The 104276-nt window shown below is 46.8% G+C and overlaps 1 protein-coding gene across 6 annotated transcripts; it reads left to right on the top strand.

Annotated features, from left to right (window-relative positions):
- The first annotated feature begins 29970 nt into the window (after nt 1-29970).
- LOC144501512 (E3 ubiquitin/ISG15 ligase TRIM25-like) lies at nt 29971-89874 on the top strand. 6 transcript variants are annotated; one of them, XR_013499122.1, is made up of 9 exons: nt 29971-30926; nt 42037-42132; nt 43411-43644; nt 46818-46983; nt 52135-52176; nt 59767-59820; nt 67977-68261; nt 73752-73893; nt 89352-89874. XR_013499122.1 is itself a non-coding variant. In XM_078225307.1 (7 exons), exons 1-7 carry the CDS (start codon nt 30360-30362, stop codon nt 72344-72346), a joined length of 1245 nt encoding a protein of 414 aa, XP_078081433.1. In that variant the 5' UTR covers nt 29971-30359; the 3' UTR covers nt 72347-73482. The 6 variants fall into 6 exon arrangements, 4 of the variants coding, with proteins under 4 accessions (XP_078081433.1, XP_078081434.1, XP_078081432.1 ...); XR_013499123.1 differs by lacking the exon at nt 67977-68261 and having other exon boundaries at nt 29972-30926; XM_078225307.1 differs by lacking the exons at nt 67977-68261; nt 73752-73893; nt 89352-89874 and adding an exon at nt 72261-73482.
- Nucleotides 89875-104276: the final 14402 nt, after the last annotated feature.

The following is a 104276-nucleotide window of genomic DNA, read 5'->3' as shown; positions in this document are numbered from 1 at the left end:
TGTCCCATGCTCTTCTTCAAGATACTGCTATGGAATCTTTAACATTGTGACTGGGCAGATGGGCTTTGATTAAACATATAGGTTATAGGTAGGCCTAAAAGGTAGGGATATGTTCGGCACAACTTGTGGGGCCGAAGGGCCTGTTTTGTGCTGTAGTTTTCTATGTTTCTATGTTTTTAAGAGGACACAGGTTTAAGGTGCTGGGGAGTAGGTACAGAGGAGATGTTAGGGGTAAGTTTTTCACTCAGAGGGTGGTGAGTGCGTGGAATTGGCTGCCGGTAGTGGTGGTGGAGGTGGATTCAATAGGGTCTTTTAAGAGACTTTTGGATACGTTCATGGAAGTTAGGAAGATAGAGGGTTATAGGTAAGCCTAGTAGGTAGGGATATGTTCGGCGCAACTTGTGGGCCGAAGGGCCTGCTTGTGCTGTAGCTTTTCTATGTTCTATATCATTTATTGGGTAGCACAGTGTCTCACAGGGCCAGGGACCAGGGTTCAATTCTGGCCTTGGGTCACTGTCTGTGTGGAGTTTGCACATTCTCCCTGTGTCATGGGTTTCCTCCGGTTGCTCCGGTTTTTCTCTCCCAGTCCGAAAGTTAGGTGGATTGGCCATGATAAATTGCCCTTTAGTGTCCAAAGCTGTGCAGGTTACGTGGATTAGCCATGGTAGATTGCTCCTTAGAGTCCAAAGCTGTGTAGGTTAGGTGGATTAGCTATGAGTTGGTATGGATCCAATGGGCTGAGTGGTCTCTTTCCTCACTGTGGGTATTCTATATCAGCCAACCAACCCACCATCCTGAGAGTGCAGCACTCTGGATTTTGTGTCCGGAATGAGGCTTGAACCCCCAATCTCAATGCTACCAATGGAGTCACAACTGGCACAATGTGATCATGAGGGATCAATACATGGAGTAAACTTCCAGACAGACACTCTCCTTCTTAGGCCGTCCCTCTGAATCGATGATGACTTGCTTTTAGTCTGGTTCATACGTGCATGTGAAATAGGAGCAGAAGTAGGCCATTTGGCCCTTTGTGCCTGCTCTGCCACGCAATAAAATCATAGTTTGTGTTTTGAGTTCCACATTCCTATCTACCCTTCGATAACTATCCCTTGCCTAACAAAAATCTATTTGCCTCTGCCATAAAAATATTCAGTGACCCACCTCCATCACCTTCTGAGGTGGAGATTTCCAAAGAACTCCAATTCTCTGAGAGAAAAGAATTCTCCTTATCTCTTCCCTATTAGGTGACCCCTAATTTTAAAACCATGCCTCCTAATTCTGGACTCATCCACAAGAGGAAACATCCTTTCCACATCTGCCTTGTGGAGACCTTTTGGGATCTCATAGAACCCACCAGGTTTGGCTAGTCCTCTGAGATGACTGATGAGTCCAATGCACGATTGGCAAACCCTGCCACCTGTGGGGCAGGTGGTGCTCGAAGGATTGGGTAGCTGAGCTGTTTGGAAGTTGTCTTGCCTTTGCCTCTGCGTGTTCATGATGGAATCTCGTGATATGTTCGGTGCCTTCCTGAATGAACCTCCTCCATTTTGGTTGGTCAGAAGCCAGGTCCTCCCATGGGTCAGCAGTGATGCTTGACCTCTCTGGGAAGGCTTTGCAGACATCCCTAAAGCTTCGGAAGTCTGGTGTCAGGCACATGAACCACGCGCTTGTAATAAGTCTTGGGAGGCAGAAGTCCTTTCACCAAAATCCCTTTATTTATAGTTCTAACAGCAGTACACACAGTGCTATCAGTTAGCGGTCTACTTCCGAAAGTGCCAGAGGAACTGACTCTCCCGGTTAAATACAAGGCAAAGAGTCCCTGATTGGCCCATCAATTGGATCTTTAATCAGGGACATCTTATGTTGTCCAACCAAATAAACAATATCAAATTAACTTAGGGATAACTCAAAAGGGGCAGCTCCCTAAAAGGCGGGGAACCGCCCAAAACAAAAGAGAAAGCAGAAAACTCCTTAATCAAGGAGTTCATATTCCAATAGGCCTCAATGGCCTGATTGAAGTCACTACTGTAACCTGCCCAGCAGAGCTGTCCATGAGTGACTCATGAAAGCAACAGAGTAAGGAGAGACTATGCTGCAACAGGTGGACTTTACCAGCTCTCTAGAAGGATGGATTATGATGGACCAAATGGCCTTCTTCATTTCTGAATTATCTTGTAATATTATGAGTGGAGTTTTGAAGTTGGGCTTGGACGGATGATATCTGACTCAGGAAATAAGAAGTCATCACCCTTCAGCCAATAGTATGGGGCTTTAAGGAGGCATGATGTAAGTTCAGAACATTCTGGAAAGACAAGGGTGACTTTTAAAAAGAGGCAGATGTGTGGAGCCGGGGGTCTGCGGGGCTGGGCAGGGGAGTGGCTGGCAGAGACCACGGGATGAGACAGTAACTGTGCTTCTAAACTCCTCCATGTTGGAAAGTGATCTCACAACACGAACATAAAGTAACTCTGTATAGCTAAAAAGCCTATTCATTTTCTCTGTTTTAATGTCACCCTCTCTCTATTCCATGTATCTTCTTCCTTCCTCTGTTCTGTAAATCTGGATTCCTCCAACTGCTCAGAATGGGCTGGGTGTCAGTTGAGGCCATAAACCTTGGACTTTACTGAGGGGCTGGTGCAGAGTGAGACCTCAGCTAGATTCCAAGTCTCACTGAAGGAGCTATGCTTCTTCTGTGAGCTGCTCGACACAGGCAAGTGTCGAGTGGGAGTGTAATGGGGAGGGTTGGGAGGGGAGGGGTAGTCATGTATATTAGAAAGCTCTCCATAGGAAGGGTTGCAATATGTAATATCCGGACAAATGTGAGGTAATGCATTTTGGAAGGTCTAATATAGATAGGAAATATACAGTAAGTGGCAGAACCCTTAAGAGTATTGATAGGCAGACGGATCTGGGTGTAGAGGTACACAGGTCACTGAAAGTGGCAACGCAGGTGGAGAAGCTATTCAAGAAAACATATGGCATGCTTGCCTTCATCGGCCGGGGCATTGAGTTTAAAAATTGGCAAGTCATGTTGCAGCTTTATAGAACCTTAGTTAGGCCACACTTGGAATATAGTATTCAATTCTGGTCGCCACACTACCAGAAAGATGTGGAGTCTTTGGAGGTGGCACAGAAAAGATTTACCAGGATGTTGCCTGGTATGGAGGGTATTAGCTATGAGGAGAGGTTGGAGAAACTTGGTTTGTTCTCACTGGAACGACAGAGGTTGAGGGGCGACCTTATAGAAGTCTACAAGATTATGAGAGGCATGGGCAGAGTGGATAGTCAGAAGCTTTTCCCCAGGGTGGAAGAGTTCATTACTAGGGGGCATAGATTTAAGGTGTGAGGGGCAAGGTTTAAAGGAGATGTACGAGGCAAGTTTTTTACACAGATGGTGGTGGGTGCCTGAAACTCGCTGGCGGGGGAGCTAGTGGAAGCAGATCCGATAGTGAGTTTAAAGGGGCGTCTGGACAAATACATGAATAGGATGGGAATGGAGGGATACGGTCCCCGGAAAGGTAGGAGGTTTTAGTTAAGTTGGGCAGCATGGTTGGTGCAGGCTTGGAGGGCCGAAGGGCCTGTTCCTGTCCTGTAATTTTCTTTGTTCTTTGTTCTTTTGTATGTGACGCTACATCTCACTCTGCCCGCCTTTAGCTCTCCCACAGTACTGGGTTCCCTGAAGAACAATCTAATGCCAGCGCTTGTACATTGCTACTCCTCCCATGTCTTGGGAATTAAAGAGGAAGGTGATTCTAGGAAAAGTATTGTTGATTAGACTCCATCTCCACAATTGTGCCTTCAATCTCCTCAAGACTTCCAATGCCTCTTCACACCCATTTCCCAATTGCTGCAAACTGCTCAGGCCATTCCACAAGGAGAGGGGCATCACATCAAACAACAGCAACTTGCATTTATATAGCGCCTTCGACAGAGCTAACCATCCCAAGGTGCATTTGACACAGAGCTACGCAGGAGATAGTAGGATTTTGATGAAAAGCTTGATCAAAGAGGTGGGTGGTAGGAGGCATCCTGAAGGAGCAGAGAGACAGGTTGAAAGGTTTAAGCAGGGACTTCAAGGGATGGGCCAATGGAAGTTTGCTGATTGAGGGAAGGCAGAGATGTTAGAGAATTGGATGTTACAGAGATAGGCAGGACAAGGCCATAACGCAACATGAATGCAAGGATGAGAATTTTAAATCTCAGGCACTGGTGTGCCAGAATTCAATACAGATCACCCAGCAGAGGGGCAGTGGCTTCATGGGACTTGCTGCAAAGTTGGGTGCAGGCATCATCGCTACCAAAGATCAAATTTTATTGTCTCCTCGCAACAAATGACTCATTCAATTATCATAGAATCATAGAATCCCTACAGTGCAGAAGGGGGCCATTTGGTCCATCGAGTCTGCACCAACCACAATCCCAGCCCAGTCCATCATGCAAACCAGCCTCCCATCCATTGACTCTGTCTACACTTCCCGCTGCCTCGGCAAAGCAGCCAGCATAATTAAGGACCCCACACAGCCTGGACATACTTTCTTCCACCTTCTTCCATCGGGAAAAAGATACAAAAATCTGAGGTCATGTACCAACCGACTCAAGAACAGCTTCTTCCCTGCTGCCATCAGGCTTTTGAATGGGCTTACCTTGCTCTAAGCTAATTTTTCTCTACACCCTAGCTATGACTGTAACACTACATTCTGCACTTTCTCCTTTCCTTCTCTATGAATAGTATGCTTTGCCCATATAGCATGCAAGAAACAATACTCTTCACTGTATACATGTGACAATAAATCAAATCAAAAATCAAAAGATCACCCAGGCCCTATCCCTGTAACCCCACATATTTACCCTGCTAATCACCCTGACACTAAAGGGCAGTTCAGCATGGCCAATCCACCTATCCCACACATCTTTGGACTGTGGGAGGAAACTGGAGCACCTGGAGAAAACCCACGCAGATACAGGGAGAATGTGCAGACTCCACACAGACAGTGACCCAAGGCTGGAATCGAACCTGGGTCCCTGGTGCTGTGAGGCAGCAGTGTTAACCACTGTGCCACCGTGCTGCCCATTTAGGAACCATTATCATACAGTGGGGTGTAGGGTCCAGGCTATGCTCAGTCCAAGAGACGCTGCGACAACGGATGAATGAACACCGCTCGACAATCACCAGGCAAGACTGTTCTCTTCCTGTTGGGGAGCACTTCAGCGGTCACGGGCATTCGGCCTCTGATATTCGGGTAAGCGTTCTCCAAGGCAGCCTTCGCGACACACGACAGCGCAGAGTCGCTGAGCAGAAACTGATAGCCAAGTTCCGCACACACGAGGACGGCCTCAACTGGGATATTGGGTTCATGTCACACTATTTGTAACTCCCACAGTTGCGTGGACCTGCAGAGTTTCACTGGCTGTCTTGTCTGGAGACAATACACATCTTTTTAGCCTGTCTTGATGCTCTCTCCACTCACATTGTTTTGTTTCTTAAAGACTTGATTAGTTGTAAGTATTCGCATTCCAACCATTATTCATGTAAATTGAGTCTGTGTCTTTATAAGCTCTGTTTGTGAACAGAATTCCCACTCACCTGAAGAAGGGGCTTAGAGCTCCGAAAGCTTGTGTGGCTTTTGCTACCAAATAAACCTGTTGGACTTTAACCTGGTGTTGTTAAACTTCTTACAGTCCAAGTGTCACAGAGGACACCTTCTTAGCAAAATAACTTCCCTACTACAAATCCCTGGAACTAATCAACAGTGAATGTTTATACTTGTATGCAGGAAGAAGAGGGGATATTTCCTCCATATTACTTGTACACAAACTTCCAGCAAATCTCAGCACCTAGAAATGGGACTCAGTATCAACAGTAGGAAAACCAACAGCACAGGTTAGATACAGAGTAAAGCTCCCTCTACACTGTCCCCATCAAACACTCCCAGGACAGGTACAGCATGGGGTTAGATACAGAGTAAAGCTCCCTCTACACTGTCCCCATCAAACACTCCCAGGACAGGTACAGCACAGGTTAGATACAGAGTAAAGCTCCCTCTACACCGTCCCCATCAAACACTCCCAGGACACGTACATGGCCATAGTTTATTATATTCCTTCATGATATGTAGCTGTCGATGCCAAGGCCATCTTTTGTTACCCATCCTTAATTGTCCTTGAGAAGGTGATTTTCCCATTTTCTTAAACCGCTGCAGTTGATGTGGCACAGGTACACCCAAAATCCTGTTAGGAAGAAAGTTCCAGGATCTGACCCAGTGACACGGAAGGAACGGTGATATATTTCCAAGTCAGGAAGGTGAGTGGTTTGGATGGGTGTTCCCATGTACCTGCTGCTCTTGTTGTTCTAGATAGTAAAGGTTGTGCGTTTGGAAGATGCTCTCGAAGCAGCCTTGGTGAGCTGCTGCAGTCCCTCCAGTAGATGTTACACATGGCTGCCACTGTGTGTCCATGGTGAAGGGAGTGAATGTTGAAGCTGGTGGACGGGGTGTCAATCAAGCGGGGCTGCTTTATCCCACACGGTCTTGAGCTTCTCGAATGTTGTTAGAGTTGCACTCATCCAGACAAGTGAAGAGTATTCCATCACATCCTGACTTGTGGCTTATGGAAGTCAGGAGGTGAGTTACTTGCTGCAAAACTCCCAACCTCGAACCCGCTCTTGTAACCACATCATTTATGAGTGGTCAGCTATGTTTCTGGTCAATGGTGTCATAATGACATGCTTTATACAGATAATGACTTTTCAATCTACTGCCTGAATTGAACTTTTTATAAACACACACATTGCAGTGACTTGAGCTCACAGTCCAATACGGCTGCACACTTTGCATCACTGTACCTTTCACATTCCAATGCCATTGAGATGGTGACCAAATGCCTGCAGAAACCCATCAAAGACATGGACACCAGGGGAATATGAGTGAACTACATACTCTGTTCCATTAACAAAGCATCAAAGTACCTTGTGTACTCAACTCTGTGGAGATGAATATTTATCCAGATCACTGGGACAAAGGGACTCTGGCTGAGGGGGAATCAGTATTCCTTGACATGATTTAATCAAGTTATAACTGGAATACATTAGCCCTGACCATATTTGAATCATTGCACTATAGTCATCTGACAAGCCTTGTGTTTGTGTGTGTCAGCATCTGCCCTCTCTGCAGCTCAGGATAAGCAACTGAGATGCTGAGGGAACAAGTCCTGAGTGGGTGCTTTCTCTCTCTCTCTCTTTCCACTCAATATACAAGCTTTTGAACCCTGTATGCTGATTGTCACTAACACAGGTGTCCCAGACAGAGCTTTCTGAAAAGGATTCAACTCAGCACTGGTATCTCCTGACAGTAAACTCAGCAGATTAACAGCTGTCTGTATCTTTATCACACTGTGAAGCTGAAAGCATCAGGACACTGAGGGGAAGCGGTAGAACCACCAAATTCAACCTGAAGCATGTGATATCTCCAAACTTCATGAACGATATAACCTTTTCATTTTCTGCACTCTGACACAATCGATCCTCACTCAGTCTGCAATCTATTTGTGTATGCGCGAAGTTCAAGTGTTTGTATGTGTGTGTGTGCTCGCAATTTTCATGTTCTGTACAACCAAACAACTACTTGGCAAATCTATACTTTATAAAAAACAGACTGTTGCAGTGAAACAGGAAGTAGGAAGAGACAGAACCACCCGAATCCTCCTCACCTGCTGGTAACAATGCAACCACCCAGGATGTAGATGGTGGGGGATTCAGCGATGGTAATGCCATTAGATATCAAGGAGAGATGGTTACATTCTATCTTGATTGAGATAGTCATTGTTTGACACTTGTGTGGTGCGAATGTTACTTGGAACTTAACAGTCCAAGGCTGTATTTTATCCTGGTTTTGTTGCATTTGGACATGGACTGCTTCAGTATCTGAGGAGTCGTGAATGGTTCTGAACATTGTGCAACCATCAGTGAACATTTTCACTTCTGAGGGATATTGATGAAGCAGCTGAAGATGCTTGGGCCCAGGACACTACCCTAAGGAACTCCTGCAGTGCTGTCCTGGGACTGGGGCAGCACGGTGGCACAGTGGTTAGCACTGCAGCCTTTCAACGACAGGGACCCAGGTTCAATTTTAGCCTCCGGTGACTGCCTATGTGGAGTTTGCATGTTCTCCCCGTGTCTGCGTGGGTTTCCTCCGGGTGCTCTGGTTTCCTCCCACAGTCCAAAGATGTGCAGGTTGGATTGATAGGGCCTGAGTGAGATCGTGGTTGGTGGAGGCTCGATGGGCTGAATGGCCTCCTTCTGCACTATAGGATTCTATGATTCTATGACTGAGATCATTGGTGTCCAACAATCAGCCAATGACATTTGTGGCATTGATCTTGGTAATTTCAGAGCTGAGATGAGAGTGGAAGCCTCTTGGAGAGATTGAAGTAGAGAGTTACAGTAAAGATGCACAATCAGAACAAACATTAGTCTGCCCTGTGTGTCACAAGGAATACACATGTTATTCATCTATCCTTCTCTCCTCTTCTCAATCTGCTTTTCCCTGTCTTTGTTTTCACATCTCGTTGCCTGTTTCACATTACAGTTCTCTATTTCACATCATAGCTGAGATATGTAAGAGAAAGTCATTAGATACCACCTCAGCTATCTTACTGAAGGTTAAACATCCTATGCTAAATGTAAAGCTTGCATTTTTGACAGAGGGGGGGGGGGGTTGTGTTTCACATCAGTAATTGGATAGCCTGCCTCCATATTGATCTCTTGTTTCTCTGACTCTCCGCCAACAGAAATATTGCACATTATAGGCAGCAACCCGGAAATGTGTAAGATATTGATTACTAAGTGAGAGACCATGAAATCACAATGTCCCTTGTGTGATTGCTAATGAATGCAAACTGCTGCTTCATCCCCACAATTAGACATCTTCCAGACATCACTATATTTTGAGGAAAGGAAGAAGTCATAAATGTAATGGACAGGGTTGAGAGAGAACTGAAACCCTTTCCCTTCCTGTCCGTAATCAGTGTGGGTTTTGAGGAGCAAGATGTTTATGTTTCTGAGAACCCTAAAGTGCATGGACAATTTAATTATCAGCAGCAAGCTTTTGTGGGTTCAAATAAAGAGGATTATTTTTCCATGCAGTCACAGCTGTACATGATGTGTGATGATGTCATGGCTCCATTAAAAGAAACTGTTGGTGAAATTGTCCCCTCCTGTCCTTGGTTCTGTGGTGGGACCAGAAAGTAGGAGCGACTCTCACTGCGGAATGGAGAGAGCTGTTATATACAATCATGTGTCCCTGCCTAATCATTTATGCATGTGTGTGTTTTGTGACAATTCTTGTGGCGGGTCATACACTCTAGGTTTGGGTGCCAGTTTAACAGTCCCCTTGACAGACCTTCATTAAAGATGCCAGGACCCTGGAAAAGGTATGAGCAGGAGAAGACAGCAACCTCTGGCTCACCCCATTCAGCGATACGATCCTGGTGTATCTCCTCTATGATGTGGAGATGCCAGCGTTGGACTGGGGTAAACACAGTAAGAAGTCTCACAACACCAGGTTAAAGTCCAACAGGTTTATTTGGTAGCACAAGCTACTAGCTTTCGGAGCGCTGCCCCTTCATCAGGTGAGTGGGAGTTCTGTTCACAAACAGGGCATATAAAGACACAAACTCAATTTACAAAATAATGGTTGGAATGCGAGTCTTTACAGATAATCAAGTCTTAAAGGTGAGTGGAGAGAGGGTTAAGCACAGGTTAAAGAGCTGTGTATTGTCTCCAGCCAGGACAGTTAGTGAGATTTTGCAAGTCCAGGCAAGTCATGGGGGTTACAGATAGTGTGACATGAACCCAAGATCCCGGCTGAGGCTGTCCTCATGTGTGCGGAACTTGGCTATCAGTCTCTGCTCAGCAACTCTGCGTTGTCGTGTGTCGTGAAGGCCGTCTTGGAGAACGCTTACCCGAAGAGCAGAGGCCGAACGCCCGTGACTGCTGAAGTGTTCCCCAACAGGAAGAGAACAGTCTTGCCTGGTGATTGTCGAGCGGTGTTCATTCATCCATTGTCATAGCGTCTGCATGATCTCCCCAATATACCATGCCTTGGGACATCCTTTCCTGCAGCATATCAGGTAGACAACGTTGGTCGAGTTGCAAGTGTATGTACTGTGTAACTGGTGGATGGTGTTCTCACGTGAGATGATGGCATCCGTGTCAATGATCCGGCATGTTTTGCAGAGGTTGCTGTAGCAGGGTTGTGTGGTGTCGTGGTCACTGTTCTCCTGAAGGCTGGGTAGTTTGCTGCGCACAATGGTCTGTTTGAGGTTGTGCGGTTGTTTGAAGGCAAGAAGTGGGGGTGTGGGGATGGCCTTGACGAGATGTTCGTCTTCATCAATGACATGTTGAAGGCTCCGGAGAAGATATCGTAGCTTCTCTGCTTTGGGGAAGTACTGGATGACAAAAGGTACTCTGTCCACCGTGTCCCATGTTTGTCTTCTAAGGAGGTCGGTGCGGTTTTTCGCTGTGGCGCGTCGGAACTGTCGATCGATGAGTCGAGCGCCACATCCTGTTCTTATGAGGGCATCTTTCAGCGTCTGGAGGTGTCTGTTGCGATCCTCCTCATCCGAGCAGATCCTGTGTATACGGAAGGATTGTCCATAGGGGACGGCTTCTTTAATGTGTTTAGGGCGGAAGCTGGAGAAGTGGAGCATCGTGAGGTTATCCGTGGGCTTGCGGTACAGTGAGGTGCTGAGGTGACCATCCTTAATGGAGATGCGTGTGTCCAAGAATGCAACCAATTCCGGAGAGTAGTTCAGGGTGAGTCTGATGGTGGGATGGAACTTGTTGATGTCATCATAGAGTTGTTTCAGTGATTGTTCGCCATGAGTCCAAAGGAAGAAAATGTCACCGATGTATCTAGTGTATCGCATCAGTTGAAGGTCCTGTGCGGTGAAGAAGTCTTGTTCGAACCTATGCATGAAGATGTTGGCATATTGAGGTGTGAATCTGGTCCCCATGGCTGTTCCGTGTGTCTGGATAAAGAACTGGTTGTTGAAGGTGAAGACATTGTGGTCCAGGGTGAAGCGGATGAGTTGTAAAATTGCATCTGTGATTAGCAGTTGTCGGCGTTGAGTACTGAAGCAGTTGCAGCAATGCCGTCGTCGTGGGGGATGCTGGTGTAGAGTGCCAAGACATCCATTGTGACGAAGAGTGCTCCTGGTTCAACTGCTCCATGTGTGCTGAGTTTCTGTAGGAAGTCCGTAGTGTCGTGACAAAAGCTGAGGGTTTTTTGTACAATGGGTTTCAGGATGCCCTCGACGTAGCCGGAGAGGTTCTCGCACAGGGTCCCATTGCCCGATACGATGGGACAGCCGGGTGTGTTTGCCTTGTGTATCTTCGGGAGGCAGTAGAGATCTCCAATGCGGGGAGTACATGGGATGAGAGCACGGAGGGTGCTCTGAAGGTCCGGATCAAAGGTTTTGATCAGAGTGTTGAGTTGACGGGTGTGTTCTTGGTCGGATCTGTGGGTAACTGTCTGTAGTGTTCCTCGTTGTTGAGTTGTCGGTACGCTTCTTTGCAGTAATCCGTTCTGTTCAGTATGACGGTGGCCCCTCCTTTGTCTGCTGGTTTGATGACAATGTTGCGGTTGGTCTTGAGAGCGTGGATGGCGTTGCGTTGTGCTTGGGTGATGTTCGGGGTTGTCTTGTGAGTGCGGCTGATGAATCTGGCATTGACGCACTTCCTGATGGCTTGGGCATACATGTCGGGTCGAGGGCAGCGGCCTTCGGAGGAGTCCAATTCGACTCTTTCCTCTTCGGTTGCACTGCGGATCTGTCAGCTGTTCCGGTTCATTGGCTGTCTCATTGTGTTCGCTGTTGGCCTCTTGGGATTTGTGGAAGAACTCCCGCAGCCTCATTCGCCTGATGAATTTCTCTGTGTCCGCTGCGAGACTGATGGGGTCTATTTTGGTGGTGGGGCAGAAATTGAGCCCTCGGCTGAGAACTTCGATTTCGTCTGGTTGAAGTGTGTAGTCCGACAAGTTGACAATGGACTTCCCTGCAGTGGTACTGTTTTCTACTGTGGTACTGGGGGAGGCTTGGTTGCTGCTGGTGGTGATGCCGGGTTTCTCAAGTTTCCAGTTCATCTGCGTAGTTCCTTTGTCTCGTCTGCTTGGCAGAGTTTCACAGCTGGTATCTACATACTGAGCCATGGTACATTGGGGACACCATGCAGACGCTACGACAACGGATGAATGAACACCGCTCGACAATCACCAGGCAAGACTGTTCTCTTCCTGTTGGGGAACACTTCAGCGGTCACGGGCATTCGGCCTCTGATCTTCGGGTAAGTGTTCTCCAAGGCGGCCTTCACGACAGACGACAACGCAGAGTCGCTGAGCAGAGACTGATAGCCAGGTTCCGCACACATGAGGACAGCCTCAACCGGGATCTTGGGTTCATGTCACACTATCTGTAACCCACACAACTTGCCTGGGCTTGCAAAATCTCACTAACTGTCCTGGCTGGAGACAATACACATCTCTTTAACCTGTGCTTAACCCTCTCTCCACTCACATTGTCTGTACCTTTAAGACTTGATTACCTGTAAAGACTCGCATTCCAAACATTATTTTGTAAATTGAGTTTGTGGCTTTATGTGCCCTGTTTGTGAACTGAAATCCCACTCACCTGATGAAGGAGCAGCGCTCCGAAAGCTAGTGGCTTGTGCTACCAAATAAACCTGTTGGATTTTAACCTGGTGTTGGGAGACTTCTTACTGTATCTCCTCTATGCCAGGCTGGCCTGGGAGGAGGTCAGGGTGGTTAGCGCTGGTGGAGTCCAAAGGAGGACCGGCCTGCGGTGCAAGAAACAGATGAATCAGTTCATCTGCGCTACTGGGATAAGTGAACCTCCTGTGAAAACCATGCTTTCACTGGGCACAACACAAGGCTTTGAGCTAAGTGCTGTCCCACACTATAGATTACATCTATTGGTCTCCTGGAATCAGTTAGAAGCTGATGTGGAAATGCTGGTGTTGGATTGGGGTGGGCACAGTAAGAAGTCTCACAACACCAGGTTAAAGTCCAACAGGTTTATTTGGTAGCAAAAGCCACTAGGTTTCGGAGCGCTGCCCCTTCATCAGGTGAGTGGGAGTTCTGTTCACAAACAGGGCCCTGTTCAATTCAAACCCCCAGATGGTAAAAACAGAGAGAGCTTTATTCCTTTGGTCCAGTTTACTGTTTTTTATTCCACTCAGGATGTGGGTGCCAAGGGCAAATTGTTCATCCTTAATTACCCTCTGAACGTACTTCCTTGAAGTTACCAGTCGCTGTAGAAGTTTGATACAATGGAGGCTCATTTGGCCATTACAAACATTGCTGATGTCAGACGGGAATCACATTAGAACCATAGAATCCCTACATTTCAGAAAGAGGTCACTCAGCCCATCGAGTCTGCACCAACTCTCCGAAAGAAGATCCCACCTCGGCCCTCTCCTCCACCCTATCCCCATAACCCCATGCAATTAGCATGGCCAATTCACCCAACTACACATCTTTGGACACTAAGGGAAAATTTACCATGGCCAATCTACCGAACCACATAGAGCAGACAGCATAAGGACTTTCTTCTGTGAAGGATATCAGAGAAACTAGTTGTGTTTTTTATGACAATATGACAGTTTCATGGTTACCTTTACTGACACCAGAGCCTTTTAACTTCCAGATTAGAATATTTTATAATGAATTCAAATCCTTAAATGGATGGGGCAGGATCACATTCTTCAGGGTTAGTTTTCCGATTGTATCAGCACTGCATTACCAAATGTTATTTAATGTGGGAATCGCTGCAGTTTTCTGTAAGAAGGGGGTGGCACACTGAACCTGGAACTGTACCAGCTGAGCCCTGACCCAACAGCACCATCTAGCACAATCAATCAGCAATGTGATGGTAAGTGATTTTAGATAGCAATAATAACCTGCGAGAGGCTGTATTCAAGTCCCACTTCAGAACTTGATGGCCACAAATGGTGCATCTGAAACGCAGCCGAAAAGGTTGATTATCAGCCTGTAAATCTTTCCAATTAGCGTGACGGCAGCGAGTAAGGAGTGGGAGCATTTCCTGCTCAGCCACACAGCAGGGGGTAAACCACTGCGGTTTATCAAGCATTATGATGGACCAATCCAATGGAAATCCATGGCATCCAAAGGAAGAGGAGGAGAGGCCATTATTATGAACTTTAGCCTTTACACAGTTCCCCACACTGAGAACAGTGACCGAGGATATGTGGGGAAATATCTGGAATTAAAAATCTACTGATGACCATGAAACCAGTGACAACTGTCGCAAAAACCCATCTGGTTTACTTATGTCCTTTAGGGAGGGCAATCTGTCGTCCTTACCTGGTCTGGTCTACATGTGACTCCAGACCCACAGCAATGTGGTTGACTCTCAACTGCCCTCCAAGGGCAACCAGGGATGGGAAATAAATGCTGGCCCAACCAATGACGCCCATGTCCCACAGATGATTTGGATGATCAGCCAGGATCATAATGAGTGCGGAGCAGTCTCGAAGGGCCGAATGGTCTACTCCTGCTCCTATATTCTATGTTTGACAGTGTCAGCAGTGGCTCAGTCAGTATCAGTCCTGTCTCTAAGCCAAACCTCTCATTGGGCACAAAATCTAGGCTGCTACTGTAATGAAATACTGAGGGAGTCCTGCAATGTTGCAGATGCCATCTTTCAGGTGAAGTGTTAAAGTGAACTCCTATTTGGCAGGAAGAATAAAAGAAACAGAGAATTATTCAAATGGAAAATGACGACAGCATTCCGAGACGTGGAGGGATCTGGGTGTTCTAGTGCATGAGTCACAAAAGGTTAGCCTGCAGGTACAGCAAGTAATCAAGAAGGCCAATGAAATGCTATCCTTTATTACGAGAGGAAGTAAACATCAAAGTAAGGATGTTATGCTTCAGTAATACAGAGCATTGGTGAGACCAGGGGGGGCTGCGCTCGCCCCAAAACCAGAAAATCTGAGGTCAACGGACCTTTGCATGGTCCGTCCCTCACCCACTACGATTCCCATGGTGGGCGGAATGGGAAAATCCCCACCCCACCACATCTTGAATACTGCGCGCAGTTTTGGTTTCATTATTTATGGAAGATTGTGAATGCGTCGGAAGCAGTTCAGAGCAGCTTTACTAGATTGATATTGGAGTGAGCAGGTTGTCTTATGGGGAAAGACCTGAGTAATCCTGCATTCAAATCCTCTTGCAATGAAGGCTATCAGTAGGATCTGGTATCTGTTGCCTTAAAATAAATTCCTGGGAAAGCAATAACTTCTAACTGATTTGATAGAGCAAACGGTACAGTCTCTAGTATCACAAAGAATAGGAAACTCAAACTATCTGACTCCAGATAGTCACCTGGACATAAGTCTCAGTACAATACAAGAGTCATGGACAAGAAGAATGAAGATGAAAGTACCTTTAGTAGATTTGGATATGACAGCAGATGACAGTATTAGAATAGCAATAATAGATGAATAGGCCTCAGAAATGCCAAGGGAATAGTTCAGAGGTGCTCTAGGTCTAACTAAAAATATCATTATTGTGACAAGCTCTCCTGAGCAGGAAAGCAGGGTCTTTGAGGTAACTTGTGACACAGAGGACTTTGAGACTGAAGGAGATGATAATGCTCAGTTTGAACGAATTGTCCTCATCACAAGGAGCTTTAGTTAAGTAATGAATGTCATAGAGTCATAGAGGTTTACAGCATGGAAACAGGCCCTTCGGCCCAACTTGTTCATGCTGCCCTTTTTTAAAAAACCCGAAGCTAGTCCCAATTGCCCGCATTTGGCCCATATCCCTCTATAGCTATCTTACCCATGTAACAGTCTAAATGCTTTTTAAAAGACAAATTGTTCCCGCCTCTACTACTACCTCTGGCAGCTTGTTCCAGACACTCACCACCCTCTGTGTGAAAAAGTGCCCCTCTGGACACTTTTGTATCCCTCCCCTCTCACCTTAAACCTATGCCCTCTAGCTTTAGACTCACCCACCTTTGGGAAAAGATATTGACTATGTAGCTGATCTGTGCCCCTCATTATTTTATAGACCTCTATAAGACCACCCCTCAGCCTCCTACGCGCCAGAGAAAAAAAAAGTCCCAGTCTATCCAGCCTCTCCTTACAACTCAAACCATCAAGTCCCAGTAGCATCCTAGTAAATCTTTTCTGCACTCTTTCTAGTTTAATAATATCCTTTCTATAATAGGGTGACCAGAACTGTATACAGTATTCCAAGTGTGGCCTTACCAATGTCTTGTACAACTTCAACAAGACATCCCAACTCCTGTATTCAATATTCTGACCAATGAAACCAAGCATGCTGAATGCCTTCTTCACCACTCTGTCCACCTGTGACTCCACTTTCAAGGAGCTATGAACATGTACCCCTAGATCTCTTTGTTCTGTAACTCTCCCCAACGCCCTACCATTGACTGAGTAAGTCCTGCCCTGGTTCAATCGACCAAAATGCATCACCTCGCATTTATCTAAATTAAACTCCATCTGCCATTCGTCAGCTCACTGGCCCAATTGATCAAGATCCCATTGCAATCCGAGATAACTTTCTTCACTGTCCACTATGCCACCAATCTTGGTGTCATCTGCAAACTTACTAACCATGCCTCCTATATTCTCATCCAAATCATTAATATAAATGACAAATAACAGTGGACCCAGGACCGATCCCTGAGGCGCACCGCTGGCCTCCAGTTTGAAAAACAGTGTGTTAGTTAGTGCTTGCACCTCGAAAGCATGTGCAACAGTCAAACTGTTACTTAGATCCATTTTGGAATGAGGATCAACACGAGGTCAGAGAGTTTAAAAGTTCACTCCCACGGGTGCATTCGGGCCACAGATGGCAATTTTTGCTGTATTTGACATTGGTCACATTGCTTATCTAGATTCTCGAGGTCGGTATCTATGCTAGGCCACCACACGTAACTTTGTGCGAGCATTTTCACCTTTGTCTTCTCAGGATGACCGCAATGTAATTCTTGTAATAATAATTTTCTAGCGGGAATGGGAACAACTATCCTTGCTCCCTATAATAATATGCCATCCTTACAACTTAACATCTTTTCTTATCTGGAAGGGCCTGAATTGCTCAGACCTGGTACCATAATGCCGGCCGCTGAGGACCAGGTGTTTAACTCAAGATAATGTGGGGTTTTTCTGGGTGCACAACTAGACTTGTCACGCCTACATGGGAAATGTATTGAGAAGGTTTAGAGCAAGAACAGTTTCCTGTGGTACTGGCGGAGTCGGTGTACTTTCAGGGAGGGGAAGGCAGCTCAAAGCATCGGTGTTCGAAATATGTGTGCCCGGCCTATGTTGAAAAGTATCCCTGTAGGCTGCTAGCAATAGAACTCAGTGTTGGACCCTCGCTGAAACCATAGGAGGAATGGCCTTAAATAGCCTCAATATAGATTTGTGATCAGTAACTATTACAAAATGCCATCCATAAACATATTGGTAGAACTTCACTCCGAAGATGATGGTTAGGCCTTCTTTTTTGATTTGAGAGTTAGCTTTTTCAGCATTAGTCAGAGTTCTCAACGTGTAGGCGATAGGCTTTCCTGCACTATCTTCCATCCTATGCGACAAAACCTCTCTCATTCCGTAAGGAGATGTTTGTAGGTAAGAATAAGCTCTTTTGAGGGGTTGAAGTGAACTCAGAGAGTGGATGACTGCAATGCCAGTTTAACCTGCCCAAAGGCTGCTTTCCGATGCTCTCTACAATACCACCTCTGGTGCTTCTTGAGCAGTGTGTGTAGGGGTGCCAGCACTGTAGAAAGATTAGGAATAAATCTCCCATAATAGTTCACTATTCCTAAAAATTATTTAAATTCTGATGGAGCTTCTCCTCCATAGAGTGCAGCCCTTTTTCATCGATTCTGAACCCTAAGTATGTTCTTCATGAGCCTGGAACATACAGCTCTCCCTTTCTAGCCTCAGTCCAGCCTTTTAAAATCTTTTTAAAGCTTCTTTGAGATTTTCTAGATGCTCCTCTTTAGATCAGTTCACCATCTGGGTCGACCAACACCTTCAGGAGGTCCGTTGGTGAGCTTTACACAGTGTGCTGAAAAATTGCACACACTGACAATACTCTGAAGGGTAGCTGAGTATACTGATATCAACCTTTGTGTGTGTTGACTGTAAGAAATTCTCTAGATGCCTCATCTAGTTCTAATTGTTGATATGCATGGCTCAAGTTTAGCATGAGTTAAGCCTCTGGCTAATCTCCTTGATGTGGAGATGCCGGCGTTGGACTGGGGTAAACACAGTAAGAAGTCTCACAACACCAGGTTAAAGTCCAACAGGTTTATTTGGTAGCAAATACCATAAGCTTTCGGAGCAATGCTCCTTCGTCAGATGGAGTGGTCTCTGTTCTCAAACAGGGCACAGACACAGAAATCAAATTACAGAATACTGATTAGAATGCAAATCTCTACAGCCAGCCAGGTCTTAAATGCACAGACAATGTGGGTGGAGGGAGCATTCAACACAGGTTAAAGAGATGTGTATTGTCTCCAGACAGTACAACTTGTGAAATTGTGCAAGTCCAGGAGTCAAGCTGCGGGGGTTACTGATAATGTGACATAAATCCAACATCCCGGTTTAGACCGTCCTCATGTGTGCGAAACTTGGCTATCAGTTTCTGCTCAGTGACTCTGCGCTGTCGTGTGTCGTGAAGGCCGCCTTGGAGAACGCTTACCTGAAGATCCAAGGCTGAATGCCCGTGACTGCTGAAGTGCTCCCCCACAGGAAGAGAACAGTCTTGCCTGGTGATTGTCGAGCGGTGTTCATTCATCCGTTGTCGTAGCGTCTGCATGGTTTCCCCAATGTACCATGCCTCGGGACATCCTTTCTTGCAGCGTATCAGGTAGACAACGTTGGCCGAGTTGCAAGAGTAGGTACCATGTACCTGGTAGATGGTGTTCTCACGTGAGATGATGGCATCCGTGTTGATGATCCGGCACGTCTTGCAGAGGTTGCTGTGGCACGGTTGTGTGGTGTCGTGGTCACTGTTCTCCTGAAGGCTGGGTAGTTTGCTGCGGACAATGGTCTGTTTGAGGTTGCGTGGTTGTTTGAAGGCAAGAAGTGGGGGTGTGGGGATGGCCTTGGCGAGATGTTCGTCTTCATCAATGACATGTTGAAGGCTCCGGAGGAGATGCCGTAGCTTCTCCGCTCCGGAGCCTTCCGGTCTAAACCGGGATGTTGGATTTATGTCACATTATCAGTAACCCCCGCAGCTTGACTCCTGGACTTGCACAATTTCACAAGCTGTACTGTCTGGAGACAATACACATCTCTTTAACCTGTGTTGAATGCTCCCTCCACCCACATTGTCTGTGCATTTAAGACCTGGCTGGCTGTAGAGATTTGCATTCTAATCAGTATTCTGTAATTTGATTTCTGTGTCTGTGCCCTGTTTGAGAACAGAGACCACTCCATCTGACGAAGGAGCATTGCTCCGAAAGCTTATGGTATTTGCTACCAAATAAACCTGTTGGACTTTAACCTGGTGTTGTGAGACTTCTTACTGTAATCTCCTTGAGTCAGTTAAGTTGTAGTCCCCACATATCTTAATGGTGTTATCTGGTTTAACCACTGGCATGATGGGAACCGCCCACTCTGAGAACTGTACAGGCTTGATGATGCCTCATACTTCTAGCTGTTTGAGTTCAGACTCAACATTATCATGTAAAGCATAAGGTGCAGGCCGGATTCTGTAGAACTGGGTGTGGCCTCAGGATTCACGTAAAGTTTTGCTTTTAGGTCCTATATCTTGCCTAACTCATCTTTGAACACCTCCTGGTTTATTTAAGGCACCATGGAAGTTTCCATCATTAATCTTGAAGATTTCCAGCCAATTTAATCTAATTTGGTGATGCCAATCTCAGCCCATCAATCTTGGTCCTTGAGCTGACTGATTCTGGTAGCTTAAAGGCGTTATTGTTGTTCCCAGGATCCTTAAAACTTCTCCAGTCTATATTGCTAGCCTGGCCTTTGTGGTTCTTAAATTTAGGGGCTGAACTCCTCTTTATAAATAACGACATGTTTGTTCCCCTAAAATTGTAGCAGAGGCACCAGTATCTACTTTTATTTTGAGTAGCTGACCATTTACCATCGACACAATCGTAATTGGGGCCGTCTTGTCTACATTAATATTGTTTGACTTGTATACTTCAGAATTGTTTTCAGGGTTATTCTCAACACTGTGGACTGGAGTTGGAATTATTTTCTTGTGGCCCTGGTAGTCTCTGTTTAGTTTTGCATTTGCTCCTATTGTGCCTGCTTCTATTGCAGGCACGGTAGCACAGTGGTTAGCACTGCTGCTTCACAGCTCCAGGGTCCTGGGTTCGATTCCCGGCTCAGGTCACTGTCTGTGTGGAGTTTGCACATTCTCCTCGTGTCTGCGTGGGTTTCCTCCGGGTGCTCCGGTTTCCTCCCACAGTCCAAAGATGTGCGGGTTAGGTTGATTGGCCAGGTTAAAAATTGCCCCTTAGAGTCCTGGGATGCGTAGGTTAGAGGGATTAGCGGGTAAATTAGCGGGTAAAAAAAAAAAAGGGATTAGCGGGTAGGGCCTGGGTGGGATTGTGGTCGGTGCAGACTCGATGGGCCGAATGGCCTCCTTCTGCACTGTAGGGTTTCTATGATTCTATGATAACATGTAGCTTCCCTGAATTTGCATCTCTCCTGGGGGGTGATATCCCCCACACCAGAAGCATTCTTCATAGCTCCTTGTCTGTGGACCAAATTCCCTATATTTCTACACTCTCTTCCACTCCAACCCTCTTTGCTCATTACTTTCTGCACTCTCTTACCTGACACATCATCTACCAGTGGCTTCCTGCTAAACATGATGGACCTTGCCTACTTGCCAACTATGCAGCTCATTTCCCCCCTTTATGGCATTTTCTATAGCCTTGGTGACCTTTAATGCTTTCTTCAGATTAATCTCTGCCTCTGCTAATAATTTCTTTTGTATAGTCGTGTTGTTAACACCACAGACTACCCTGTCTCTCAACACGTCGTTGAGTGTAGGCCCAAACTCAGACTGTTCAGCCATTTCTCTTAGGTGCATCACAAATGCTGCTATCAACTCCTCGGGGGCTCTTGTTGTTGAAATAAATTTGTATTGCTGCATTATCACTGAGGGCAATATCGTCTCTGACTAATTCCACAAGCTCCTTGACGGTTTTGGAGATGGGGCATTTGGAGAAGTCATTCTCCTTATCCATTGATTGGGTGGTAACTTGAGCACATTTAATGAGACACTTACTGACACATGAGTATCAGGAGATATGTACCTGTAAAGCTTCACTCTGTGAATAAACACATTCCAAGTAAATCCAGCTCTAGTTTCTTCCTTCACCAACTGGATGTCGAATGTTTAACAAGGCTAGAATATAAGGAGCAGGAATAGGCCATTCAGCCCTTCGAGCCTGCTCCGCCATTCAGTATAATCATGGCTGATCTTATCTCGCCCTCAACTTCACTTTCCTGCCCGTTCTCCATAACCCTTCCATCCATTACTAATGAAAAATCTATCTCCTCCTTGAATTTACTCAATGTCCCGGCATCCACCGCACTCTGGGGTGGTGAATTCCACAGATTCACCACCCTTTGAGAGAAGTAATTTCTACTCACCTCTGTTTTAAATCTGCCACCCTTTGTCCTAAAACTATGACCTCTAGTTCTAGAGAATTGTGTAAAAGACTCGTTAGATCATATTAAATGTATTGCGCTCACTGGCCCCCGGATTCCAAGAAGGATATGATCACGGTGGGGAGGATATAAAGTATATTTGTGAGGACTTTAGCAAGACTGGAGAACCTTTGATATGAGGAAGGATGTTATAGGCCGAGTTCTTGTTTTCTTTGGAACAGAAGAGTCCAGGCGATGATTTATTCAAAGTATAAAATTATGAGGAGCCTGAATAGAGTGGTTAGGGAGGGCCTACTTCTTATAACGGAGAAATCAGTAACCAGTGGGGTATAGACATAAACCAATTGGTAGAAGGATTAGAGGGGAGATGAGGAGAAACATTTTTGCACAGAGGGTGATGGCCTCATGTCCTGAAATAATGGAAGTGACAGAAACTCTCATGCCATTTAAAACCATTTGGAGATGCATTTGAAGTGTTGTAACCCACAGAGTTACACACCAAAGGCTGGAAAGTAGCATTAGGTTAGCTCATTCTTTTCTGGCTGGCACAACACAATGGGTCAAATGGCCTCCTTCGATGCTATCAAATTCATCGGGAGGTGGTAGCTTATTGGCATAATCACTGGACTAGTAATACTGAGACTCAGGTTCGAATCCCACCACGACAGATGACGAAATTTGAATTCAATAAAAATCTGGAATTAAAAGTCTACTGATGACCATGAAACTATTGTCAGTTGTAAGAACCCATCTGGTTCACTCATATCCTTTAGGGAAGGAAATCTGCCAAGCTTACCTGGTCTGGCCTACATGTGACTCCACTCTTTAGTGCCTGAAGGGCAATTAGAGATGGTCACCAAATGCTGGCCTTGCTAGCGACGCCCACGTTCCACGAAAGAAAAAATGAAACAAATATTTCTATGGGTGGAATTTTACACAGTAAGAAGTCTCACAACACCAGGTTAAAGTCCAACAGGTTTATTTGGTAGCAAAAGCCACTAGCTTTCGGGGCGTTCACTGCTCCTTCATCAGGTGAGTGGGATCTCAGTTCACAAACAGGGCATATAAAGACACAAACTCAATTTACAAAATAATGGTTGGAATGCGAGTCTTTACAGGTAATCAAGTCTTAAAGGTACAGACAATGTGAGTGGAGAGAGGGTTAAGCACAGGTTAAAGAGATGTGTTTTGTCCCCAGCGGGGACAGTTAGTGAGATTTTGCAAGCCCAGGCAAGTCATGGGGGTTACAGATAGTGTGACATGAACCAAGATCCCGGTTGAGGCCGCCCTCATGTGTGCGGAACTTGGCTATCAGTCTCTGCTCAGCGACTCTGTGCTGCCGTGTGTCGTGTAGGCCGCCTTGGAGAACGCTAACCCGAAGATCAGAGGCTGAATGCCCGTGACCGCTGAAGTGTTCCCCAACAGGAAGAGAACACTCTTGCCTTCAACATGTCATTGATGAAGACGAACATCTCGCCAAGGCCATCCCCACACCCCCACTTCTTGCCTTCAAACAACTGCACAACCTCAAACAGACCATTGTCCGCAGCAAACTACCCAGCCTTCAGGAGAACAGTGACCACGGCTCCACACAACCCTGCCACAGCAACCTCTGCAAGACGTGTCGGATCATCGACACAGATGCCATCATCTCACGTGAGAACACCATCCACCAGGTACATGGTACATACACTTGCAACTCGGCCAACGTTGTCTACCTGATACGCTACAGAAAAGGATGTCCCGAGGCATGGTACATTGGGGAGATCATGCAGATGCTATGACAACGGATGAATGAACACCACTCGACAATCACCAGGCAAGAGTGTTCTCTTCCTGTTGGGGAACACTTCAGCAGTCACGGGCATTCGGCCTCTGATCTTCAGGTAAGCGTTCTCCAAGGCGGCCTTCATGACATACGACAACGCAGAGTCGCTGAGCAGAGACTGATAGCCAAGTTCCGCACACATGAGGACGGCCTCAACCGGGATCTTGGGTTCATGTCACACTATCTGTAACCCCCACGACTTGTCTGGGCTTGCAAAATCTCACTAACTGTCCCGGCTGGAGACAATACACATCTCTTTAACCTGTGCTTAACCCTCTCTCCACTCACATTGTCTGTACCTTCAAGACTTGATTACCTGTAAAGACTTGCATTCCAAACATTATTTTGTAAATTGAGTTTGTGGCTTTATGTGCCCTGTTTGTGAACAGAACTCCCACTCACCTGATGAAGGAGCAGCGAGCGCTCCGAAAGCTAGTGGCTTTTGCTACCAAATAAACCCGTTGAACTTTAACCTGGTGTTGTGAGACCTCTTACTGTGTTTACCCCAGTCCAACGCCGGCATCTCCACATCATGGAATTTTACAGCCATTCCCGCTGGCTGGATTTCCCCTTCCTGCCAAAGTCAATGAATCTTTGAAAGGCTCGCTGCATTTTACAGTCCCAACCCGTCACGCTAACTCTGCTCAATGATTCTACACCACTACTGGAGGGCACCCCTTTAGCCACCTAGACCCGAGACTCAGGCATTGCTCCTTGAACTCTTCCAACTATCTACCTCTTCCTTATATACACCCACCTGAAATCCCACATCTTGACCAAGAGTTTGATCACCTCTCCTTATTTGACTTGGCATCCATTTTGGTCTTATTATGCCTCTGCGAAATACCTTGGAACATTTTCCTATGTTTAATATGTGCCTCATGTTAAATAAATGCTCATTGGTGAAACATCAATAATGAGTAGGAAAAATAGTTCAAGTCCATGTGTGTAATCCTTGTGGTAAACCACTGTTAAGCTTATTGCCTGTGTGTGTGTGTGTGTGACATGCCTGGCCATGCCCCTGCCGGCCCTGCCTGAGATTCCTCCCCTCCTGGTCCAGGTATAAAGGTGACTGCTCCCAACCCCCCTGCCTCAGTCGCCGGACCAGTTCATCAGCATGGGTGTGCTCCAAGTCTTTTGTGAATAAAAGCCGATTTGTTCTTGCATACAGACTAGTCTTTGCTTGATTGATAGTGCATCAATTTCATTCACAAAAAGTTTTGGGATGGAGCAGATACTAAAACCCGATATATTAGAATTGGATCCTCAAGCCGTAGGAGCCTCTAACAGCTTCGATCACTGGCTGCGATGTTTCGAAACTTTCCTCACCGCCTCCGCCTCCGTCGTCCGGACCAAAACCGACAAGCTACACATGCTCCACGCCCGGGTAAGTGATCAAGTATTCTCGATGATTAGAGACGCTGAAACTTACGAGGATGCGATCAAACTTTTAAAAGGCCAGTACAACAAACAGACTAATGTAATCTACGCCAGACATCTTCTGGCTACTCGCAGACAACAGCCAGGAGAATCGCGTGACCAATTCCTGCGTGCGTTGCGAGCACTTGGCAGGGCCTGCAACTGCAAGGCCATAACAGCCACCCAAAACACTGAGGACTTAATCAGAGATGCCTATGTCACGGGTATCAGGTCAAACTATATCCGACAACGACTGCTGGAACAAGGTGGGCTGGATCTACAAAAGACTGTAGCCGACTCATTAGAGGTGGCCTTCCGTAATTTTGAGGCCTACACCCCCGACCACGGGGGCGCATCGTGGACGCCGCAGTCGCCGCCACCTCTGTACTTGGGAGGGCCGCAGGCCTACGCCACGCCACGTCCCACCAATGACCCGACCGCTGCGGCAATCTCTGGAGGCCCAAAGTGCTACTTCTGCGGCCTGGGGAAGCACCCCCGACAACGCTGCCCGGCGAAGGATGCTATCTGCTCCAGGTGTGGAAAGAAGGGCCATTACGCGAAGGTATGCAGGGCGAAGTCGACCTCCAAGCCCAGTAGCACCGCGTGCAACCCGCGGGGGCCGCCATCTTGGGCGCCAGTAGCCGCGTGTGAGCCGTGCGGGCCGCCATCTTGGATGCCATCAGCCGCGTGTGAGCCATGTGGGCCACCATCTTGGACGCCATCAACCGCGTTGCAAAATCCAACGGTGCCTTCGGTTACGCTGGACCAATCCAGGCCTCACCAACTCGCCAGGTCCATGATGGACATCGAGGTAAACGGTCGCACTGCAAACTGTTTATTTGACTGTGGGAGTACGGAGAGCTTTATTCACCCTAACACAGTGAGTCGCTATGCCCTTTCAGTACTGCCAGTGAAGCAAACGATCTCCATGGCTTCAAAGTCCCACTCGGTGGATGTCCTCGGGTACTGCGTGGCGACCCTGACTGTACGGGGCACAGTGTACAAAAATTTCAGGCTCCTCGTGCTGCCACAACTCTGCGTTGCCGTACTCCTGGGGCTAGATTTCCTGTGTCACCTTAAGAGTGTCACCAAGGAGTATAATGGGCCTTTTCCCCTGCTCTCTGTTTGCAATCACCAGTTCTTAGATTGCCCACCGCGCATCACCTGCAGCCTCTCGACCCTTAAAGTCGCCCCTCCCTCACTGTTTGAAAATTTCACCCCCGACTGCAAGCCCATTGCCACCAAGAGCAGACGGTACAGTGCTGGAGACAGGGCTTTTATCAGGTCCGAAGTACAACGGATCCTAGGGGAGAGGATCATCGAGGCCAGTACCAGCCCCTGGAGAGCCCAAGTAGTAGTTGTTAAGACTGGGGAGAAACATCGCATGGTCATTGACTACAGTCAGACCATTAACCACTCCACGCAGCTGGACGCATACCCCCTCCCCCGCATATCTGACATGGTTAATTAGATTGCGCAATATCGGGTGTTCTCCACCATCGACTTAAAATCTGCATACCACCAGCTCCCTATCCGCCCGGAAGACCGCCAATATACTGCCTTTGAGGCGGATGGCCGCCTCTATCACTTCCTTAGGGTCCCCTTTGGCGTCACCAACGGGGTCTCGGTTTTCCAGCGTGAGATGGACCGAATGGTAGACCAGAATGGACTGCGGGCCACCTTATTGTACCTGGATAACGTCACCATCTGCGGCCATGGTCAGCAGGACCACGACGCCAACCTCCAAAAATTCCTCCACACCGCCACACTCCTAAATCTGACCTATAATAAGGAGAAGTGCATATTCCGCACACGCCGCCTTGCCATCCTTGGTTGTGTTGTGGAAAACGGGGTCATTGGTCCCGATCCCGACCGCATGCGTCCCCTACTGGAACTTCCCCTCTCCACCAGCCTCAAAGCACTGAGGAGATGCCTGGGCTTCTTCTCGTATTACGCCCAGTGGGTCCCCAATTATGCGGATAAAGCCCGTCCGCTCATCAAATCCACCTCTTTTCCCCTGACGGCAGAGGCCCGCCTGGCCTTCGACCGCATCAAAGCAGACATCGCGAAGGCCACGATGCAGGCTGTAGACAAATCCATCCCGTTCCAGATGGAGAGCGATGCGTCTCACTTTGCCCTAGCCGCCACCCTTAAACAGGCAGGCAGACCCGTGGCCTTCTTCTCACAAACCCTCCAAGGCCCTGAAATTCGACACTCCTGTCGAGAAGGAGGCCCAAGCCATAGTGGAAGCTGTACGGCACTGGCGCTACTACTTAGCTGGTAAACGATTCACCCTACTCACGGATCAACGGTCAGTTGCATTCATGTTTAACAACACGCAGCGGGGCAAGATCAAAAATGATAAAATATTGAGGTGGAGAATCGAGCTTTCCACCTACAATTACGACATCTTATACCGGCCCGGGAAGCTCAATGAGCCCCTAGACGCCCTGTCCCGGGGAATATGTGCCAGCGCATAAATAGACCAATTGCAGACTCTCCACAACGACCTCTGCCACCCGGGGGTCACCAGGTTTTTTCACTTCATTAAAGCCCGTAACCTGCCCTACTCCATTGAGGAAGTCAGGTCTATAACCAGACACTGCCAGGTCTGCGCAGAGTGCAAGCCGCACTTCTATCGGCCAGACAGAGCACACCTCATAAAGGCCACCCGCCCTTTCGAACGCCTAAGCGTCGACTTGAAAGACCCCCTCCCCTCTTCTGACCGCAACATATACTTCCTCAACGTCATTGACGAATATTCACGTTTCCCCTTCGCTATTCCCTGCCCGGATATGACCTCGGCCACGGTCGTCAGGGCCCTGCACAGCCTCTTCACCCTGTTCGGTTTCCCTAGCTATATCCATAGCGACCGGGGATCCTCCTTTATGAGTGATGAGCTGCGACAGTACCTGCTCTCCAAAGGCATAGCCTCGAGTAGGACCACCAGCTACAACCCCAGGGGGAATGGACAGGTAGAGAGGGAGAACGCGACAGTCTGGAAGACTGTTTTACTAGCTCTGAGGTCGAAAGGTCTTCCAGTCACCCCCTGGCAAGAGGTCCTCCCTGATGCACTACACTCGATTAGATCACTCCTTTGCACAGCTACAAAGCTACCCCTCACGAAAGGATGTTTGTTTTCCCCAGGAAGTCCTCCTCGGGGACCTCACTACCATCGTGGCTGACGTCCCCAGGCCCTGCTCCGGAAGCACGTGAGGACCCATAAGTCGGACCCCCTGGTCGAAAGGGTCCAGCTCCTCCACGCCAACCCCCAATACGCCTATGTGGCGTACCCCGACGGGCGGGAGGACACGGTCTCCATTCGAGACCTGGCACCCGCAGGTGCCCCAGGGACCACGACGACCCACAACCCCACACCCCCAACCCCCGTATACAGCATGCCTGAGCCCCAGGAGCCGCCACCACGCACCCGACAATCGGAAGGGACTACAGACGACTCGAGCAACTACGGCCTGGCACCTGAACCAACACCGCGGCCACCGGAACCGACACCACAAATGGCACTACGGCGGTCGCAGCGGCAGATCAAGCCCCCAGAGAGACTGAATTTGTAAATTTGTAATTCTGTAAATATCGTTCCACCCACCGCACCCCTGCCGGACTCTTTTTTAAAAGCAGGGGGTGAATGTGGTAAACCACTGTTAAGCTTATTGCCTGTGTGTGTGTGTGTGACATGCCTGGGCATGCCCCTGCCGGCCTGCCTGAGACTCCTCCCCCCCTGGTCCAGGTATAAAGGTGACTGCTCCCAACCTCCCTGCCTCAGTCGCTGGACCAGTTCATCAGCATGGATGTGCTCCAAGTCTTTTGGGAATAAAAGCCTATTTGTTCTTGCATACAAACTAGTCTTTGCTTGATTGATAGTGCATCAATCCTATCATGGGTTCACTGTGTACAGGCTGATGTTTGCAATGAAATAAAGGATTTGTATTGGGAAGGTATAGATACATCAGTAGACTGATATTGTAATGCATGATTTTATTGTTCAAATATTGTAACAGCATCTTAGGCAAATCTTTTGACAACTATTTTATTGGAACCATAGAATGCTTACAGAGACCATTTGGCCCATTAAGTCTGCATCGAATTTCCAAAAGGGCATCCCACCCCGACCCACACTTCTGCCCTATCCCCGTAACCTCACTTATTTGCCATGGCTAATCCATCTAACCTACACAACTTGGGCACTAAGGAGCAATTTAGCACGGCCAATCAACCTAACTTTTGGAGTGTGGGAGGAAACTGGAGCACCCAGAGGAAACCCATGCAGACCCGGGGAGAACGTGCAAACTCTGCATAGACAGTGACCCAAGCCGAGAGTCGAACCTGGGTCGCTGGCGCTGTGAGACAGCAGTGCTAACCACTGTGCCTGACTACCTTACTTACAATTCAGGCACAGTCCCAGAGCATTAAGTTGGACTTTTAAACAGCCCACCACTCACTCAGCAACTCTTGTGGCTGTCTCTGACATGATGCCGGAGTACTGGGCCCATCTCCAGAATGGGCCCAGTTCCCACCACGGAATCAAAAATCCCGATTTAGATGCATGCATGTTCTCCTCGTGTCTGCGTGGGTTTCCTCCACACTCCAAAGATGTGCAGGTTAGGTGGATTGGCAGTGCTAAATTGTGGGGTTTTGGGGATAGGGCAGAGGGGAGGCACTGGGTGGGATGCTCTTTCAGAGAGTTGGTGCAGACTGGAAGGGCCAAATGGCCTCGTTCTGCACTGTAGGGATTCTATGGTTCTATTGTCTGGCCTTCACCCACCTCCCATGCCCCAACCATGTCATCTCATATCCTCACCCACCCTCCAAATGCCACACATGCCTTCCCTGCCAACCTATGATTCTCTACCCATCTCTTTTAATACCTAGACCAACTTAGTAGCAGGACAACCATTGGCCCTGATTAATCCTCTTGCAGCTCTACCCATCACCGTTTGCCCTTACGCCCTGCGTGCTTCACGTCCCACCCCCTTCCCCTTATTGGGAAAAGTAGGAAGTGTTGGGAATGAAAGCCAGACTTTGGCTCGGAGATTCCCGGAACTATTCTGGAGAAGGCAGGGCAGTGTGGGGTGGAGAGAGAGCTGGGTGCTGGACTGCTGGAAGATTTGGGTTTAAATTTGGGCTGGGATTGTCAGCTGTTTCTTAATCAGTAATGGGGAGGAGGGAATCCAATCTCCACGGGGAAAACAGAAGCAGGGAAAACAGAAACGAAATACATAGTTAAATAAGGGAGGGGTTCACATAGTGTGGGTGTGTCTATGAATCAGCAAATTGTCTAGGTAACTAACTTGTTCTACTTGTTGTGCAAGAGCAGACTTGCTGATTTCCCAGGCGAGAATCTTGCCTTCGCTTCCTATCGCCATGGCTTCACCCTCTCAGGATAAATTTGTCTGTGCCATCTGCCTTGACATCTTCAGCAATCCAACCACTCTCCCGTGTGGCCACAGCTTCTGCCTGCAGTGTATGCACGGTTACTGGGAGCTGAGCTCCAGCTCAGACACAGCCAGCTGTCCGCAGTGTCTCCACACTTTCAACCCCAGACCCAGCCTGCACAAGAACCTCATCCTGTGTGAAATCCTGGAGGAGCTCCGATCCAGCGGCAAGCTTTCACCCGGGGCCGAGGCTGGCCCGGAGGATGTGGTCTGTGATCTCTGCACAACCACCAAGCTGAAAGGCAGGAAGTCTTGCTTGGATTGTCTGGTCACCCTCTGCCAGAGCCACTTGACAACTCATGAGAAGGCTTCCGGGGACCACACTCTGGTTGACCCAGTCAAACAGCTCAAAGCCCAGCAACAGTGTGCAGCTCACGGGAAACCTCTGGATTGGTTCTGTAGAACGGACGGAATGTGTATTTGTGAACTGTGTGTCAGCGAGCAACATCTTATTCACGAAACTGTAACTGTGCCAGAGGAAGTGGACAAACGACAGGTAAGGGAATCTCTCCATCTAGGTCTGAAACAGAGACCCAGTTTCAGGGTGGAAACTATTAATATTGAGAGTTAAAATCCAGATCGTTCCACAAGGCTGTTGTTGAATAGTTATGTGTATATATAGTGAATAGTACATACTCAAAAACCAGTAAACAGGGTACTTATCTTATGTGAGGGAACACTTACTGAGTATTTAATACCTTTTATAGTTTAATTTTGATTCAACATGATCTTTACTCTGAAAGCACATTACCTAATAAATTTGACATTATCAAAACTAATACTGCAAAACATTGGATAAAAGCAAATTACTGCGGATGCTGGAATCTAAAATCAAAAAAGAAAATGCTGGAAAATCTCAGCAGGTCTGGCAGCGTCTGTAAGGAGAGAAAAGAGCTGATGTTTCGAGTCCAGATGACCCTTTGTCAAAGCTAAAATGTGGAGTTCCGGCGTTGGACTGGTGTAGGCACAGTAAGTAGTCTCTCAACACCAGGTTAAAGTCCAGGTTATTGGTAGTACCAGGTTATTGGTAGCACGAGCTTTTGGAGCGCTGTTCATTCATCAGGTGAGTGCCTGATGTTGTGAGACTACTGACCAAAGCTAAAAGGCAGAGAAAGTGGGAGATATTTATACAGTAAGAAGTTTAACAACACCAGGTTAAAGTCCAACAGGTTTATTTGGTAGCAAAAGCCACACACCTCAAGCTGTTTGACTGGGTCAACCAGAGTGTGGTCCCCGGAAGCCTTCTCATGAGTTGTCAAGTGGCTCTGGCAGAGGGTGACCAGACAATCCAAGCAAGACTTCCTGCCTTACAGGTGTGTGGCTTTTGCTACCAAATAAACCTGTTGGACTTTAACCTGGTGTTGTTAAACTTCTTACTGTGTTTACCCCAGTCCAACGCCGGCATCTCCACATCATGACTACCATAGATATTTATACTGCAGGGTGAGGGAATGAAAGATGAGTCACAGCCACAGACACCAGGGGAAAGGCTAAGAGCTGCTAATGGCAGTCCATATAGAGAATAGGAGGTGTAAATGGCCAAACAGCAGAGAAGCTGAAATCAGAGGGTAAACTGTGACAGATGAAGATGTGGGGGAGGAGGGAGATCGGTGGGAGAGAGATAAAATTGAGAAAAAGGGGGGATAAAATAGGGGGAAAGAGTGGGGGGGAAAGAAAAATAACGATAATAAAGAAACACAAGGTAGAGAACAATAAAAAATGAAATAAAATGAAAACAAAGGGGTCGAGGTGGGGTAGAGCTAATTATCTGAAGTTGTTGAACTTGATGTTAAAACCGGAAGGCTGTAAAGTGCCGAGCCGGACGATGAGATGCTCTTCCTCCAGTTTGCATTGAGCTTCTCTGTAACATTGCAGCAAGCCAGGGACAGACATGTGGGCATGGGAGCAGGATCGTGTGTTAAAATGGCACGTAACCGGAAGGTCAGGGTCCTGATTGCACACAGACCAAAGGTGCCCAGCAAAGCGATCATCCAGTCTATGCTTGGTCTCTCCAATGTAGAGGAGACCATATTGGGAGCAATAGACCAAATTGAAGGAGATACAAGTGAAACACTGCTTAACCTGGAGAGTTTTGGACCTTTGGACTCGAAACGCCAGCTCCTTTCTCTCCTTACAGATGCTGCCAGACCTGTTGAGATTTTTCAGCATTTTCTCTTTTGACTGCAAAACATTGAATGATCAAATGAGTTTTTAAATTATTTTGTGGGCATCACTGTCTAGGCCAGTGTTATCCATCCCTAGGTACCCTCAAGGTGGTGGTGAGCTGCCTTCTTGAACCATTGCAATCCCTGAGGTGTAGGTAAACGCACAATGCCGTTACGGAGGGAATCCAGGATCTTGACTCAGCAACTGCGTAGGAACGGTGATATATTTCCAAGTCAAGATGGTGAATGACTTGGAGGGAAACGTCCAGTTGGTGGAGATCCCAGGTATCTGCTACACTTGTCCTTTTAGATGGTAGTGGTCATGGGTTTGGAAGGTGCTGCCTAAGGAATCTTGGTGAGTCCCTGCAATGTATCTTGTAGGTGGTACACACTGCTGCTACTGTACGTCGGTGGTGAAGGGAGTGAATGTTTGTGGATTGAGGTGCCAATCAAACGGGCTGCCTTGCCTGGGTGGTGTTGAGATTCTTGAGTGTTGTTGGAGCTGCACCCATCCAGGCAAGGGGACAGTATTCCATCACACTCCTGGCCTGTGCCTTGTAGATTGTGGACAGACTTTTGCGGAGTCAGGAAGTGAGTTATTCGCCACAGGATTCCCAGCCTTTGACCTGCATTGGTAGCCACAGTATTTATATGGCTGACCCTGTTCTGATCATTCGCAACCTCCTAGGATGTTGATAGTGGGGGGGATTCAATAATGGTAATACCATTGAATGTCAAGGGGTAATGGTTAGATTCTCTCTTGTTGGAGATGGTCATTGCCTGGCACTTGAGTGGCACTGTTACTTGCCACTTGTCAGCCCAAGCCTGGATATTGTCCAGGTCTTGCCGCATTTGGACACAAACTGCTTCAGTATCTGAGGAGTCACAAATGGACTGAACAATGTGCAATCATCAGCAAACATCCCCACTCTGACCTTATGATGGCAGGAAGGTCATTGATGAAGCAGCTGAAGATGGTTGGGCCTAGGACACTCCCCTGAGGAACTCCCGCAGTGATGTCCAGGACTGAGATGATTGACCTCCAACCATCTCCCTATGTGTCAGGTATGACTCCAAAACCGTGGAGAGTTTCCCCCAATTCCCATTGACTCCAGTTTTGGTAGGGCTCCTTGATGCCACACTCGGTCTTCTTGTCAAGGGCAGTCACTCCAACCTCACTTTTGGAATTCAGCTCTTTTGCCCATATTTGAACCGAGGTTGTAATGAGGTCAGGAGCTGAGTGACACTGAAACTGAGCATGAGTGATGTTTTGTTTGTTCATTTAGGTCCTTACATTTTTTTTCTTTGTCACAGTTGTTTTTCCAATTCCCAATAGCCTTACCCCAATGTTTGTCTCCTATTTGGCTGTTTTTAAGTTGGTTTAAGATAGAAACTGAGTTTCCTGAAGGCTCAAATGACTTTGGTTCAGGTTGTTATACAATAAGTGCCTATCTGAAGCTAAAAATAGCTCCAACTGATTTTTACCCCCCATGTGTACATCTGTATTGTAGAGGAATGATTCGAAATGCAAAGCGAGCCCAGCGCCCATATATTAATCATACTGGATCATTTAAAAAGAATGAAATTCAACTACTTCCCATGATATTAAACCCACTCATTAATTCTTATGAGGACTTTCAGTTCCCCACAGGACGCAATCTTTCTCCATCATCTCACCATTGTTTTTGACCATTCTTTATTTCCCTCGTTCAGTTTACATTGTTTTTCCACTTCTAAAATTTCAGCTTCCATTCCATCACCCCAGATGGTGGAAAATTCTCTTACCCATTGCACTGATACTCCCCAGATTTAACAGTATCCCACCTGCAGGTTATCTTACTCATGAACATATAACATTCCTCCTTCTTTTGCGGCACGGTAGCACAGTGGTTAGCACTGCTGCTTCACAGCTCCAGCGACCTGGGATCGATTCCCGGCTTGGGTCACTGTCTGTGTGGAGTTTGCACATTCTCCTCGTGTCTGCGTGGGTTTCCTCCGGGTGCTCCGGTTTCCTCCCACTGTCCAAAGATGTGTGGGTTAGGTTGATTGGCCATGCTAAAACTGCCCCTTAGTGTCCTGAGATGTGTAGGTTAGAGGGATTAGCGGGTAAATATGTAGGGATATGGGGGTAGGGCCTGGGTGGGATTGTGGTCGGTGCAGACTCGATGGGCCGAATGGCCGCCTTCTGCACTGTAGGGTTTCTATAATTCTTTCTATGATTTACAGAAGTGATGATAATTCCTAAGTAAATAGAATTAAGTCAGTAGAATTGTGGGCAACCTGCCAAAAAAGATAAAAGAAAAGAATGATCCCAAATTCAAATAGCGATGGGCTGACGCTATTGTTCAATTCATTTCTTCAAGTAGTGATAAAACTCTTCTTCCTCTACACTCAGTAACTGTTGTGATGGATTTCTTCCATCTAACCACCCGGGACAAGGTGCCCTCTTCAGCCCTCAGGTCTCCCGAAAGGTGAAATCATGAGGCCCATTGGTTAACTGAAGGATCCTGTGTGCAGACCTTCCTGGGAATGTGGAAATGGTCTCGAGGACACCACCGCAACACGTAGGAGCTGGGCAGCCTGTTTTGCTCTGAAACCTCTGTCCCATGTCTCGGATACAGTGAACCTGCTCGCCCTCTCAGCCAATGCTGCAGGCCAAACTTGGAATTCACAGAATGGGGGAACTCATTGTGCAAAGGAGTAATGATTTGGAAGAGGGAACTAATACAAAGTTGGGTGGGAGGGTGAGCTGTGAGGAGGAGGCAGAGATGCTTCAGTGTGATTTGGACAGGCTGAGTGTGTGGGTATCTGCATGGCAGATGCAGTATAATGTGGATAAATGTGAGGTTACCCACTTTGGAGCAATAATAGGAAGACAGATTATTACTTGAATGGGTGTAAATTAAGAGAGGTGGATACTCGGCGAGACCTTGGTGTCCTCGTGCATCAGTCGCTGGAAGTAAGCGTGCAGGTACAGCAGGCATTAAAGAAGGCAAATGGTATGTTGGCCTTCATAACGAGAGGATTTGAGTATAGTGATAGGGATGTTTTACTGCAATTGTATAAAGCATTGGTGAGGTCACACCTGGAGTATTGTGTGCAGTTTTGGTGTCCTTATCTGAGGAAGGATGTCCTTGCTATAGAGGGAGTACAGCAAAGGTTTACCAGGCTGATTCCTGGGATGGCAGGTCTGTCATATGAGGAGAGACTGAGTCAGTTAGGATTCTATTCACTGGAGTTTAGAAGAGTGAGAGGGGATCTCATAGAAACTTATAAAATTCTAACAAGATTAGGTCTCCTGATAAGGTCCCCCATGGTCAGCTTATGATGAAAGTAAGGAGGTGTGGGATAGAGGGAAAGTTGGCAGATTGGATAGGTAACTGGCTATCTGATCGAAGACAGAGGGTGGTGGTGGATGGAAAATTTTCGGACTGGAGGCAGGTTGCTAGCGGAGTGCCACAGGGATCAGTGCTTGGTCCTCTGCTCTTTGTGATTTTTATTAATGACTTAGAGGAGGGGGCTGAAGGGTGGATCAGTAAATTTTCTGATGACACCAAGATTGATGGAGTAGTGGATGAGGTGGAGGGCTGTTGTAGGCTGCAAAGAGACATAGATAGGATGCAAAGCTGGGCTGAAAAATGGCAAATGGAGTTTAACCCTGATAAATGTGAGGTGATTCATTTTGGTAGGACTAATTTAAATGTGGATTACAGGGTCAAAGGTAGGGTTCTGAAGACTGTGGAGGAACAGAGAGATCTTGGGGTCCATATCCACAGATCTCTAAAGGTTGCCACTCAAGTGGATAGAGCTGTGAAGAAGGCCTATAGTGTGTTAGCTTTTATTAACAGGGGGTTGGAGTTTAAGAGCCGTGGGGTTATGCTGCAACTGTACAGGACCTTGGTGAGACCACATTTGGAATATTGTGTGCAGTTCTGGTCACCTCACTATAAGAAGGATGTGGAAGCGCTGGAAAGAGTGCAGAGGAGATTTACCAGGATGCTGCCTGGTTTGGAGGGTAGGTCTTGTGAGGAAAGGTTGAGGGAGCTAGGGCTGTTCTCTCTGGAGTGGAGGAGGCTGAGGGGAGACTTAATAGAGGTTAATAAAATGATGAAGGGGATAGATAGAGTGAACGTTCAAAGACTATTTCCTCGGGTGGATGGAGCTATTACAAGGGGGCATAACTATAGGGTTCATGGTGGGCGATATCGGAAGGATATCAGAGGTAGGTTCTTTACGCAGAGAGTGGTTGGGTGTGGAATGGACTGCCTGCAGTGATAGTGGAGTCAGACACTTTAGGAACATTTAAGCGGTTATTGGATAGGCACATGGAGCACACCAGGATGATAGGGAGTGGGATAGCTTGATCTTGGTTTCAGATAAAGCTCGGCACAACATCGTGGGCCGAAGGGCCTGTTCTGTGCTGTACTGTTCTATGTTCTAAGATTAGACAGGATAGATTCAGCAAGAATGTTCCCAATGGTGGGGGAGTCCTGAATTAGAGGTTACAGTTTGAGGAAAAGGGATAAACCTTTTAGAACTGTGGTGAGGAGTAATTTCTTCACACACAGCCTGGTGAATCTGTGGAATTCACTACCACAGAAAGTAGTTGAGACCAAAATGTTGTGCGATTTCAAAAAGAAATTGGATATAGCTCTTGGGACTAAAGGGATCAAGGTATTTTCATTACATGCAACATCCTGGTAAATCTTTTCTGTACCCTCTCCAAAGCCTCCACATCCTTCTGATAGTGTGGTGATCAGAATTGAACACTATATTCCAAGTGCGGCCTAAGTAAGGTTCTATTATAAAGCTGCAAAATGACTTGCCAATTGTTAAACTCAATACCCTGGCCGGTGAAGGCAAGCATGCCGTATGCCTTCTTGACTACCTTCTCCACCTGTGTTGTCACTTTCAGTGACCTGTGTACCTGTACACCCAGATCCCTCTGCCTATCAATACTCTTAAGGGTTCTACCATTTTCTGTACATTTCCCATCTGTATTAGACCTTTCAAAATGCATTACTCACATTTGTCCAGATTAAACGCCATCTGCCATCTCTCCGCCCAAGTCTCCAACCAATCTGTATCCTCCGACGGTCTTCATTGCTATCCGCAAATCCACCAACCTTTGTGTCGTCCGCACACTTACTAATCAATCCAGTTACATTTTCCTCCAAATCAGATCCCTGAGGAACGCCACTTGTGACAGCCCTCCATTCAGAAACACACACTTCCACTGCTACCCTCTGTCTTCTATGACTGAGCCAGTTCTGTATCCATCTTGCCAGCTCACCTGTGATCCCATGCGACTTCACCTTCTGTACCAGTCTGTCATGAGGGACCTTGTCAAAGGAGGCAAGAGGCTGATCGGGTTGAATATCTGGTGCTGGTAAGATTGCAAAAGGTGAGAAATTGGGCGTGAACCTGATTTCTCTTTCTCTGCTCTCGTGTGATTTTACCGGCAAACCTCACCCATCAATGGCTGGGCGAGCTGGTAATATTGCGGCCACTGTGTCTCTCTCTATCTGTCTCTCTCTCTCTCTCTCTCTCACACGCACGCACGCACGCACACGCACACGCACAAACATGGGCAGGAAAACCTCCTGCTGATGACCACGTACCATCCCCCCTCAGTTGATGAGTCAGTATTCCTCTATGTTGAACACCACTTGGAGGAAGCACTGAGGGTGGCTAGGGCACAGAATGTACTCAGGGTGGAGGCTTCAATGTCCATCACTAAGAGACTGAACTGGCCGGTCCTAAAAGACATACTTCTAGACTGGGACTATGGTAAGTGGCGAGGGAACCAACAAGTAGGAAAACATATTTGACCTCATCCTCACCAAGCTGCCGGCCGCAGATGCACCTGTCCATGACCGTATTGGTTGGAGTGACCATTACACAGTCTGACCAATTACTGCCCCATCAGTCTACTCTCAATCATCATTAAACTGATAGAAGGAACTATCAACAGTGCCATCAAGCAGCACTTACTCAGCAATAACCTGCTCAGTTTGGATTCTGCCAGGATCATTCAGCTCCTGACCTCATTACAGCCTTGGTTCAAACCTGGACAAAAGAGCTGAATTCCTGAGGTGAGAGTGACGGCCCTTGACATCAAGGCAGCATTTTACCAAGTGTGGCATCAAAGAGCCCTAAATCAGTGGGGAAACTCTTCACTGGTCAGAGTCATACCTGGCAGAAAGGAAGTTGGTTGTGGTGGTTGGAGGCCAATTACCTTGAGCCGCTGGTGAGCTGCCTCTGCTGTGGGAAGTCCCTCCACAGGGGTGCTGGAGAATTCCGCCCATTGTTACAACCTCATCAACCCATTGGAAACATTCACATTAACATATTTTAACCCAAGTTCCATAGATAATGAAAACCATTAAGAACAAATATTGATAACACTTGCTACCACAGTGTCAATAAAGATATCCTGCCCTCAACGAAACCAATACATGATTTTGCTAAAGATAAGGTGTCACCCTAAGTTCAAGCTAACTTTTAGCCATTTGTCCGAAGCTGACAAAGAGGCTCTTATTTGCACATTGTACAATTAAGACAATATACAATTACTGGAACCCAGACCCTAGGACATCTTTAAACCCAGTGCCTTGCAGACAGCTGTTCCTAACCTTAACTGTAAAGTGCCCCTCTACCAGGAATTCAACCTGAACTGGTTAAGAAGTTGGCTAAAATATAATCCTTAAATGTTTCTTCAGACCAACATAAAACTATAAAAATTAGTTATTAGTTAAATCTTAGTGAGCAGGTTATTGCTAAGTGTCGCTTTATTGAACTGTCATAGAATCATACAGTGCAGAAGAGGCCCTTCGGTCGATCGAGTTTGCACCGACACATTAGAAACACTTGAACTCCCACCTAATCCCATTTACCAGCACTTGGCCCATAGCCCTGAATGTTATGATGTGCCAAGTGCTCATCCAGGTACTTTTAAAGGATGTGAGGCAACCCATCTCTACCACCCTCCCAGGCAACGCATTCCAGACCGTCACCACCCTCTGGGTAAAAAAGCTTTTCCTCGCATCCCCCCCAAACTTCCTGCCCCTCACCTTGCACCTATGTCCTCTTGTGACTGACCTGCTCCTTATCCACTTTAGTCCATGCCCCTCATAATCTTGTACACCTCGATCAGGTCGCCCCTCAGACTTCTCTGCTCCAATGAAAACAACCCAAGTCTACCCAACCTCTTTTCATAACTTAAATGTTCCATCCCATGCAGCGTCCTGGCGAATCTCCTCTGCACCCCCTCCAGTGAAATCACATCCACCCTATAATGGGGGCGACCAGAGCTGCACACAGAGCTCCAGCTGTGGCCTCACAAAGGCCACTTTCATCATTTTGATAATCGAGAGTAGACTAATGTGGCGTTAATTATTCGTGCTGCTTTTGTGGACAGGATACACCTGGGCAATATTCCACATTGCTGGGTAGATGTCAGTGTTGGGGCTGCACCAGAACAGTTTGGCTAGGGGTGTGGCAACTTCTGCAGCAAGAGCCTTCAATTCAAAGATCTTTTAGTTTGCTGGCAATAGTACTAAGAGAAGCTGATTGAGTTCCTGCTATTAGTGCCATGACTTCAGTTTGTTTGCTGACCTTGTGAAATGCCAGTCGATGGGAGGTGGTGCAATTCAACTCCTCAATACCTTCAACAAATTCTGATCATGTATTCTTCATTTGCTGCTATTTTTCATGTATTTGAAGATCATTTATCACCACGCATCTACCTCCGGCTCACGGGAAGGAATGAAGTGTTTGGCTGGGATTTTCCCCCCAAAAAAACTAAGTGCCCAACGTGCGGGAAAATGGGAATGCTTCCCACCAGTTCTTTTGTGTGTAATTACCAGAGCGAATCTCTAATACTCTGAGCATTCAGAGTGCCTCAGCATGATTCGCTCTGGTAAGTAAGGGGCGGGGCCTATTACCCCCAAGAGGCCGGCAGCATAGTGCTGAGTGGGCCATTGCACATGCGCCGATCTGTTAGTGCGGATATCGGTGCATGCGTACCGGCCCCCCCCCCCTCCCCCCCATCGCTGGCCTTCCCAATCGCTGGCCAGCCCTCCAACCCCCTGATCGCTGGCCTCCCAGACCTCCCTGCACCAGCCTCTGTGTCTCCTCCCCAGCCAGCCCCAATCTCCCCGTGCCTCCTTGGCCAGCCCTGATTTCGCCCCACCGTAATGGCCAGTCCTGACCCCCCCCCCCCCCCCCCCCACCACCTCGTTGGCCAACCCCAATCACCTCCCCCCTCCCTCCCTCTCACAGTGAATCTGATTAGAGTGACAGCGGGTTCTCCCCCCACCTCCCTGCCCCCTCTGGACCCACCCCCTTGTCACTGTCTGGTGCCTAGTGGATAATGCCAAGGTGCCCAGTGGGCAGTGCCAGTTTGCCCCTTGGACAGTGCCAGGCCGCTGGAGGGAACCACTGGAGGGCGCGCACGGGGGGAGATACTAGTGGGCCAGGAGAATACCCTCCTGGGCTCGCTAATGACATTGCAATCCTCATTTCAATATGATAATCAGCTCCACGCTGATTTCCGGCATGGGGTTGATAACACTAAACAAAGTGCCTGGGAGACTTGCAACCTGTGTAATGCCGGTTGTCAGCCCCATTACAGGCCCCCACTGGTGTCTCCTGGGAGAATCCCAGCCCATGTGTCACCTTCAATGAAATATTTATGTTCCAATTTGTTTCACGAGGCAAAATTGATATTGAGCCACAGCAAAACTTGCATTTATGTAGCACCTTTCAGATACACAACACATCCCAAAGCTCTTTGGCATCAATGAGATACTTTTGAAGTGTAGTCACTATCGTGATCTAAGAAACACAGTCACCTCACACAAACAGCAATGTGATAATGCTCAGATAATTTGTTTTTGAGAGGTTGACTGAGGGATAAATATTGGCCAAGACACTGGGGAGAACCCAACTGTTCTCCAGTGCCAAAGGATCTTATATGTATGCCAAAAGGGTTGCTTGAAAGGTCGCACCTTTAACAGTGCAGCACTCCCACAGTTTCGAACTAGAGTGTCAGCTGAGATTTTTGTGTCAAAGTATCTGGAGTGGAACAAAAACTCTCAATCTTCTCAACTCCGAGTCGAGAGGACTGACTCAGGGCTGACACAAAAGAAGAGGAGGTATTAGGACCTGTGACAAAATGCTAGGATTAAGGAGAGACTTTAAAAAGATGGCTTAGGAAGGGAATTCCAGATCTTGGGGCTCAGGAAGCTGATGGCAAAGATGCCAATGGTGGAGCAATAACAATCCGAGATCAGCAAGAGGCCAGAATTGAAGAAGCTCAAAGACCCTGGAGTGTAGTAGAGTTTGAAGATGGTATAGAGATGGGGAATTTGAAACATTTGGTTGCAATTCAGCCAACCTCGTTGTAGATTATTAATCACATGTTTTTTTTTCTTCTAGAAACTGATTCTCCAGGAGTCATCTGAACATAAACAACAGCTACAAAAGACATTAGCAGAGATCAGCAATCTTCAGCTGAAAGCTGACTCAATTAAGGTAAGCACATTGGTAATTCTGGACTTCATAAAAACAGAAATGAGGGGGAATTTCTTCACTCACAGGGCTACGAATCTCATGAATACCTTATCCCAGAGTGCAGTGGACACCGGAACACTCAACAAATTTAAGGAGATAGATAGATGGGCTTTTAATTAGTAACGGGATGAAGCGTGATGGGGAGTGGGCAGGAAGGTGGAGATGAGGCCAAGAGGAGAGCAGCCATGATCGTATTGAATGGAAGAGCAGGCTCGAGGGGCTGAATGGCCTGTTCCAGCTCCTAGTTCTTATGTTCTTCTAAAACAATGAGATTTTCTCCAGATAGACCATAGGAACAGGACAAGGCATTCAGTCCCTTGAGGCTATTCTGTCACTCAGTTAGATGGTAGCTGATTGGTATCATGACTTTATTTACCTGGTTTGGTTCCATATCCTTTGAGCATTGGCTAACAAAAATCTATGAATCCGTGTTTTGAGTTTTTACTTCATCTCAAAATGTTTTGGAGGATGGGGTTCCCGATTCCCACTTTGTGTGAAGAAATGTTTCCTGACATCATCCCAAATGCCCAGTTCAAAATTTTAAGTTTACGCTTATCCTGATCTCCCCCCCCCCCCCCCCCCCCAGAGGAAATAGTTTCTCTTTATCTGGGCGACATGGTGGCTAGCACTGCTGCATCACAGTGCCAGGGACACAGGTTCAAATCTTGCCTTGGGTCACTGTCCGTGCGGAGTCTGCACGTTCTCCCCGTGTCTGCGTGGATTTCCTCTGGGTGCTCTGGTTTCCTCTCACAGTCCAAAGATGTGCTGGTTAGGCGGATTGGCCATGCTAAATGCACAGGATTACAGGGATAGGGTTGCAGGGGAAGGCCTGGATGAAATGCTCTGTCGGAGAGTCAGTGCAGACTTGATGGGCTGAATGGCCTCCTTCTGCACAGTAGGTATTCTATGGAAACTATCAAATCTTCCAATTATCTTGCATATCGCCAATTTCCATCACTCTATCATTGTTGGCTGTGTCTTGAGCTGCTGAGTCCCACAATCTGGATTTGCTCCCTAAACTCCTTTTTATCTTTCTCTCCTGTGTTTGGTGTGAAATTTTATTTGTTAATCCGCCATGAAGTGTTTTGTAATGTTTCGCTATGTTAATGATGCTTTATGACCGCAAGTTGTTGTTGAACCCCTCAGTCAGGTAATCTTTAATGGTTAAGGCAGCATGAGCCTAATCAAAGCAGCCTGTCCTCATTCTGATATGTTGCTGATTTCCTTTGTCGTTAATAGAATTCCTCACAGGAGGTGAGAACTGAGATCACCAAGAAATTCACTGCCATGATCAAAGTCATTGAAGAAGCACACAGAAAAGTGATTGGGCTGGTTAATAATGATGAGCAGGTGGTACTACGCCAGGTAGACAGCATCAGGAGCCAACTCCAACAGAGGAGTGCTGAACTCAGCAGGAACGAGAATCAGTTGAGCTCCCTGCTGAAGATCAATCACCACCTCATCTTTCTGCAGGTAAGGAAATCATTTCAGATTTGTTGCTGGGGCTGGTATCCTGAGGGAGATGTCAAGAGCGGGATGTCCAGTTGTCCAGAGATGTCAAAAACGGGACGTCCAGAGGGAAATGTCAGGACATCATGTTCTTCCACTGACGGCTGCAGTTGGGAATCTCAGTTTCATATATGCCGGGCAGGATTCTCCGATCTTGTTCACCCCACCCCCCGCTGCCAGCGAGAATGGAGAATTTTGCGTTCCAACCAAAACTCCTTTTACTCCCAGTCACCGGCAAGATCAGAGGTTTCCGGCAATCAGCCTCTGCTTTTCCATTTGTTAATTTTCCATAAGTTCTTTTGATCAAACAGCTTTCTCATTAAGGGCCAGATATTCATCAAGGAAAAGTGAGAGTTGGGAAATTTTGTAGGATCAGGGATCCCATCTTGATCTTGGAAGAGCCTTGTTATGATCCTGAGACCAGCATTGTTTTCTTTAGAACCTGGACACTCCTATTTATTTAAAGAATAAAGACACAAGTTTACTACATAAAAATCATGAATGCTAATAAATACATTCTATCTTAAACAGTGAAATTACAGATAATAAAAGTACAATGTACTCAGTTACTTATAATCTACACCAATTTTAACTTCTATACAATCATGCACAGGCTGTGGCTGTGGTTTCTTGGATTTTCCATTTGCTTTTGCAAGGCTGTCCCTTCACATCTCCTCTAACCATCCTACAATTTTATACTCTTATTCAACACAGGCCTCACCAGCATATCCACCTTCCTGGTTTTAACATTCTTTAACTTCGATGTTCACATCTCAAGTGAATAGTTGTATCTAAAACCCTCTTTCTCTCTGTCTCTCCTTCTCTCCCACTCTCAGTTTGGCTCTATCAGAAGTTCAACCCCTTGTTGGGAGTTCTTCAGTCAGCAAGAGGGTTAAACTCTTTTAGCCACAACACACTTTCACTTGCTTTCATAGCTGTAATTCAAACCTAGAACTCAATCTTGTGTTTTAAAACAGACATCCTTGATTACATTTTAACTTTTGCTGAGTATACAGCTGCAGTGACCTGCACCACATTAGGAATCCTGATTTAAGAGAGCCTTTCTCAGATATTTTTTTTAAAAGGCTTCCAGTATTTTTACCTCCCTTTCAGTAATAAATTCAAGGTTTGTCTTTTGAGCTCTCGCCTTGTTGGTTTGCGCCATGGCCCGTAGTCTTATTGACCACCAAATACTCATTTTCTTTTACAAAAACCAGGGGCGTCTCCCTTCACATTCTCACTCCCCTTGTCTGGTCCACTTGACTTTGGGCTGGAATTTCACTCTTTAAATTGGCTAGAACTGGTTAGCAACAGCATCCAGCTGTGAGTATGAACAAAAGAAAATACTCATGCACTGAAATTCTGTCAGTTTTTCCTGGCCTGAGTGAATCCCAACCAGAGGATTAGATAGGGTGGATAGTGAGAGCCTTTTTCCTCGGATGGTGTTGGCTAGCACGAGGGGACATGGCTTTAAATTGAGGGGTGATAGATATAGGACAGATGTTAGAGGTAGGTTCTTTACTCAGAGTAGTAAGGGCATGGTATGCCCTGCCTGCAGCAGTGGTGGACTCGTCAACATTGAGAGCGTTCAAGTGGTTATTGGATAAACATATGGATGATATTGGAATAGTGTAGATTAGAGGGGCTTTAGTTTGGTACCACTGGTCGGCGCAACATCGAGGGCCGAAGGGCCTGTACTGCACTGTGATGTTCTATGTTCTAACCCATTGCCAATCTATTATGGGGCTGTCATGATTTTCCTATTGCAGTTCAGACTATCGTTCCCCTCAAGTAGCCAGACAAAGTCAAAGTGATTTAAGATGATTTATTACTGTAGCTACAAGACCCTGACTAAATCTTTAAGACCAACCAGAGTGCAGAATTTAGAAATATACAAGCAATTATAGTTTCAAATTCGATTACAAGTAATTAGCACATACCAATAAAAGTATAGGAGTTATCTCTATCCGCTCACAATTATTGATTAAGGTTACATCATGCATGCATAAGAGTATAATGTCCAATGAAAAGTTGTGCGCGTTATATCATCGAGCAATGATAGCTCTTTCTCTGACCAATGGGATATCAACCTCCCTTTCCATTGTTGCTTGTTCTTATGGGCGAACATGAGCTGCAGCTGCACATCATTCAATTATTTGGTCCTTGACTCTCATCTGGGTTTACTTTAATCAAGACTTGTGGTTTTCGCATAGCTTTCCCTGTGTGACTGAGATACAGCTTGCAGCTTATGTGATTTTTAAACTTGTGTGATTATTAACCCTTTCACTCACCTAATTTGCACTCGGTACGTAACCAATAAACCAGAGTCTACATAGTTTGCTATAAGTGCTCATGTAATAGAAAGAAAACAGCCATTCAGAATTGCCCCTTTCCTTCTCCATAAACCTGTCAATGAATGATAAGTAGGGAAATCCCATTGTAAACGCCTTTAGTCTATTTCACACCTCTTAATCTTTTCCAAACAAACAGAGGCATTGCAAGATCACTTTAAAGAAAGATCCAGTTATTGCAAGGTAGTAAAGCTGTCAGTCAAACAAAGTTAACCACCCCCTTGGCAGCTGTGTGAACAGATTCCTGCTGAGCTGAGTCCGCTAGTCATTCTTGTATTTATATTTGATCTGAATGAGTCAGTCCCTCAAGTGTTTTCTGATAATTCCACTCAATATGAGCTCAACTGTTCTCGTGAGAGTGAAGTGACTTGGGTGGAGCATAAATACCAGCACACAGCACTTAACTCAACACTTGTTTCTGTCTTGTTACATCTCTGCAACTCTATAAATTTGAGAAGCTGTCACGAGAATAAATGTTTAATAGAGGCGTTTCATATTTTATTTCCCTTGTACCCTGATCACATCAGACGGTTCATTCTGGGGTAAGGGTTCCTGGCACCTCTACCTGACTAGCCTTAAAGGTGAGACCAGTCCCACACTAGATGGGTAGGTCAGTGTTCTCGGGGCTATTGAGGATGGGCCAGTGTTACTCAAACTCCAGGAAGAAATAGGGAGGAAGGACAGTGTAGGCAGTGTTGGTCCTGAAATTGAATTTTAGCTGATGGCGTGATTTATTTTCAAAGCTTCCTGTAAATTCAATAATCCATTGTGCTTTATCCCTGATAGGAATCCAGTTGCTTAAAAGCAAGCGTGCAACCTCTGGATTTCCCACAGCTAAAGACAGATGTCCAGTCCACAATGGCTCATGTCAACGTAGCTGTCACAGAACTTGCCACATGGGTCGAACAGCGAATGCAGCTGTTTAAGCAAAACCTCGACAAACGGAACAGTGGTTAGTGATTTCATACACTCAGTACTGTTTTAACCTTTTTACTGTTGCAGCAATATGGATAAGGCAAGTGACTCTTATCTAAAGAGTAGGCAGGACTTTGGCACAGTGGCTAGCACTGCTGCCTCACAGCGCCAGGGACCCGGGTTCAATTCCCAGCTTGGGTCACCGTCTGTGTGGAGTTTGCACATTCTCCCTGTGTCTGCGTGGATTTCCTCCAGGTGCTCCGGTTTCCTCCCACAGTCCAAAGATGTGTGGGTTAGGTGGATTGGCCATGCTAAATTGCCCCTTAGTGTCAGGGGGACTAGCTAGGGTAAATGCATGGGGTTATGGGGATAGGGCCTGGGTGGGATTGTGGGCGGTGCAGACTCGATGGGCCAAATGGCCTCCTCTTGCACTGCAGGATCCTATGATTCGATCAATGTAGAACTAGCTACGACATGAAACTCAAAGGAGATAAGAATAGGAGATGTAGCAAGCTTGGGGGGGGGGGGAAGCTTGTCTGTAGCATAGATGCTAGTATAACAACTATACTATAAGAACTACTAAAGGTCGTGAATGTAGCCCATCTCATCCCTTGCCTCCCAAAGAATCCTAGGATATATTTCATCAGGCCCAGGGGACTTATTGACCTTCAGTTTATTCAAAACTGCCAGGACATCCTCCCTCCGAACATATATTTCCTCCAGCCTATTAGCCTGTAACACCCTCTCCTTGGTGAACACTGAAGAAAAGTATTCATTCATCACCTCGCCTATCTCTACTGACTCCATACACAAGTTCCCACTATTGTCCTTGACCGGCCCTAACCTCACCCTGGTCATTCTTTTATTCCTCACATAAGAGTAAAAAATCTTGGGGTTTTCCTTGATCTGACCCGCCAAGGATTTCTCATGTCCCCTCCTAGCTCTCCTAATTTTCAGCTCATTGCTTGCTAACTTGTAATCCTCATTCGAGCCATCTGAACCTTGTTTCCTACATAAGCTTCCCTCTTCCTTTTCACAAGACATTCCACCTCTTTCGTGAACCATGGTTCCCTCACTCGGCCATTTCCTCCCTGCCTGACAGGAATCTTTACAGGAATGTGCCGGTCCTGAATCCCTATCAACTTACACTTGAAAGCCTCCCACGTGCCAGATGTTGATTTGCCCTCAAACATATGCCCCCAATCTACATTCTTCAGTTCCTGCCTAATATTGTTGTAATTAGCCTTCCCGCAATTTAGCACCTTTATTTGTGATTTGTTTTTGTGCAGTTCCCCTTTAAGGGGCTGCCCCTCTTCTTTTGTCCCTCAGTTTGTTTACTTTAGTTTAATTGGTTTAACTCGTGTTGCAAGAGAATTACCAATCTTTTTGGCCAACCAAATAAACTAACTCAAATTAACGAGGGGTCAAATTAAAATGGGCGGCTCCCAAAAGGAGGGGAACCACCTAAAACAAAGGACAAAGTGGAAAGGAAACTTAAAACATCAAATCAAAATGTGATTAAAGGGGTGGATAATGCACTCCAGCCCCTGCGGTGCCCAGCGGGCACAAAAGGAGTTAGCGGACACTGCATGCTCCCTCTCCAGGGACTTGCGAGAATTACCAGGAGCAAAAGAAACTACTAAATATTGTCTTCATCGATGAGGTATTCAGCCAAGTGAGCAGAGGCAGTCTATATAAGCTGCTGGAGAGAATTGACTGCTCGCTGAAGCTACTCCAAATAATCTCCTCTTTCCGTCACAATATGATGGATCAGGTCAGCTGTGACAGGGCCACATTTGAAATCTGCAGTCGGGTCAATCCGGGCAGTCTCTGGCGCTAACACTCTTCAGTATATTCTTCTCTCTGCTGCTGTCACGTGTCTCTACATCATCTACAGACGTGTCTACTTACATACCAGAATCAATGGAAAACTGTTCAGAAAAATAGAAACTAGAAGCAGGAGTAGGCCATTTGGCCCTTTGAGCCTGTTCTGCCATTCATTTTGATCATGGCTGATCATCGAATTCAATATCCCCCCCCCCCCCCCCCCAATATCCTTTGATCCCTTCAGCCCCAAGAGCTATATCTAATTTCTTCTTGAATTCACACAACGTTTTGGCCTCAACTACTTACTGTGGTAGTGAATTTCACAGATTCACCATCCTCTAGGTGAAGAAATTTCTTCTCCCCTCAGTTCTAAAAGGTTTACCCATTATCCTCAAACTATGGCGGGGGAGTCCAGAACTATAGTTCTGGACTCCCCCACCATCAGGAACATTTTTTCTGAAACTATCCTGTCTAACCCTGTTAGAATTTTATAAGTTTCCATGAGATCCCCTCTCACTCTTCTAAACTCCAGTGAATTTAATCCTAACCTTAATCTCTCCTCATATGACAGACCTGCCATCTCAGGAATTGGTCTGGTAAACCCTCGCTGTACTCCCTCTATAGAAAGGACATCCTTCCTCCGATAAGGAGACCAAAACTGCACACGATACTCCAGGTGTGGCCTCACCAAAACCCTATACAATTGCAGCAAAACATCCCTATCCCTATACTCAAATCCTCTCGCTATGAAGGCCAACATACCATTTGCCGCCTTTACTGCCTGCTGTACCTGCGTGCTTGCTTTCAGCAACTGATGCAGGAGGACACCAAGGTCTCGCTGAGTGTTCGCCTTTCTCAATTTACAGCCTTCCCTACCTGAAATTGAAGACAAAGGTGCTCCAAGTACATATCAGTGAGTGCTTTCCCCTGATGCCACACTCCCCTTCCATACAGAGAAACTCTTTCAATGGAAAATGGTCAGATTCTCTCTTGCCTGTAAACAACTTGGTTTTAACATCAGGAAGATAAATAAGTTAAAAGCTAAATTTTATTTATTGGTCACAAGTAGGCTTACATTAACACTGCAATGAAGTTACTGTGAAATTCCCCTAGTCGCCACACTCTGGCGCCTGTTTGTGTCAATGCACCGAACCAACATGCCTAGGAGATTGTGGGAGGAAACCGGAGCACCCGGAGGAAACCCACGCAGACACGGGGAGAACATGCAAACTCCACACAGTCAGTGACCCAAGCTGGGAATTGAACCCAGGTCCCTGGCGCTGTGAGGCAGCAGTGCTAACCACTGTGCCATCGTGCCGCTCACCATGCTGCCCAAATGTCATAGTCCAGGGTGTTGCCAAGCACTATCTATCGATATTGCTGGAGGTTGTTGATAGTTTCAGATATCTGGGCTCCACAATCACCAGCGCTTTGTCACTTGTTGTTGAAATCGACAGCAGCATCACCGAAAGCCGCAGCTGTTATGTCCAAGTTGAGGAAGAGAGTGGAACAACAGCAACATGACGGAGAACACCAAACTATGAATCGACCTAGTTTGTGTCCTCGGTGCCGCTCCTCCACAGTAGCGAGATCTGGACAACATATTCCCGACAGGCGAAAAGGCTGAACAGTTCTGATATGTACTGTCTCAGACATACTCCAGTTTACTTGGCAGGACAAGGTCACCAACTCAGAGGTGCTAGCATGAGTAAATTCCATCAGCATACACTAAATGTTAAGCCAACAATGTTTGCACTGGCTCAGCCTAGTTCATTGGATTATTTCTGGCTGTATGCCCAAAGACAACCTGTTTATTGAGCTGGTCACTGGATCAAGACTGCCTTGGGGTATGCAAACCTCTGCTAAGGTGCACATGAGATGGACAACAGGGAGACAGGTACTGAGGGCTGTGACCTCTGAAGGGTTTACTGAAAGAGCATTGGGAGAGATGAGCAGAGGTCAGTGATTGTCCACCATTTCAGCTTCCTATCTTCCTCTGCTACACTCTGCAGAGAGTGTCATGCCAGAGTGGGGCTCCACACCAGGCAATATGTTGACCATCATGGAGCAAACCATGAGATGGAAGGCTAGTCAACACCACATCCTGTGATACATCTGTACTTCCCACGTCTTTCTGTACTTCCCAACAGTATGATTTTCATAGTAGCATAGAATCCCTAGAGTGCAGAAGGAGTCATTCGGCCCATCGAGTCTGCAACGACTCAGACAGAGCATCTTACCCAGGCCCTTCCCTCCATCCTATCACCGTAAACCCGCACATTTACCATGGCTAATCCACCTAACCTGCACATCTTTGGACTGTGGGAGGAAACCGGAGCACCCGGAGGAAACTCACGCTAGACACAGAGAGAATGTGCAAACTCCACACAGCCAACAACCCAAGGCCAGACTTGAACTCGGATCCTTGGCACTGTGAGGCAGCAGTGTGTAAGGTGCAAAATAATCATAGAAAGAAACCCTACCGTTCAGAAGGAGGCCATTCGGCCCATCAAGTCTGTACCAACCACAATCCCACCCAGGCCCTATCCCCATAACCTCACACATTTACCCTGCTAGTGCCCCTGACACTCGGGTCAATTTAGCATAGCTGATCAACCTAACCTGCACATCATTGGACTGTGGGAGGAAACCGGAGCACCCGGAGGAAACCCATGCAGACACGGGGAGAACATGCAGACTCCTGTGCAGGCCTCCGGTGACCTGAGGCTGGAATTGAACCTTGGTCCTTGGCACTGAGGCAGCAGTGCTAACCACTGTCACCGTGCCGCCCCTTTTAAAGAGATAGGTTCGAAGGTGCAATTTATAGAATCATAGAATCCCTACAGCACAGAAGGAGGAATTAACTTTTCATTGCCATAATAAAAACATGGCTCTTAATTTGAGAAAAAATCTAAAGAAATTTAAGTCAAGTAACTTAAATCCACCTGAAAAAGTTTGGGAGCCACAAATGAAATGTTAGAGTGGCGTACAGTCCCCGGGCTGTGGGTTGAAGAGCTCTGATCTGGGGCTAAGTTTGGAACTTCATTATACCCGTTTAAGCTTATTGAGGCAGTTGCAGAGACCAAAACCTGTGTCCCAAACACTCCTGATCAACATCTGACCCGAGACTGGTTAAGGACAATTTCCAGACATCCGAGGCAGCTAAAATGGGTGTGTTTTCCCTTGGGAGTAACTTCAACTCCGAGAGCAATAGGTCGATAGATTTCTCTCTCTCTCTATGTACCTGTCAGTATTGAGATGATGGATAAAGTAAATGGAGCAATGTAACTTGCTGAAGATCGCTGTGGAAATTAAATACAAGCCTTCAATGATTTCTCCTCACTATGTTTGCTTTGTGTAGCACATCCAAAGAAGGTGAAGACTAATGAAGAGTTCATAATTTGTAAGTATTTTTGATCCTACACTAAGTCCAGATGTGATTTACAGTCAGTTGTTATATGTTCCAAATCAACAGGTTCTTCACTGGAAGTCTATTGAAACGGGGCTTTTACTTGCTGGCTTCATTAGACCAGGGACACAACACAGATCCTCCTTACCAACCTCACACACAGTCTTCACCATGAAGAGTGGGTTAAAATTGGCCCTGCTGCTTTCAATGTTAGAACATAGAAAAGCTACAGCACAAACAGGCCCTTCAGCCCACAAGTTGCACCGAACATGTCCCTACCTACTAGGCTTACCTATAACCCTCTATCTTACTAACTTCTATGAACTTATCCAAAAGTCTCTTAAAAGACCCTATCGAATCCGCCTCCACTACCACTACTGACAGCCGATTCCACACACCCACCACCCTCTGAGTGAAAAACTTACCCCTAACATCTCCTCTGTACCTACTCCCCAGCACCCTAAACCTGTGACCTCTTGTGGCAACCATTCCAGCCCTGGGTAAAAGCCTCTGAGAATCCACTCTATCAATACCTCTCAACATCTTATACACCTCTATCAGGTCACCTCTCATCCTTCGCCTCTCCAAGGAGAAAAGACCTAGCTCTCTCAACCTATCCTCATAAGGCATGCCATCATATCCAGGCAACATCCTTGAAAATGTCCTCTGCACCCTTTCTATGGCTTCCACATCCTTTCTGTAATGAGGCGCCCAGAACTGGGCACAGTACTCCAGGTGGGGTCTGACCAGGGTCCTAGACAGCATTATCTCCCGATTTTCTAAACTCAATTCCTCTATTGATGAAGGCCAGTATTCCATACGCCCTCTTAATTACAGCCTCTACCTGCAACGCTGCTTTGAGCGCCCTATGAACCCGGACCCCAAGATCCTTCTGATCTTCCACACTGCCAAGCGTCTTACCCTTAATATTATATTCTTTCATCCTATTCGACCTGCTAAAATGAGCCACCACACACTTATCTGGGTTGAAGTCCATCTGCCACTTCTCTGCCCAGTCTTGCATCTTATCTATGTCTCGTTGCAACTGCTGACATCCCTCTACACTATCCACAACACTACCAACCTTTGTGTCATCAGCAAACTTGCCAACCCATCCTTCCACTTCCTCATCCAGGTCATTTATAAAAATCACAAAGAGCAAGGGTCCCAGAACAGATCCCTAGGGCACTCCACTGGTGACCGACCTCCGTGCTGAAAAAGACCCATCTACAACCACTCTTTGCCTTCTGTGGGCAAGCCACTTCTGAATCCACAAAGCAATGTCCCCTTGTATCCCATGCCCCTTCACTTTCTCAATAAGCCTTGCATGGGGCACCTTATAAAACGTCTTGCTGAAATCCATATAAACTACATCTACCGCTCTTCCCTCGTCTGTGTCTAGTTACATCTTCAAAAAATTCAATTAGGCTCATAAGGCATGATCTGCCTTGGACAAAGCCGTGCTGGCTATTTCTGATCATACTATTCCTCTCCAGATGTTCATAAATCCTGCCTCTCAGGATCTTCTCCATCAACTTACCAACCACTGAGGTTAGACTCACTGGTCTATAATTTCCCGGGCTATCTCTTCTCCCTTTCTTGAATAACGGAACCACATCCGCAATCCTCCGGAACCTCTCCCGTCTCTATTAATGACGCAAAGATCATCGCCAGAGGCTCAGAAATCTCTTCCCTCGCCTCCCACAGTAACCTGGGGTACATCCCATCCGGTCCCGGCGATTTATCTAACTTGATGCTTTTCAAAAGCTCCAACACACACCCTCTTTCCTAATGTCCACATGCTCAATCTTCTCAGTCCACTGCAAGTCTGCACTGCAACTACGAAGATCCTTTTGCACTGTGAATACTGAAGTAAAGTATTCATTGAGTACCTCTGCTATTTCTACCGGTTCTATACAGATTTTCCCACCGTCACATTTGATGGGTCCTACTCCTTCACATCTTATCTTCATGCTCTTAACAGACTTGTAGAATGCCTTGGGGTTTTCCTTTATCCTGTCTGCCAAGGCCTTCTCATGACCCCTTCTTGCTCTTCTAATTTCCCTCTTAAGTTCCTTCCTACTAGTCGTATACTCTTCTAGATTTCTAACATTACCTAGCTCCCTGAACCTTTTGTAGGCTTTTCTTTTCTTCTTGATTAAATTCGTTACAGCTTTCGTGCACCATGGTTCCTGTAACCTACCATAACTCCCCTGTCTCATTGGAACGTTGCTGTGCAGAGCTCCAGACAAATTTTCCTTGAAAATTTGCCACATTTCTTCTGTACATTTCCCTGAGAAAACCTCCTTCCAATTTATGCCCCTAATTTCCTGCCTAATAGCCTCATAATTGTCCTTTCTCCAAATAAACACTTTCCTAGCTTGACTGATCTCTCTCCAATGCTAATGTAAAGGAGATAGAGTTATGATCACTATCCCCAAAATGCTCTCCCACCGAGAGATCTGACACCTGCCCAGGTTCATTCCCTAATACCAAATCAATTACAGCCTCTCCTCTTGTAGGCTTATCCACATACTGTGTCAGGAAGCCCTCCTGAACACACCTAACAAACTCCTCCCCATCTAAACCCCTTACCCTAGGGATATTCCAATCGATATTTGGGAAATTAAAATCTCCCATCACGACCACTCTGTTATTATCACATCTCTCCAGGATCTGCTTCCCAATCTGCTCCTCTACATCCCTGCTACTATTGGGCGGCCTATAGAAAACACCCAGTAAAGTTATTGACCCTTCCTGTTGCGAACCTCCACCCACAGAGATTCCGTAGACAATCTCTCTGTGGCATCCATCTTTTCTACAGCCGTGACACTATCCCTGATCAACAGTGCCACTCCCCCACCTCTTTTGCCTCCTGCCCTGTCCCTCCTGAAACATCTGAAACCCGGCACTTGAAGTATCCAGTCCTGTCCCTGAGATAACCAAGTCTCTGTAATGGCCACCACATCACACTTCCAAGTAGTGATCCACGCTCTAAGCTCATCCATTTTGTTCACTACACTCCTTGTGTTAAAATACACACATCTCAACCCTTCGGTCTGAGCGCTCCCCTTCTCCGTCACCTGCCTATCCTCCCTCTGACACCGTCTACAAGCCCCTTTTATTTTTAAGCTAACCTCCTCTCTCCCAGTCCCTCATTTTGATTCCCACCCCCCCCAACCATTCTAGTTTAAACACTCCCCAGTAGCCTTTAGCAAACCTTCCCGCCAGGACATTGGTCCCCCTGGGATTTAAGTGAAACCCGTCCTTTTTGTACAGGTCGCACCTGCCCCTAAAGAGGTCCCAATGATCCAGGAACCTGAATCCCTGACCCCTGCTCCAATCCCTCAGCCACGCATTTATCCTCCACCTTATTTCATCCCTTTCCTCACTGTCGCGTGGCACAGGCAGCAATCCCGAGATTACTACCTTTGCGTTCCTTCTTCTTAGCTCCCTACCTAACTTCCTATATTTTCATAACCCCTTCCCCTTTCCTGCCTATGTCAGTGGTACCAGTATGCACCACGACCTCTGGCTCCTCTCCCTCCCACTTCAGGATTTCTTGGATATGGTCAGAAACATCCCTGATCCCGGCACCAGGGAGGCAAACCACCATCCGCGTTTCTCGACTTCCTCCACAAAAATGCCTGTCTGACCCCCTCACTGTGGAATCCCCTATCACCACTGCCGTCCTCCTTTCCTTACCCTTCTGTGCTACAAGGCCGGACTCCACGCCGGAGGCACGACCACTGCTGCTTCCACCAGGTGGGCTGTCCACCCCAACAGTACTCAAACAAGAGTACTTATTTTTAAGGGGCACAATCACTGGGGTACTCTCTACCACCTGACTTTTTTCCCTTTCCTGACTGTGACCCACTTGCCTGCTTCTTGTGGCCGCGGTGTGACCACCTGCCTATAACTCCTGTCTATCACCTCCTCGTTTTCCCTGACCAGACGAATGTCCTCAAGCTGCAGCTCCAGTTCCCTAACTCGGTCCCTTCGGAGCCGCAGCTCGACGCACCCAGCGCAGATATGCACTTCTGGGAGGCTAGGAGACTCCACGATCTCCCACATCCGGCACTGAGAACAGCAAACTGGCTTCACATTCATAATGCCCCTTTTCCTCAGATTCCACAGGGAAAGAACTAAGATTTAAAAGTTGAGAAACCTACCCTCCCTCGCCTGTTTCCTCCTAAGCCCATTGAGCCAAAGCCCTTCAGCTCTCGCTCTGCTACCTGCTCACTCCGCTGCCCGCTACAACGCTGCCCGCTGAATAGTGCGTTCTCCTCTTTAACCCTCACTCAAACTACCGACTAACACAATGTTGCTAACACAAAGGCAAGCTCTGGTCCTGGATGTGAACATTGTCTCTCTGCTGCAGACAGCAGCTGCTCCGGAGAGTCTGTTTTTCATTCCTTGACCCTTGACTCTCGGACAATTATATAACGTTTTTAATGACAACGTCCCAAGATGCTTCACAGAAGCACAATAAAACCAAATATGGTTCTGAGACATCACCGAGATATTAGGTCAGATACCAAATCTTGATCGAAAGGTAGATTTTACGGAGTGTCTTAAAGGAGAAGAGAAAGGTATCAAGGCAAAGAGACTGAGGGAAGGGATGGCAATGTTCTCAGCAATGAGTGAAGCCATTTAAAGTAGGGGCATGGATGGAGCCAAGTAAGGGCAGTGCCAGCCAGCTGGACAACAGGGGCAAGAGGTGTTGGAGGATGATAGTGTGGTCAAGCAAGTCAAAGACTTTCAGACAGGTTGAGAAGAATGAGGAGGGAAAGTTTACCTTTGTCACAATCACATAGGATGCCCGTTGTTACTTTGTTAAGCGCTATTTCAGTACTGTGACAGGCACTGAAACCTGATTGGAGGGATTCAAACATGGAATTCTGGGATTTGGGAAATGACAATGTTTATACACCTTGGGGAGGAAAGGGAGATTGGAGACCCTCTGGAGAAATGAAACCCTAGCTAGGTCAGTGTTGAGGACGTGATCATTCTTTGGGGGTTCTGAGTAATTGTTCCGCCCTCAGGATGAAGTCCAATATTAACGGAATAAATAATGGCCACCCGGGAGTATCAGAAATGAAGATGTTGGCTAGGAGTTACGTGGCCCGGCTTCAACTCAGACACTACGGATTCATGAAACGGAGTGACCTGTGCCAAGAAAATCAAAATCTCTGACTCTCAGCCTCCCTACACCCATGGGAGTGGCCTGGCAGGCCACGGATACATGTACATGTGGACCTGCAGGTCTCTTTATGGGTTCCATGTTTTTGATCATGGTGGCCACACACTCCAAGTAGTAGAAGGTACACCGCATGGACTCCACGACTACTCAGGCTACGATCGAGAAATACGACAAAGCTTCACACGCACAGAGTACCAGAAGTTCTGGTTTTTGATAACGGCGCAGCCTTTACTAGCAGCGATCCCAGAACTTGGTGCTCTCTAATGGTATCCAACACATCCAAACAGCACTTTATCGCCCATCAACAAATAGACTGGTAGAATGGGCAGTGCAAACCTTCAGAAATGGCATGAAGAAACAAGTAACAACATCCATGGAGACTAAATTGGCATGATTTTTGTTTGACTACAGGACCACACCGCACACAACAACAGGAGTTACCCCAATGGAACTGTTACTAAGATGGTGGCTTCGTACCAGACTGAGCCTACTGTACCCAATCCTGGCAGAGAGGATGGAGTCCCAAGAAGACTAGAAGAGAAATCCCGATTCTACAAGGGCAAAAAGAACATTTAAAACAGGTGATCTGGTTCATGAAAGGAGCTTCGGACATGGGCCCTGGGACCCATTATGGAGAAAGCAGGGCCGGTATCTTATAAGGTTAAAGTCCAGGGTAAAACCTTTAAAAAAAACACCTGGACTATCTCGGGGGCAGGGATTCCACACCTGAGCAGATCTCACTCCTGGCCATGGAGACGGCCACTTTCAGTATCAGCCCTCAGCTTGAAGCTGACTCCACATTGGTCCCTCCGGATTGGAAGACATGGACTCAGAGCTGGAAGCTGAGGAAGTGGACATCCAGACTGAAACAGAAGCTGAGGAGGAACCCGCATCACTGACCCTGCCACACTCCCTCCGGAAACAAAGGTCCCCCTCTCGGTTTGCACTGTCTGACCCAGTCCCACCTTCGACAGACCTCAGACTAATTGCTAAACAACAGGAAGGAACTTCTCACAGTGGGGATGCTGAGGGGGAAGTGGACCGAAGGGGGGAAGGGATGTTATGACAGGAAGTGACAATTCCATGGATAGGACCTGGTTCATAAAAGATAGCTGTGGTTTGGCCTGCGCCATTGTAGAATCCCCACAGTGCAGAAGGAGGCCATTTGGCCCATCGGGCCTGCACCGACAACAATCCCACCCAGGCCCTATCCCTGTAACCCCACACATTTAACCTGCTAACCCCCCTGACACCAAGTTCAATTTAGCATAGTCAATCAACCTGACTCGCACATCTTTGGACTGTGGGAGTCCACGCAGACACGGGGAGAAAGTGCAAACTCCACGCAGACAGTGACCCAAGGCTGGAATTGAACCCAGGTCCCTGGCAGCAGTGCTAACCACTGTGCCACCCACTGTGCCACCATGCCACCTGGATGCTGATTTTCTACGCAGAGTTTGTTCATCTCAGCAAAAGACTTGGTGTACAGTATCATTAATGGGATTATCTTCAACATATTAGCTTTCCTTGCTTTGGCTTCTCACTCTAGACAGATCCTGGTGCACCAAAAGGAAATGCCACTAAAGAGTTCATTGAAAGTTTTATAAGAGAAATCCCAATTCTGCAAGGGCAGAAAGAACATTTTAAAACTGGTGATCTGGTTCACGTAAGGAGCTTCGGACATGGTCCCAGATGGGTCCCTGGGATCATTATGGAGAAAGCAAGGCCAGTATCTTGTAAGGCTAAAGTCCAGGGTAAAACCTCAAAGAAAGGTTCATTGATAGATGGGAGTCATCTCCCCGTGTGCTTCATGGTGTACGAACTCCGTTATCGAGTGAGCGGAGGCTCGCCCAATGGGAAGTGACCAATGGGAGGTTGAAACCTGTTGCTCTAACCCAGACTGTTGGAGGCCCCGGGGTACAGTCTTGCTAGTTGTAAGCCACAGGTACAGCACTTCATTTGGTTTCCAATAAAAGGCTTCTGGTGATGGGAAACTGGATTTGGCTGAATTACTACGTCCGCCCCTTCCCAACACTGAGAGACGAGCAACTTGAATTTTGGCGTTCAGGGATAGGTGAACAGCCAGTCGAGGCACAATAAGCATCTGGAAGCTTGACGAAATAATTGGAAATAGGCCTAATTTTAGGCCAGTCCTGGGCAGTTCCGATTCTGGACCCAAAGAGAGGGTAGATTTCCCCTCACCACCTCCCGGCCTTTACCCAGGGAGTAACTTCAACACTCAGAGCAATTATTCTATTGATATCTCTCCTTATCGATCTATTTAGTGTGTTTAATAAGATGTTAAATAAAATAGAAATGTGTACCTGCAGCTACCTGTAGGGTTTTACTGATTTTTGTCTTATGTTTTACTTTTTGTACAGCCACTCAAAACAAGAAAACACCCATGGTACTTCCTAAAACACAGTACTTGCGGTGTAAGTATTCCTGACAAGTGCTATGTTTTGTTCAATGATTGTTTACATTCTGTTAGATTTGCCAAATCATCAGCAAATATTTCACAAGAAGTGCTTTGGAGCAACACTTCCACTTCCTGGTTCAACACAGTCCGAATTGTGACGGGGATTATCAAAATGACTGGAAGCTGTTGTGGAATTAAGAGACAGTGGCCAAAATGTTCCAGATCTTCCTGCTGGCCAAATCGAATGGCAAACACAGCAACCGTTTCCTGGTGGTGGGAGATACAAAACCCCAGGTTTGAGCACAAACAGTTAGGCCGGCCCTGCAGTATTGAGGGATAACCCCTACCCAAACATCTTGATAACATTTTTGATTTTGTGTGCACTCAATGCTCTCAATTTCAACTTGACATCAATAGTTCTAATTTGGAACGAATTTGATACCATGTTTGATAGCACATTCAAATCATCCCCATGTTCTCAAATCTGGTCTGCACCAGCAATACTTACCACTAAAGTCGCACTAATCCCATTTTCCAGCACTTGTCCCATATCCTTGAATGTTATGATGTTTCAAGTGCTCATCCAAATATTTTTTCATAGTTTGTAAGGTTTCCAGCCTCCACTACCTTCCTGGGCAGTGCATTCCAGATTCCCACCACCCTCTGAGTGAAAAACCTTTTTCTCAAATTCCCTCTGAATCTCCTGCCCCTCACCCTAAAACTATGCCCCCTCATAATTGACCTCTCAACAAAGGGGAACAGCTGCTTCCTATTCACCCTGTCCATACCCCTCAGAATCTTATACACCTCAATCATATTCCCCACCCTCAGCCCTCACTTCTCTAAAGAAAACAATCCAAGCCTATCTGTTCCCTCCTTATAGCTCAAATGCTCCATCCCAGGCAACATCCTGGTGAACCTCCTCTGTACACACTCTAGTTGCTCACATCTTTCCTATAGTGAGGTGACTGGAACTGCACACAGTACTCCAGCTGTGGCCTAACCAATGTTCTATATAGCTCCAACATTACCCCCTCGCTCTTATAGTCTATGCCACAACTGATAAAAGCAAGTGTCCCATATGCCTTCTTAATATCCTATTCACTTGCTTGGCTGTCTTCAAGGATCTGTGAATAATTATCCCAAGATCCCTCTGTCATGTGTGCAACATTTCCTACATTATAACACTGATTACACTTCAAAAGTGACTTCATTGGCTGTTAGGCACTTGAAGACAAGTGCAATATAAATACAAGTCTTTTTCTCATCCCAGTCTTAAATGGTCAAACCCTTAACCTGAGACTATTCATTCTAGAATCTCTGGTCAGGAAATGTTATAGGTTTCAATGAGATGGCTTCTCATTTTAATGCACTCCAGAGAGTATAGGGATCTCAAACAACTAGTTTGCCAATTATTCCTTTCTCATTACACAATACCCAGTCTAGAATGGCCTGCCCTCTAGGTGGTTTCCCAATGTATTGGTCCAGAAAACCATTCAGGAATTCCTCCTCTACAATATTGTGACTAATTTGATTTGCCCAACCTATATGCAGATTAAAATCACCCATAATTACAGATGTTCCCTTTTCACATGCATCTCTAATTTCCTGTTTGATGCCATCCCCAAAATCACCAGCTTGGGGGTCTATAGACAATCCCTACTAATGCTTTTTCCCCTTGGTGTTTCTCAGCTCTACCCATACAGATTCCACATTGTTGGAGTGAATATCCTTCCTCAATGTGATGTTAATTGCCTCTTTTACCAGCAATGCAACTCCACCGCCTTTACCTTGTTTTGTCTGTCCTTCCTAAATTCTGAATACCCCTGGATGGCCAGTTCCCATTCCTAGTCATCCTGAAACCACGTCTGCATAATCCCGATTATTATCATACCCGTTTACAACTATTTGCGTAATTAATTCATCCACTTTATTGCGAATGCTCTGCGTGTTAAGGCACAAAGGCTTGTCTTTTTAACATTATTGGTCCCATTCCCACTATTTTTCACTGAGGTCCTGTTTGAATCTGGCCTTTTGTTTCTCTGCCGATCACTTTTCTTATTCCTTTTCTATATTTTGTTCTTGTCCTTGATTCCCCGTCCCCTGATTCCTTGCATATGTTCCCATCCCCCTGCCATTTTAATTTAAACCCACCCCTCGCAAATTCTCCCCCTAGGACACCAGTCCCCAGCCCTGCCTAGGTGTAATCCATCCAGTTTGTACTGGGCCCACCTCCCCCTGAACCGGTCCCAGTGTCCCAGGAATCTGAAACCCTCTCCCACACAGCATCTCTTCAGCCATGTATTCATCCAATATATACTGCTATTTCTACCCCCATTAGCACGTGGCATGTGTAGTGATCCTGAGATCACTACCTTTTGAGATCCTAGTTTTCCGCTTGCTTCCTAGCTCCCTACATTCTGCTTTTAGGACTTCATCCCATTTTTTAAACTTTATTATGTCTGTACCAATGTGTATTAAGACCTCTGGCTGTCCACCCTCCCCCTTCAGAATGTCCTGCAGCCGCTCTGAGACATCCATGACCATAGCACCAGGGAGGCAATATACCATCCTGGAGTCTCATTTGCAGCTACGGAAATCATTGATTCCCTGCAGTGCAGAAGGGGAGGCCATTCAGCCCATCGAGTCTGCACCGACTACAATCCCACCCAGGCCCTATTCCCGTAATCCCACATATTTACCCTGTTAATCCCCCTGACACTAAGGGGCAATTTAGCATGGCCAATCAACCTAAGCCGCACATCTTTGGACTGTGGGAGGAAACTGGAGCACCCGGAGGAAACCCACGCAGACACGGGGAGAACATGCAAACTCCACACAGACAGTGACCTGAGGCCGGAATTGAACCTGGATCCCTGACTAACCACTGTGCCACCGTGTCGTCCCAAATGTGTTATGGGGATTGGGCGTCACTGGTTGAGCCGGCATCTATTGCCCATCCCTAATTGTCCTTGAACTGAGGACAGATCCCTGTGGGTCTGGAGTCACATGTAGGCCATATCAGGTGAGGAAGGCAGATGTCCATCCCTAAAGGACATCAGTGAACTAGATGGGTTTTTACAACAATCGACAATGGTTTCATTCGGCTTTTAATTCCAGATTTTTGTGGAATTCAAATTTCACCATCTGCTGTGGTGGGATTTGAACCCAAGTCCCCAGAGCATTACTCTCTAGATTACTAATCAAGTGACAATACCACTATGCTACTGCCTCCTCTAGTTGCCGACCTATTCCCCTTACAATTGAATCCCCTATAAACTATTGCATTCCCACACTTTTTTTACTCCGCTCAAGTGCAGAACCAACCATGGTGCAACAAATTTGGCTGTTGCTGCTTTCCCCTGAGAGGTCATTTCCCTCGACAGCAGGGGAATAGTGCAGGAGATTCCTGCACTGCCTGCCTGGTGGTCACTCATTCCCTTCCTGCCTTGGGAGTCTTAGCCTGCGATGTGACCACCTCTCTGAACGTGCTATCCGTGATAGTCTCCACATCATGGATGCTCCACGGTTTCTCCAGCGGCCGCTCCAGCTCTGAAACCTGGGCTTCCAGGAGCTGCAGCTGGAGACACTTCCGACACACATACTGGTTCTGGGTACTTGAAATGTTTTTGGCTTCCCATACGGAGCATGAGGAGCACTCCATGGCTTTGAGCTTCTCTGCCATGATTTATACCTTTAAAGTAAACCTTTGGAGAATGCTTAATATCAAATATAAAATTCTCTCGGGCCCATCTTTCCTGCTCCTTGTTACTACAGAATATGGACCTCACAAATTTTAAACCACTGAAAGACCTTACAAGCTATAAATGATTAAAGTAGTAAATGCTTACCTGACTGTACTCACTATTTACAAGTCATAAGACCATAAACTTTATGAGCAGAATTAGGCCATTCGGCCCATCAAGTCTGCTCTGCCATTCAATCATGGCTGATATGTTTTCTCAATCCCATTCTCCCACCTCTTCCCCGTGACCTTGAAACCCTTACCAATCAAGAACCTACCTATCTCTATCTTAAATGCACTCAATAATTTGGCCTCTACATTCCTTCTGTGGCAATGAATTCCACAGATTCACCACCCTTTGGCTGAAGCAATTTCTCCTAATCTCGGTTCTAAAGGGTGGTCTCTTTATTCTGAGATTGTGCCCCTGGATCCGAGTCTCTTCTACTTCACCACGCTCACTTTATCCAGACCTTTCCGTATTCTGTAAGTTTCAATGAGACCCCCCCTCATCCTTCTAAACTCCAATCGAGTATGGACCCAGAGTCTTCAAATGCGCCTTATACCTCAGGTCTCTTCCTTGTAGCCTCTACTGCCGCAGCAAGGCAAGACCACGCTGAAGATTTAAGAAATTAGAAAGCAAAAAAACCCCAAAAAGCACCTCTTTCCCCTCTGTTCTGAATTCCAACTGTGCTCCAAATTCTCCCACACACTCTGGCTGTGTCTCTCCCACTACAAGTGCACAAAGCTCATTGTTTTCCTTGGAGCAGAGAAAGCTGATGGGGAACCAGATTGAGCCTTACAAAATTATGATTGACATAGTTAGGGTAGTGGATTGGGGATTGGCTATCCGACAGGAAGCAGAGAGTTGGAATAAATGGGTGCTTTTCTGGTTGGCGGATGGTAACTAGTGGCATGCTGCAGGGATCGGTACTGGGGCCTCAACTATTTACCATTTATATAGACAATCTGGAGGAGGGGACTGAGTGTAGGGTAACAAAGTTTGCAGACGACACAAAGATAAGTGGAAAAGTGAATCGTGTGGAGGGCAGAGAGATTTGGACAGGCTGAGTGAGTGGGCGAGGATCTGGCAGATGGAGTATAACGTTGACAAATGCAAGGTTATTCACTTTGGAGGAAATAATAGCAAATTGGATTATTATCTAAATGGAAAAAAATTGCAACATGCTACTGTGCAAAGGGACCTGGGGGTCCTTATGCATGAGACACAAAAACCCAGTCTGCAGGTGCAACACGTGATCAAGAAGGCAAATGGGATGTTGGCCTATATCGCAAGGGGGATAGAATATAAAAGCAGAGGTGTCTTGCTACATCTGTACAGGGCATTGGTGAGGCCGCAGCTGGAATACTGTGTGCAGTATTGGTCCCCTTATTTGCGGAAGGATATATTGGCCTTGGAGGGAGTGCAGAGAAGGTTCACCAGGTTGATACCAGAGATGAGGGGTGTTGATTATGAGGAGAGACTGAGCAGATTGGGTTTGTATTCGTTGGAATTTAGAAGGCTGAGGGGGGATCTTATAGAGACCTATAAGATAATGAAGGGGCTGGATAGGGTAGAGGTGGAGAGATTCTTTCCACTTAGAAAGGAAACTAGAACTAGAGGGCACAGCCTCAAAATAAAGGGGGGTCAGTTTAGGACAGAGTTGAGGAGGAACTTCTTCTCTCAGAGGGTGGTGAATCTCTGGAATTCTCTGCCCACTGAAGTGGTGGAGGCTACCTCGTTGAATATGTTTAAATCACGGATAGATGGATTCCTGATCGGTAAGGGAATTGGGGGTTATAGGGATCAGGCGGGTAAGTGGAACTGATCCACTTCAGATCAGTCATGATCTTATTGAATGGCGGGGCAGGCTCGAGGGGCTAGATGGCCTACTCCTGCTCCTATTTCTTATGTTCTTATGGTAGATAGGAAGAAATGTTTCCTCTTAGTAGAGGGGTCAATAACCAGGGGGCATAGATTTAAGATAAGGGGCAGGAGATTTAGAGGGATTTGAGGAAAAACCTTTTCACCCAGAGGGTGGCAGGAACCTGGAACTCACTGCCTGAAAGGGTGGTAGCGGTGGGAACCCTCAACAACATTTAAGAAGCATTTATATGAGCACTTGAAATGCCACAGCATACAAGGCTGTGGACCAAGTGCTGAAAAATGGGATAAGAATAGATGTTGCTTGATGGCCAGTGCAGACATGATGGGCCAAAGGGCCTCTTTCTGTGCTGTAAAACTCTATGACTCTATGACAAAGCATCTGCTTAATTGGCAGCCTATCCACAAACATTCACTCCCTCCACCACTGACTAATTTTGGCAGCCGTGTGTAACATCTATAAGATGCACTGCAGGAACTCACCGAGGTCCCTTCGGCAGCACATTTCATGACCTATGACCCAAACCCACGACCATTACCATCAAAACAAACGTGGGAACAGCATCACCTGGAAGTTCCCCTCCAAGTCACTCACCATCCTGACTTGGAAATATATCACCGTTCCTTCACTGTCACTGGGTCAAAATCCCTTGCTAACAGCACTGTGGGTGTACCTCCACCACATGGACTGTAGCAGTTCAAGAAGACAGCTCATCTTCTTAAGGGGCAACTCGGGCTGGACAGCAAATGTTGACCTAGCCAGTGACGCTTGATGCGCGATTAATTCACACGGGAGGCTAGGACGTACCCAGGAATAAAGGCTTTTATTCACAACAAGAATAGAGCACACTGCTTAACAATACTATCCCAGACTAAGGGCTACTAGGAAGTAGCAGTGACCTTTATACTCCTGTAAGAAGGCGGAGCCAAACGGAGTGTACCACAGAACAATGCTAACAGGTGGAACACCCCAACCCTAACCCCAACAGTAACAAGAGTAACATATGTACAAGTACCCATAGTGATAACCATCTATGGTTCACCACAACGCTCACATTTCATGAGTGTGTAAAGAAATTGGAGAGTACTCCACTGCTCCTCTTCGAAATAGTGTTATGGGATCTCTAAATTCTGCGTGAAAGGACGGACAGGGCCTTAGTTTAAAACTTCACTCATAAAACAGCACTTTTGACACTGAAGCACACTCTCAGTAGTCTACTGGGCTGTCAGCCAGATTATGTGAACAATAACCTTTTGGACTCCTGTGTGTTTCCTGAGCAACTGCCAGAAAATGCTGAAAAATCCCTGAGTCTGACAGCATCTGTAGAGAGTCTTTGTCAGAGTCAGAAAATGTAACATGCAACTTCCACTTTGCTGGGCAGTGCAGTGGTTAGCACTGTTGCTTTATAGCGCCAGGGGCCTGGGTTCAATTCTAGCTTCAGGTGATCGTGTGGAGTCTGTGCATTCTCCCCGTGTCTGTATGGGTTTCCTCCGAGTGCTCCGATTTCCTCCCACAATCCAAAGATGTGCGGGTTAGGTGGATTGACCATACTACATTACGCCTTAGAGTCAGGGGGATTAGCAGGGTAAATACATGGGGCTACGGGGGGGGGCGGGGGGGGGGGGGGGGATTGCTGTCGGTGCAGACTCGATGGGCTGAAGAGCCTCTTTTTGAACTGTAGGGATTGTATGATTCTATGACCTCCTCTCCTTCCTGAGGTCAGTTTCTGTCCAATGTTTCTCTTTGGGGGTGTCATCAACATACAATGGGAGCTGGGTTATCTGACAATTGATACAACATCACCCATTTCATAGAATTATAGAATCGTACAGCACGGAAAATCCCATCAGCTCGTTGAGTCTGCACTAACAATATCTACCACTAAAGTCGTGCTCATCCCAATTTCCCGCACTTGTCCCATATCCTTGAATATTATGTTATTTCAGGTGCTCATTCAAATATTTTTAAAGGATTCCGGCCTCGACTACCCTCCCTGGCAGTGCATTCCAGATTCTCACAACCATCTGAGTGATACAGTTTTTCTCAAATCCCCTCTGAGTCTCTTAGAAATCTTAGAAACCCTAAGCACAGAAAGAGGCCATTCGGCCCATCGAGTCTGCACCGACCACAATCCCACCCAGACCCTACCCCCATATCCCTACATATTTTACCCACTAATCCCTCTAACCTACGCATCCCAGGATACTAAGGGCAATTTTAGCATGGCCAATCAACCTAACCCGCACATCTTTGGACTGTGGGAGGAAACCGGAGCACCCGGAGGAAACCCACGCAGACACGAGGAGAATGTGCAAACTCCACACAGACAGTGACCCAAGCCGGGAATCGAACCCAGGTCCCTGGAGCTGTGAAGCAGCAGTGCTACCCACTGTGCTACTGTGCCTACCCTCTAATCCTGCCCCTTATCCTAAACCCATGCCCCCTCGTGATTTACCCCTCAACCAAGGGGAACGGCTACTCCAATCTGTCTTTTCAAATACATGTTGTAACAAAGGGATTCTCTTTCTTTCTTTGTCTTCACAGTTGCTAAAGGACTCCGATTCAATATAAACTCAGCAAATGGCAATGTTCGCTTCTATAATGGGTATCAGACAGTGTCATATTCAACACCAATAAATTACCCTGATCACCCAGATAGATTTGATAGACAACCACAAGTCCTGTGTGACTCTCTGTGGATCGGCAACTCAAAAAACTATAGCTATTTTGAATTGGAATTGTTCAAAAGTCACAGCAGTGACCATATTTGTGTGGGCTTCACAGACTGTAGTATTGAAAGAAAAGGCATTGGCCCTTCCTCTATGCTTGGTAGGTATAACCAGTCATGGTGTTTAGATTTGCACGTAACAACACGCAACACTTTCTTAGCCTTTGAGAAGGGGGTCGAATCTGAAATACCAAGTGTGAGCTACAATAGGATTGGAATGTTTCTGGAGACTTGGAGCTTGTCATTTTACAGTGTAACAGATACAATGACTCTAATCCACAAATTCACAAGTATAAATGCATCGACAGTCTATCCTGCTTTTCGAATTGGAGCTGGAACAGCACTGAGTCTCTGTCAACTTTGATAAAGACTAGTTGCTACAACTGAGTCCTGTATAGAATGTCTTTGGACAGAATATAATTCCTACACCCAGTGGCCATGATGATTCGTTTAGTTTAAGGAATTTGGACAGTTGCGTTCACGACCAGCGGTCACAAGTGTGACACTGACGGGGTTTTAATTTGGATGTTGGGGGGGGGGGGGGGGGGGGGGGCAATGAAGACTGCCTGTGTGTCTCTAAGCTGTGGGAGGGGAGAGAGGTACAGTGATCCTCATGGGAATGCCACCACCTGCAAGATCCCCTCCGAGCCACACGCCATCCTGACTTGGAAATATATGGCCACCGTTTCTTCACACCAACTCTAACAACGTTTATCAGTACTGTATGGGCTGAAGTGGTTCACCAACACCTTCTCACCACAACTAGGGATGGGTCCAAAATGTTGACCTTTCCACAGACAATCGCATCCTATGAAAAAAAATACTTGGATAAAATCTCACTGCCTTTCGCAGATGGAGCATTGTAAACATTCACCATAATAATGAAGGGAGAAACATCAATTTACATCTGTAAATATTGGACTTTTAAATAATATCCGGGTTGTTTTTAAATGGACACAGGAGCCACTGGCTGAATCGCTGTGGAGTGATTCTCTAAGAGACAATGGACTTAGAGTTCAGACACTCTGACCAGACAAGGCACTTCTAAAAGCATCCAGAAACTAATTGCCATCTCTGGTGGAGACAATGGGACTTAATGGCCATATCACCAATAAATTTCCTGTGTAATGCCCAGAAGGATTTTGTGGATTCACCTTCCCAGCTGGAGTGCACAAAGAATGGGTTAAAAGCAGCTGGAAAGAGAACTGGAAAGCTCCTCCACCAAACTACTTAATACGGGAAAGGTAAAACTGACTACTTGCCTGCTGATGCCAATTCTACTGGAATCATGAATCACCACAATGTTCAATCACCTGCTCGACACAAATCAAGGACTATTCCGCATATATTTTCAAAAATATATCCCTTCTCCGTTCTAATCTATATGAATGTATACACAGGCGTTTTGCCATTTTCTTGCCTTTAGTAATTAATTAACTCACTCTAACTTTAACTCAAGAAAGCCTGGTTATTTTGGCTCCTTTTAAGATATAACTGTTGGGTCTGGAAAAAGATATCCAGGAAAAGAGATCCTTTTTCAGATTCAATCTTGTTGTGGGGTTGAATAAGGACAGGGAGCCACTTCATCCCTCCAGACCTGGGAGATAGACAATTTGGGGATATCCCAGCCAGACTGTGACATATTGATGGATCTCAACCAGATCAACAACTTTGGGGAACCTCACTTTGGGTGGTAACCACGCTCATGCCTAACATCCTCCCATTGCATAATCGAACTGCTTTCCCCTCTGGTGCCATGTGCCCAAAACCCCCCATCCATGCCTTTGTCAGCTCCAGACTTGATGATTCCAGTACTCCTTCCATTCTTTGTAACCCTCAGCTCATATCTCTGCTGCCTAATGAACATCCTACTCACTCATGACCCCTGTCCTCATTAGCCTACATTGGCTCTTGTCCTCGAATGTATACAAATTAAAATTCTCATCCTCATATCCAGTCACCCCTTCATATCTCTGAAATTGCCAAACCTCACCGCCCAATGGTAATCTCAGTTCCTTTTATGTTTCCCCTTCCGTTTGCACACTCATTGACTGTTGCGGAATCCTAAACCTCTCCTTAAAGATCATCCATCAATCCCATTGTGCATTGCTGGTTCAGTGGGCAATGCTTGTTTCTGCCTCTAATTCTCTGCAGATATTTCTCTGCATTCCAGGTGCTTTTGCAGTATAAGATGTGGTTGAGTGTGACTGTGAATTGATGGGAATTTGTGTATTGCCTTCCTTTATTCTTTTTAATTCATTATTCAGCTTCAGTTGGTTCATGGTTTATAGAAATGGTGTTCATAGTTGCTCAGTTTGTAAAAAAAGAAGTGAGCTTGCCTGTTTTGATCTAGAAATAGATGTTATTTGGTGTTTGTCATTATAGAATTGGTTAGAATGTGTTGGTTCAATGGAAATCTATTTTCCAATTCCAATTCTCTTCCCGCACCTAGTGGTACACTAATGTAGACTTTCGTCTGTTTCCATGGCTAGTAATTCCTGGAACAGGTCATTAACCCGGCGCCAGGAGCCTATAGCTTGAGGAGCGCCACTCCACATCAAGTGTGGCTCACCAGCACACTCTCCCGCTCTTACCGCCAACCATTGGCGTTTTGGAAGGATTTGCAGGTTGACACTTAAGCCGTTTGACTGCGTTATGAACGCACTCTCCTTGACCATCAAGGAATGGGACTCGAACCCAGAGCTTCTGGCTCGGAGATAGGGACACTACCTACTGTGCCACAAGACCCCAGGAAATCTATTTTAATGTGTGTTAATTAAATGAATGGTTTTCAGTTTTTTTCTGTATACTCTTATTGTGACATTCTCTGGGACATCCCGCAGATATACAGACATTTTTGCGTACCCCTGGCAGAGATATACAACTGAAGAGCAGTTTTTAAAATTAATACGTGACATCAGAAATAATTTGCTCATCTGCTAATGAAGATCAAGATCTGGGGGGGATTCTCCCAGCCCACTGCGCTGCTTTTGTAGCACAGTGGGCTGGGAAGCTCAGGCGGAGGTTGTTTAGTGAGCTTCCCGCTGGAAGCTATGGCCTCCGCGAGTCCCCAGCAGCCGGATTTCCGGCACCGTCAGCTCCACGCCAGAAATTGGTGCAGAGCTGCATAATTTATTTAAATTAGCATTTAAATATATTTTACATATGATTAGCAGGCCCGGGACTGAAGTCTCCGGGCCTGCTAATGTCCCCGCCCTCTACGTCAGGAGTAATTCACTCCAGTGGCGTTTAGTATAGCTCCCCACTAGCAAGGAGCTGGCGGCCCAACCACGCTGGAATGAAGTGGGGGGCAATCAGAGCGCTCCAGAGGGCCGGGGGCTGGGGGGATGCCCTCTGGGTATTTCCACCGTGGCAATGCCAGCCTGGACCCTCTGGCACTGCCGAAAGGGCAAAATGTCAATGCCCAGAGGCATGTGGCACTGCCCATTGGGCACCAGGCAGTGCCAAGGGGGGGCCTAATGGGACAGAGATGGGTGGGGGGAGGGGAGGGGGGGTCCCGCTGCCACTCTGCACTCGGTGGTGACAGAGGGAGGGAGAGGCCAGTGATCGGGGCTGACCATTGGGTAGGGGAGGGGAGGGAGGGGGGGCAGAGATGAAGGCAGGCCAGGGGTGGGGGATTCGAGGCTGGCATGTTTGGGGGGCCAGCGATCGGGCCATGGGAGAGTCGGAGGGCCAGCAATTGGGAGGCCAGCAGCGCTGACAGATCGGCGCATGTGCAGTGGCCCACTCAGCGCTATGCTGCCGGCCTCTCCAGCGGGAATAGGCCCCGCCCACTGATTTTTCAGTCTGAATCGCGCTAGGGTTCTCAGCAGCGCAGTGTGCAGGAGATTCATTTTGAAAATCCCACTGGAAAATCCCAAGGTAATTTACTCCAGTTTTTATGTGAATTCGACACTTAGAATTTGTTTGGGAGAATCACCCCCCTGATATCTGATGAGCCCCTCTCCTACCCCATCAAGTAGGGCCCCTCAATCCCCCACATTCCCTCATGAAGCCCCATTTGAAAACCTCAAAAAACCTTCAGAGTTCCGAAGAAAAGTCACAGAGTGAAAACGTTAAATTTGTTTCTCTCTCCACAGACGCTGCCCAACCTGCTGGGTTTCTGTTTTTATTTCACAGCTCCAGCATCTGCAGTATTTTGCTTTTATTGGCAGTCTATGATTAACATCACTCCCATTGCTATGCTGGGATTCGCAACAAGAAGCTGTATGTTACTTCTCAGAATCATTGGCATGTGACAAAGATGCTAGTTTAGTGTCACTGGAAGCCATGCCTGAATAGGAGCAGCTTCCTGATTGTCTAAAAGTCATTTAAACCACAGCTAATTCTGTTCGTCACAGACTGCAGGGTCCCCCATTTACTGTGAAGGCATTTTAGGGGCTGCAGTCTGCGACAGAACCACCTCCCTTCTCAAGCTCTCTGAAAAAGAAAGACTTGCATTTCATCGTCTCTGCGTGTGCTTTGCAAATAATGAAGTACTTTTGAAGTGCGCACACTTGTGAGTTAAGGAATGTGACACAGCAAGCTCCCACAACTAATGAGATGATGATCAGTTAATCCAATCAGTAGCGTTGGTCGACAGATATTGACCAGAACACACATTCTTCTGTGACTAGTACATCAAGGTCTTTTACACCCACTTGAGAGGGCAGGTTGAATCATAGTTTAGCATTGTCTAAAAGATGACACTTCCAAACGTGGAGTAGACCCAGTTGCAGCGTATAAAAGAGGTGGAAGGTGGCCAGAGTTCTGAACTATGAAAGAGCAGTCTACAGCCAGGGAGCTCATTGTGAAAAAGAAGGTCTGAATTGGAGCATAGAGCTAAAGGACGCGTACACCTCCATTCCAGGCAAAACAGAACTGCAGCCAAAATGTTCCACACATCACTAACTTGTTGAAAGGGTTAATAATCACACAAGTTTAACAATCACACAAGTTGCTATGTAAAATAAGGTCTTCTTATAAGAGCCTTCACTGATAAGCACCAAGGCCATTAGTCTGAGCAAAGCTTATTAAATCAGACGTCTGGAATTGGTAAAAAGGAGTAATATACAGATACAGATACAAGCTGGGACATAACTTGTAAATACAATGATGTATTAAATCTTCACGCTGATTTGATATTATAATGAAGCAAGTGTAAGATGATTGAGATTGGTATATGCTAATTACTTGTAATCGAATTTGAAACTATAATTGCTTATGTATTTCTGAATTCTGCACTCTGGCTAGTTACAGGCTGTGAGCTGTGACTTGCCAGTTTCTGAGCTACATAGCTTGATTAAAACAGCTGCTTAAGAGAACTCCGTGTCTTGGTCTGGTTACTTGAAGGATAAAGTTGTGATCAATTAAAAGACTGAACATCAAAGCCCGCAACACTTGTCTATTAAACATCTTCAAAGAGTTGACAATAGTTAGTTTCAATATTGCTAACTATATACTGGCATTGATCATCCTCTAGATAACTATATTAACATAACAACAAACTAGCATTGGCTAATAGCTTGGACTGTCTTTTATGATATGTGCATATGGTTGGCAAGACTGACATTTATCGTCTATTCCTCCAGGTGGCTGGAGAAGTGTTGGTGAGCTGTCCTCTCGAACCACTTGAATTCATATACCCACAAGGCTCTTAGGGAGGCTGCTCCGGGATTTTGACCTGGCAATGTTGGAGGCAGGGTCCAAGGCGGGATGGAGGAGAAATTGCAGGTGTTTTTATTTATTCGTTCATGTGGGTGTCGCTGGCTGGGCCAGCATTTATTGTCCATCCTGGAGTGGTCAATTTGAGGGCATTTAAGAGTCGACAACATTGCTGTGGATCTGGATTCACATGTAGGTCAGACCATGTAAGGACGACAGGTAAAGGGTATGAGTGACCCAAAAACGACAATGGTTTCATGTTTTGTCATTAGACTTCCGCATTTTTATTGAATTCAAATTTCACAACATGCCGTGGTGAGATTCGAACCCGGGTCCCCAGAGCATTATCCTGGGACCTTGGATTATTAGCTCAGTGACAGTGACAGTACATCTAAGCCATCGCTTGCTCCTAGGTTCCCCTATCTCTGCTAAATTTTAAAGTTTATTTATTAGTGTCACAAGTAGGCTTACATTAACACTGCAGTGAAGTTATTGTGAAAATCCCCTAGTCACCACACTCTGGCACCCTGTTCGGGTACACAATCAGCCATTTCTTTTCCTGGACACACACCTCCCAGGGACACCAAGACAATTAAACAGTCAGCATTTCTCAAGTTGGGGCGGCACAGTGGTTAGCATTGCTGCCTCACAGCACCAGGTACCTGGGTTCAATTCCAGCCTTGGGTCACTGTTTGTGTGGAGTTTGCACATTCTCCCCGTGTCTGCTTAGGTTTCCTCCCACAGTCCAAAGATGTGCGGGTTAGGGATTGGCCATGCTAAATTACCCTTTAGTGTCGGGGATATTAGCAGGGTAAATATTACAGGGATAGGGCCTGGGTGGGATTGTGGCCAGTGCAGGCTCGCTGGGCCAAATGGCCTCCTTCTGCACTGTAGGGATTCTATGATTCTACTGGCTTCTTGCAAGTTGTTGTGTAGTGAATTTAAACAAAAAAGTTTGTCTAGTACTCAGGAACACCGACAAGTGCACATACCTCACCTCCTTTGCATTTCCAAGGATGACAAACACTAACACATTCTTGCAGCTTCCAAATAAATTTTACATCACTCAAATGAGCTAAATCTATGTAGTTGAGCTTTAGAAATCTCCCTGGTCCTCGTTCTGTACTTCTGTTTTCATTTCTGATCAGGTTGGTTGAAAAGTATAGTTATGTTCTAACTTGTCATCAAAGCAAAACACAGCTTTGAAGTCTAGCAGTTGGCTGGTTTTCACCCTGTCAGCCTCTTCCGTGGCTTTGAGATTGTTATTTTCCGTTACAATCCAGCGATGAGCTTCATCCATAAAATAGAAAGCCCAGCCTGACGGCTCCACCAGTGGGTTGAGTTTAACGATATCCATGATTAACGGAAAATGTAGAGATTTGGTGTAACCACAAAATCTCGATTGGCGAATGTCAAAAGTAAATTGACTGTACTAGGCAGAAAACCCAGATTCCACCACAAGGAAGCGATAAACATATAGCGACGCTGGCGAAAGCAAAGAAAACACTTCAGGCCCGGATTTTCCAACCTCGCCCGCAGCTGGGATTCTCCAGTCCCGCTGCAGTGAAGGGAGATTTGGCCGAGTGCTAAATTTTCCGTTCTCATTGGCAGTGGCAGCGGGGCGTGAACGGCTAGAGTATTCTGGAATTTGAGCTAATGATGCCCACTTAAAGAATCACCCAGTTAGAATCATAGAATTCTACAGCGCAGAAGGAGGCCATTCGGCCCATTGTGTCTGCACCAATCACAATCCGACTCAGGTCCAATCCCCATAACACCATGCATTTACCCTACCCAGTCCCTCTGACACCAAGGGATAACTTACATGGCCAATCCACCTAACCCGCACATCTCTCGGACTGTGGGAGGAAACCGGAGCACCTGGAGGAAACCCACACAGACACGAGGAGAATGTGCAAACTCTGCACAGTGACCCAAGCCGGGAATTGAACCTGGGTCCCTGGCGTTGTGAGGCAGCAGTGCTAACCACTGCGCCAAGAAAGTTGGTCAAGAAATCCGCAGCTTCTTGGGCTTGGTGTTGAGATTTCATTGTGAACAGGACGTAATGAGACTGATTGACAAGTGATATGGAGACTCCCACAGACCGACATCTCATTAGACTCCACAGGAACTGGGGTAATGACAAAAATCACTGGATAGGGCATAAGGGTGGGGCAGAACTTCCTCCTTTTAACAGAAATAGCATCCTGTTCCCTAATTAACAACCTCTGGAACAAATTGTGACAGCAGGCACCTTCGAAATGTGATCTTATGAATAGAGTACTTGACAACAATCCGAAGCCTGCTCCTGTATTTGGACAGTGGATTTCAGCAGCTCATTGCCATGTCTCCCAGTCGCTGCTAGGTGGCAGTCTCACTCCGTGTAGGATTGAGTCAACAGGCCTGGCAAAGGCTTCTGTGCTGATGCCAAGCTCTGGAATGGGCAGCTGGCAGCTGTGCCCACACAGGCTGGTCCGAATGCCGGCATCAAACGGCGTGGCTAACCATCCCAGATCTTACAGTGTTGTCCCGAAATTCGCCCCGCTCTCCCAGGGCATATAAGTGAACTTCCCAGATTTCTCCAGATGGTGGCGACTAGGGGGGCAGTCCAGCAGCATCTGGGCACAGCGTCCACGAGCAGGGCGCAGTGATTCACAGAATACTACGGTGCAGAAGAGGCCCTGCGGCCCATCAAGTCTGCACCGACGCATGAAAGACCCTGACCTGCCCACCTAATCCCACTTGCCAGCACTTGGCCCATAGCCTTGAATGTTATGATGTGCCAAGTACTCATCCAGGTACTTGTTAAAGGATGTGAGGCACCCTCCCAGGCAGTGCATTCCAGACCATCACCACCCTCTGAATAAAAAAAGGTTTTTCCTCAAATCCCCCCTAAACCTCCCACCCCTCACTTTTAACTTGTGTCCCTTCATAACTGACCCTTCAACTAAGGGGGACAGCTGCTTCTTATCCACTCTGTCCACGCCCCTCATAATCCTCATGAAAACCTCAATCAGGTTACCCTTCAGTCTTCTCTGCTCCAGAGAAAACAACCCAAGCCTACCCAATCCCTCTTTATAACTTAAATGCTCCATCCCAGGCAGCATCCGAGTGAATCTCCTCTGCACCCCCTCCAGTGCGTTCACATCCTTCCTATAATATGGTGACCAGAACTGCACACAGTACTCCAGCTGTGGCCTCACCAAAGTTCTACACAACTCCATCATGACCTCCTGCTATTGTAATCTATACCCCGATTGATAAAGGCGAGTGAGCCATATGCCTTTTTCACCACCCTATTAACCCGTCTTTCTGCCTTCAGAGATCTGTGGACAAACACACCAAGGTCCCTTTGTTCTCCAGAACTTCCCAGTGTCAGACCTTTTGTTGTACCTGTTAATTCTCAGATACTTTCAACCAGTTTGCTTACTCCAAGGTTTTACCCAGATGCCCTCATTTGCAAGATGGACAAAGGACAAACACGAGTAAAGGTCAAACAAGTTTATTAATAACACTATTAACCCTTAAATTACCCACATAAAACAAGAGGATACCCCAGATTCAAGTATACTACCCGCATAGTTTGGTTAAACTGCAGGCTCGATTCCCTGAGTCCCTCTGGTCCGTCATCACGAAGGTGAGTCTCGATGGCAGCTTCTTCCTTCCTTCCTTCTCTGGTCAGCTTTCCGGATGGTCAAGGTCGTCTCCCTCGTCGAGTCTTCGCTGCTGGTGTATCGGAGATGTGTACCTTTATCCCCCTGCCTGCTTGCCTTTCCAGAAACTTCTCTGGCTACCAGCCGATGATGTCCCAGGAGGGGGTTCCAATACCCAGTGGGTTTCTTGATGTCTGCCTGACAGGACATCAGGGTCCGCCCCCAGGAGTCCATCTCCATGCTGTTGCTTACATGTAACCTGTTGTCAGATAAGGTGACTGCAGGAACTCTCGGTGACAGAAAGTCTGGCCCGATCTGGGCTTCTAACAATAGGCCGGTGCATTTCAATGGGGTGCAATGATCTCCTGCTAAGTATCAGTCGAGTGCAACGACCTTTGATGGGTGATTGATGGATCAGGCCCAGACATGTTTGTGTATTTGTACAATTGGCCTGCCCGAGGTTTGACTGTGTTTGATTTCAATGTGCCCAATTCTTTAATTTAGGATATCCGATTTAATCAGCCTTAAAACTAGGCCCTGATTATATTACCACATTCCCTCCTCTTGATCCAGTGAGTGTCAGCGAACCGGATCACACAATTCTTACCAAACCATCTCAACAAGGAAGTACCCCGGATCTGGGGTTGATAGTATCATCCCTAACCCACAATAGTACCAACAAATTTAAATGAAGTAAAATAAATTAAAAACAATAAGGAACAATACATCAATAGGGTATATACAAAACAAAGCAATAAACAGTACAAAATGACAAGTGACTATACATATTAAATATAGATGGGAAAGGCTCTTGATTGTAGAACCTTTCCCGATGTCGGATGGCCCTTTCCGAGTCCAAGTTTTGCAGCAATTCCTTCTTCAATCGGGCGAATTTGAATGTGAGGATGGTTAGGTACACTGCCAGAAGTAGGATTCCTATTATGGCCAGGTGTGACAGAATGCGGACCCATGGATGGATTTGGACATTTGAACCCCAATCCCAAAGGTCCTCCCACCATGTAGTGATTCTAATTTCATTAATGTTCTTTTCTATTTCCCTTGTTTGTTGCACCAATTTGACAAAGGTCTTGTGTGCTGTGATCAATTGTGTCCGAATTTGTTGAGGTTTCCCGGGAGAAGTGTTATCCCAGTATCAAATTTTTCAAAATAGTCTCCCAGGCTTTGTCTCAATTTCTCGCTCGCATTTATTAGTGTTTTCTTTCTTCTGTGTATGTCTACCACCTCGATTAATCCTACCCTAGCGGGAATCTGTGGTTTAATGCAAAAGGTAGTGTTGTGGATGTTACAAATGGCTGCCCCATACTGGTAATTTTCTAGCGAGGTTGTAATACAATATTCTCCCTCCCCCCTGTAAGTCAGCCGGGTGACATCCCTTTCAAAATTTGGAATTTCCAGTGTACAATTTAGGTTAGTGGTTGTTCTGAATCCACACAGGGCATGTTCATTTTCATACACCGGATATGGACACACGACCATTTTGTCTGTGTGTTCACATTTCTCCAGACTGGTGCCTATGAGCTTCCCTCCTTTCTCAACCACATACGGTAGAGTCCCCTGGTATCCTATCCACATCCCTCCTTTAATAATCCCTATATTTTCGACTTCAAAAAGTCTCAACCCGACCTTATCTTTTAATATTACTGGGATCCCCAACACCATTCCTAGTGCAGTCCCCGGGGTTCCTCTACAGCTATCATTAGACCAGACCTTGGTCAGTTACCGTAATTGGCAGTTAGTGACATTGGGGTGTCTTTTTCCCCGGTACAGGTGTTCAATCTGTTCATCACTGATCCAGGACGGAACTTTCCCCCTGCTAACCTGGTCGAGATTCTCTCTTAACTGCTCGACCATCCATTGCCCATAGATGCTACATAGGGTTCGGTTCTGTTGCCTGGCATCATCTTCCACCCTCTCTCGGGCGATCTGATTAATAGTTTGGGCACGTCCTTCTAGTACAGTAACCATAAGGCTACTCGCCCTGTTCTCAGCCAAATCTCCCTCAGCATCTTGCCAAGCATTTTCATTTAAGCTGTCCAGGGTCTGTTTAACTTGTCGGGTTAGGACTCTGAGCTTATTATCCAAATCAGCCAGATCCAGAGCATCAATGGTGGATACCCCCGCTCCGTATGCAGTCGCCAGATCATTCAGGATTTCCATCCTCTTGCGCCCCTTTGATCTGGGCGTCTCTTCCCCCGCGTGTCCCAGTCTTTCGGCTTAGCAGCCTCTGGGTCAAGTGGAGGTACAATTTTCTAAGTGGGGAGGGACACCAGTCTGGTAATTTTGTTCCGGCTAAATCTATCACTACTGGTACCAATTCGTAGTGTGTGTTGTCGAATATTTTCCCTGTATCTTTTAGTATCAACCCATTTTGGGGCCCTGGGGTGATTTCAGGACAAGTGGGGATGGGTGTGCTAACAGTTGGTCTTAACCCATTCTTAATTTCATAGTATATATACTCGTTCTGAATAACCTTACCAGGGCACTTCTTTCCTAATTCCAGCCTTTTTTCTGGACCATGGGCTAGACAGGCTAGCTCCATGCACCCATGGTTAGCGTACGTCCACCAATCACTAGTGAGGGTCCTCCTTAGGGAGCAGTAATCAGAGCTCCCATTATCTTTCCTGTACACCACTCTTTGGCTATTACACCCATAGGTGACACTCTTATTGGGGTGTACCCATAGGGTGCCATCCTCACATTTGCCTGCATTTGGTGGGGTGAACCATATATATCCGGGGTATCGTAGGCTGATCTGGTCTTCGATTGATGTGGTGTCTGTGGTTCGGTCTGAGACGAGGAATCCCAGATAGCAGAGAAGTATGTAGTTCATTCTGGGGGAGATCAAGGTAGCACCTGTTAATTCTTATTAATACCTGATTCTCTTTTCCTTTTCTTTACAAGAATGTCGTATGACTCCCCTCTTTTATAAAAAAAACAAAGAAATAAGTAAATGAATAATAAAGGCCCAATCGTGTCATACGAAGGGTTGGTCAGCAATCAGTGTTCAATGGGGTTGAGTGGGGTAAGGAGTTTGCAGAGTGTGAAAATAAAATGTTGGGTATGTGGCAGCTGTCCTTGTTGTTGGAGGACTATGGCACAGTATAACAATAGATTCTTCATCCCACAACCAAACTGTGGTGTATCGGAAGATTATAATGCAGTATAATGTGGGCAGATAAGAAACCCTTTTCAATTGGGTGATGTGTGGAGTGGATGGATAAAGCTATTTATAATTTGGACTGTGATGTCCTGATTCCTCCTCAGTGGGCGGTCTTTGGCTGCCGGGTACCCACTGCGTTACTACCTCTGGCAGTGAGCGCCGGGTCAAACGGTTCTGGGAGTCCCGGTACCAGGGGCGCCATAGGGGGTAAGGTTTGTGGGTTCCCCATCCTTTCCGTCGGGGTCCCCTGGGCCGGAGTTTTATTCCTGAAGCCCTGTAAATTGGGGCGGGAACCAAGAGTGCGTGTGCTGGTCCTGGGGGTAGTGAGTGGGGGTTATAATGGCTTGTCGGGCTGGTCCTTCGAGGGGCATGGGTCGGGGTCCATCTTCGGGGAACCGCTGAGATGGTCGTACGGGGTAGTTGCGTGGTGCCCTACAGTCCTGCAGGTATAACACTGTGTTTGTGGGCATGGGTCTCTGGGCTTGGCTCTGTACGGTTCCCAGTGTCGTGGGTTGGACCTATGTCCTGTGCGGCCTTGTGGTTCCCTGTATCAGTGATCAGCAAGAGTGTATGGGTGTTTGGGGTCCCCTGAAATTTGGTGGTGCCATACAGTCCCGGGCAAAATGGTTGAGTTGCCCGCAGTTATAACACTGTGCTTGTGGGGGTGCATATCTGGGGCTGGTTTTATCTTGTTCCCTGTACCTGGGGTTGGGAATATATTGGGGTTCTGCACGGGGCTGCGGTTTTCTGTATTGATGATTGGCAGGGGTATATGAGGGTGGATGTCCTGAGTTTCCCTGTCCCATTTCCACCTCCCCCTTCGTTACGCCAAACTAGGGCCAGGTCTGTGTGGATCAGGTTCACCTTTCCATGTTTTGTGGGCTTGGGGGCATCTGTTTGTCTGACTTCCCGTTCCCACACGAGTCATTTTGCGGATGGCCCAGGCTTGTGTGTGTGTGTTATCATCGGGGTCAAAATTCTCACAGGCTTTCTGACTCCCCTCAGTGGCGTGTGCTATCAGGGTCCGGATCCATGAGGACCGGTGATGTTCTTTTAATTGGACTCGATTTAATTGGCCGAAAACCGCAACAAATTGGTTCCATAGTCGGCCAGCATAGGCCGTCGGGTGTTCCCCTCGCTTTTGTTGGCAGTTGTTTAAACCTTGTACCGGGTCATCCCTATTGTAGCCTATGGTGGCCAGAATGGCTGCCTTCATTTCTGGTAGGGTTCCCCCGGCCACGTTCTGGGGTTCGGGTAGGGCGGAACGGATGGCAGGACTTAAACATAACAGAATAAGTTTAACCTCTTCTGCCTCGCCTAGGCTGTTTAAAACGCGAAATTGAGTGACCTGGTCAAAGAGAGCATGTGGATCCCCAGAGGGTTCAAATACTCCAATCACTTTAGCTATGGCAGTGAGCTGGGTCATGGTGTATGGAGTTACATAAGTCACATTGTGGTTCTGTCCATCCTGTCGGTGGGTGGTGACCGGATTCATCGGTACAGGAACCGGATTAGTGACTGGAGTTCTCGGGATGGGAATAGGACGAGGGGCTGAGACTGAGTGTTCCGGGATGGGGGCCGGATTAGGTGGTGCCATTGGTTCCATTCCCGGGAAGGGAGGTGGGGGTCCCCAGTTGGCCGTGGCGCTAGCTGTTGCATAATGGCAGGCATCCTCTTCTAAATCCCCCCACTCTACCCCTGGGTCACTATCCCCTGTTTCCGTGGTGTATGCACACATTACACTCCTTTCTATGGCTAGTTGTGATTTTAAACCTTCGATCTCGCGCAGACATTTGGAGTGGTCTGTTGCGCGGGCAGTATTTTCTTTTCCTGCTTGGTGCAAAACTTTTACTGCAGCCTGTAGGTCGCTGCATTTACGTTTAACTTCCTCTACCTGTTGCAGCGCAGCCTCTCTCTCACTGACAGCACGCCGTGCCCTTTGGTAGGCTTTATCACATTGAGCCTGGAATTGGCTCATGTGTATCATATTAATCTGGTTCCTTTCCCCTCATGTGACTACCTCTGCTTCCAATTGTTGTATGCGCGCGGTAGCACTCATTAAGTCCTCCTTTAATTGGGTTACCTGGGCTTCTCTGTCCCGTTTAACCCAGATAATCTCTGCTTCTCGACCAAGAAGCTGTTCGAGACAACTGGCAATCGCAATCGCCTTTCTAAGCTTGGGAGCCCTTTTACCCACTTCCTTATGGGCACGATTCCAACAATTCTCTCCCTCGGATCCCAGATCCGGTTTCGTCACCCCACTGCACCCATTTGGGCCACTTATGGTTCAAATATAAACGGAGGACTTCCTCCCATTCGGCCATAATTATTTCCTTTTTGGATTCATCACGTGGGTATGGGTAAGGGATCGGGGTAGGGGTCCGGTTTTCACTAAATTCCTTCCTGTAGATTTTACCCAAATTCCCTTGACTATCCTAGTTCTAACGAAACAGTTTGTCCACCTTGTGTTACCGACACCGGGTTTATGGCCCAATTTACTGGTCGCATCTGTATTTGTCCTTCACTCACTTAAGACTGGCCGTCACATGGGGCAGCCTGCTCTCTTAATTCAGGCTCAGACGGAGTGTTGGGGAATACTGGGTTGAAGGTTCGACTTCGAAGCAACGTATCACTTCTTATCGAAGGACCGCCTGGGGTGCCAAATGTTGTACCTGTTAATTCTCAGATACTTTCAACCAGTTTGCTTACTCCAAGGTTTTACCCAGATAACCTTGTTTGCAAGATGGACAAAGGACAAACACAAGTAAAGTTTCAACAAGTTTATTAATAATAACACTATTAACCCTTAAATTACCCACATAAAACAAGAGGATACCCCAGATTCAAGTATACTACCCGTAAAGATGGTTTGGTTAAACTGCAGGCTCGATTCTCTGAGTCCATCTGGTCCATCGTCATGAAGGTGAATCTTGATGGCAGCTTCTTCCTTCCTTCCTTCTCTGGTCAGTCTTCCGAATGGTCAAGGTCGCCTCCCTCGTCGAGTCTTCACTGCTGGTGTGTCTGAGATGTGTACCTTTATCCCCCTGCCTGCTTGCCTTTCCAGAAACTTCTCTGGCTACCAGCCAATGAGGTCCCAGGAGGGGGTTCCAATACCCAGTGGGTTTCTTAACGTCTGCCTGACAGGACACCAGGGTCCGTCCCCAGGTGTCCATCTCCAAGCTGTTGCTTACATGTAACCTGTTATCAGATAAGGTAACTGCAGGAACTCTTGGTGACAGAAAGTCTGGCTTGATCTGGGCTTCTAACAATAGGCCGGTGCATTTCAATGGGGTGCCATGATCTCCTGCTAAGTATCAGTAAAGTGCAACGACCTTTGATGGGTGGATGATGGGTCAGGCCCAGACATGTTTGTGTATTTGTACAATTGGCCTGCCCGAGGTTTGACTGTGTTTGATTTTAATATGCCCAATTCTTTAATTAAGTATATCCAATTTAATCAGCCTTAAAACTAGGCCCTGATGGTATTACCACACTTTCACAATATACTTCCTTGTCAAATTACCCTTCCAAAGTGCATAGAACATAGAACAGTACAGCACAGAACAGGCCCTTCGGCCCACAATGTTGTGCCGAGCTTTATCTGAAACCAAGATCAAGCTATCCCACTCCCTATCATCCTGGTGTGCTCCATGTGCCTATCCAATAACCGCTTAAATGTTCCGAAAGTGTCTGACTCCACTATCACTGCAGGCAGTCCATTCCACACCCCAACCACTCTCTGCGTAAAGAACCTACCTCTGATATCCTTCCTGTATCTCCCACCACGAACCCTATAGTTATGCCCCCTCGTAATAGCTCCATCCACCCGAGGAAATAGTCTTTGAACGTTCACTCTATCTATCCCCTTCATCATTTTATAAACCTCTATTAAGTCTCCCCTCAGCCTCCTCCACTCCAGAGAGAACAGCCCTAGCTCCCTCAACCTTTCCTCATACGACCTACCCTCCAAACCAGGCAGCATCCTGGTAAATCTCCTCTGCACTCTTTCCAGCGCTTCCACATCCTTCTTATAGTGAGGTGACCAGAACTGCACACAATATTCCAAATGTGGCCTCACCAAGGTCCTGTACAGTTGCAGCATAACCCCACGGCTCTTAAACTCCAACCCCGTTAATAAAAGCTAACACACTATAGGCCTTCTTCACAGCTCTATCCACTTGAGTGGCAACCTTTAGAGATCTGTGGATATGGACCCCAAGATCTCTCTGTTCCTCCACAGTCTTCAGAACACTACCTTTGACCCTGTAATCCACATTTAAATTAGTCCTACCAAAATGAATCACCTCACATTTATCAGGGTTAAACTCCATTTGCCATTTTTCAGCCCAGCTTTGCATCCTATCTATGTCTCTTTGCAGCCTACAACAGCCCTCCACCTCATCCACTACTCCACCAATCTTGGTGTCATCAGCAAATTTACTGATCCACCCTTCAGCCCCCTCCTCTAAGTCATTAAAAAAAATCACAAAGAGCAGAGGACCAAGCACTGATCTCTGCGGCACTCCGCTAGCAACCTGCCTCCAATCCGAAAATTTTCCATCCACCACCACCCTCTGTCTTCGATCAGACAGCCAGTTACCTATCCAATCGGCCAACTTTCCTTCTATCACACATCTCCTCACTTTCATCATAAGCCGACCATGGGGGACCTTATCAAATGCCTTACTAAAATCCATGTATATGACATCAACTGCCCTACCTTCATCAACACACTTAGTTACCTCCTCAAAAAATTCTATCAAATTTGTGAGGCACTATCTGTGCTGACTATCCCGGATTAATCCGCATCTTTCTAAATGGTCGTAAATCCCATCTCTAAGGACCTTTTCCACCAATTTACCAACCACCGAAGTAAGACTAACCGGTCTATAATTACCAGGGTCATTTCTATTCCCTTTCTTAAACAGAGGAACAACATTCGCCATTCTCCAGTCCTCTGGCACCATCCCTGTGGACAGCGAGGACCCAAAGATCAAAGCCAAAGACTCTGCAATCTCATCCCTTGCCTCCCAAAGAATCCTAGGATACATTTCATCAGGCCCAGGGGACTTATCGACCTTCAGTTTATTCAAAACTGCCAGGACATCCTCCCTCCGAACATCTATTTCCTCCAGCCTATTAGCCTGTAACACCTTCTCTTCCTCAAAAACATGGCCCCTCTCCTTGGTGAACACTGAAGAAAAGTATTCATTCATCACCTCGCCTATCTCTACTGACTCCATACACAAGTTCCCACTACTGTCCTTGACCGGCCCTAACCTCACCCTGGTCATTCTTTTATTCCTCACATAAGAGTAAAAAGCCTTGGGGTTTTCCTTGATCCGACCCGCCAAGGACTTCTCGTGTCCCCTCCTCGCTCTCCTAAGCCCCTTTTTCAGCTCATTCCTTGCTAACTTGTAACCCTCAATTGAGCCATCTGAACCTTGTTTCCTCATCCCTACATAAGCTTCCCTCTTCCTTTTCACAAGACATTCCATCTCTTTCGTGAACCATGGTTCCCTCACTCGGCCATTTCCTCCCTGCCTGACAGGGACATACCTATCAAGGACATCCAGTATTTGTTCCTTGAAAAAGTTCCACTTTTCATTAGTTCCTTTCTCTGACAGTTTCTGTTCCCATCTTATGCCCCCTAATTCTTGCCTAATCGCATCATAATTGCCTCTCCCACAATTGTAAACCTTGCCCTGCCGTACGGCCCTATCCCTCTCCATTGCAATAACAAAAGACACCGAATTGTGGTCACTATCTCCAAATTGCTCTCCCACAACCAAATGTAACACTTGGCCCGGTTCATTTCCCAGTACCAAATCCAATGTGGCCTCACCTCTTGTCGGCCTATCCACATATTCTGTCAGGAAACCCGCCTGCACACACTGCACAAAAACTGCCCCATCCGAACTATTTGACCTACAAAGGTTCCAATCAATATTTGGAAAGTTAAAGTCCCCCATGACAACTACCCTGCGACCCCCACACATATCCATAATCTGCTTAGCAATTTCTTCCTCCACATCTCTGTTACTATTTGGGTGCCTATAGTAAACTCCTAACAACGTGACCGCTCCTTTCCCATTTCTAACCTCAGCCCATATTACCTCAGTGTGCAGATCCCCCTCGAAGTGCCTTTCCGCAGCCGTTAAACTATCCTTGATTAACAATGCCACTCCTCCACTTCTTTTACCAGCTTCCCTACACTTAGTGAAACATCTATGCCCCGGAACGTCCAACAACCATTCCTGTCCTTGTTCTACCCACGTCTCCATAATGGCCACAACATCGTAGTCCCAAGTACCAATCCATGCCCCAAGTTCATCTACCTTGTTCCGGATGCTCTTTGCATTGAAGTAGACACACTTCAACCCACCTTCCTGTCTACTGGTATCCACCCTTGACCCTGATACCTTCCCCAATACCTCACCACCCTCACTGACTTCTGGACTACAACTCCTTTTCCCACTCCCCTGACAAATTAGTTTAAACCCCCCTGAAGATCCGTAACAAATTTCCCTCCTAGGATATTGGTGCCCCTCTGGTTCAGGTGCACCCCGTCCTGTTTGTACAGGTCCCACCTTCCCCAGAATGTGTTCCAATTATCCACGTATCTGAAACCCCCCCTCCTACACCATCCCTGCAACCACATGTTTAACTGCACTCTCTCCCTGTTCCTCAACTCGCTATCACGTGGCACCGGCAACGTACCAGAGTTGACCGCATCACCTCACACTTTTCAGGGTTAAATTCCATCTGCCACTTATCCGCCCATTTGACCATCTTGTCTATATCTTCCTGCAACCCAAAGACACTCAACCTCACTGTTAACCACCCAGCCAATCTTTGTGTCATCGGCAAACTTACTGATCCTACTCCCCACAAAGTCATCAAAATAAATGATGAACAATAGGGGGCCCAGCACGGATCCCTGTGGTACGCCACTGGTCACTGGCCTCCAATCACTAAAGCAGCCATTTGTCACCACCCTCTGACTCCTACCGCTAAACCAATGATAAATCCACCTTGTCAGATCACCCTGTACCCATGTGCATTAGCCTTCTTAATACGTCTCCCATGTGGGACTTTGTCAAAGGCTTTGCTGAAATCCATGTAAACTACATCAACTGCAGTCTGTGTTGTTGTACGTGGCGCGGGTCTGGCCAGTCCCCAAATCCTGTGCAGCAGCAGTGACCCAGGCCATCTTCAAATTTATCTGGATCGTATCCGGAGGGAAGCAATGCACAAATCTCTAGAGAACGGAGGGAAAAATGTTCCCAACGCTGCCCTCATCCTGATGGCCACCTTTGTATGCGGCTGCATCAAGCTGTGTGTAGATCCTCGGTACACTAACAGCAAGTGCCACTACTTTTTGAGGTTCTACCTGTCCCAAGTGTTGCGGAGGATGGGTCTGGCCACGCTGCCGCGGAACGCTCCAAGTAGTTGGACTGTACCTGTCCTTCGTGGAGAAATGTTTCCGGAAACACACCTTTGACCACATGGCTATCAAGCAGTGGTCAGCACGTAATGTCCTTGAGGCCCTGAGAGAAAAAGAGATGGCGGATCCTGTCGGATGGTTCCCTGAGCAGACTGTCAGTGTCATCTGGCAGAATGCCTCATCACCAGAACTCACAAACAAGCACCAAGACCTGGCTTGTCTGGTGGTGAGTAGGGCACTCCCCGTCAGATCCTTTATGCACGCTCGAGGTCTCAACCACCGCACATTGCCCTTGAAGCGGCTGCGGGGGTGATGAGACAGTCGCACATCTCCTTGTGGAATGTGCCTTTGCAAAGAAGGTCTGGAGTGAGATGCAGTGGTATTTGTCAAGGTTCCTCCTGAACATCCTGAGAATCAGATCAGATTTGTCATGATCTCATTGAATGACAGAGCAGATTCGATGGGCTGAATGGCCTACTTTGGATCCATGACACATCCGCATGAGTATGGCATGACCCATCCACATGACCATGGCATGATGGCATGACCCTTCCTTGGCCAAACAGTGCTGCTGTAATCTCCAGTATGTTCCGTAGGTTCCCTGCTGCAAGAGCTGCTCCTGGAGTTCACTTATAGCACATTCCCATTGGAGTAGAAGCAGGAATTCACTGGAAGAACCAGGGATTCTCAGCTGCACATTGTTACAAAGTGGAGGAAACTTCCAATGCAATCCTAAAATGTCTTCAGTCCCTGAGGACTTGGAAATGTTCTGAGGAGTTTCCCAGAGAACGCTGGAAAGCCTCAGAGCGAGGGGACACCACTGGCTCAGGGTAACTATGATGCTGAATAAGTGCAGAAAGTATGAAAACAGCACGAGGTAATGAGACGCCTGTGTCTGCCATATCCCTCTTACCTCCTTAACATAGGGTATTGGATAATCTCTCGTTGATCCTGGTGATTAAGTTGTCTCTTCACTGCTCATCTCATCATCCATGCTAATCTGCCACAAATGTGTGGATTTTCTCCTGTTAATTAAGATTCAGAGCTTGGTTTCTGGATCAGAGCTCCATCAGGGTTCTTTGGTCCTAGGTCGGAATACTTTGTGTGTTCAAGAGATGCTTAATTTTATCGATTCAATAATTGAATAATGATATGATAGTTGCAAAAGCATTTGTCAAGTTGTGCATGTGTGTGTTCGCATGGCGAATGGATGGTTTGAGTTTAATTTTGCTCTCCTCTTGAAAAGGCACCTGGGAGACAGTGTTGGCTCAGTCGGAGCACTCTCGCCTCACGATAGACTGCTGAGGGTTGAAATCCCACCCAGAGACATTGAAATGTCTGAGAAACACTGCAATTAAGCTACTGTGAAATTCCCCTAGTCGCTACACTCCGGCGCCTGTTTGGGTCAATGCATCTAACCTGCACGTCTTTCAGAATGTGGGAGGAAATCGGAGCACCCGGAAGGAACCTACGCAGACACGGGGAGAACATACAGACTCCACACAGACAGTGACCCAAGCCGGGAATTGAACCCGGGTCCCTGGCGCTGTGAGGCAGCAGTGTTAACCACTGTGCCGCCCCAAAGAACCCGTTGGCAATATGTTCTGAAACATTTATCCCTCAACCAACATCGCCGAAACAGCTGACCTGTTTAATAAATCACATTGCCGTTGGTGGGATCTTGCTGTGCACATTTTACCTCATTTCTTAAATTACGACAGTGACTACACTTTATGACACACTCTGATACGTTGTGAAAGGCTCAGCACAAATACACCTTTCTTCCTTACCTATTTTTAAATCGAGGAGATTTTAAGCTTTCCAGAAAGCCTGACTTCGTATGAATTCAGTGGTTAACTAGCTCTCCGAAATAGGGGAGAAACTGCTATGATTGATCCAAATGAAATTGCCGGAATTCTACCACCCCATTCGCCGCTGAACCGGAGCGGGCGAGGGACGGACAACGGAAATGTTCGTTGACTTTGTGCGGGAATTTCCGCTCTCGCTCGAGTGAGGCTGTAAAACGTTGCCTGTGATTTGATTGCGCTGTTAGAGGGAGGTTGTTTAGCTTCAACACTTTGTGGGGCTTGTTGACCTGAACTTCAAATTGTTGGAGACTGCGATCGATTGTCCAGCCGCTGACCCGAGACTGGAAAGCCAAGACCCAATGTAGTCTTCCAGCGAAGCTAGGATGATTGACCCTGGGTATGCTGACACGATTCAGCCAGAATTTCAAATCTTACATGCGACACTTAATTTTATGTGATACTTTGATTTGATATTGTTACAGTTATAGTCAAATTTGTGGTCATTTAGGAAGCAAGGTGAATGGATGAGAGAGTGTTCCTCAGAAGATAAGCTGAGGAGCTGGGCAAAGCAACAGGCTTTAATCGGCACTCTATCCATCAACTCCAACACTCACTCCCTTTGCCACGGACACATACTGGCAGCAGGATGTACCATCAACAAAATGCACTGCAGCAACTCAGCAAGGCTCCTTCACCAGTACCTTCCAAACCCCTGAGCCAGAATTTTCCCACCATTCATGCCGGCGGGGTTCTCCAGTCCTGAACAGAGATTTGGCTGAGTGCCAAATTCTCTTCGTCCTGGCTTGCAGTGGTGGCAGGCCGCGAACGACCAGAAAATTCTGGCCATGATTTCTGCCAGCTAGAGTGACAGTGGCAGCGGATACATGGGAACACCACCACCTACAAGTTCCGCTGGGTCAAAATCCTGGAACTCCCTCCCTAACAGCACTGTGGGTGTACCTACACCACATGGACTGCAGTGCTTCGAGAAGGCAGCTCACCTTCTAAAGGGTCAATTAGGGATGGGCAACAAATGCTGGCCTAGTCGTTGACACCCACGTAAAAAAGTGAACCAGCAGGTATTAGAGTGCTACCACTGGTGGGAGGGTGTAAATACAGCACAAGTTTACATCACTAGTTTCGATTTTAAATATGAATCTAGGATCTTATAAAGGTTTCCATACAAGTGTGGTCGCAGCTGCATGTAGATTTTGCTGGGCCTTTTTTGAACCACATGTTCCTGATGCTCGTAGATGCCCATTCCAAATGGCTGGATGTTCAGCTCACGAGATCCACCACACAACTGCATCTATTATTGATAAACGGAGGCAGAGCTTCCCTACCCATGGTCTCCCTGAAGTGCTGGTATCAGACAATGGAACCACATTCACGAATTGCAGACTTTTGTCAAGTCTAATGCCATTCACCATGTCAGGTCAGCCCCCGACCATCCTGCCTCGATTGGGTTGGCGGAGTGAGCCATGCAGATGTTGAAGGCTTCCAGGAAGGCGGCGGCTCATAGGCCGTTTCCAGTGTGGGAGCATTGTCCCTTTAATGAGCAAGCCTTTGTGGGCCACGTGACAGGACCAGAACCAATGGAACATGTGAGCATGTGAGAACCTGGGCCAGTCGAGAGCGAGGGGTACATTCCTGGGGCTGGAGGGCTGCAGTTGGAGTCAGGTAGTTGTTAGGAGTGAATCTGCATTGTTCTGCTGGTAAACCTGCATTGTACATAGTTCTTCTTTGTCAGTAAATCTTTTAGTTTGTTGCTTGCCACATTAAGTTACTACACAAACTTGAAGGAGACATTAGGACCAGCGAACAGTGGTTAGCACTGCTGCCTCACAGTGCCAGGGATCCGGGTTCAATTCCCAGCTCGATTCACTGAATGTGTGGAGTCTGCATGTTCTCCCCGTGTCTGCATGGGTTTCCTTTGGGTGATCCGGTTTCCTCCCACAGTATGAAAGATGTGCTGGTTAGGTGCATTGGCCGTGCTAAATTCTTCCTCAGTGTACCTAAACAGGTGCTGGAGTGTGGTGACTAGGGGATTTTCACAGTAACTTCATTGCAGTGTTAATGTAAGCCTACTTGTAACACTAATAAATAAACTTAAACTAAACATAAGCTTGGTCTGAAAGAACGGTTTTAAGGAGTGTGCTAAAGGAGCATTCAGAAGTGGAGAGGTTTGGGTGAAAGCTCCAGGATTTAGGGTCCAGGTCACTGAAAGGCAAGGTGGAATGTGCAAAGAGAGCAAAATGAGAAGATCAGAGAGGATGATGGGCCTGGAGGAGATTACACCCCGAGAGAAGGAACTGGAAGGCCATGGATAGACTTGATCACAAGGATGAGAATCTTGAGAATAAACATTAGGCAGCCATTTTGTGGTGGTCAGCAAACAAGTGATGAAGATCACCTGACAATCACTGTAAACCACTGCCCAAATCAAAGTTCCCAAAGTAGGCCCAACTTTCTCAATACTAAAAGGAAGGTACAGACAAAGTGTCCATAAAGACACCTCCTGTCAGAGCTTGGTCACCTTGCTCACGCTGAATGTGAGGAAGTTACAGATCGAAAATCAATGTCCCATCTAATGTAACCTGAATGCGCACTTACTCGCCGCACACCCCCCACCACCTCCCCCTTCCACATCACCACCTCCCCCCACCCCCCAGCACCACACCCCCCCTCCCCCCAACACCCTCCTCACTCCCACTGGAAGACATTCTGTTGTTTTGCATTGTTGGAGCTGCTCGCAGACTATCTGCTGGATTGCTGGAGCAGTGACTATCTGCGGTGTGACTCTGTGTTGAATGTTCCTGCAAAGTGGCCTCTGTGTTTATGCTTCTTATTTATTTCTCTTCATTTACACTGTGGCGGAGTGGTGACACTTTGCAAATATTGTTTCACCGGGTTACCTCACACTGATGTGATGATCCGGACTGTCTCGCATCCTCACAAATGTGATCACAGCCACTGAAACTGCGCTGATTAAAATCGGCTGAGGAGTCAACATTGAGATCACGCCTTGTCACAACTCTCCTGTTGTCAATATGTGCCACATGAGATCTATCTGCTCAGGATTTCAGCTCCTTCATCCATGAACAAGCCAAGGCCTCAGCCTGGCCTGTGTAGCAAAATCATAAATCTCATCTTTATCACCCGCTCTTTCTCAGTTCTCTTCCCATGCTGAGCACGCCTGAAGCAGCTGAAACACCCACATGCTGACAGCTGTTTACCTATTTTATTCCGGCAACATGTTGGGTGGCCTGACGACAGAGGCTGTAGCTTGTGTGTGTATGCCGGGGGGGGGGGGGGGTGGTGGTGGGGGTGGCGGCTGTGTCGGGGGTTCAGTTCACATCAAGCTGAGCTGACCAGGAGTCTCTCTCGCTCTTACCACTTGCCATCAGCATACTGGAAGGAATTGCAGGTAATCAGCTATTTGGCAGTGTTAGGAGCGCAGCTTCCGTGGCCATCTCATTCTGAAGTGGGACTGGAACACAGACCTTTGTGTTCAGAGGGAGGGATACTACCCACTGTGGCACAGGATCCTCTCTCTATCTGCATACTTACACGGCGGCACAGTGGTTAGCACTGCTGCCTCACAGCGCCAGGGACCCGGGTTCAATTCCCGGCTTGGGTGACTATGCAGAATCTGCACATTCTCCCTGTGTCTGTGTGGGTTTCCTCCAAGTGCTCCAATTTCCTCCCATAGAACAAAGTTGTGCAGGTTAGGCGGATTAGCCCTGCTAAATGTGTGGGGTCATGGAGATGGCTACTGGTTGCACAGCAAGATCCCATAAACAGGAATGGCTGGTTGGTGTACGCGTCGATGATGTTGGCGGAGAAGGGAATGTTGGGGAGGTTATTTTCAGAGAGACACTAGCTCGAAGCTGACCCAGTGCTCCACAATAACCTCTCTCTAAGCCCTGAATGCTACAACAACGAAAGCTGAGAGTTTATGGAGTCTGGGTTTTGATGGAATGTGTCGGGGAGAAACCGTTGCTATTGTCAGGAGGGCCAACAACCCATTTAAGATAATTGGCAAAAAGTCCCAAAGTGGAGATGAACATTTGAACAGAGTGAGCCGTTGTAATCCGGAACACAGTCCATAGAATCCCTACAATGCAGAAAGGGACCATTTGGCCCAGTGAGTCTGCACTGACTCTCCAAAAGCGGATCTTACCCAGGCCTCAGCCCCCCTCCTTCCTATCCCCATAACTCAGCACATTTACCACAGCCAATTCACCTAATCTACACATGGTCTACTGAGGGGCAATTTAATGGGCGGCATGGTAGCACAGTGGTTAGCACTGCTGCCTCACAGTGCCAGGCTCCAAGGTTCAATTCTGGCCTCGGGTCACTGTGTGTGGAACATAAGAACTAGAAGTAGGCCATCTGGTCCCTCGTGCCTGCTCCGCCATTCAATAAGATCATGGCTGATCTTTTTGTGGACTCAGCTCCACTCAGAAATCATAGAAACCCTACAGTGCAGAAACAGGCCATTCAGTCCATCAAGTCTGCACCGACCACAATCCCACCCAGGCCCTACCCTCATATCCCTACACATATTTATCCGCTAATCCCTCTATCCTTCGCACCTCAGGACACTAACAGGCAATTTTAGCATGGCCAATCAACCTAACCTGCACATCTTTGGACTGTGGGAGGAAACCGGAGCGCCCGGAGGAAACCCACGCAGACACGAGGAGAATGTGCAAACTCCACACACAGACAGTGACCCAAATCGGGAATCGAACCCAGGTCCCTGGAGCTGTGAAGCAGCAGTGCTAACCACTGTGCTACCGTGCCGCCCCGCCCGCTCACCACAACCCTGAATTCCTTTACTGTTCAAAAATTTATCTATCCTTGCCTTAAAAACATTCAATGGGGTAGCCTCAACTGCTTCACTGGGCAGGGAATTCCACAGATTCACAACCCTTTGTGTGAAGATGTTCCTCCTCAACTCAGTCCTAAATCTGCTTCCCCTTATTTTGCGGCTATGCCCCCTAGTTCTAGTTTCACCTGCCAGTGGAAACAACTTCCCTGCTTCTATCTTATCTATTCCCTTCATAATCTTATATGTTTCTATAAGATCTCCCCTCATTCTTCTGAATTCCAATGAGTATAGCCCCAGTCTACTCAGTCTCTCCTCAAGCCAACTCTCGCAACTCCGGAATCAACCTAGTGAACCTCCTCTGCACCCCTTCCACTGCCTGTATATCCTTTCTCAAAACTGTACACAGTACTCCAGGTGTGGCCTCACCAGCACCTTATACAGCTGCAACATAACCTCGCTGTTTTAAACTCCATCCCTCTAGCAATGAAGGACAAAATTCCATTTCCCTTCTTAATTACTTGCTGCACCTGCAAACCAACTTCTTGAGATTCCTGCACAAGGACACCCAGGTCCCTCTGCACAGCAGCATGCTGCAATTTTTTACCATTTAAATAATCGTCCATTTTGCTGTTATTCCTACCAAAATGGATGACCTCACATTTACCAACATTGTACTCCATCTGCAAGACCCTCGCCCACTCACTTAGGTTATCTATAGCCCTTTGCAGACTTTCAGCGACCTCTGCACACTTTGATCTGCCACCCATCTTAGTGTCATTTGCGAATTTTGACACACTACACTTGGTCCCCAACTCCAAATCATCGATGTAAATCATAAACAATTGCGGTCCCAACACTGATCCCTGAGGCACACCACTAGTCACTGAGAACATTACATGTGCAGTGGACAACGGGGAACCTGTGGATGTGGTGTATCTGGATTTCCAGAAGGCATTTGACAAGATGCCGCACCAAAGACTGCTACATAAGATAAAGGTGCACGGCGTTTGTCTTCAAAATCGCACTGTGGGATCTTTCACATCCACCAGAGAGGGCAATCTGAGTTAAATGTCTCATCCGAAAGACAGCCCTGCTGACAATACAGCACTCCCTCTGTCCTGCACTGAAGTCACTGATCGCCAACCAGAAAAAACACCCATTTACCCCCCTCTTTGCTTTCTGTTAGTTAACCAATCCTCTATCCATGCTAATACATTACCCGTAACACCGTGTACCTTTATCTTCCACCAAATTAGTCAAACATATTCTCCCTGTGTCTGCGTGCTCCTTTGGGTGCTCCAATTTCCTCCCACAGTTCAAAGATGTGTGGGTTAGGTGGATTGGCCATGTTAAAGAGACCCTTAGTGTCAGGGGGACTAGCAGGGTAAATATGTGGGGTTACAGGGATGGGGCCTGGGTGGGATTGTTGTCAGTTCAGGCTCAATGGGCCAAATTGCCTCAATCTGCACTTTAGGGATTCTCTGATTAACATGACCAATGCACCTAACCTGTACATCTTAGGACTGTGGGAGGAAACCGGAGGAAACCCACGCAGACATGGGGAGAACGTGCAGACTCCACACAGACAGTCATCCAAGACCAGAATTGAACCCTGGAAGGATAATAGAAGCAGATTCAACAATAACTTTCAGAAGAGAATTGGATAAATCATTAATAAAGAAAAGCTGGATGGTTATGGAGAAGGGGTGCAGTGTGTGTCCCTAGTTGACAGCTCCTGCAGAAAGAGCAATGTCCTCCTTCAGTGTTGGAAACTCTATGCTATAACAAATATTCCAAATGCCCCAAAACACTTCACAATCAATGAAATATTCGAGTGTAAGTGAATACGGCTCGGCACAGCAAGATCCCACAAACAGCATTGAAATAAAGGCTCATATTATCTGCTCTATTGGTGTTAGTGTCGGGATAGATATTGGTCAGGACACCAGGGAGATCTCCTCCCCTGTTTGTCTTCAAAATTGTACTGTGGGATCTTTCACATCCACCAGAGAGGGCAATCGGAGTTAAATGTCTCATCCGAAAGACAGCCCTGCTGACAATACAGCACTCCCTCTGTCCTGCACTGAAGATTTTGCGCTCAAGTCTCTGGAGTCGGACCTTCAGACTCATGATGAGAGTGCTACCCAGTGAGCCAAGACTCCGCAGAGTAACGGGAGAGGGAAAGGAGGATGAGAGAACATTAATTAAGACCAAGGCCAGAATTTTACACTCCTCACCACTCCCCTCCCTCGACGGGGAGGGAGGGTGGAGGAGGAGATGAGGAATATGAAATTGCATGGATGGATTCCTTCCGTGATCTCCCTAACCCCAAGTTGGAAGCAATTTTACGGTGAGGTGGGCAGGGCCTCTGGCGGGGAGGGGGAAGTGGGAGCCACACTTGCTCCAGTTAATTGCCACTTAAGGGCCTTTTCCTGCCCAGTCTCAATTTTGTGGCTTGCAGACAAATGACAGCTCCACAGGGGAACAGAAAAATGACCAAACCTACATCACGAGGGTGAGGAACCCCCTTCTGACTGGGATGCTCCCTCTCCCCTCAAAGCCTGGACACCTCTGGATCCCCCAAAAAAAACCCTTGAGACCCCCATGGCATTCCTTCCCCCTCCTCTCCCAGGGACCCCTTCAGGCTCTGCACTCAGTTCCAGGTGCGTTTCTGCGGTGCCTCTTCCCGCCACTGCGGCGCTGTGCCTGGAGAGCTGTTGACTAATCTGATTGACTGGCAGCTCTCCAAAGTGTGGGTTCCACCCAAGTGAGAATGAAAGTCCTGCCTTCTGCCCATCAACACTCGTTAGGGTGCGAAACAGTGGGCCTGTTGGAGTGGGGACCCACTGTCTCCAAGGGCAGGGTCGAAGAATCATATTTAACATTTCAGTAGAGCCTGTACAGATACTGTCCCAAAACCAATATACCATGAATGGGTCAAAGCAGGGGACTGAAAAAACTGCATAAAGCAGTCTATACATGCCATATCCAAGATGTTGTCCCGGATTTTTATGTGGGCTTGGGAAAACCCACTCTGTGCACTTTTGTGCCCTCCAAAATTCCCACCCGATCCCGTGTGTGCCTTTGGGGTGCTGCCCTTTCACACAGGGTGGAGTTCACAGTGCAGTTTGCAAGCCATGATGGCGTGGGTGAGGAGTATGGTTGAGAGGCGGACAGGTTAGAAGACCTGCCTCTGTCCTCTGACACAGCAACCCAACTCGCAATGTTGCTTAAAGGCTCCCTTCCCCCGTGCCGACACACACACACACACACACACACCCCCCCACAACGCCCACTCATCTCACCTAACCACCCAAACCACCTCCATGTCACCTTCAGATGGAGAAGGGAAACTACAGTGAAAATTGGTCCTTTAGAAAGTGATAATGAGAAATTAATACTGGGAAATATAAAATGGCAGAAGTGTTGAGTAGATATTCAGTGTCTGTTTTCACTGTAGACAACACAATTAACATCCCAGAAATAACTGTAAATCAAGAGGTGAAAGGGAGGGTGGAACTTCAAACAGTTCCAATCAGCAGAGAAGTATTACTCAGAAAACTAATAAAGACTGCCATGTCCCCAGGATCTGCTGGTTTACATTCTACTAGAGTCTTAAAAGATGTGGCTGCTGAGGTAATAGATGCATAATTTTCCAAACATTCCCTTGATTCAGGAAAAGTCTCATCAGATTGGAAAATAGCAAATGTAACCCCCTCGATACAAGGAAAGTGGGGAGACAGAAAACAGCAAACTACAGGCCAGTTAGCCTAACGTCTGTCAGAGTGAAAATTCTAGAATCTATTATTGGAGGTTGTAACAGGGCATTTCGAAAATCTTAATGTGATTGGGCAGAGCCAACATGGCTAAAGGGGAATCTGTAGATGTGGTGTACTTGGGATTTGCAAAATACATTTGATATAGTGCCACATCAAAGATTACTACACAAGACAAGAGCTAATTGGAAATTAAATTTCATTTTAATTTGATTTATTATTGTCACATGTACTGGGATATAGTGAAAAGCAATGTTTCTTGCGCGCTACACAGGCAAAACATACCATTTTTGGAATACATAGGGGAGGAGGAAAGGATAGGGTTCAGGATATAGTTTTGCAGTTACAGATAGGGCGAAGAGAAAGATCAGGTTAAAATAAGGTAAGTCCATTCAAAAGTCTGATGGCTGCAGGGGAAAAGCTGTTCTTCGGTTGGTATGTGTTTGCAGACTTTTGTATTTTTTCCCGAAGAAAAAAGGTGGAAAAGAGAATGTCCAGGGTGCGTGGGGTCCTTAATTATGCTGGTTGTTTTTCCAAGACAGTGGGAAGTAGACGGAGTCAATGGATGGGAGGCTGCTTTGTGTGATGGACTGGGCTACGTTCACAACCCTTTGTAGTTACTGGCGGTCTTAGTTCAAGCTGGAACCATGCCAAGCTGTGACACATCTGGAAAGAATGCTTTCCATGGTGCAGCCGTTAAAAATTGTTGAGTCATAGGACATGCTGAATTTCCTTAGCCTTCTGAGAAAGTAGAGGCGTTGGTGGGCTTTCTTAACTAACGTTTGTGTGGAGGGACCAGACAAGGTTGTTAGTGATCTAGACACCTGGAAACTTGAAAATCTCGACCATTTCCACTTCTGCACGATTGATAGAGACAGGGGCACTACGCTTCCTGAAGTTGATGACTATTTCCTTCGTTTTACTGAGATCAAGAAGGAGATTATTGCTGCCGCACCAGTTCACCAGATTCTCTCTCTCATTCCTGTACTCTGTCTCATTGTTGTTTGAGATCTGAGAGAATGTTTCCCCTTGCAGGAGAGACTAGAACTAGGGAACACAGTTTAAAAATGAGGGGCAGAATTTTCTGGCCCTTCCTGCCAGCGGGATCCTCCACTCCCACCGAAGTTGACCCCTGCTAAGGGTCCCCCGATGGTGGCACGGGCTAGGTATGTAAACCACCATCGACTTTGACGGGCCTGGAAGATCCCGCCGCTGGCTGATGTCGCGCCGTCTCGGTCACAGGAAAAACCGCTGTGCAGAGGCTGGAGAATTCCACCCAACGGGTTTCCCATTTAAGACGGAGAGGAGATATGTTTTCTCTCAGAGGTGGAATGTCTGTGGAATTCTCTTCCTAAGAGAGCAGTGGAGGAGGCATCATTGAATATTTTAAAATTGGAGTTAGATAGATACTTAATTGACAAAGGAGTTACAGAAGAAACGAGTGAAGGCCACAATCATCTCAACCATGGTCTTATCAAATGGCGGAGCAGGCTCAAGGGGCCCAATTGCCTACTCCTGTTCCTAATTCATATGTTCGGTGTATGTCCCTCCATACCTCCCACCTGCATTCCCCCCACACAGTATTCACTATATACAATTCTCAGGAGCCATTTAATGTCATTGGGAATTATTTTAAAATCACTGGAACAAAAAAACCCTGAATTCAAACACACCATCATTGATGCTGGAAAAACCAACAACTACTCTCATGCCTATTAACTTTATAAACAAACAAGCAGCCATATCAAAGGTGTATTTCTGTTACCAAAGCCTCATTCATTCTTGGATCAACGCACCATCTGCTGAACTGAAATCATGATTAGATTTTGAAATCTAGCCAAGCGTTCATAATTACTGTAGTTATCATAACAATAGCTCCATGAAACTGACAGAATGGAATGATGTACCATCTCCATTTCAAAGCAGAATACCTGCCAATCAACAGAAGGGAGTAGAGATTTTCTTCCAACTTTCAAAAGCAGGGTTTTATATAACAGTTAGAGCGGTCGGTTGATTTAATTCATGACACAGCAGGCAGCAATGAAGTTGACATATCACCCACACTGCAACAACCAGCACAGGTAAATCACACATCGCTATTCCGTTCATATCGAATTCCCCTTGTAGTCGGGCAGAGTCCAGTATTGGGGCAGATCCAGGGTGTGCATGCAACAGCAGGAAAAGGAATGTCTAAGAAAGGGTTAAAAGATAGGGTCCACCCGTAACTGTGGGCAGACATACCCAATTAACATCTCAGACTGCCAACACAGTTACTTTACAGGTGAGTGTATTTCAAGGCCTTGGCGAGCAATGCAGGGTCGATACTGATTAGCAAGCCTTCCCTGAGTCTAGAGAAACCATTGTTCCTAGAAACTGGGGAACTGGGACGGTTATCACACTATCGAAATCTATTTATCACACACATTGCTTTTGTATCACAAAACAGATAGACAATGATAGCCGGACATAGCTGATTAACGTGAAGTACCCAGGACAATAGACCTGCCTAATGTGATCAACTATAATCATTTCAAGCTATTTGTATCAATGATATCCTGTATTACAATACTCTGGACCCCAGAGAACAGTATAAGTAATGTGTACAGCCTTTGTATCTTCAGAATCAGCCTAAATACAGACTGGATTTCACTGGGTCCAGGCTGATTCTCCCTCATGCATGTGGAAATAAAACAGTTTTACTGAAGCCTGAATGGACTCAAAGGCTCCTCTTTTATTCCCTCCTACACCCCTTACATCACCCTGCTGTCAGTAACATTTAGTACTGGTACAATTTTTAAGAAGTAGTGCACTTAATACAAACTAAGAAAAAAATGCTGTCAGAATTCCTCTGGTATAATCGGAAAGGAATTTCTAAAAAGCTTCCATTTCCAAAGAAAAGTCATATTGGTCTCGAAACTTTAACTGTGTTTCTCTCCACAGACGCTGCCAGATCAGCTAAGGTTTCCCAGCACTTTCTGTTTGCATTTCTAAAAGACTGACTGTGTATCAGTGTTGTGTATGTGATGTCTGTCTCTTTAAAACAGTTCAGCAGATGAAATTCACCTGGGTTGAGGAACCAATGGGATCAGAGAGTGAGTGAGACCTGCAGTCCTCACTGGGGCAGAATACATCTCGCAGCCATGTAGTTATCATAAAGAGTGGAGCACAACTCCAGGGCAGCCTAGAGCTGCAACTCCTGAAGCTAGTTTCTCCGATCAATAAATACCTACTGTTCCTAACAAAGTCTGAAATCTCCTGATGATGCTGGAATGCCATAATATAACAATTGTGTCATGTACACTGACGCTATAATTAAGACAGCCCACCAACCCTTCTACATTCTCAGGAGACTAAGGAAATTTGGCATGTCCGCTCCGACCCTCACCAACTTTTACAGATGCACCATAGAAAGCATTCTTTCTGGTTGCATCACAGCTTGGTATGGCTCCTGACCAAGACTGCAAGAAACTACAAAGGCTTGTGAATGAAGCCCAGTCCATCACTCAAACCAGCCTCCCATCCATCGACTCCATCAACACTTCCCACTGCCTCAGAAAAGCAGCCAGCATAATCAAGGACCTCACGCACTCCAGGCATACTCTCTACCATCTTCTTCCATTAGGAAAGAAATACAAAAGTCTGAGGTCACGTACCAACAGACTTAAGAACAGCTTCTTCCCTGCTGCTGTCAGACTTTTGAATGGACGTACCTTGCATTAAGTTGATCTTTCTCTGTACCCTTGCTATGACTGTAACACTACATTCTGCACTCTCTCCTTTCCTTCTCTATGTACGGTATGCTTTGCCTGTATAGTGCGTAAGAAACAACACTTTTCACTGTATGTTAATACATGTGACAATAATAAAGCAAATCAAGTGTATTGGATACAAGAAGCAGTGAAACATTTATCTCATATTGACTTATTGGAACCTGTCTCTGCTGCACTGATCCTGGCTGGAGGCCGGATTACTCTCAAATTTCAATCACTCTCTTCCCAGGCGATTATTCATGACTGTGCTGGAAAAACGGACCGGGACCGACACCATCTGTGGAGAGAGAAAAGCAGCTTCCTTGTCAGAACTGGAGAACATTCGAAATGTGACAGGCTACAGAGGCAATGAAACCGATAGGGTGGAGGGAGAGAGATTAAATGACAAAAGACATGATGGTGCAAGGAGAAAGGAAATGGGACAAGTAAAGAAACAAAGGCTGGGGCAAGAGCAGGTGTAAATAATTAGTGGAATCATTGCCAACATCTGGTGGCTGCAGGTTTCGGGAAATAAAGAGTAATCTTCACTTTGACCATCGTGGACCCTGTTTGGGGGTATACATTCTCCTCAGTCTGTGACTCATTCACCAAGGACTGGCAGACTCCTTAGACTAAGGAAATTTGGCATGTCAGCTACGGCTCTCACCAACTTTTACAGATGCACCATAGAAAGCATTCTTTCTGGTTGTATCACAGCTTGGTATGGCTCCTGCTCTGCCCAAGACTGCAAGAAACTACAAAAGGTTGTGAATGTCGCCCAATCCATCACACAAACCAATCTCCCGCTCATTGACTCTGTCTACACTTCCCGCAGCCTCGGAAAAGCAGCCAGCATAATTAAGGACCCCATGCAGCCCGGACATTCTCTCTTCCACCTTCTTCCGTCAGGACAAGATACAAAAGTCTGAGGCCACGTACCAACCAACTCAAGAACAGCTTCTTCCCTGCTGCTGTCAGACTTTTGAATGGACCTACCTTGCATTAAGTTGATCTTTCTCTACACCCTAGCTGTGACTGTAACACTACATTCTGCACTCTCTCCTTTCCTTCTCTATGAACAGTATGCTTTGTCTGTATAGTGTGCAAGAAACAATACATAAGAACATAAGAAATAGGAGCAGGAGTAGGCCATCTAGCCCCTCGAGCCTGCCCCGCCATTCAATAAGATCATGGCTGATCTGACGTGGATCAGTACCACTTACCCGCCTGATCCCCATAACCCTTAATTCCCTTACCGATCAGGAATCCATCCATCCGCGCTTTAAACATATTCAGCGAGGTAGCCTCCACCACCTCAGTGGGCAGAGAATTCCAGAGATTCACCACCCTCTGGGAGAAGAAGTTCCTCCTCAACTCTGTCTTAAACCGACCCCCCTTTATTTTGAGGCTGTGTCCTCTAGTTTTAACTTCCTTACTAAGTGGAAAGAATCTCTCCGCCTCCACCCTATCCAGCCCCTGCATTATCTTATAAGTCTCCATAAGATCCCCCCTCATCCTTCTAAACTCCAACGAGTACAAACCCAATCTCCTCAGCCTCTCCTCATAATCCAAACCCCTCATCTCCGGTATCAACCTGGTGAACCTTCTCTGCACTCCCTCCAATGCCAATATATCCTTCCTCATATAAGGGGACCAATACTGCACACAGTATTCCAGCTGCGGCCTCACCAATGCCCTGTACAGGTGCATCAAGACATCCCTGCTTTTATATTCTATCCCCCTCGCAATATAGGCCAACATCCCATTTGCCTTCTTGATCACCTGTTGTACCTGCAGACTGGGCTTTTGCGTCTCATGCACAAGGACCCCCAGGTCCCTTTGCATGGTAGCATGTTTTAATTTGTTTCCATTGAGATAGTAATCCCATTTTTTATTATTTCCTCCAAAGTGTATAACCTCGCATTTATCAACGTTATACTCCATTTGCCATATCCTCGCCCACTCACTCAGCCTGTCCAAATCTCTCTGCAGATCTTCTCC

Source organism: Mustelus asterias, chromosome 12 (genome assembly GCF_964213995.1).
Source record: "Mustelus asterias chromosome 12, sMusAst1.hap1.1, whole genome shotgun sequence".
Taxonomy (NCBI): Eukaryota; Metazoa; Chordata; class Chondrichthyes; order Carcharhiniformes; family Triakidae; genus Mustelus; species Mustelus asterias.
This window is presented reverse-complemented; position numbering and strand designations above follow the sequence as displayed.

What these genes read in the sequence shown, in the direction of transcription:
- LOC144501512 (XM_078225305.1), top strand. Translation starts at nt 30,360, where the DNA reads ATGGCTTCACCCTCTCAGGATAAATTTGTCTGTGCCATCTGCCTTGAC. An exon ending in AGGAAGTGGACAAACGACAG is followed by an intron (nt 30,927 to 42,036) that starts GTAAGGGAATCT and finishes TTTTTCTTCTAG; the next exon opens with AAACTGATTCTCCAGGAGTC. An exon ending in ACCACCTCATCTTTCTGCAG is followed by an intron (nt 43,645 to 46,817) that starts GTAAGGAAATCA and finishes TATCCCTGATAG; the next exon opens with GAATCCAGTTGCTTAAAAGC.